At 46.3% G+C, this 144,179-nt stretch overlaps 3 protein-coding genes across 4 annotated transcripts; 2 read left to right on the top strand and 1 right to left on the bottom strand.

Moving 5' to 3' along the window:
• Nucleotides 1–57,664: 57,664 nt before the first annotated feature.
• On the top strand, nt 57,665–85,849 carry DHCR24 (24-dehydrocholesterol reductase). 2 transcript variants are annotated; one of them, XM_017655248.3, is made up of 9 exons: nt 57,665–58,229; nt 61,384–61,539; nt 68,513–68,618; nt 69,311–69,429; nt 71,268–71,531; nt 76,051–76,194; nt 81,320–81,532; nt 81,910–82,088; nt 83,145–85,849. In XM_017655248.3, the coding sequence occupies exons 1-9, from the start codon at nt 57,708–57,710 to the stop codon at nt 83,296–83,298; spliced, it is 1,857 nt and encodes a 618-aa protein (XP_017510737.2). In that variant the 5' UTR covers nt 57,665–57,707; the 3' UTR covers nt 83,299–85,849. The 2 variants fall into 2 exon arrangements, with proteins under 2 accessions (XP_017510737.2, XP_017510738.2); XM_017655249.3 differs by having other exon boundaries at nt 57,675–58,229; nt 81,320–81,517.
• An 18,018-nt stretch (nt 85,850–103,867) lies between these two features.
• On the bottom strand, nt 103,868–116,276 carry CIMAP2 (ciliary microtubule associated protein 2). Its single transcript, XM_037021792.2, is given in 11 exon segments — nt 103,868–103,978; nt 105,915–106,040; nt 107,072–107,233; nt 108,882–109,025; nt 109,109–109,121; nt 109,156–109,292; nt 114,287–114,409; nt 114,581–114,745; nt 115,224–115,311; nt 116,102–116,130; nt 116,133–116,276. Coding segments are annotated over 11 exon segments (1,242 nt in total).
• A 4,316-nt stretch (nt 116,277–120,592) lies between these two features.
• On the top strand, nt 120,593–143,008 carry TTC22 (tetratricopeptide repeat domain 22). Its single transcript, XM_017655250.3, has 7 exons — nt 120,593–121,365; nt 135,503–135,558; nt 135,764–135,879; nt 136,500–136,618; nt 137,927–138,088; nt 140,494–140,646; nt 141,197–143,008. Exons 1-7 carry the CDS (start codon nt 120,796–120,798, stop codon nt 141,731–141,733), a joined length of 1,713 nt encoding a protein of 570 aa, XP_017510739.3. The 5' UTR covers nt 120,593–120,795; the 3' UTR covers nt 141,734–143,008.
• The last annotated feature ends 1,171 nt before the right edge of the window (nt 143,009–144,179 follow it).

Genomic DNA, 144,179 nt, shown 5'->3' with positions numbered 1-144,179 from the left:
AACTTGAAATTCAATCATGCCTTCATCCTCATATCAGAGCCAGATGCTAACTCTAACATAACCCTATCTTCCCTGTACATCTTACAGAACACCTATTCCTAACCCTACCCTGGCCCTTGGACCTGACTCTTCACCGTCAGCATCAACTTCACCAATGTGTCACCATACTCTTGAAGCTCAATCTTGCCATCAGCCTCATATAAGAGCCAGATCATAACTCTAAACATAATCCTATCCACCCGGTACACCTTACGGAACACCTAACACTAACCCTAGCCCTGGTCCCAGGGGCTGACCTCTCACCATCACCATCGACATCACACTTGACTCGCCATAAGCCGGATGCTCTATCTCGTGCTCACCTTCACATCAGAGCTGGACCCTAACTCTAACCATAATCCTATCTTCCCTGTACATCTTAAAGAACAGCTATCCCTAACCCTAGCCCTGGTCTCTGGGCCTGACCCTTCACCGTTAGCATCGACATCACCAATGCATCACCATAATCCTGAAGCTCAGTCTTGCCATCACCCTCATATCACAGCTGCATCCTAACTCTAACCATAAATCAATTCCTACCTGTACATCTTACCTTACACCTAACCTGAACCCTAGGCCAGGAACCTGGACTTGAACCCTCACTGTTATGATCAATGTCACCTGTGCCTCACCATAACCCTGAACCCAGAACCTAACTCTAACCATAACCCTCACCCTCACATCAAGCCAGACAATAACTCTAACCATAAACCTATCCTTCCCGCACACCTTACAAAACACCTATTCCTAACCCTAGCCCTGGCCCTTGGACCTAAGCCCTCAGCATCACCATCAATGTCACCCATGCCTCACCATAACCCAGAAGCTCTATCTCGCCCTCATCATCACATCAGAGCCAAACCCTAACTCTATCCATAAACCTATCCTCCCTGTACACCTTACAGATCACCTATCCCTAATCCTAGACCTGGACCCTGGACGTGACCCCTCACCATCACCTCCAACTTAACCCACGGCTCACTGTAACACTGAACCTAACAGTTACATCACCCTCAGCCTCACATCAGAGCAGGAACCTTACTCTAACCATAACACTATCCTAACTGAAAAACTTACCAAAAATCTAACCGCAACACTAGCCCTGGCCACTGGAACTGACCCCTCACCGCCACCATCAATGTCACTCATGCCTCATCATAACCCAGAACCTCAATCTTGTGCTTGCCCTCACATCAGAGTGGGATACTAAATCTTTCCGTAACTTTACCCAGCCTGTACACATAACCAAACACCTAACCCTAACCCTAGCCCAGGTGTGACCCCTCACCATCCCGATCGATGTCAACCATGCCTCACCATAACCCTGAAGTTCTATCTCTCCCTCACCCTCACATCAGAGCCAGACCCTAACTCTAACCATTACCCTATCCTCCCTGAACACCTTACTGAACACCTAACCCTACCTAACCCTAGCCCTGGCCTTGAAACTGAACCCTCACTGACAGCATCAACATCAACCAGAATTCACTGAAAAACTTGAAGCTCAATCTCACCCTCGGCCTCATATCAGAGCCAGAACCTAACTCTAACCTTTACCCTATTCTCCCTGTACACCTTACTGAAAAACTAACACTAAACCTATCCCTCACCCCTGGACCTAACCACTACTCATCTCATCGATGTCACCAATGCCTCAACATAAACTTGAACCTCAATCTCATGCTCGCCCTCACATAAGAGCCAAACACTAACTCTAATCATAACCCTATCCTCCTGGTACACCTTACAGAACCTAGCCCTAACCCTACCACAGGCTCCTGGACCTGACCCATCACTGTCACGATTGACATCACCCATGCCTCACCATAACCCTGAAACTCAAACTCGAGCTTGTCCTTGCAAAAGAACAGGACCCTATCTCTATCCACAATGCTATCCTCACCATACACCTTACAGAAAACCAAACCCTAACCCTAGACCTGGCCCCTGGATCTGATCCCTCACTGTCAGCATCAATAACACCCATGCCTCACCGTAACCCAGAAACTCAATATCACGCTCTTCTGCACATCATAGTGAGACCCTACTTCAAACCATAACACTATCTTCCCCATACACCTTACAGATCAATGAACCCTAATCCTAGCCTAGGCCCCTGGACCTGAACCCTCACCATCACCATCGACATCACCCATGCCTCACCATAACCCTGAAGCTCTATCTCGCCCTCGCCCTCACATCAGAGCTGGAACCTAAATCTATCAATAACCAAATCCTCCCCATGCACCTTACCTAACACCTATACCTGAATCCTAGCCTTGGACCCTGGACCTGACCCTTCACTGTCACCATTGACTTCACCAATGCCACACCATAATCCTGAAGCTCAATCTTGACATAGCCCTCACAACAGAGCCAGAGCCAAGCTCAGAACGTAACCCTATCTTCCCCATACACCTTACTGAACACCTAAACCTAACCCTAGCCCTGGCACCTGGAACTGAACCCTCAACTTCACCATTGACATAAACCATGCCTAACTACAACAGTAAACCTTAATCTCACCCTCGCCCTCTCATCAGAGCCGGAACCTAACTCAAACCATAACCCTATCCTCCCCGTACACCTTAATGAACACATAACCCTAACCATAGCCCTGGCCTCTGATCCTAAACCATCACAGTCAGCCTCGATGTCACCCATGTTTCACCATAATCCTGTAGCTCAGTCTTGCCATCATCCTCACATCAGAGCCAGAACCTAACTCTATCTGTAACCCTATGCTCCCCATTGACCTTACCAAACAACTAACCCTAACTCTAGCCATGGCTCTTGGACCTGACCGCCCCATGACCATTGATGTCACCCACATCTCACCATCAACATGCACCTCAATCTCACCATAGCATCTCATCAGAGCCAGACCTAAACTCTAATCATAACCCTATCCTCCCCATTCACCTTACAGAATACCTAACCCAAACCCTTGCCCAGGCCCCTGGACATGACCCACCACCATCACGATTAACAGCACCCACACCTCACCATAACCTTGGACCTCAATATCATGCTTGCCCTCACTACAGAGTTGGACTCTAACTCTATTCGCAATCTTATCCTACCAGCATAATATACCGAACACCTAAACATAACCCTAGCACTGGTCCCTGGAACTGACCCAACACCATCCACATCGACATCACCCATGCCTCACCATAATTCTGAAGCTCAATCTTGCCATCGCCCTCACATCAGAGCCAGATCCTAACTCTAACTGTAACCCTGTCCTCCCTGTAAGTTTTACTTAACAACTAACACTAACCCTATCCCTGGCCCCTGGACCTGACCCCTCACCTCACCATCAACGTCACCCACTCTTCACTGTAACCCTGAATCTCAGACTCATGCTTGCCCTCATAACAGAGCCAGACCCTAACTCTATCTGCAACCTTATCCTCCCCATACATCTTTGAGAACCAAAAACCCTAACCCTACCCCTGGCCCCTGGAACTGACTGCTCACTGTCAGCATCGATGTCACCCATGCCTCATCATTAATATGAACCTCAATCTCGCACTCTCCCTCATAGCAGAGCTGGATCCTAACTCTAATCATAAACCTATCCTACCCATATACAGTACTGAACACCTAACCCTAACACTGGCCCAGGCCCTGGACCTGACCCCTCAACGACATGATCAATGTCACCCACGCCTGACCATAATCCTGAAGCTCTATCTCACCCTTGCCCTCACATCAGAGACAGACAGTACCTCTAACCATAATGCTATCCTCCTGTACCCCTTACCGAACACCTAACCACAACCGCAGCCTTGGCCCCTGGACCAGAACCCTCACTATCAACATCGACGTAAGTCACACCTCATCTTAAACCTGAAGCGGAATCTCACCATCACCCTCACATCATAGCTGGAACCTGACTCTAATGGTAACCCTGCCATCCCAGTTTTCCTTAATGAACACCTAACCCTAACCCTAGCCCAGGCCCCTGTACCTTGCACATAATGTTCACCATTGAAGTCACCCACATCTCACCGTAACCCTGAACCACAATCTTGCACATGCCCTCACATCAGAGCTGGACCCTAACTCTAATCATATCCTCCCAGTACACATTACCGAACACCCATCCCTAACCCTAGCTCTGGCCCCTGGACCTTAACCCTCACCAACAGCATTGATGTCACCCAAGACTCACCATGACCCTGAAGCTCAATCTCACTCTCAGCTTCACATCATGGCCAGAACCTAACGTTAATCATAACGCTATACTCCCCATACACCATACCAAAAACCTGACCCTAACCCATGCCTTGATCCCTGGACCTGACCCCTCACTGTCACCATCAACGTCACCCATGCTTCACCATAACCCTGAAGTTCAATCTTGCCCTTGCCCACACAGCAGAGTCAGACCTTAACTCTAACCAAAATCCTATCCTCCCTGAACACCTTTCTGAACACCTAAGCCTAACCTTAGCCCTGGCCCTTGGACCTGACCCCTCACCATCACCATTGATGTCCCCAAGCCTCACCAAAAACTTGAATCTCTATCTCATCATTGCCCTCACATCAGAGCCCTTCCCTATCTCTAAACATAACCCTAAACTCCCCGTACACCTTACCAAACACCTAAGCCTAACCCTAGCCAAATCCCTGGACATGACCCCTCATCAATACCATAGATGTCACCCACACCTCACAGTATCCCTGTACATCAATCTCAAACTTGCACTCAAACCAGAAACGGACTCTAACTCTAACCATAACTTTATCCTCTGGGTATACATTTCCGAAAACCTAACCCTAATGCTAGCCATGGATTCTGGATGAGACCCCTCACTGTCATCATTGACATCACCCACACCTCACCTTAACCCTTAAGTGCAATCTTGCCCTCGCCCTCACATCAGAGGCAGATCCTAATTCTAACCATAACCCTGTCCCCCCCGCCCCGTACACCTTTCCGAACACCTAACCTTAACCATAGCCATGGCCCCTGGACCTGATCCCTCACCATCACCATCCACATGACCCATGCATCACCTTAACCCTGAAATAGAATCTCACTCTTGCCCTTACATCAGAACCAGACCCAAACTCTACCGTAACCCAATCCACCCTATACATCTTACAGAACACCTAACCCTAACACAAACATGGCCCTTACTATCACTATCAACATCACCCACGCTTCACTGCAAACCCGAACATAAATCTTGTCCTCACCTGCTGGGAGCCATGCTACTCAAGCTGTGTAGCAAAGCTCAGGCTGGAAGAAGACCCCCACAAATCAGGGGTCTTCGCAGTTGGCTCCCTCTATTACCCACCTTGATTTTGTTATTTTCCATTATACTATTGGCTTTGTTTTTACTTGCATTGTTGCCAAAGACTAAGCTAACCTTTGCTAAGCAGCACAGAAAAGATGAGAACATAAACTTCCCAAAAGCTTTTTAGGACAGTGCTCCTGAAGAATAGAACACGCAGGGCCAAATGGCAATCTTAGCATAAAGTACCGAAACCTGCTGTTAGTTAGTCAAACATTGACCACCCCATTTCCACTGAGAATGCCCCCCTTGTTTTGCTAGTGAAAACTAGTGATGGAAAGTTTTATAGAAATAGAGTCATGAGAGAATATTGAATAAAATAACCCTGTTGACAATTAATCATCTCATGTTTTCTTCCCTCTACTACTTCTATAGTTTGTTTTTCTTCTTTCCTAATCAAAGCCCTTTACTAGAATTTGTGCCTCACCTTTACTAGAATTTGTGTCTCATATGTGAAATTACCAAGTACCATATTCCAGGAAGTAAAGATACCTCAAAAACAAGTGCTGGGCATAGAAGCTATGGAGCATAATTCTGCAAAGTGAAAAAACTAATCTTTTCAAAGAATATTACTTCTCTCTCACTTACCAGCTTTACATCTCCCTATATGGCCCCATAAGATGGCTGGTTAGCCAGAGACGGGTAAGATTCCTCAAGGGAGGAACAACCTAAGACAGGCACAGTCGCAGGGGGACCATCAGGTGAGAAAAAGGGGGCCAACAGAGGTGAGGCTTAGAACCTCACCTCCCCAGTTTTGGGAGAAATCTTCTACACCTGTGGATGTTTTGTTGCCCTTGTTCAGCTTGGATTAAGACCTAGTCTGTTGGCACAAACCTGATCATCTTCACCTGCCTTCTTGCAGTTCTAAATCATGCTTTCTATCTATATCTTGCATTTACCTACTATATTAACATTTTATTAGATTCACATATAAAATATCAAAATCAAATGAATAATCATACATTATATTTGACATGATTGTTTATAGTTTAAGGTTTGTAGTTAATACAGAAACAGTTTCTACAATATGAATGCCCTTGCATTGTTCACCATGTAAGAACTTGTTTAGTCCCTGCAGTAGTGGAGTCATGGAGACCTGTGTAGCATATGTCAGGGAGATTTTAGTATCCACACAGAAGAAAGAGAAATGTAGATAAAAAGGGGAAATTTAGTTTGCTGCCTACTGTGCCCTATAAAGGGGTATAAGGTGAAGATATGAGTTTATGATTTTAGATTGATTATAAATTTATTAAAGCCTCTAAGAATATTTTTGTGGGAAAGAATCCTAGCTAACTGTGGCACTAGGTGACCTGTATTTCACCCTGAGCTGATAGACTCCATAGTCGCTGCTACATACTGCACGCTCCTACAGTCACATGCACTTCTTAGAAACTGTGTTGCATAGAAACGTAGAACACAATAGAGTACATGTTAATGAGAAAAGTCTTGGTCAAAGAACAGAAAAACAATCACCTGTCTAACGCTTGACCAACCATAAATAGATTAGAAAGTAAAAGAAAGAAAAAAGCTTGCCTATACTTATTAACCAACTGTGTATTCTAGCTAATCATCAAAATAATAAAAAATAATCATATCCTTGTGCAAAATAGTATAAATAAAGCTGTCATCAGCACTTTGTCAAGAGACCACCTCCATCTGACTCCGTGTCCTGTCTCTCCACGCGCCAACTCCATCTCATCCTTTTGGGCTTCACCCCCCCCGCTGGAGCTGGACTCCGGCACTCACCCAAACATCAGAGCAGGACCCTAACTCTAACCATAACCCTTTCCTCCCTGTACATGTTGCCAAACACCTAACCCTAACACTAGCCCTGGCCCATGGCCTGACCCCTCACCATCACCACTGACATCTACCACGCCTCACCATAAACATGAACATCAAACTTGCACTCATCCTCATATCAGAACCAGACTCTATCTGTAACCGTAACCCCATCCTTCTCATACACCTTTCCAAACACCTAACCGTAACACTAGCCATGACCCCTGGACTTGATCTCTCACTGTCACCATCAACATCACCCACACATCACCTTAATCCTGAAGTGCAATCTCGACCTCACCCACACATCATAGCCATACACTAACTCTAACGTAACCATACATCTTACCAAACACCTAATCCTAACCTTATCTCTGGCCCCTAAATGTGACCCCTCACCATCAGCATCGATGTGATCCACGTCTCATCATAACCCTTAAGTTCAATTTCGCTCTTGCCCTCACATCAGAGGCAGACACCAAATCTAACCATAACCATATCTTCCCAGTACACCTTATCGAACACCTAACCATAACCCTAGCCCTGGCCCTTCTACCTGACACCTCACCATCAGCATTGACACCAACCCTGCCTAAACATAACCCTGAAACTAAATCTCACCCTAACCCTCACAGCAGAGCTGGACCCTAACTCTAAACATAACCTATCCTGCCCATACACCTTACTGAACACATAACCCTAAACTTAGCCCTTGCCACTGGACCTGAACCCTCACTATCATCATTGACAACCCCCACATCTCACCACAACCCTGAAGTGCAATCTCGCCCTCACCCTCACATCAGAGCCAGACCTTAACTCTAAAAGTAACCCTGTCCTCCCTGTACACCTCAACGAACACCTAACTCTTACCCTAGTCCTGGTCCTTGGTCTTGACCCTTCACCATCACCATTGCCTCACCATAAACCTGAACTCTATATTACCCTCACTCTCACATCAGAGGTGGACTCTAACTCTAACCATAATCCAATTCTCCCCATACACCTTTCTGAACACTTAAGCCATACCCTCGCCCTGGCCACAGGACTTGACCCCTCACCATCACCATTGACATCACTCACACATCACATTAACCCTGAATCGCAATCTCACTGTCACCCTCACCAAAGAGCAGGAACCTAACTCTAACCGCAACCCTTTCTTCCCAGAACACCTAACCCTAAACCTACCCTGGCCCCCTGCCTGACCCCTAAACATCACCATCAATGTGCCACATGCCTCACCCTAAACCTGACCTTAAATCTCTCCCACACCTTCACATCAGAGCTGGACCCTAACTCTAACTGTAACTCTATCCTCCCGGTACACACCAAACACCTATTCTTAACCCTTGCCCTGGCTCCTAGACCTGAACCCTCACCATCAGCATCGATGTCACCCACCCCTCACTGTAACCCTGAAGCTCAATCTTGCCTTTGGCCTCACTTCAGAGCCAGAACCTAACTTTAACCATAATGCTATACTCCCTGTACACCTTACCAAAACCTAACTCTAACCCTAGACTTGGCCCCTGGACCTCACCCCTCACCATCACCATCGACGTCACCCATGCTTTACTGTAACCCTGAAGCACAATATTGCCCCAGCCCTCACATCAGAGCCACACTCTAACTCTAACAGTAACCCTATCCTTCCTGTACACCTTTCCAAACACCTAAACCTATCCCTAGCCATGGCCCCTGGACCTGACAACTCACCATCACCATCGACAGGACTCACACATCACATTAACCCTGCAGCGCAATCTCGCCCTCAAGCTCACATCAGAGCTGGGCCCTAACTCTAACTGTAACTCTTTCTTCCCAGGACACCTTACCAAACACATAACCCTAACCCTAGCCCTTGCCCCTAGATCTGACCTGTCACCGTCAGGATCAACATCAGCCACGTCTCACCGTAACCCTACAGTTCAATCTCGCTCTCACCCCCACATCAGAGCCAGACCCTAACTCTTACAGTAAATCTAACCTTCCTGTACACCTTACCAAACACCTAACCCTAACCCTAGCCCTGGCCCCAGGACCTGATCCCTCACCATCAGCATCAACGTCAACCCTGCCTAAGCGTAATCCTGAAACTCAATCTTGCTGTCACCCAAACATCACAGCTGGACCCTAACCCTGACAGTACCTGTACCTTTCCTGTACACCTTAGCGAACACATAACCCTGAACCTACCCCTCACCACTAGACCTGAAACCTCACTGTCATCATCCACATCTGCCATGCCTCACCACAAACCTGAAATGCAATCTCGACCTCGCCCTCAAATCAGAGCCGGACTATAACTTTAAATGTTAACCTATCCTCCCTGTACACTTTTCTGAACACCTAAACCTAACCCTAGCCCTGGCCCCTAGTCCAGATGCCTCACCATCACCATTGACCTCACAAACACATCACTTTGACCCTGAAGTGCAATCACGCATTTGCCCACACATAAGAGATGGAACCTATCTCTAAATGTTACCTTATTCTCCCAGGACGCCTCACCAAACACCTAACCCTAAGCATAGCCATCACCCACGCATCACTGTAACCCTGAAGTTCAATTTTTCCCTCACTCTCACATCAGTGTCTGACCCTAACTCTCAGTGTAACACAAACACCTAACCCTAACCCTAGACCTGGTCCCCGGGCCTGAACCCTCACTGTCACCACACTTCCTCCACACTTCACAGTAAAACTGAACCTCAATATTGTCCTTGCCCTTACATCAGAGCTGCACCCTAACTCTAACCATAACCCTATCCTCTCGGACACCATTCCAAACACCTAACCCTAACCCTAGCCTTGGCCACTGGACCAGATACCTCACCATCACCATCAACATCATCCATGCCTCACCGATACCCTGAATGTCAATCTCGCCTATGCCCTCACATCGGAGCCTGACCTTAACTCTAATCATAAGCCTATCCTCCCCATACACCTTACCAAACACCTCACCCTAACCCTAGCCGTTGCCCCTTGAATCGACCCCTCACTGTAACCATCAACATCATCCATGCCTCACCGTATTCCTGAACATCAATCTCACACTTGCCGTCATATCAGAGCTGGACCCTAACTCTAACCATAACCCTATCCTCCCCATACAGGTTATCAAACACCTAACCCTGACCCTAGCCTCAGCCCATGGACCTTACCTCTCACTGGCACCATCAATGTCACCCATGCCTCACTGTAACTCTGAACCTCAACCTCTCCAACACCATCATATCAGAGTCTGTCCTTAACTCTAACCACAACCCTATCCTCCCCACAAACTTTACAGAATGCCTGACCCTAAACCTTGCCCTGGCCCTTGGACATTACACATCACTGTCATCATTGAAGTCACCCCCACCTTGTCATAGCTCTGAATCTCATTCTCACTCATGCCCTCACATCAGAGCTGGACCTTAACTCTACCCATAACACTATCCACCCTGAACACCTTAAAGTACATGTAACCCTAACCCTACCCAGTCCCTGGACCTGAACCCTCACCAGTACAATCGATGTCACCCACTCCTCACCATAACCCTGAACCTCTTTTTTGCCCTTTCCCTCACATTAGAGATGGACACAAACTTTAAATGTAATCCTATCCTCCTCATACACCTTAACGAACAACAAACCATAACCCTAGCACTGTTCCCTGTACCTGACTCTCACCATCACCATCAACATCCCCCATGCCTCACTGTAACCCTGAACCTCAGTCTCCCCCTCACCCACACATCAGTCAGACCCTAACCCTAAAAGTAAAGCTACCCTCCCCATACACCTCATCAAACACATAACCTAACCCTTACCCAGTCCCTCGTCATGATGCCGCCCGATACCATCAAAGTCTCCCATGCCTCACCATAAACCTGAACCTCAATCTTGCCCTCTCCCTCACATCAGAGCCAGACCCAGCTCCAACCGAAACCCTATCCTCCCGTGCACCTTACCAAAGACCTAACCCTAACCCTAGCCCTGTCCATGGACCTGACCACTCACTGTCATGATCGACATCATCCATGCCTCACTGTAACACTGAACATAAACCTTGTCCTCGACCTCACATCAGAACTGGAACCTAACTGTAACCATAACACTATTCTCCCCATACACCTTACCGAACACCTAACCCTAACCTGCCTTGGCCACGAGACCTGATAACTCATTGCCACCATCGACATCACCTATGACTCATGGTCTCCCTGAATGTCAATCTTGCCCTCGCCCTCACATGAGAGCCAGAACCTAACTCTAACCATGACACTACCATCTCCACTCACATTACCAAACACCTAACCCTAACCCTAACACTAGCCACTAAATCAAACCCCTCACCATCACCATCAACGTTACCCATGCCTCACCATCACCCATGCCTCACCATAATGCTGAATCTCTATCTCACACTCACTCTCACATCAGAGCTGGAACCTAATGGTAACTGTATCCTCCACTTACACCTTACTGAGTACCTAACCCTAACCCTAGCCTTGGCCACTGGACCAGATATCTCATCATCCCCATTGACATCACCCATGCCTCACCGATACACTGAAAGTCAAACTCGCCTTTGCCCTCACATCGGAGCCAGACCTTAACTCTAACAGTAACCCTATCCTCCAGGTACACCTTACTGAACACCTAACCCAAACCCTAGCCTTGCCCATTGGATCTGATACCTCACTGTCACCATCAACACCACCCATGCCTCACCATAACCCTGAACCTCAATCTCACTCTTGGCCTGCCATCAATCCCGGACCCTAATTCTAACCATAATCCTATCCACCCTGTATACCTTAGTGTACACCTAACACTAATCTTAGCCCAGTTCCTGAACCTGACCCATCACTGTTACCATCAACATCATCCATGCCTCACCATAATGCTGAACATCAATCTCGCCCTCATCCTCACATCAGTGCGGGAACCTAACTCTAACCATAACCTTATGCTCCCCATACACCTTAACAAACACTTAACCCTCACCCTATTCCTGGCCCCTACACCTGACCACTCACCATCACCATTGATGTCACCCATGCCTCGCCATAACCCTGAACCTCCATCTCACCCTTGCCCTCACATCAGACCCAGACCATAACTGTAAACATAATCCTATCCTCCCATACACCTTACCAAACACCTAATCCTAACCATAGCCGTGGCCCCTAGACTTGACCTGACACTGTCACCATCGACATCACCCATACCTCACCATAACCCTGATCCTCAATCTCTCCCTCATCCTCACATCAGAACTGGACCCTAACTCTAACCATAATCCTATCCTCCCAGTACATCTGACCAAACACCTAACCCTAACCCTTGCCCTTGCCCTTGGTCCTTACACCTCACCGTCATGATTGATGTCATCCCCACTTCACTGTAACCCTGAACCTCAATCTCGCCCTCTCCCTCACATCAGAGCTGGACTCTAACTCTAACCATAACCCTATCCTCCCCATACACCTTACCAAACACCTAACCCTAACTCTACCCCTAGTCCCTAGACCTGACACCTCACCATCACCATCAATGACACCCCCACCTCACAGAAATCAGAGTACAGGAATACAGAGAAGTTGAAGCAGAGAGAAATAAACGGATCTCTAGGAATCAAATAATATTAAGATAACTGTGTGCCCAATCCAAAAAGAACAATATTTGCATTATAGGGTTATCAGAAGAAGAAGAGAGAGAAAAAGGGATAGAAAGAGTCTTTGAAGAAAGAGTTCCTGGAAACTTCCCCTATCTGGGGAAGGAAATAGTCTCTCAGACCATGGAAGTCCACAGATCTCCCAATACAAGAGACCCAAGGAGGACAACACCAATATATATAATAATTAAAATGGCAAAGATCTAAGACAAGGATAGAGTACCAAAAACAGCCAGAGAGAGAAAAAAGATCACATACAAAGGAAAACCCAATAGCTTTCATGAGACTTCTCAGCAGAAACCTTACAGACCAGAAAGGAGTGCCATGATATATTCAATGCAATGAAAAACAGAAGGGCCTTGAAACAAGAATACTGTATCTACCAAGATTATCATTTAAATTTGAAGGAGGGATTAAGCAATTCCCAGATAAGCAAAAGTTGAGGGAATTTACCTCCTACAAACCATCTCTACAATGTATTTTAAAGGGACTGCTCTGGATGGAACTATGCCTAAGGCTAAAAAGCTGTCACCAGAGAAAATAAAACTACAGCAAAGAAAGCAGACCAACCAAATACAAACAAAATGCAAAATTAAATCAGCTATCCACAAAATTAGTCACGGGAATCACAAAGAGTACAGAATAAAACACCTAATATATAAAGAGTGGAGGAGGAAGAAAAAGAAGGGAGAGAAAGAAAGAATCATCAGATTGTGTTTATAATAGCATAATAAGTGAGTTAAGTTAGATGGTTAGCTAGTAAAGAAGCTGCCCTTGAACCTTTGGTAAGCACAAATCCAAAGCCTATAATGGCAAGATAATCACCCTAAATGTAAATGGACTGAATGAACCAATCAAAAGACACAGAGTAATAGAATGGATAAAAAAGCAAGACCCATCTATATGCTGCCTACAAGAGACTCACTTCAAACCCAAAGACATACATAGACTAAAAGTGAAGGAATGGAAAAAGATATTCATGCAAACAATAAGGAGAAAAAAGCAGGTGTTGCAGTACTTGTATCAGACAAAATAGACCTCAAAACAAAGAAAGCAACAAGAGACAAAAAAGGGTATTACATAATGATAAAAGGGTCAGTCCAACAAGAGATATAACCATTATAAATATCTATGCACCCAACCCAAATACTAACAAAATTAAAGGAGGAAATAGAATGCAGTGCATTCATTTTAGGACACTTCAACACACCACCCACTCCCAAGGACAGATCAACCAGACAGAAAATAAGTAAGGACATAGAGGCATTGAACAACATATTAGAACAGATGGACCTAACAGACATCTACAGAACTCTACACCCAAAAGCAGCAGGATACACATTCTTCTCAAGTGCACATGGAATATTTTCCAGAACAGACCACATACTAGGTCACAAAAAGAGCCTCAGTAAATTCAAAAAGATTGAAATTCTACCAATCAACTTCTCAGATCACAAAGGTATAAAACTAGAAATAAATTGTACAGAGAAAACAAAAAGGCCTGCAAACATATGGAGGCTTAACAACTTGCTCCTAAACAATCAATGGATCAATGAGCAAATTGAAACAGAGATCAAGCAATATATGGAGACAAATGAAATCAATAGCACACCACCCCAACTTCTGTGGGACACAGTGAAGGCAATTCTAAGGGGAAAGTATATAGCAATCCAGGCCTATGAAGAACAATCCCAAATAAATAGTCTAAATTCACAATTATTGAAACTGGAAAAAGAAGAACAAATGAGGCCCAGAGTCAGCAGAAGGAGGGACATAATAAAGATCAGAGAAGACATAAATAAAATTGAGAAGAATAAAACAATAGAAAAATTAATGAAACCAAGAGGTGGTTCTTTGAGAAAATTAACAAGATAGATAAACCCCTAGCCAGACTTATTATGAAAAAAAGAGAATCTACATACATAAACAGAATCAGAAATGAGAAAGGAAAAATCATTTTGGACAACACAGAAATACAAAGAATTATTAGAGAATACTATGAAAATTTATATGCTAACAAACTGGATAACCTAGAAGAAATGGACAACTTTCTAGTAAAATACAACCTTACAAGACTGACCAGGGAAGAAACAGAAAATCTGAACAGACCAATTACCAGGAATGAAATTGAATTGGTAATCAAAAAACTACCCAAGAACAAAAGTCCCAGGCCAGATGGATTCACCACTGAATTTTACCAGACATCTAGAGAAAACATAATACCCATTCTCCTTAAAGTTTTCCAAAAAAGAGGAGGGAATACTTCCAAACTCATTCTATGAAGCCAGCATGACTCTAATACCAAAACCAGGCAAAGACACCACAAAAAGGTGGATCAAAGACAGGATCAAAGACCTGAATGTAAGTCATGAAACCATAAAACGCTTAGAAGAAAACATAGGCAAAACTCTCTTGAATATAAACATGAACAACTTCTTCATGAACATATCTCCCTGGGCAAGGGAAACAAAAGCAAAAATGAACAAGTGGGACTATATCAAACTATAAAGCTGTACAGCAAAGGACACACCATCAGACCAATATCCCTGAACACATATGCAAAATATTCAACAAAATATTAGCACACCAAATTCAAAAATACATCAAGAGGATCATACACCACAATCAAGTGGGATTCATCCCAGGAATGCAAGGATATAACAATGTTAGAAAATCCATCAACAGCATCCACCCCATCAACAAAAAGGACAAAAACCACATGATCATTTCCATAGATGCTGAAAAAGTATTCAATAAGATTCAACATCCATTCATGATAAAAACTTTCAACAAAATGCATATAGAGGGCAAGGACCCCAACATAATAAAGGCCATATATGACAAACCCAGGGCCAACATCATACATAAGAGTGAGAAGCTGAAAGCTTTTCCTCTAAGATCAGGAACAAGATAAGGATGCCCACTCTCCTGCTGTTATTCAACATAGTACTGGAGGTCCTAGCTATAGCAATCAGACAACACAAAGAAATAAAAGGCATCCAGATTGGTAAAGAAGAAGTCAAACTGTCACTGTTTGCAGATAACATGATATTATACATAAAATACCCTAAAGACTCCACTCCAAATCTACTAGAACTAATATCAGAATTCAGCAAAGTTGCAGGATACAAAATTAATACACAGAAATCTGTTGCATTCCTATACACTAATGATGAACTAGGAGAAAGAGAAATCAGGAAAACAATTCCATTCACAACTGCATCAAACACCTAGGAATAAACTGAACCAAGGAAGTGAAAGATCTACACCCTGAAAACTACAAGACACTCTGAAGAGAAATTAAAGAGGACACTAATACATGGAAATTCATCCCATGCTCTTGGCTAGGAAGAATTAATATTGTCAAAATTGACATCCTGCCTAAAGCAATCTACAGATTCAATGCAATCTCTATCAAAATACTGAGCATTCTTCAACGACTGGAACAAATAGTTCTAAAATTTATATGGAAGCACAAAAGACCCCGAATAACCAAAGCAATCCTGAGAAGGAAGAATAAAGTGGGGGGGATCTCGCTTCCCAACTTCAAGCTCTACTACAAAGCCACAGTAATCAAGACAATTTGGTACTGGCACAAGAACAGACCTATAGACCAGAGGAACAGAATAGAGAGTCCAGATATTAACCCAAGCATATATGATCAATTAATATACAATAAAGGAGCCATGGATATACAGTGGGGAAATAACAGCCTATTCAACAGTGTTGGCAAAACTGGACAGCTACATGTAAGAGAATGAAACTGGATTACTGTCTAACCCTGTACACAAAAGTAAACTCAAAATGGATCAAAGACCTGAATGTAAGTCATGAAACCATAAAACTCTTAGAAGAAAACATAGGCAAAACTCTCTTGAATATAAACATGAACAACTTCTTCATGAACATATCTCCCTGGGCAAGGGAAACAAAAGCAAAAATGAACAAGTGGGACTATATCAAACTATAAAGCTGTACAGCAAAGGACACACCATCAGTAGAACAAAAAGGCATCCTATAGTATGGGATAATATATTCATAAATGACATATCCAATAAGGGGTTGACATCCAAAATATACGAAGAGCTCTTGCACCTCAACAAACTAAAAGCAAATAATCCAATTAAAAAATGGGCAGAAGATCAGAACAGAAACTTCTCCAAAGAAGACATTCAGATGGCCAAGAGGCACATGAAAAGATGCTCCACATCACTAATCATCAGAGAAATGCAAATTAAAACCATAATGAGATATCACCTCACACCAGTTAGGATAGTCACCATCCAAAAGACAAACAACAACAAATGTTGGAGAGGATGTAGAGAAATGGGAACCCTCCTACACTGCTGGTGGAAATGTAAATTAGTTCAACCACTGTGGAAAGCAGTATGGAGGTGCCTCAAAAAACTCAAAATAGAAATACCATTTGACCCAGGAATTCCACTCCTTGGAATTTACCCTAAGAATACAGCAGCCCAGTTTGAAAAAGACAGATGCACCCCTATGTTTATTGCAGCACTATTTACAATAGCCGAGAAATGGAAGCAACCTAAGTGTCCATCAGTAGATGAATGAATAAAGAAGATGTGGTACATATACACAGTGGAATATTATTCAGCCATAAGAAGAAAACAAATCCTACCATTTGCAACAACATGGATGGAGCTAGAGGGTATTATACTCAGTGAAATAAGGCAGGTAGAAAAAGACAAGTATCAAATGATTTCACTCATCTGTGGAGCATAAGAACAAAGCAAAACCTGAAAGAACAAAACAGCAGCAGACTCACAGAACCCAAGAATGGACTAACAGTTACCAAAGGGAAAGGGACTGGGGAGGATGAGTGGGAAGGGAGGGATAAGGGGAATAAGGAGCATTATAATTAGCACACATAATGTAGGGGGTTGGGGCACAGGGAAGGCAGTATAGCACAGAAGACAAGTAGTGACTCTATAGAATCTTATTATGCTGATGAACAGTGACTGTAATGGGGTATGTGGTGGTGACTTGATAATGGGGGGATCTAGTAACCACAGTGTTGCTCATGTAGTTGTATATTAATGATACCAAAAAAAACACAGGGGATCCTGGGCTAGGGATGCAGTTATACATAAGACCTTGACTGCAACTACCCTCAGGTTGTGCAGTGCATGGGCTGTGTGCCTAGTCTGATGCGGCTGGGCAGCTTTCCCGAGTCCTGTCAGTAAAGCTTTGTAGCCACATATGGTCAGGCCACAGGTTTTTGGCCTACAGCCAGATTCCTCAATAACAATAATGTCAGACATTTGTTGAGCACTTACTGGGTACCAGGGGTGGGACACAGTGTGTGGGAATTAGGGTGTGGGGAGCCAAATGATCATTCTTTGTCTTTTAAGTGAATAATGATCATCTATCCGATCTAGTAATCACCTGTGTGCACATTCAGTATTAAATTCAATGGTGAATACTAAAACCCCAACAGCTTCCCAGCACCAAACCAGGGGAAACTGACAGGAAACCTAAGGTGGAGAGATCTTCCCATTCATCCCGGAGGACAGGCACACTTCTGAGGGTAAAATATTAGGTGCCCCTTCCAGATTTGACCTGGTCATTGGGGATTACTGAAAACTTGTCTCCAGCGGCTTGCCAGCACATGTCCAGGTGGCCATGCCAGAATGACATCCTTCCTCAGCAGACACTTCATAGGCAGAATCTGGACTGTACTTGACCTTCTCCTACTTACTGCTGAAATCTTGTTCTCCAGCCATCCCATCAAGTCTGGGGGCTTCCTGACATCCTCCATAGATTCCTTTTCCTCGTGGATTGGTCAGAACCCCTTTCTGAGTTGAAAAAAATAGAAAGTCTGACTAAGAGAGCTGAATTTTATTTTGTGGTGGAATAACTATGATTAAAATCTAAAGCCAGCTGTAAGGTTGAAAGGTTGAGGTCTCTTCTCTCTCTCACTCTCTCTCTAGTGGACATAAACAGAAGCATCATCCTTGGACATGTCCTGGCCTCTGCCAGGAATGTCAAGATGTGTCATCCGATCTGACAGGGAATGACATTCTCTGTATCTTCAGTAGCTAACTATTTATGTTTGCAGGACGTCAGGAACTTAACTTGCTGAGATTAACACTCTCATAGATGGCTAAACAAGAAGCATTGAAATCAAATCTATTGCTTGGGGCCAGTCAAGATTTTCGGTTCCGTCTCTCACCTTTACCCCTCTTCATCACTCTGGAGAGTTCACTGACTCTCCAAGTTCCCCCACATCTCTGTGTCTTTGCTCAGGCAGGGCTCTCTGGAAGAAATCTCCCTCCTCTGCCTAATGGGATTATGCCCACCTAAAAGGCTGAGGCCACCTCGGTGAAACACCACCCACCCCCAATTCCAGAATCAACACTTATCACTCACTCCTCTGTATTGTTTTTCAGAGCATTTTGTACTGATTATGCACAAAATCAGTTCTATATCCTCTGACAATTTTATTGAACTACAGGTTTGTTGACTCTCTAACAATTACATAATGCTGGTCACTAAATGATAATCAGTAAATGTTTGATGATCAAATAAATGAGTGGATTCCGTTTGGTCTTCTCAGTTGACAGATGAGGAAACTGGGGCTCAAAGAAAGAATGAACCTGTTCTAGGCAATAGAGTAAGCAAGTGATGCACTGAACTTTGAACTCAAGTAAGTCTGAATCTAGAGTCCTGTGCTCCTTCTAGTTCTATGCCTTCACCATGATCGTCATCACTGTGATCACTATCAAACTTATATGGTTGCATGATCACCTCCACCATCATGCAACCATACAGTCATCATAACTACTATCATCACCATCACTAGCACCACCTCCATCACAGTCACAACAATTTCTATTGCAATTATCCCCACCTCCATCACCAGCAAGGCTGCCACTATCAGTATCACCACCAGCTACGTCACCACATCAAATCACTGCTACCAACACCCCCATCATGACCATCCCCACTACACCATCACTACCACCCCTGTTGCCATTTCCACCCCCACCCCCACCATCATCGTTCATTCATATCTCAAGTTCATTCAAAGATTTTTAGAATGCTGATAGAATCCACTTCACTTTCTAGGTGCCTATTCAATTGTTAAAGAAATCAGCTGTCCCAGTGTAGTTAACGCCCAATGTGTCATGTACACCTTTCCCTGGTGTCCACCTTATGGCCTTGGTGGGTTTCATATGGAACTTTCTGAGGCCTTACCATCCAGAGAGTACACACAGAGCATGCTGTGGACAAGAAACAGAGCTTTGTGTCTATAAGAAACACACCAGCCAGGAACATCATGCTCCAACTAAAGAGTTCTAGGCAGGCACAGCCCTTGGCTCCACCTACACTGCCTTATACAGTGGGTTCCGAAGTCAGAGTGACTTCACCAAATCATGACTCTACCTCAAATGGCTCCATAAGTCCTTAACACTTCATCTATTAAATTAGATTAATAGCACCTATTCATAGAATTGTTGAGAGAAGAAATGAGATAATGCCTGAATGTGGCTGGCTCAAAGCTTCCATGTACTGAGCATTTCCTGTTAGTTCTGTCTATCCAGAGTCTGGCATAATGCTTGGCACATCAGTCCTCTCAACCAGTTTCCTGGACTGATCTCACTAGAGTGTGTGATACATTCTTTACAAACATAAAAAGCAACCAGGCTTTAAAGGAGGGAGTGCCAGCATTCACTGGAGGCTGGAAGCGGGGCAAGGGTACTGATCAAAGAGATTTCTGGCACTAATTGAGCTTACTTTGAGGAATAGACAGGGTTTCCCTTGGCCCGGATGGACTGGATGAAGCACATTTATTGTCCCTTTCCTGTGTTTATTTTTAGGCTCAACTGTTATACAGTTCTTGATGCAGAGTGCCTAACACAGAGATGACTTGCAAAAAGAAAATAGTTGAATGGATAAATATAAAGGACTTGGTTTACATCTTGCCCCACTGCCATCAGTAAACCGGGTATCCTTCAGAGCAGGAACCAGGCCTTCTTTGTGTCTGTCTACCCAGCACCCAGCACGGTGTCCAACACGTTGGCAGTGAGATTTGTTAACAAGAAACACATCTCAACTCCAGATACTGAAACAGAAAAGAAATGCAGTAAAGATCCTTGAGTATACCAGTGCACCTCTGGGAAGACTGAAGAACCAGTCTTGGAGCCACACTGACTTGGAAAGGCCACCAAAAGCTTCTGCTGTGGCCCCTGGCCACAGACTCCATGGCTTGCAAGGCCAACGTCATGATCTGGGCCCCAGAGCTGCCACAGGAATAGTGTGGCTTCCACCACCCTCACTACTGGGGTGCCCACACAAACCCTGCTTCTTGGTCTCCAGCTGCTGGGTCAGAGCAGGGCCAATTGCCTCTGACTGCAAAGCCCCAGCTGGAAGGGAGGCTGGGAAGGCCAGGATCTGGCCCTTTCCACTCCTATGTAGCCCATGCCACCTCCAAGACTCAAAAAGTGGGCCTTACCCAGAGGTGGGAAGGAGTTGGGCAGTGGGTTCTCTGAGAGAATCTGGTTTGTGGAAGCAGGCTGTGCGCATGTACTGTGGCAAGGACATGCCCAGAGAACAGGCCATCCCCCATGCCAGCCATACCTTAAGGGGCATGTTGTGCAGCAAACTGGAATAAAATCCAGAAAGGTGGGGTGGGGCACATTTGGAGGCTTTCAATGCCAGGGTAAGGAGTTGCTCCTTTATTCTGTGGGCCTTTGAAGGTTTTTGAGCAGCTATGTGACATGGGGAGTGGCACGAAATAGAGAGAGGCCATGTTGGAGAAAGGAAGGAAATGGATATAGAAGTGGACAGCCAGTACATGCCGAGGACAGGCCTTTCCCAAAAACAGAGTAGCCCAACCTCATTTCATTATCTAAAACCTCCCCAGCTGATAAGTCACCACTCCGGGTCCCACTCCTCCACAGAAAGAAAAGAAATGAGGGATGAGCAGTCTTCTCCAAAGGATGAATAATTCTCATCTTGCAGGATTATCTGTGAAATGCTTACCTGAATGTTAAATGAGATGAAGTACCTAAAGCATACATCACAATAACCTTTAATAAAAGGTAACTAGCATTTACTGGGCATGTGACATACAGCAGGCGCTGTGCTGAGCATGTCTGTGTGCGATCTCCTTCCACCCTCACCACATCCCTGGAAGGTTAGGTGTTGTACCTTTTCACAGGTGAAATCTGCCTTCGACTTGCCTGAGGCCACACAGGTAACAGGAAGAGGAACCAGGGTTTGAATCCAGATAGTCTGTCTCCTGGACCAGAGTTCTTAGCCACTAACTAAGCTCCTTCCTGGGGTGGAGCTTCCTATTGGGTCCAAATGAAATGGCAGTTGAGTGAGCAGGGTGGGCTGCCAGAGAGGGAAGGCTGCAGGACAATTTAAGTAGCAGGGTGCCCTCCGAGCTTTGTGCCTGCCATTGTTTTCTCACTTGCCCCTTACTAAATTCTGAGTTCCTGAGGTCAGAACCTACTTTAATTCACTGTCCTCTAACCCAGAGCTCAGTATCCAGTTGTCCCTTGATGTGAGTTGAATGAATTGATTGAATTGAGCGTGCTCCCAAGACAGAGAAGTTCTCCCATCTACCTGTGTGTGTGTACCTAGTGCCTGGCTGTGTCTGGCACATGGAGGGTCCTCACATCTATGGTCACCAGGCACTTCATAAACCCAAGGCCTCTGTTCCCTCCCTATTTTCCACATCATCAGAAAATTAGCTCCCATTTATTTGGTCTTCACAGACAATTTAACTTTCCTAATTCGCCATGTGTTTCTTGTTCTTCTCTGCTGGAACCTGATTAGAACATCGACTTAATTCCCTTTGAACACACTGCCCTGGCAGGTCTCCAGGTGCACTCCAACCACACTGTCAGCCCTTTACCTCCCTTACTTCTAATTCTAAAGACAACCAAAGGTCAGAATTATTATCACCATCTTCCAGAAGAGGAAATGGAGAGGAAATGTAAGCAATTTGCCTATTAAGTAGAAGATCTACGATTAGAAGCCCAAGTCCTTTTGATTCCAAACCTGGACTTTTTTTATTCCTCACCACCAATAGGAAGCCAAAAATCTATTTTCAATTCAACCAGCCTATATTTAATAAAAATAACCCTCTGTGGGTCTAAAATAAGAGAAAAGTGTAACAGCTTTACCCATTGCAGAATGCACGCACATGTGCATCATCATGCTCTAGGCACTTACTCCATCAGACCCAACACAGCTACCCAGTGACTGCCCTCCAGGAATTTAGAGTCTTGTGGAGATGTTTTGTTTATTTTTCACATTAATATATCATAGAGTATATTAGTCAAAGTCTAGTTATTTTAACAGAGAGAACTCAGTATAAAGAAATGTAAGCTGGTTTAAACTTGCAAAGTCAAAGAGAAAACACTTAGATACCATGGAGGGAGCAAGTGCAAGAAGCTGCCTCTATTCCAGGGCTGGGGTTTGGGGTAGGGACAGGCAAAGGGTTGGAAGAAGAGGTTGAAACTATTAAAAGTAAACCCTTGGAGGAGGGGTTCTGTGGGCCTGGGACCCAGCCCCTGGAGAAGGGGTGTTGGTAACTGGGGCCAGTGCTGCTGAGGCTGAGGCATGATCAGGAGGTTCTGGGGGCATTGGGAAAACTGCAGATTTGATCCAGGTGCTGCTGCAGGAAGGACCTGCTTATGCACTAGAGGTATTGCTGGGGTGCTGCTCACAGGAAGAGGAAGCAGACAGAAGTCCCCCTGAAGCAAACAGGAAGGAGGAAGCACCTTCTCCTCACCCCCAGCCCCCAGCTGATAGCTGAGTAGTCTCTCTTTTTCCTTCCTCTTGAGCATGTGCACAGATCCTAACATGGGTCAAAGCAGAACAATGTGGTTTGCACAATCTCAGCTCCAGAATCCAAAGCCAAGTGTAGAAAGGTAGGGCTGAAGCTGGAAGGCTATAACTGAATAACTGACAGGTAACTGATTGCCTAATAAGTTAGACAAGGCTATGTACTGGAAATCAGGTTCCTGAATCCTGCCTCTTCCATTAACTTGCTGTGTAGCTTGAAGCAAGTTCCTTTATTTCTCTAAAGCTGGTTTCTTCTGCGGCAGAATGAAAGGGGTGCTCTAACCTTCAGCTTCTCAAACACTGGTTCTCAGACCAAGAGCAGGGGAATCACTCAGGAGCTTATTAAAAATGTAGAATCTCAGATCCTGCCCCCAATGTCCTGATTCAGAATCTGCATCTTAGCAAGATTCCCAGTGCACAGTCAAGATTGAGACATACCATTCTAAGTGCCCCTTGTAGGCAAGTCCACGATAGTAAGCATCCAATGGTGTCCAGAAAGTTTGGAAGCATCTCCATGTGGATTATGAGTGAGGACACACTGGGGCTGAGGCTGTGGACTATCAGGAAACCATGGACCTAGGTGTTATGGAAAATACTGGAAAACCTGGACTGGATCACTGACGAAGAACCAAGCAGCACTCTAAGGTCTCATTTTACACCTGCGGGCTCAGAGGGGTTTTATTTTACACCTGCATTGAGGTTTTATTTTGCACCTGCGGGCTCAGAGGGGTGTAATCTCCCAAGGTCTGAGCCCTGAGCACAAGCAAGGGGAGCAATTTATATTATTTTTTTTCAGAGATAAGTATATAATAACTTTTATTTGATGAAAATGAAAGTCCTGGTGATTGTTAGGACATCAAGAGGAAAAAAAACTCCAGCTATGCTTTGAGTTTCATAGGTAATTCTAGTGGCTATAAGAAGAAATTTATCTCATATGAAATAAAATGTGGGATTTTTCCTGTTCTCACTTTAACTTTCTTTCTTTCATAACCATTCTGGGTAGTCTATGCATTTTTGTTCAGCACTGTTGCTTAAAGTTTCTTAACTTAAAATACATAGTTGTACTATGGATAAAGACATACAATGATATTTCCAGTACAAAAGAATCTGGAAAGAGCACTTTATCATTCAGTTCTTCAAATGTATCATTCCAGTTGCTTCCTTTAAATTATTCATATATAATGTACTCTGTCTTTCAGAGTTTAGCAATCTATTTGCATATGCCTCCAAAAGGTGTTTCTAATTTTTTTTGAAGAACATTATGTTTACTAGGCTCTCCCCTACCCCAAGTCCCCCCCACAAACCCCTTTACAGTCACTGTCTATCAGCATAGTAAGATGTTGTAGAATCACTACTTGTCTTCTCTGTGTTGCAAAGCCCTTCCCTTTCCCCCACCCCCTACATTATACATGCTAATCATAATACTCCCTTTCTTCTTTCCCGCCCTTATCCCTCCTTACCCTCCTATTCTTCCCAGTCTCTTTCCCTTTGGTAACTGTTAGTCCATTCTTGGGTTCTGTGATTCTGCTGCTGTTTTGTTCCTTCAGTTTTTCTTTTGTTCTTATACACTACAGATGAGTGAAATCATTTGGTATTTGTTTTTCTCCACTTGGCTTATTTCACTGAGCATAATACGCTCTAGCTCCATCCATGTGGTTGCAAATGGTAGGATTTGTTTCCTTCTTATGGCTGAATAATATTCCATTGTGTATATGTACCACATCTTCTTTATCCATTCATCTACTGATGGACATTTAGGTTACTTCCATTTCTTGGCTATTGTAAATAGTGCTGCAATAAACATAGGGGTGCATCTGTTCTTTTCAAACTGGAGTGCTGCATCTTTAGGGTAAATTCCTAGAAGTGGAATTCCTGGGTCAAATGGTAAGTCTATTTTGAGCATTTTGAGGAACCTCCATATTGCTTTCCACAATGGTTGAACTAATTTACATTACCACCAGCAGTGTAGGAGGGTTCCCCTTTCTCTGCAACCTCGCCAACATTTGTTGTTGTTTGTCTTTTGGATGGTAGCCATCCTTACTAGTGTGAAGTGATATCTCATTGTGGTTTTAATTTGCATTTCTCTGATAACTAGCAATGTGGAGCATCTTTGCATGTGTCTGTTGGCCATCTGAATTTCTTCTTTGGAGAACTGTCTGTTCAGCTTATCTGCCCATTTTTTAATTGGATTATTTGCTTTTTGTTTGTTGAGGAGCGTAAGCTCTTTATATATTTTGGATGTCAAGCCTTTATCAGCTCTGTTATTTACGAAAATATTCTCCCATACTGTAGGGTACCTTTTTGTTCTGTTGATGGTGTCCTTTGCTGTACAGAAGCTTTTCAGCTTGATATAGTCCCACTTGTTCATTTTTGCTTTTGTTTTCCTTGCCCAGGGAGATATATTCATGAAGAAGTCGCTAATGTTCACATCCAAGAGATTTTTGACTATGTTTTTTTCTAAGAGTTTTATGGTTTCATGACTTACATTCAGGTCTTTGATTCATTTTGAATTTACTTTTGTGTATGGGGTTAGACAGTGATCCAGTCTCATTCTCTTACATGTAGCTGTCCAGTTCTGCCAGCACCATCTGTTGAAGAGACTGTCATTTCCCCATTGTATGTCCATGGCTCCTTTATCAAATATTAATTGACCATATATGTTTGGGTTAATGTCTGGAGTCTCTAATCTGTTCCACTGGTCTGTGGCTCTGTTCCTGTGCCAGTACCAAATTGTCTTGATTACTATGGCTTTGTAGTAGAGCTTGAAGTTGGAGAGTGAGATCCCCACCACTTTATTCTTCTTTCTCAGGATTGCTTTGGCTATTCGGGGTCTTTGGTGTTTCCATATGAATTTTTGAATTATTTGTTCCAATTCATTGAAGAATGTTGCTGGTAATTTGAGAGGGATTGCATCAAATCTGTATATTGGTTTGGGTAGGATGGCCATTTTGACGATATTAATTCTTCCTAGCCATGAGCATGGGATGAGTTTCCATTTATTAGTGTCCCCTTTAACTTCTCTTAAGAGTGTCTTATAGTTTTCAGGGTATAGGTCTTTCACTTCTCCAGTTAGGTTTATTCCTAGGTATTTTATTCTTTTTGATGCAATTGTGAATGGAATTGTTTTCCTGATTTCTCTTTCTATTGGCTCATTGTTAGTGTATAGGAAAGCCAAAGATTTCTGTGTGTTAATTTTGTATCCTGCAACTTTGCTATATCCCGATATCAGTTCTAGTAGTTTTGGAGTGGAGTCTTCAGGGTTTTTTATGTACAATATCATGTCATCTGCAAATAGTGACAGTTTAACTTCTTCTTTACCAATCTGGATTCCTTGTATTTCTTTGTTTTGTCTAATTGCTGTGGCTAGGACCTCCAGTACTATGTTAAATAACAGTGGGGAGAGTGGGCATCCCTGTCTTGTTCCCGATCTCAGAGGAAAAGCTTTCAGCTTCTTGCTGTTAAGTATGATGTTGGCAGTGGGTTTATCATATATGGCCTTTATTATGTTGAGGTACTTGCCCTCTGCACCCATTTTGTTGAGAGTTTTTATCATGAATGGATGTTGAATTTTGTCAAATGCTTTTTCAGCATCTATGGAGATGATCATGTGGTTTTTGTCTTTCTTTTTGTTGATGTGGTGAATGATGTTGATGGATTTTCGAGTGTTGTACCATCCTTGCATCCCTGGGATGAATCCCACTTGGTCCTGGTGTATGATCCTCTTGATGTATTTTTGAATTTGGTTTGCTAATATTTTATTGAGTATTTTTGCATCTATGTTCATTAGGGATATTGGTCTGTAATTTTCTTTTTGGTGGGATCTTTGCCTGGTTTTGGTATTAGGGTGATTTTGGCTTCATAAAATGAGTTTGGGAGTATTCCCTCCTCTTCTGTTTTTTGGAAAACTTTAAGGAGAATGAGTATTAGATCTTCTCTGTATGTCTGATAAAATTCTGAGGTAAATCAGTCTGGCCCAGAGGTTTTTTTCTTGGGTAGTTTTTTGATGACCACTTCAATTTCTTTGCTGGTAATTGGTTTGTTTAGATTTTGTGTTTCTTCCTTGGTCAGTCTTGGAAGGTTGTATTTTTCTAGGAAGTTGTCCATTTCTTCTAGGTTTTCCAGCTTCTTAGCATATAGATTTTCATAGTAGTCTCTAATAAATCTTTGTATTTCTGTTGTGTCCGTCGTGATGTTTCCTTTCTCATTTCTGATTCTGTTGATGTGTTTTGATTCTCTTTTTCTCTTAATAAGTCTGGCTAGAGGCTTATCTATTTTGTTTATTTTCTCAAATAACCAGCTCTTGGTTTCATTGATTTTTTCTATTGTTTTATTCTTCTCAATTTTGTTTATTTCTTCTCTGATCTTTATTATGTCCCTCCTTCCGCTGACTTTAGGCCTTATTTGTTCTTCTTTTTCCAATTTCGATAACTGTGACGTTAGACTATTCATTTGGGTTTGTTCTTCCTTCTTTAAATATGCCTGGATTGCTATATACTTTCCTCTTAAGACTTCTTTCACTGCGTCCCACAGAAGTTGGGGCTTTGTGTTGTTGTTGTCATTTATTTCCATATATTGCTGGATCTCCATTTTAATTTGGTCGTTGATCCATTGACTACTTAGAAGTGTGTTGTTAAGCCTCCATGTGTTTATGAGCCTTTTTGCTTTCTTGGTACAATTTATTTCTAGTTTTACACCTTTGTGGTCTGAAAAGTTGGTTGGTAGGATTTCAATCTTTTTGAATTTACTGAGGCTCTTTTTGTGGCCTAGTATGTGGTCTTTCTGGAGAATGTTCCATGTGCACTTGAGAAGAATGTGTATACTGTTGCTTTTGGGTGTAGAGTTCTATAGATGTCTATTAGGTCCATCTGTTCTAGTGTGTTGTTCAGTGCCTCTGTGTCCTTACTTATTTTCTGTCTGGTGGATCTGTCCTTTGGAGTGAATGGTGTGTTGAAGTTTCCTAAAATGAATGCATTGCATTCTATTTCCTCCTTTAGTTCTGTTAGTATTTGTTTCACATATGCTGGTGCTCCTGTGTTGGGTGCATATATATTTATAATGATTATATCCTCTTGTTGGACTGAGCCCTTTATCATTATATAATGTCCTTCTTTATCTCTTGTTACTTTCTTTGTTTTGACATCTATTTTGTCTGATACTAGTATTGCAACTCCTGCTTTTTTCTCCCTATTGTTTGCATGAAATATCTTTTTCCATCCCTTGACTTTTAGTCTGTGCATGTCTTTGGGTTTGAGGTGAGTCTCTTGTAAGCAGCATATAGATGGGTCTTGTTTTTTTATCCATTCAGTGACTCTATGTCTTTTTATTGGTGCATTCAGTCCATTTACATTTTGGGTGATTATCGATAGGTATGTACTTATTGCCATTGCAGGCTTTAGATTCGTGGTTACCAAAGGTTCCAGGTTACTTTCCTTACTATCTAAGAGTCTAACTTAACTCACTTAGTATGCTGTTGCAAACACAATCTACAGGTTCTTTTCTATTTCTCCTCCTTTTTCTTCCTCCTTCATTCTTTATATATTGGGTATCAGATTCTATACTTTTACTCTATTCCTTGATTGGCTTTGGGGATAGTCAATTTAATTTTGCATTTGCCTCACAATCAGCTGCTCCTCCCTCCCTACCATGATTTTACTACCTCTGGTGACAGCTATCCAACCCTAAGAACACTTCCATGTATAGCAGTCCCTCCAAAGTAGACTGCAGAGATGGTTTGTGGGAGGTAAACTCTCTCAGCTTTTGCTTATCTGGAAATTGTTTCATCCCCCCTTCAAATTTAAATGATAATCTCACTGGATAAAGTAATCTTGGTTCCAGGCCCTTCTGCTTCATGGCATTAAATACATCATGCCACTCCCTTCTGGCCTGTAAGGTTTCTGCTGAGAAGTCTGTTGTTAGTCTGATGGGCTTTCCTTTGTATGTGATCTTATTTCTGCCTCTGGCTGCTTTTAACAGTCTGTCGTTATCCTTGATCTTTCCCATTTTAATTACTATGTGTCTTAGTGTTGCCTTCCTTGGGTCCCTTGTGTTGGGGGATCTGTGGATCTCCATGGCCTGAGAGACTATCTCCTTCCCCAGATTGGGGAAGTTTTCAGCAACTACCTCCTCAAAGACACTTTCTATCCCTTTTTCTCTCTCTTCTTCTTCTGGTATTCCTATAACGTGAATATTGTTCCGCTTGGATCGGTCACACAGTTCTCTCAATATTCTTTCAATTTTAGAGATCCTTTTTATTCTCTGTGCCTCAGCTTCTCTGTATTCCTCTTCTCTAGTTTCTATTTCATTTATTGTCTCCTCCACCGTATCCAACCTGCTTTTAATACCCTCCATCGTGTTCTTTAACGATTGGATCTCTGACCTGAATTCATTCCTGAGTTCTTGGATGTCTTTCCGTACCGCCATTAGGATGTTGATTATTTTTATTTTGAACCCCCTTTCAGGAAGAGTCATGAGGTCCATATCATTTAAATATTTCTCGGGAGTTGTATTAACAATTTTACTCTGGACAAGGTTCCTTTGGCGTTTCATGTTTGTATATGGCACCCTCTAGTGTCCAGAAGCTCTATTCTGGAGCTGCTCAGCCCCTGAAGCAATGTCGGGGGTCACAGGGGAGTGGTACTGGTGCCTGGGGGGAGGAAAGAGCTGTTCCCCGTCCCTGGCTGCTGTGCCTGTCTCCACTGCCTGAGCTGGTGGGCCGGTCACACAGGTATGTTTTTGTCCCAGAGCAGCCAGATATGGATTCCTGCTTTCCACAAGTGGCCGGAGTCCCAGTCTCCCCAGGAACTCTACCTGTTTTAACTACCAACACAGTAGTCATGCGAGTCTCATGAAAGCACCGTGAAATGTAGGTTTGTGCTCCCAGCGCAGATCTCTGGAGCTAAGTATTCAGCAGTCCCAAGCCTTCCACTCCCTCCCTGCTCCATTTGTCTTCCTCCCGCAGGTGAGCTTGGGTGGGGGAGGGGCTCAGGTCCTGCGGAGCCACAGCTCTAGTACGTTACCCCCTTCACTGAGGTCTGCTCTTTTCTCCAGGTGTGTGCAGTCTGATGCCATCCTCTTTCCTGTTGCTCTCTCAGGATTAGTTACACCAATTAAATTTTCTAATTGTATCCAGTTTTAGGAGGAAGCCTCTGTCTCTCCTCTCACCTCTGTCTCTCCTCTCTCCTCTCAAATCTAATTTATATTATTTTGATATGTGGCATTTCGGCATGCGCAGGGCAAAAGAGGAGCCTGGAGGAGGGGAGGAGGGAGCTGGGAGTGCTTTGCCAACTGGAGGAAAAAAGTGGTTTGCTGAGCTTGACGGCTGTGTTGAATATTTTCCTTATTATAGAAGGGACCCTGAGCCACACCAAGGCTGAGGAGGGGTGGGAATGAGAAAGAGCCAGGCATAAAGCTGAGGGTCAGACTGGTGGAAGGAGGGCACTGGGTCACATGCCAAGGAGACAGGGTTTCAAGGAGGAGAGAGGACTAAGAGGGCAAAAAGGGCTGAAAAGGGCCTTCTGGTCAGGCAATCCTAAAGTCATCGGTGGTCTAGATGTCAGCCTGTGGGAGAGGGTCATGGGAGCCAAAGTAGGGATGCAGTGGGAACAGCAACGAGCAAGTGGGGAGAAGTACGGGCAGCCTATCCAAGGATAGCATCTGCCACAAGAGGCAAGAGTTGGGGTGGGGAGAAAGGCAGGGTCAAGAGAAGGCTTCGTTGTTACAGGGGCACAAGACAGGCAGAGAAGGAATGATTATCTTGAATGAGTCAGGAAGAAAAATATGGATTGAGGGAAAAGGGGGTGTGAACAAAGGGAGGGCTGGAAGATGAGCAGGAAGATGGCTCCATCTTTGGCCATCTGTGAATACCAGCTCCAGGAGTGTGTGTTTTCTCAGACTGCAGGGAGCCCCAGAGCTGGTTGGACTAGGGGCTGAAAGGACCAAGCTGTGCTTGGAGAGGACTTCTATACAATCAAGCTGGGATCTCTTGGGTTGGTAATATGTTTTAAGCCTATTTACCAGATGAATATCTGTGATTTAATTAAGATATATTTCCACACTGATTTCTCAGCCCTCTCATCTCTACAATGGACCGAGCAACATTACTTTGTCAGTGAAGGGCAGGACTTGACTTGGGCAAAGGTGTGACTTATCTTACAGAGATAAACATGCCAGTTTCTTTGACAGATCAAAAGTTCTAGAACTGGATATGGTGATGGTTGCACAGTTCTGAGAATATACCAAAAGAATTGTATGTTTTTAATACCTGAATTTCTATATAAATCCTATCTTTAAAAAGCTATTTTAAAAAAAAGCAACCTTGTATTCAAGTAACTGTATGAAGCACCAAGCCAAGGGAAACAATTGCTTTTCCCACCTATAGAGGACCTTATTATTCCTGGAGGTTCCACCTCTTCCAAGCTGCCTGCACACATTCCTCTCAAATGTCAACATCTGCAGCCCAGCAATGCTGGGCCCAACTCCTCTAGTCCACAAGGCCAGTGCTAGGCTGAGTTCATTACTGCAGAGCCCTAATTGTAGAATGTCTGATGTGCACCGTGGTGTCCCCACCACCTAGCAAACTGCCTGACCAATCATGGGTGCTCAATAGATATTTGCTGGGTGAATGAAAGAATAGCATAGCTGGAAGGAACATAATTTAATTTTAACTTCACTAACTTTAAGGGCAAGAATACTGATATCCAGAGAGGTTGAGTGAACTGAGACCACGTAGCTAGTAAAAGGCAATTAATTCAGTTCAATGGGTATTTGCCAAGCATCTGTATATAAAGAATTATTCTAGGTACTGAGTGATACCAACATGATGAAGATGAAGTTCTTGCTGTCAACAAATTGGGGATATAAATTATGCTTTGCACATAGGGGAGAAGGGAACAGAAGCTTAGTTGATCAGGTTCTGAGCAGGTGCCTTACATTCCCTAGTCTCTGAAAGTCTTCTCAGACACCATCTGAGAAGGATTTTATTATCCCAATTTACAAATATGGAAATCTCAGGGACATGATACACTAATCAGAGGAAGATTCATAATTTAAACCCAGGTCTACGTGGTGGCAAAATATAAGCTTTTTTTCTAATACTATTACAATTCAAGAAATAAAGTCCAGATTAATTCAAAGGAAAAAACTGCCTGCATCTCTCTGAGAGTTGGAGGAAAAGTTTCATGGGAGATGTAGTATTGGATCATTGAAAAAACTTTTGACAGAAAGCCTGGGGCAGTGGGAGGCTAGGCGGAGATGGGTGGACATTTTGGATGGGAAAATGGAGGAAGAACTTTGTGTATGAAGAAAGGCATGTAACTCAGTTCACCTGGAACCAGAGTCTGTGGAGGGCAATAGTGGGGACAAAGGGGGAGTGGGAACCTAGGGCTATATCTGTGGGTAAAATTGTAACATTTTCAGAGTATCTTGCCTGGCTTTAGGGCATTTAGTGCACAGGGGTGGAGAGAAGTTCATCTCCATGTCAGTGGTAATTACCTGGGCATGCGGGGCATGTGTGAACCTGAGGGTTTAAGGGGAGGGGCTGGCTTGCTTTTTCTGGAGCAGGGGATAGAGAGATGGCGCTGGACTGCAGTTTGTAAGCAATGAACAGTTTTAAACTTAATTTCTCCCTTTGACTAATTTCAGTTTTTAGAGGTATTTTGCCCCAGGATTTCCTCTCCCTGGACTTACAATATCATATTCAGAGCCCTGAAAGCCTGGAGGAGAACTTGGACTTAATCAGAAGATGGAGCTTTAGCAGGGAGATGACACCCAGAGCAAGGCAGAGCTTTAGGAGATTAACTGACAGGATGTGTCGGTTGGCTGGCAAAAATGAGAAACTGAAGGCAGGGAATCAGTTAGGAAGTTGCTCAAATAGTCCAGGTCCAGAAATGAGTGTGTGTTCAGTGGAGATGGTAAGGAGACAGTGACATATATTGCTATAATGTACCTGTGTCTGGAAATGACCCATCTATATTATAATTATATAATTGCTGAGTACCTCTACTATGTACTATGTACTATGTACTGGGCACTTTGTTAAGTGCTTTATAAGCACTAATTCTTTTAGTATTCATAGAAGCCTTATGAGGTAGCTGTTATTATCCTGCCTGTACAGATGAGAAAATTAAGGCTCACAGAGAGTGGGAAACACACCCATGGTCCATAACTAGAAAGTGTAGAAAATGAAACTCAACCCAGATTTTTTTGATTCCAGAGTCTGTGCCATTACTCACACGTTACAGCCTCAGCCCTTACGACTATCTCATCCTGGCTTAGCCTCCCCTTAACTGGCAAGATTTTGATGAAAGTGTAAGGGCAGCAGGGTGTAGCAGAAACTGCACACGACCTGGAGCATTGCATAGCTGCTGAGAGAATCCTGGCACAGCTACTTACAAGGTAGTACATTGGGCATGTTGCTTGACCACCCTGAGCTTATCTTCTTTCTGTGAAACCAACTTTCTGGGGTTGTTGAGAAGATTAAAAGATGGGAACATATGGAATGTCCCCAAGCAGTGCAAGGCACCTAGTAACAAGTGTGCAGTAAATGGTAGTTGTTAATAATAATAAAAGGGCACTCAGAGAAAGGTGACCAGGCTGATGAGAGGACAAGAGCTCAAGCCATGTAAGAACTAGTTAAGAGCAAAGTAACATGAGAACTAGTTGAAAGCAAAGTAACCTGTGCTGACCCAAAGAGCAGAGCTACTATAGTTAACCTCCTAATGTATACGTGTTGTCAAGTAGAGGAGACAGGGGAGACTCATTCTGTGTGGCTCAGGAGGGCAAGAGTGGGACCAGGGAGGCCAGTACAGCTTTTTCTAACCACCCAAGGAGACTCACACTGGAAGAGGCCTCTTTGCGAGGTGGTGCGATCCTGCACTTGGAGGGCTGCCAGAGAAAACCTGTGGAACTCATCTAGACGAGATGCTTTACAACAGTGGTTCTCCAATTTGGGTGTGTCCCCATCACTTGCAGGGCTTGTTAAAACACAGATTGCTGGGCCCACTCCCAGAATTTTTGCTTCATTAGACCTAGGGTGGGGACTGAGAACTCACATCTATAATCAGTTCCCACATTATCAGATGCTGCTCTGCAGGTCTGGGCCTTTGAGAACCATTGTTTTAGATAGTTTTGTTGGGGGGGGGTGTTGTTTATTTTCTTCAGTTCTTGTGTCCCTGCTGCAACAAAGAATTGAAGGGCAGAGACACAGTAGTAGAAGCAAACTACAAGTTTTATTTAAAGTTATGCACTTAAAGAGAGAATGTGTGGGCGACCTCAGAGAGAAGTGCCCTGAAAGGTTGAGAAAAAATTTTAAGGTAAAAAGGTGCACACTTGGAGAAAAAGGAGTGTGGGCTACCTCAGAGAAGAGGTGTTGAAAGGTTGGGAAAGATTAATTTAAGGCTACGCACTTCTAAGTGCAGACAACCTCAGAGAGAGGTGCATGCTGAAAGGTTGGGGATTCCCCCTTTTAAGGATTTTTCAGGAATGTGACAAAGGGCTAGAGGTGTGGACTTGTCAGGTGGTCCCAAGATGTTTATCTTTGATGAGAGACATTAAGTCTCTTCTATTATCAGTCCTGTAGGTAACGCTGCAAAATTAACAAAAGAAATTTACTGCTCTGATTCCTTCCCAGGACAGCAGCTTCGCTCTAGGAACATAACAATTAAGACCATTGCCCTATCCCCAGGGTGGGCTGAGTTATTGTCTTTGCCAAACAGTATGTTAAGAATCTTACTTCTCAACTTCTTGGTTTTTAAAATGCAATCTTAGGTTTAAAATGGAATCTTTCCTGTTTTTAGTATGCTGGGTTGTTTGCTTAATTAATCATGATGCTTGTCTCCTGCTACTTGGTTAGGGGCTAGAGAAGGAAAAAACAGTGTATATAGGTTAAGTTAAAGAATAAGCTGAGCCTTTTAGCATGCTAAATGGCATGATCTAATTGAAATAATGAAGATATGGACTGTGATCACTTTTCTTTATCTGGGGAATATTTGGACATTCCAAGTTACTCCTGGCCTTTGGAGCTTCAACTGATTAACTCATTAACTCTGTGAGTCTTTTCTGGCTCTCTAGTTTTAATTGATTAACTCTTTGAGTCCCTTTTAGTGGGCTTTACTGGCCTTAATTCTCTCTCCACCCCACTCATATCTATTTTCCTGCCTAACAGTTTTAGTTTTAGCAGTAGTTTCTAAATTCCAGGCCCATATGGTTGGTTGCTCTGTAAAATGTCACAAGTTGCAGCAAAGTCAGAAAAACTATGAAATGCACCAAACATTTCACAATGTTAAATGTGTTTGATTTGTCCTTTATTCTCAGATGGTAACCTTCCAACTTTTTCTGACATTAAAATTACTTTCATGGAAAGATAATAATAGATAGTGGTTCTTTTGTTAGTTAATTTCTTGGTGTCTTGATATGGTAAAACAACAAGTCGGCAACCCTGTAATAGTCTCAATTTTTGGGGGGTTATCATTAATGTACAATCACATGAGGAACATTGTGATTACTAGATTCCCCCATTATCAAGTCCCCACCACATACCCCATTACAGTTGGAGCTAAAGCTTACTCCATCAGCATAGTAAGATGCTGTAGAGAGTCTCAATTTTTAAAAAATCTTTTTGGTCCATGTAATTTAAAATTGAGAACACGCTGCTCCTGGACGTGTAGGAGTTTAGTACTAAGGGTTCACTAAGAAATCCCTTTCAAAGTAAAGCTCAGGTGTTTTAAAAAAGACAGTGACTGTAATGGGGCATTTGGGGGGGACTTGATAATAGGGGGAGTCTAGTAACCATAATGTTGTTTAATTGTACATTAATGATATCAAAATTTTAAAAACTGAAAAAAAAAAGACATTACAAACCTCTTTGCCTGGCTGAACAGCGTACTTGGAAACATATTTGACCTTTTACTGATGCTTCACATGATCATTATGCACATCTGTTATCATAAAGAGCTGTCAAACCCACAGCCATGCCCTCAGGAGGCTACTTAGAAAGGACTGCCCCTCATTAAACCACCCAGGATGCTTTTCTGTTTATATGTACCAATCCTGCTGCCTCTACAATTCACCCCACCACCAGCTGTCCTTTCTCTGTGCCTCAGCTTGTTCCTTCACCACAATCCAAAGCATGTCATGTCAGGCCACCAAGTTTATTATATCAGTGGTTTCATTTTACACATTAATTTAAGTCAATAGTCTGTGGCTTTGGAACCATTTATCTCTGCTAAGGAACAAGGGCATAGGGTCTGTAAATGATCAAAGAGTTTTGCCCCTGTCTGTTGGGAAATGGTAATGACAGATAATTTTCACTGGGAACTCACCATATGCCAGGACTTATCTAGAGAGGTTAAGTAACTTGCTCAAGATTAACATACAGGCTACTCGCCTCTGGAGCACCCGCACTCCCTCCTTGAGTGTTCTGATAACATAACCTAACAACATAACCTGTGCCTAAAGATACTTTTGGATTTCTGGGGATGCCTGGACAACCCTTAGCTCCTTGGGGATCAAGGATGCTTGACTCCCCCTGGTGATAGTGGGAAACTCCTTTCTCCTTTCAGGTCCTGACTTAGTCATGAGTGACACCTCCTCCATTCTGACTCCCCATTAGGGTGCAACCTCAAAATCGGGAGGTCTTTAAACTAGACTCCCTGAAATGGGAGAAATTAATCTTTTGCAACACAGCCTGGCCCTAAATGGCACCCTAAACTACTCTCCCTTAGGGTATATAATTACAAATGGAGACATTTTTAATTAGATGGATTAAAAAGAAAGAAGCTGATTTCCTTCTGTAACACCACTTTGCCTCAATACAAACTGCTGTGGGTAAAATTGCAATATTTCCAGAATCTCTTGCCTGGCTTTAGTCCATATCAGTAGGTGTTTTCCAGGGGTGGAGAGAAGTAGTTCATCTCCATATCAATAGGAAATTACAAGGGCGAGCAAGTGCTTATCTGGACCAGAGAGGCTGGGCGGAGCTCTCTTCTGCTGCAGCCTGGTCAAGAGAAAAACAGGATGACTGCTTGTAAGAAATAAATGGGTTTCTTTTTCTTTTCTTTTTTTTAAGGTATCATTGATATACACTCTTAGGAAGGTTTTGAGACACGGACCATGGGCTTAGACAGAGTAGGGTGAGGGCCTCGGGAAAAAGCAAGGCAAGATATTTACAGTCAAAGCAATGTAACAATGTAAAGTCCTATCGAAACTCTGTGTTCAGCATTATGAAAGTCAAGGTCACACTAATTCTCTAGGGTAAAGATACCAGACTAGGAATATAGACATCCTCAGTGAGATCAGTTAAAGGTCAAAAGGCCAGAAGCAACGTGGCCTGGAATGTCTGAATGTTCTGCAAGGGTATCTCAGCATGACTTCACTGTAAACAGCCCTAGCAAACAGACAACAATCTAGCCCACCTTGAGGGCAGGGCAAGTGGTACAAGTCCACAGCCTAACCTCAATTCCCAAAAATCCTCAACTGCCTATAAATCCCCAAGACAACGCACCATCCCGGGCTCTCTTGTCCTCTCCTGGCGTGACCCAGGAGCTCTTTCCTCTCACTTTATTTCTAAATAAACGCCTGTACCTTGCTCTCCTACCTTGACTATTGGCTAAGTTCATTGTTTGACTCCACAAACAAGAACCCCGACATAGTCCCTATTTGTCTTCTCTGAGCTATACTAATAAATGGGTTTCTTAAACTTTATTTATCCCTTTGACTGATTTCGGTTTCAAAGGTATTTTGCCCCAGGATTTTTCCCCTGGAGTTGCAGGCCCTAGATGGGACCCTTAATTACAACATTGTTTTGCAATTGGATATTAGTAATTAGAAAATATTTGTATTGGTTTCTCTTTCTGTGTATGTGTTCTTATATATTACCATTGGATGGTATTACTAAAAATTAATTGGTTTAAAAACAAGCTCTTGTAAAAATTGGTCATTCCAAACTTTCAGAAATTCTGGTAGAAAATATTCAGCATTAAACACTAATTTAACTTTAATTAAAATAGACATCTCTCTATGGTTATCAGCATTAAAATGAAAAGTTTTAGTCTGCCCAGGTTTATTTAAAGTCACTTAAGTTGATGTTATCTGTTAAATATTTTTTAAAAAGAGAGAGAGAAAAGCTTGGGAGAATGGCTGACTTTGATGTTTAATGAAGCCTTTGCATATAACCTAGTATGGTTGTTAACAGCAGGTGAACAAATAGGTATAGTAGGTAAACTTTTTAACAATAATTAGGTGTTACAGCATGTATACCTAAAAACAGCTTGAAAGTCTTTTTTGGTAACTGAAAGAGCAAACCAGGATCGACTCCATTTTGTTCTGTGCCCTCCATCCTGAGTAACTAACTATGTTCCCAGCAAACTGTGCTCAAACCCCAGCAATGCTCAAATCATGCCCGGCAACCTGCACAATAGTGCCCTGACCCTTCCCCAGCCAATCGGCTAAAGCCACGACCATCACCCCACCAACCGCCCCTAGAACCCTATAAAACCTCTGTGCTTTCGAAACACGCTCTCTCTCTCCAGCATCTCGCTGCTGTGTTGGTGCAGATGGGAGATTGAGCTCGAGCTAGCTCGAATAAAGGCTCTTTGCTTTTGCACCAGACTCTGCTCCCTGGCAGTCTTTGGGGATCACGAATTCTGGGCATAACAGTAACCTGAAATCTTAGTTCTGCTAAGTTAGGTAATGAGTCAAGTTAATGAATTAGATCATTTCCAAATAAGATAAAATAATGAAACATTACTTACTGAATGTAGGTTTATCTACTTTGGCTTCCTTATTACAGAGAAACCAAAAACAAATTTGGGTCTATTAGTAAACATATTTTATGCTTATTGAAATATTGTATGATGAAGAAGCACATGTTTCTAGAAATTATGAAATATATTCGGATGGTATTACTAAATTTGCCAATCAATCTGAAGAACGCTAATGTTACAGTTTACAGTTGCTAACTTCTTAGTTTTCACAGAAAACTAAGCTTTCTAAGGGTTTTAAGCTCTAATTAAGACTACTTGAAATAATAAAGGAAACATCACTGCCTGCAAGAAAAGTAGAATGTGTTTTGGTAAAACAAGGTATGAGAAATGGATATGCATTTCTGAGGGAAAAGTCATAAAGTTCAACTGGTTGTTTAAAGATGGAAAAGTCTGAATGTAGAAATAAAGTTGTAGAAGGTTTGTGGAGTTTAATGTGGTCATGTTATCTGAGATTGAAGCAAATAAGTTTTCAAACCAAGATTAGAATTTTGTTCTTTGTTTGTTAAAGGACAAAGTTTTCTTGAACTATTTGTTTGGTCTTAATATTAAGAGATTCCAAAGGGTTTTTCTAATGGTTTTGTCAGAATAATTTATTGTGCTTCATGTTGTCTGAATCAGGTCTTTGAGTACTCAAGAAAACAGAATTTTAATATTAAAAGAACTAAGCTTTGCACCCCTATATTTATTACAGCACTATTTACAATAGCCAAGATATGGAAGCAACCTAAGTGTCCATCAGTAGATGAATGAATAAAGTACATGAATGATGAATCATGAGTCAGTAGATGAATGGATGTGGTACATATATACAATGGAATATTATTCAGCCATAAAAAAGAAACAAATCCCACCATTTGCAACATGGATGGAGCTGGAGGATCTTATGCTCAGAGAAATAAGCCTGGCAGAGAAAGACAAGTACCAAATGATTTCCCTCATTTGTGGAGTATAACAACAAAGCAAAACAGAAGGAACAAAACAGCAGCAGACTCACAGACTCCAAGAAAGGACTAGTGGTGTGGTTACCAAAGGGGAGGGGTGTGGGAGGGCAGGTGGGGAGGGAGAGAGAAGGGGATTGAGGGGTATTTTGATTGGCATACATAGTGTGGGGGGGATCATGGGGAAGACAGTGTAGCACAGAGAAGGCAAATAGTGACTCTGACATCTTACTACACTGATGGACAGTGACTGCAATGGGGTATGAGGAGGGACTAGATATTATGGGTGAATGTAGTAACCACATTGTTTTTCATGTGAAACCTTCATAAGAGTGTATATCAATAATACCTTAAAAACAAAATAAAACTAAGCTTTGCTAACAGCTATGTTACCTTCTGTATCTGCCTTCAAAATCTTTTTGCCCCGGCCCGCGGGGAGTTCAACAAGGGCTCGAGGGGAAGTTAACCTGGATGAGAGACAAACCAGACACAAAAAAGGAGACCAAGTTGAAAGTCTGATCAAGGTCTCAAGGTTTATTCTTACAAGGTAGATAGATTATATAGGAGCTAGGAGGGGGAAACAGCCCCAGCTGAAGTGGCAAGGGTTATCTAGGTTGCTAGGATACCTAACTGAAGAATGTTCTCTGGAAAAGATCATGGGTGGGGGATTACTGAGAAAAGACAGAATGTTTTACTAAGGAGGAGATGTTGTCACGGCAGCTGCTTAATCTCTATCCCAGCGGTCTAATAGCAAACTGGGTCAACTGATCTTTCGCAAACGGGGCAGGCTTGAGAAACTAGAGACTTAGGTGAAAAGGGCGAGACCATTGTTTCTATGGCCTACGGCTCCCGACATCTTTTAACTGTCACTGCAGTTTAAATGGATAAGTATTGTTTCATGGTGACCTATAGTCCTATTTAGGCAAGTGCCTTTAAACTTTTTGATAATTTGATAACTTCCCAAAATCAAATTCTAAATAAAGTCCTTTTACTTTTAGTTAACTCAGATTTTCCAGATGGTCCTTGGAACATGTCAGAGGCTTTCTGCTCATAAAGGAGAACTATTTAGCTAATTTGATATGTAAAATTACCTGGGAAACATTGTCAAATGAATGATTGTAAACTTTAGGTTATTGAACTGTTACATGGTACAAAAATAAACCAAATGTCCTTGTCAATTGCCTTATGATGAACTCTCACAGATATTTTACCATTGCCATTTTCAAGTCTTTTGTCATCTACAGATAGTTACTGTTTTACTCTGGAACTAGCAGAAAAGCTAGATTCAGGCAGAACAGGAATTAATTACATAAGATGGAATAAACTAAAGATGATGATTTTAATTTTTATGGACTTTTGATTCAAATATTTGTGATCTTTTCAAAAATGTTTGCTTTTAAACTTTGAAGCTAACTTACAGCAGTTTAGTAAATTATACCTTTATAAGCAGAACTGAAGCATTTATCTTTCCCTCTCTACCTGATCCTTCCAGAATTTGGAAACTCTCAGTGAGTATTTTTATACTTTAGGGCAGTATATTTATCTGTATAAGTTCAATAAGAATCTGTTCTCCTTGTAACAGGAAGCAGTTGAAAACATCTTTTATAGTACCAGGGGTTTGACTGGAATGTCCTATTTGAGAGAGACATGCGTAGACTCAGATATGGTCAGACAGCTTTAAAGAACTAAAGTTGACTTTACGGAGCCAATAAAGCCCCTTGGAAGAACTGGCCTGGTACCTTGCTTACAGGAGTCCCAGTAGCCTTACCGTGCGAGTGAGGAAGGTCACTTCCTGGCAAGCATAGGAGCCTCAGAATATCTTGGGGACCTCGAGAAGAGAAAAATTCACCCAAATCTATAGGTACTGCAGATGAAACCCGATGGTAAGTCCCTGGCTTGGCATCCTTGACCTCAGGGCGCCTTTGAGAGTTCAATCTCAAATTCCGCATGAAAAGTTCCAGCAGAGCACACTTAAAAGAGCTTATTTGATCAACTGCTATTCTTGCTGCACTTATGTAAATAATCAGGCTGAATGGCTCGAAGCTGAACTTTGTTTTACAAATTAGGGTTAGTATGGTTACCACTAATAAAAATGAGGGTGATTTTAAAGAGAAGAATTATGTTTCAATAGTCCACCTTTATAAATATTAAATTCTAATACTGGTCATTGTGAAATGGACTGGATCCTGAATTCGGGCTTCCTCAAAATATCTGGCTATGAAGCTCTAAATGGTTCCAATATTTTCCCATCATTTCAACTGGGGTCTTAAAATTCCTAGTCCTCATATTTGGGCCATGCATTCTTAATTTCCTTGTCCAGTTTGTTTCCTCCAGATTACAGAAAATCTAACTCAAATTTCAAGCCATCCCTCACAGTGATGAAAATGTAAATCAATGACCTTGCAAACTGGCTGCATCCTTTTAGGTGCCTTGTCTGTCTGGGCCACTGCTGAGACAGCTCCATGACCTCTCCCCTCCCTGACAGATAGCGAGAAGCTGCTGGACCCACAGGCAGGGTCAGTGTCCTTCCTCAGCAGGAACCAGCTACAGAAGAATGATCAGCACCCACTTTCCCTTGAAAGATTTCAAGAGTCCACATTCCTTGAGTGGGGAATGTTATAGTAGGTGGATAGCCAGACAATGAGCAGGGAGGGAGCTGGGGACTTCAGCCAGTGTTTACATCCAGTTAAATATTTGTTTATATTCTAAACATTCCGGGTAAGCTGTTCTCACAGAATGTAGGGAGGGAGGATATTCATATCCAACCTGATGAAACTGACTAGTTCCAACATGGAAGAGAAGCTGACTCTGATTTCACTTCAAAGTACATTATTTGCTCATTAGCATACTAAAAAATCACACCCCGTGGCCTGGCAGCATGACAGCTCCAAGGAAGACCATCTAAGGACAAAAAGAGGGTATCATCCTATTTCCAGAAATCCCCTTCCTGTTCCAAGAAAAACCCCACCTACCCTGATGAATATTCCACACCTGCTTAAACTCTAGCTGTAAGATCACCCAACCGAGCACCCCACCATGCCACTCACCTCTGGAGCACACACTCTCCTTTCTTGAGTGTGGAGTTTTCTTTATTAAACTACTCCTTGCTTGCAAAAAAACCAGAGACAGGTTAATATGTGGAAGAATCAGGATTCAAACCAGGGCTATCAGAATGAAATTGGTATGGTGAATCTTTACCTGGCTTCACTGATGTTTCCAATAGTGCACTGCTGGAAGGCTGACCACTAAATAAATGAAGGTATATAAATGGTATTGTCTGTATGTAGTGTTTATTTGCTATAGTTTTTTAAGGGATGTTCTGACTTTGTTAGAAACTGAGATTATTCTGATTCAAAAATCAAGCTGAGGACTGGGTGACTTCAGGACACTGGCCCCGTGCTGGGCACTGGGTGTGGAGAGATGGGGAGATGCTCTCACAGACCCAATGGAACCAGCTGCAAGAGAGGAAAGCAGGACTGAGGGAGCAGGATAGTTATTTTTGTTTCAAACTTTTTACAATTAATTGGCCTGTTAAACTTCATGCTGGTATCCTTTGTTAATGTTAAACAAAGCCCAGACCCAGGCTGGCTATGTGTGCCTAGTTTGTGATATCTTTCTTAAAAGAGGTCAGGTGTCCAGCACCTTACTCTTCTTGTCCAACTCCCTAACTTCCCCAAAGACCGACATATCAAGAGCATATCATTGCCCACTTTACAGGGTTGAATTAAGATGATGAGTGTGTCATGCCTGGTACAATAGGAGCTCAATATACATTAAGTCAGAAAAATTCAGCCCCCTGCTGCCTTTTAGGTATTCTGCAGAATTGGACCATTCATGAGGGATTTACCATATTCCACTTTGTACTGTTACATTGTGCTTAATTGCATTATCATATAGATTTGTGCCTGACAAATAATACATGCTCAATAAATATTAGCAGTTATTATTATGATTGGCATTGCTTTTCCTGAATACATATCTTACCAACTGAACTCTGGCTGGTGGATAGAGGTCCTGTCAGACATATTGCTATGTCTTGTTACAACCTGTGCCCAGCAGTGGTGGGCATATAGTAGGCATTTAATAAATATTTTTGGAATGGGTTATTGCCTACTTTATATAATAATGAATATGTATATGAAGATTCTCAGCATTCTTTAATATCAGTTGTGTTTGTCCCCAATTTCATAGCACTCACATTCTGCCCTGCTTTATATTTAGTTTTTTTCATGCCTCCCCCATTCGCCCATGACCTTCCTGTGGGCAAGGACTGTGTCTCTGTCACCTAAGACCCAGCTCAGTTTGTTATATAGAATTAAAGCTGGACACACAGAAAAGTATTTATAAGAAACTTGAGCTTCAGGGCCTCTTACTTAAAGGAGTGTCTGATTAAAAAGCATCCTCAATTTAAAAAGAAGAGATATACACTGTGTGAGAAATTTGAAATGGTTTGAATCCAAACATCTCATGATCAAAAGAAAGTTAACAGAAATTTTCCCAACTTTGATAACAGTCCTACAAAATTTACATAACATTAACAGTAACTATTTACATACTTAAAACATATCCAAATTATCAATAATAAAAAGTATTTTGATTAGCTATGTTGGAGGAAGGACTGAATTATCAGGTTCAGATTAAATATTGTTTTTTCAGGCAAATTGTCCCTCCTCCCCTGGAGAAGATCATGTTAAAACGATGGTTCTGATTCTGTTGGTCTCGGGAGGGGCCTAAGATTATGCAGCTCTACCAAGCTTCCTGGTGTTTCAGTTGCTACCCATCCAAGGACCTCATTCTGAATAGGGAGACTGGAAGTCTAAGATCAGGGTTACAAGATTGTCAGCTTCTTGATGACCTAGGATGAGAAGAAATATGTGTGAATCATATACCTGACAAAGGATTAATATCCAGAATATATAAAGAACTCTTAAAACTCAAAACAAAAAACAAACAAACAATCCAGTTCAAAAATGGCAAAGGATGTCATTTGGAGAAAAGATATTTCTCCAAAGAAGGTATATGAATGGCCAAAAAGCACATTAAAAGGTGCTTAACATGACTATTTATTTGTGAATGCAAATTAAAACCACCTCACATTCATTACCATGGCTACTATCAAAACAAAACAAAATACAACACAACAGAAAACAACAAGATTTGGCAAGGGTGTGGAGAAATAGGAACCCTTGTGCACTGTAGGTGGGGATGCAAAATGGCACAGCCTCTGCAGCAAAGAGTATGGTAGCTCATCAAATATTAAACATAGAGTTATCATATAATCGAGCAATTCCACTTCTGTGCATATACCTAAAAGAATTGAAAGAAAGGTTTCAAAAAGATATTTGTATAGCCATATTCATAGCAGTATTATTCACAATTGCTAAAACATGGAAGCAATCAAGTGTCCATTGTCAGATAAATGGATAAGCAAAATGAGATGCAATAGAATATTATTCAGCCTTGAAAAAGGGAAGAAAGTCTGCAATGTGCAATGTTTAATGGATTAAACCTTGAGGACATTATGCTATATGATATAAGCTAATCACAAAAATACAAATACTGTATTTGTATTTATACAATGTATAATGTATTTAGATGTATTTAGAGCAGTTAAAATCAAAGAAACAGATACTAGAATGGTGGTTACCAGGGGCTGGGGGAAGAGACAGTGGGAAGTTATTGTTTAATGGGTACAGAGTTTCAGTTTCACAAGATGAAAAAGTTATGAGGCTGGATGGTGGTAATGGCACAACAATGTGAATGTATTTAATACAACTGAACTGTACACCTAAAAATGGTTAAGATGGTAATTGTTATGTTATTGCATTTTACTACAATTTAAAAAATCTGTTAAAAAGATTAATGGGCCCAAGATTACACACTATATGATTCCATTCGTAAGACCTTCTGGACTTAGACAAACTATACTACTGAGAACAGAGCAGTGATTGCCAGGGGCTAGGGGCAAAATAAAAGTGTGTTGACAAAGGGGTCCAGGAGGGAGTTTTTGGGGTGATAAAACTATTTCATATCCTCATTGGTGGTTACAAGAACCATTACATGTGCTAAACTTCATAAACTGTACACAAAGATAATTAACTAATTGGCACAACTAAAGGTAACTGTGTTCCTTGCCTAGATAATAGCAACTCAGTGGGTTGGGGTTTGTGGAGAGAGAAAAGAAGAATAAAAGACATGAGGAGTATAAGCAGGAAGGGAGAATGAGAACATACATGCTGGCTAAACAGTTGTTTTGAGCACCTTTTCACTTTCTTTTTTTGAGAGTTGTGCCCTAATGATTAGTCTTATTGATGTCTTGGGGCTTCCTCCTCCTCTTTCCAAGTGTAAAACGATTCTGATTATCAGTAATTCCTATTGTTTCTCCTACAAAAACACTAAACACTTCAGTCCAGCATTAATTTTTAGACTGATCTTTACCTCCCAGATTACCTCATTCCCCAACAATACCTAGGATGGTTAGGCTTTTAAAGCAAAGCCCACAAATAGTTCTAACATTTGAATTTAGACAGAGCCAGTGGAAGAGGCATTTTCCACAGTGGCTCTCCTCTAAATTTTAATGTCCCCCTCTTGATTGGAGCTTCTACAGATTTAATGTGAGACAAATCTCTATTTAAAAAATTTTAGTAGCCACCTTAAAAAGGTAAATAAAGCAAGTAAAATCAATTTTAATACTATATTTTATTTAACTCAGTGTATCAGAATGTTATCATTTCAATACCTAATCAATGTAAAAATTACTAATGAGATACTTTGAAAGTGTAGGAGATTGTACCAAGTCTTTGAAACCCAGCATGTGTTTTATACTTAAAGAATACCTCAGTTTGGACTAGTCACATACCAGTAGCTAGGAACTGTTGTATAAGACAATACACGTCTAAACCATTCATTTTGAAGCCCAATGCAGTCTCTCTCCATTTGGACTCTGTTCATTATTGAATAGTTGAGCCTCTGTGTACATTCTTCTTTGGTCAAGAAACACTCAAACATCTACTATGCAGTAAGTATTATGCTAGAAATTGGAAATACAAAAATAAATGAAACATTGTTTGTCCTAAAGATTAGTCAGTGGGAGTGAGACAGAAAAACAATTATGAACTAATGTGAAAGAATCATGACATAGATGTACGCTGTTTTACCAGCATCTGAAAGTATAACAATGTTGCTTTAGAAGTGTGAAAGGAAAGGAGCGACACACAGCAGCAATTCACTGGAGAATTCCTCTTTATTAGGGAAAGGTGCTGGGTTATATAGGAAGGGGCATGGGGTAATTGTGGTGTTACTTCTACGGGGCTGGTGGCTATTGGCTAGGTGCTGGGATTGGGAGGGGGGCGAGAGGTCATTGGGCTTCAGGTGGTGCTGGCGGGAACCGAGGACCCCAAAGAGAAGCCGGAAGTTCACTGGTGGGGGCCCTTTATTCCCCCCTTTCTCCTCTATGGGGTTGTGGACGTTGCTTTCTCTTTGACTGCCTCCTGCTGAACAGGGGCGGAGAAGGGAGTGAGGGCTTGAGGTTTGGGAGGAAAGGGTTGATAGGACTCCCCACAGTAAGGACGAGTAGATGTGGACTTCTTCAGGTTGGAAATCAATGAAGGTTCCCTGCAACCATAGGTCGAGGACTTGTTGATTCTAATGGTGCCAAGAGGACACAGGTGCCAGGAGCCAGGCATCTGCAGCCATTGTTTCTAGGAACAGTTTCCAGCGGAGAGAGGGGTCCATCTCAGCGTGTGGTGAGGAGGTCACGTGAGGGTGAGGGATCTTCTGTGGCCAGAAGCTGATAGTTCCTGAGTAAAAGCTGGTTGAAAGTTTGATTAGAGATTTTTCTGACTTGGGATTTGATGAACTTTATTATACAGGGTAAGAAGAGACAGGCGAGAAGAATGATTATTATGGGGCGTGCAATGGGCCAGAGCCAGGTAAGGAGGGGGTTTGTTAGTATTGAAGAGAATGGGTTGGAATTGGAAGCAGAGTGGAGGCTGGAGGCAAGGTCGGTGAGTTTGGTAAGGTCAGTTTCTACAATGCTGGATTCATGATGTAATAGCAGCACTCCTCTTGAAGGAAGATGCAGGTGCCACCCTTCTCGGCTGTAAGCAGATCTAAGGCCCACCGGTTTTGAAGGGTGACTTTAGCTAGCAAAGTGACCTGTCTTTGGAGAGAGGCTAGGGAATCGGCAGTGGATGTCAGGGCTCCCTCAAGTTTGGTGCTGAGATCTTTAATTGCCCACAGAGAGTGACCCAAGGCTCCTCCTGAAAACCCTGCCCCAGTGGCTGAGGTGGTTAAAGAGATACCGACCATGATGGGAAGGAAAGCAGCCCCTTTTGTGCGCGAGGGCAAGGGAGGTCGGAGCTCAAGAAATTCTGCCATGCTGTAAAGTGTAAGCTGTGGGATTAGGGTGATGAGAATGCAGGGTGTATCAGAGTTGGGAGGCAGTGAGTTGAAAAGACTGCCATTACACCAAAAGAAGTGTCCCGGTTGCGTAAAAGTCTTAGAGCCAGAGGTAGGGGTGTAGATAGAGAGGCAGTGAAGTGCGCTGGAGGGGGGTGGAGTTGGGCCTACACAGTGGTGGATGGTGAGATTATCTGCGTATTCTGGTTCCTATAGGGGTATGTCTGCCAGGGGACGGAGGGGTTGTCCTTCTGCATGGAAGGAGTAGTTGGAAATATCGAGGGGCACGGTGGCCAGCAGTGGGCGCTGTAGTGATGCGCACAAGAAACAATTGGCGGTGTTGAGGGTGTGGTTGAGAAAGATGGTGGTGTCTTGAATGAACTGTAACCAAGAGTAGGAGGAATAAGAAGATGAAGAGGCACCGTCAAGAGTTTGGATAATGACTTTTTCAGAATGTCTGATATCTGATGCAACTTGAGAGATCTGGGAGTGAGAGGGAACATACTCTCAAGAGATATGAAGGGTACCGTGGGGGTTCGAGGACCCCCCCATAGTAAACTGAGGCTGTGACTCTGGCAGCCCATCGAGAGTCCCAGGGATCTGGGATTGATAAGGAGAATGAGCTGTTGGGATATTTCATGAAGCGGTTGGAGGAGTAATACTGTGGGTACTGGGAGTTACCCATGTAGTGAATGGCGCAAGACCAGTAGGGACATCCCCCATAAGTGTCTTGCCATTGCCTGCAATAGGCTTGTCTTTGGTCATAGAGGAAGCAGAGGTAGGGAGAATAAAGGTAGCTGCTAGTGAACGCTTCAGTGGAGGGAGGAAAGTGGAGGTATAAAGGCTTAGAGCAGCCTTCCAGAGGGCAGTCTGATGTGGCAATGAGGGCAGTAACTTTTGTTTTATGCTGTGTGTAAGTTTGTCTGACTTTGAATCACCATACAAAGGAGGCTGGGGTGGCGGGGAAGACAATAGGAATGAGGAAAAAAAGCGAGAGAGCAGTAAAGGAGGAAAAAGTCATGATTCGGGTATGGATGGCAAAGGGGGTGAACGGGATTTTCGAGGAAAGAGGACAGTAAGGTCAGGAGTCTGGAGGGAGGGAGAGTCTGTAAACTTTTGTAGGTTAAGAGATCTTTTAGGTGATGTGGGGACAGAATGGTAAGGGGCGCCCTGAATGTCAGTTTATGAGCTTCTTTCTGCAAGAGCTGTCCAGCGGCTAATGCCCGTAGGCAGGGGGCTCATCCCTGAACTGTGGGGTCTAATTGCTTGGAGAGATAAGCTATTGGGGCAAAGGATGGACCATAATATTGGCCTAGGACTCCTAAGCTTGACTGGACCTCTCATGAATGTATAATGAGAAGGGCTTCTACAAATCAGGGAGATGGAGAGCTGGGGCTTCCACAAGGGCTTGACGGAGCTTAATGAAGGAGTGTCAGGGTGAGGAGGATAATGGTTCTTCAGGGGGGCCTTGCTGAGATCGTATAGGGGTCTTGCCAACAGGGAGAAGTTAGTGATCCACGCTCTAAAATACTCAGCCAGGCCTAGAAAGGAAAGGATTTCTGTCTTGGTTTTGGGAACAGGCAGGTCAGAGAGGAGCCATTTTCTGTCTAAGGTAATGGACTTTCTTTGTTGAGATAGAAGGAATCTGAGGTAAGTGACAGGAGGGGAAGAGATTTGAGCTTTGACGGGGGATACCTGGTAACCTCTAGAAGCTAGAAGGTTAAGTAGGGAAGCAGTGTCAAGTTGAGACTGTTCCCACAAGGGACTGCAGAGTAGAAGGTCGTCTATGTATTGTAATAAGGTGGACTCAGAGTGATCATGATGAAACTGTTTGAGGTCTTGAGCTAGGACGTGTCCAAAAATATGGGGACTATCTCGGAAGCCTTGTGGCAAAACTGTCCAAGTGAGTTGTTCGGAATGTCTTGTGTATGGGTCTGTCCAGGTGAAGGTGAAAAAATCTTGGGAGGAGGGGTCCAGAGGGATAGAAAAAAATGCATCCTTGAGATCTAGGACTGAGAAGTGGGATGCCGAGGCAGGGATCTGCGATTAAAGGGTGTATGGATTTGGAACTAAGGGATGGATAGGGACAATGGCCATGTTGATGAGGCAAAGGTTTTGGACAAGGCGGAAAGATCTGTTGGGTTTTTTTTAACAGCTAATATGGGGGTATTAAATGGGGAGTGAGTGGGTCTGAGGTAATTTTTGTTTAAGAGATCTTGAATGATGGGTTGGAGGCTTATGAGGGCTGAAGTGGTTAGGGGGGTATTGGGCCTGACAGATATACTGAGAGGGGTCACGTAATTTGATAGAGGCAGGAGGACATAGAGCCACGGAGGGGCTTGAGATGTCCCAAACTTTGGGATTTACAGGGTGTATGAGGGCAGAACCGGAGCTTTCATTGGGTAGAGGGGGGTCGTCGGCTATGAGGGCCATCAGAAAGGGAGTACTGGGGGCTGTGGGAGTGGATATAGTTATGGAAACGTGGAGGAGAGAAAGGATGTCCTGTCCTAGTAAAGGGATGGGACACTGGGCATAACCAGGAAGGAGTGGGAGAAAGGTATGGGATTGTCTTGGATTGTGCAAAAAGGGGGGGGGTTTAATGGGAAAATCTGTTTACCTCCTACTCTGACTACAGGAGTAATGGCAGGTGTGGTAGGGCCCCGGTATTCTCGCAAGACTGAGAAGGTGGCTCTTGTATCTAGGAGGAAGGAGATGGGGCGGCTGTCTACTATTAAAGTAATACTGGGCTCCTGTTTGTTGATGGAAATTGTCGGGCAAGAAACCCCTGGGGCCCATCAATCTTTTTCTGCTAGCCCCACTACAGCGGGCCTAGGATAGGGGTTGTTCGTCCAGCCTCCCCTTTGGGTGGCTGGGCAATCAAACCCCCAGGGGCCCTTTTTGTGGCATCTGGGACATGGGGCGGTAGGAGATCTGTGGGAGGGGCACGCCCTTGACGAATGTCATTCTTGTCCGCACTTGAAACAAGCTCCTGGGGAGCGCTTGTTTGTAGAAGGGCGCCCAGGTTGTGGTTTTATCAGCTGGGCCAACATTTGGAAATTGGCCTGATCAGCCTTTTGTTTACAGCGTTCCTTCTCCTCCTCCCGGTTATGGAAGACTTTAAAGGCCACTGTTAGGATCTCAGTCTGTGGGGTAGCAGGGCCCTGTTCTAACTTTTTGAGTTTAGCTTTAATGTCGGGGTATCTTTGAGCTAGGAAGTATGTCATAAGGATATATCTTCCTTCAGGCGTTTCTGGGTCAAGGCTGGTATACTGTAATAGGGCTTGAGTGAGTCTGTCTAAGCTACGTCGTGGAGGGGGGGGCGATAATTTTGGGAGGCCTTCGGGACCGAGTCTGAGGGGGACTGAAGGGTTCTGGCTCAGTCTGTGGGGAGTGAAGCGGTCCAGCCGCGCCTAGTGGAGCAGGTCCTGAAATGCGGAAGAGGGGCGAAGAAAATAAAGAAAGATAGAAAGAACTGGGAGGGCTGACGCTCCCACACATCACCAGCCAGTAGCCCAGCTGCTTGCCTCTGCCGCTCCAGTTGGGCTTGAACTCATGACTCTGAGGTTAAAAGTCCCATGCTCTACCAACTGAGCTACAGCAGGGCTCCAATTAGTTGCTTATGGAATGCGTAAACAATGTTTTTTGTTCTCTATTCCTGCCACATCGGCAAGTGGGGGAAGGGGATAACTAGAAGCAGGGGCAGTGTTTCTACACATCTTCAAGGTCTCCCTATTTTCAGAGTGAGGAGTCTTGGCTCGTCTTCGAGGTCAAGATATGTTTTTGTGGACAGATAACTTCCAAGGACTGCACCGATTGTTCTCAAGCTTGTGCTTTCCTATGCTGCGTTCAGACATGGGGGAAGGTGCTTTCTCATTCTGCCTACAAACATGTGAGAAGACAAGGGCGGTCTCCAACAGGGGAGAAACAGGTGATGAGGGCAAAGACGGAGGAGGCCCCCGGGACCTAGTTAAAGGGGGGCTGAAAGGCTCAGGCTTAATCTGTGGGGGACGAAGGCGGAGGAGGTGAGATGGGGGAGGAGATGGTGGGGGAGGAAGGGAGAAGGGCTGTTGTAGGAGAAGAAGGGAAGGGAGTGAACGGGAGGCTTCTGCGGGGACGGCGGCTTGCAGGCTAGGAGAACTTGGGGGGGGCGGGGGGAGGAGGAGGCAGAAAGTTTCAATACAGGGAATCTCCTTCCATTTTTTCAGGTGCTGGCAGTAGTTAAAGAGATTGCAAGTGATGTTAGGATCAAGAGTTTCCCCTGTGGGCCATTGGTTGTTATTGTCTAGGGGGTATGTCGGCCAATCTTGGGAGCAGTATTTACGGAGAAGTTTTGGTTTTATATCAGGTGTCAGGGAGAGGGTAGCCAGATGCTTAAGCAGGCATTCAAGAGGTGAACTTTCAGGGAGGGATGAGGAGGCTCCCATGGCTAAAGGACAGAGAAGGAGACAAACAGGGGAAGACGAATGGAAATCCTCGGACTGGAGGGAGACCACAAGGAGACAAAGGGCATCCCCGATGATCTTTGGTGGTCTGCGGAAACTCGTATACGAGTCGGAATTTCTTAGGAAGTGTGGGTCGTCACCCAGACTTCCCTAAGAAGGCAGAGTGCCGGAGTCACGAGGTACCTAGTACTAGGAATTTTCAGCGGACGGAACGGAATGGAAGGAGGAAGGGGAAAAGGGAGCGTTCTCATCCATAAAAGGAGTCACCTCGTGTATGGCTGTTGGAGGAGGGACCTGAGGATCTGTCGCAGCTGTGAAGGCCTGAGGCAGCAATTTATGGCTGTTGGAGGGGGGCCTGAGGGTCTGCTGCAGCCGGGAAGGCCGGAGGCAATTTATGGCTGTTGGAGGGGGCCTGAGGGTCTGCAGCAGCTGTGAAGGCCTGAGGCGGGGAGAGTTCCCTCCTCATCCCAGAGCGTCAGGGCCTTGCCGGACGATGACGGTCAATGGTACTGGGATAGCTCGGGGAAGAGTGGCCCACTCCGGGGGAAAACTTACCTAAAGGCCAGAGAGGAGTGGTGAGTGTGATGAGCCAGCGCCGGAAAAAGAGGACGAGGGCAAGCTGCTGCTGGTGTCGGGGGGAAGACGGGGTCCAGTTGGGGTGTCCCGTCTCCCGGGTTTCGGCACCAATGAAAGGAAAGGAGTGACACACAGCAGCAATTCACCGGAGAATTCCGCTTTATTAGGGAAAGGTGCTGGGTTATATAGGAAGGGGTATGGGGTGATTGTGGTGTTACTTCTACGGGGCTGGTGGCTATTGGCTATGTGCTGGGATTGGGAGGGGGGAGAGAGGTGATTGGGCTTCAGGTGGCGCTGGCAGGAACTGAGGACCCCCCCACCAAGAGAAGCCGGAAGTTCGCCATCTTACTGGTGGGGGCCCTTCAAAGTGGCTCTGAGCTGGTTTCAAGAATATGTAATACTATCTCTATAAAGGGGATGGGAAGAGGTGCCAGCTTGAGCAAAAGCACTGAAATGAGGGATAGTGGTGATGCCGGGGTTCTCGTTCACGAAGCCAAAGAATGAGCTTCACAAACAGTCAAGATTGGAGAGCAAGGTACAGGCTTTTATTTAGAGATAAAGTGAGAGAACAGAGCTCCCGGCTCACGCCAGGACGGGGCAAGAGAGTCCGTGGTGGTGCATTGTCTAGGGGTTTTATAGGCAGTTGAGGATTTTTCGAGAACATGGAAAAAAACTTTGGGGTGTGGACTTGTTAAGTGGTTCCTGAATATTAAAGATTAACTTAACGTAATGAATTTCCTGCCTTGATTTCTCTCTGGGACACCAGCGCCTTGGTCTGGGAGCACATCAAAAGGCTGCCCGCCCAGCCCCCAAGGTGGACTGAGGTATTGTCTATTTGTTAAAGAATCCTGCCTCTTGAACTTTCTAGGTGTTAAAATGCAATCTTATCTTTTAAAATGGAAGTCTTCCTGCCTTTTATCATGTCGTCTACAGCCGGGTCTGTATGCTGTTAGTTGCTCAGTTTGCAAAATCACTTCATCAGATCTGAAGGAAGAAAGCACATAGGCCTGGGCCTTTTAGTATGTTAAAGTGAATATTACACATGGCTACAAATGATTAGCGTAACTAAACATGTGCCACTCTTCCCCATCTGGGGAACATCAACTGATCTCACTGATGAATGGTTCCAGAACTTAATGTTTAACATAGAGTTTCAATAGGGACTTCTTTTTCCATTGTCACATTGTCCTGACCGTAAATATTCCACCCTGCTTTTCCCGGAGACCCTCACCCTACTCTGACTACACCTACGGTCCCTGTCTCAGTAGGGCCCAGGGATCCTATTACGAGTTCATGTTTCCTCCTATGAGAGAAGACAGTGATAGTTCATGGGTAAGCAAAGTGATTGAAGGGCCTGGTATTATGTTTGGCTTCTAAAATATAATCTCCTACACTATCTAAATTGTCAGAAGATGACTATTATGAAAATAAAAAAGGGAAAAGCTCACTAAAGTGGATTTGGGAGGCCAGAAGTGGGAGCTCGCACCATCCTACCAGTCATTGTCTGGTTTTCTCTTCACCTGTCAACAGTCGGGTGATGGACAGCCAGAGGTCTCCTCCTTCAGGATGGAGGGGGTCTGCATCCAGGGTTTGTCAGCACATCACGGGACTGGAATCCCGGAAGAGCTGTCCGTTCCTTCCTCATATGGCACAGAGCTATTTGGTGCTGTCTTTGTTCCGTGTGCTCTGTCCTCATTTTCCTCCCTCCAGTGCCTCCAGCCTTACAGACACCAGATTTCAACTTTTACAGGTAACAGTCACTGCTCCTCTGGACTGGCTGCTCCATAAGTAGCATCATCTACTTTGCTCAGCACCCTACCCCAGGGCTGCAACACTGCCTGGCACAGAGTGGGTACAAGAGGGTTTATGAAGGCTGGACTTCATTCATTCTTTCTCCTCCAGTCCTCCCCATCCTCCTCAACCGAGAAGAGTAGGAAGGGCACCAGCCATAGCCTCTGCTTCCAAATGTAAGATAAATTCTAGCCGAAATAAGTAGGCAAAGAGAGGCAACAAAGGGCCAGGTAACTTATTTAAATACCCCAGGGTGAGGTTCTGTGGCCTTCTTGTCAGAGGCCAGAGAAGTCACACCCGGTTAGGGAGGTGGAGCGGGAGGAGTGGGCAAGCTATCCTAAGGGGTGTTGAGAGGTACGATTGGCTAAAGGTGACATAATAGTCAACTAGAAACTTTTTTCTTTCCAAGAGGGAGGAGGCTAACATCTGGGTCTTAGTTGGCACATCAGGATGAAATTCAGGGAGAGCTGTCCCCTTTCCATATACGGCACGGACTTTGGGGTCTAGTCTGTTCTCCCCCTATGGCATCTCTCTGTTCTGTTTGCATGTCCTTGTTTTTCCTTTCTCCAGCCTAACACCAAAGTCCTTTTAGAGTTCAGGGACATGTCTTCAGCCTTTTAGGTTGGTTCATGTGGGTAAAATTATAGTATTTCCAGAATTTCTTGCCTGGCCTTGGTGCATCTGCATGTCAATAGGTGTTTCCAAGGGGTGGACAGAAGTAGCCATCTCCATATCAATTGGTAATTACAAGGGCTAGTGCCCGGGAGAAGTTGGATGGGGTCTCTTCTTCTGCAGCTAGGTGGTGAGAGAAAAGGGAGAGCCTAAGCAGAGGACTGCTGGTAGGCAGTAAACAGGTTTCTCCCACTTTATTTCTCCCTTTCACTGATTTCGGTCTCAATGGTAATTTGCCCTGGGCTGGGAACAGATTCCCCCCCCCCCCACCATACAGTCATCATAGCTCATAGTGAGACAGGGACTGTGCATAGTCAGAGTAGGAAGAGGGCCTCTGGAAAAAGCAAGGCAGGATATTTACAGTCAGAACAATGTAACTACATGCAAGGAAACCCCCTACCAAAACTGTGTTAAGCATTAAGCTCTAGGGTCATTCTTCAGTGGGATCAGTTAACATTTCCCAGATAAAGAAGAGAAGTACATGTTTTTATTATGCTAATCATTTGTAATAATGTGTAAGATTTACCTTAGCATGCTAAAGGCCCAGGCCTATGTGCTGTTTTACCTCCTTCAGACCTGATGAAGCAATTTGCAAACTGGGCAACTAATTTACAATGCACGCCCAGCCATAAACAACACAGTGAAAGGCAGGAAGGATTCCACCTTAAAGATAAGACTGCATTTTAATACCCAAGAAATTAAGAAGTAAGATTCTTAACTTACTCTTTAGCAAACAATACCTCAGCCCACCTTGGGGACTTGGCAGGTGACCTTGTTTGATATGCTCCCAGATCAAGACACCGGGTTCTCAATCGTACTCAGAGAAATCGGAGCAGGAAGTTCCTTTTGTTAAGTTAATTTTAAATATTCTGGGACCACAGAACAAGTTCACACCCCTAGGCCTTTATCCCAGTTCCCAAAAACCTCAAATGCTTATAAAACCCCTAGACAACACAGAACTATGGGCTCTCCTGTCCCCTCCTGGCGCAAGTCAAGAGTTCTGTCCTCTCACTGTTATCTCTCAATAGAAGCCTCTCCCTGGCTCTCCTACCCTGGGTGCTTGCGAAATTCATTTTTTGACTCCGCAAACAGGAACGCCGTCGCCAACGGCTACCTTTAACCCAGCAGTGCTGCGTTAACTCAAATTAATTTACAGAGAGTGCCAGGATGAATGAAAAGGCACATATCTGGCCTTATGCACAAGAAGTAACACGACAAACCGAGGTCAAGTTCAAGTGTGCACCCTCCCTGGCCTCGGGGGGTGACCCAGAGCGGGAGAGGCAGTGCGCACCAAGCTGCAGGGTGACTAACCCAGCGCCGTGGAGCGCCACCACCCGCACCCCTCCAGCGGTAACCCAACGCGTGACTGCTTAACGTGCCTCTAGAGGAGGCGCCATTTAAGGAGGCGGATAGGAGAGAGCAGCCCCCGCAACCCCCAGGGCCGGGAAGTCCAGTCAGGCGCGCGCCTCAACTAGCTCCCAGCAGCAGCGCCCTTGCCCCCGACAATGCCTCCGGCGGGACGGCGAGGAGAGGGTGAAACGGCCTGCCTCCTGGAACCAATAAAAGCGGCGGGTTCCTGGTCCGATCCCCGGCGCGGCTCGCCATTGGTTGCCATCCGTATCTCGGCCCACCGAACCTTCCCGACCCGAGCCAATCGCGAGAGGGCGAAGACCTCTCTCGCCCCATCCCTGGCGCTTTGGGAACTGAGGCGGGCGCGGGAGGGTGCGGAGCGGGTGGCGGTGACTAGGGGTGCCAGCCGGCATCCCCTCCCGACGCGGTGTGCCGCTTGCTCCACCATGGAGCCCGCCGTGTCGCTGGCCGTGTGCGCGCTACTCTTCCTTCTCTGGGTCCGCGTGAAGGGGCTGGAGTTTGTGCTCATCCACCAGCGCTGGGTGTTCGTGTGCCTCTTCCTCTTGCCGCTGTCGCTCATCTTCGACATCTACTATTACGTGCGCGCCTGGGTGGTGTTCAAACTCAGCAGCGCGCCACGGTTGCACGGGCAGCGCGTGCGGGACATCCAGAAGCAGGTGAGCGGCGCCGCGTGGGGCGCGGGAGTCCCGGGCCCGCGGACAGGGCCGTGTGCCCAACAGAGATGTGCGGTACAGGTGGGGAGCGAGGGGCAGGGCTTCGCGGACGAGGTGGCGTGGAGCAGGTTTGAACTAAACAAAATGTGACCGTGGAAGCTTCCCCGAGAGGGAATGGAGTGAACAGAGACACTGAGAGAAGAAAACATTGCTCCGATGTTCATGGAGTACCTACAAAGTGCAGAACGTGTGCGGGTACCTGAAGGGATATAAAGAATCCTAAGATTCTTTAGGGGCAGGTAAGTAATGCACAGGTAGCTAACACCAGGCCCGAGAGATTTAGGAGGTGAGAGGGCTTCCGGGAGCGGCATTAGAGACCGGGAAGTAAGTGTAATGATTGCAGGAAGTGTGTCTGGTGGTGGGTCTTGTGTGAGCAAAAAGGCCGAGATGGGGGGAGTGTTAGTTTGGAGCTGGGATGGGGAGGGACCTTGCGTTTGGAGCAGTTTGTTGTAGCATCAAGGAGCTTTACCCACGTTTAGTAGACAGGGCTGAAGTGAGAAGGCAGCGCCCAGCCAGAGCCAGGAGCCTGGCAGCGTGTGGGCCAGGTGCCCACTCCTTGAGGAGGCGCCCCCAGTAACTCCTACATCTCCCCTGCGCAGGCACTCACAGAGCCAGCGCACCTGCTGCTGCTCACAGTGGAGCCTCCTTCTCCAAGGCCAGGGTTGGCATGACCATCAGGCCTGGGCATTTTCCTGGCTCCCTCTGCCCCTCCTTGTGTTCTTCTCTCACCGGCATCAGGTTGCAAAGAGCTTCTGTTTACTGCTGCCACCCTCATGGTGGGAGAACACAGCATCTGGGAGTATCTGGGAGTTATCTGCTTGGCCTGCCCTGGGTTTTGCTGGGCACTCACAGCTCCCAGAGCCCTGCCAACTTCCCATTCCTGACTGCACCCTCTTTCCTAGCTTTTTCCTTGTGTTTAGATTGTCGATTTACCTGCTTGTCACCCCCTTCAGAGTGTGAGCTCCACAAAGGCAAGGACTTTTGTCTGACGCACCCCTGGTCCATGGAGCCTTGGCTCAGAGCAGCCCAGCAAGCACTTGTTTACCTAAACGAAACCAAAGGGTGCACTGTGGACAGGAAGACACGTGGCTCCTCCAGGCCAGCCCACTGCCTTGTTTCTGTCAGGACACCCTGTGCCACTGACGTCCATTATTTATAATCCTCTACAGCAGGCCTGGTAGGTCTTGTCCCTGTTCTACAGATGGGAAAAACTGAGGCTCAAACAGGAAGTCATGTGTTCAAGATGATGTAGCTAGCCCAAGTCAGCTTGAGTTCAGAGCCTGATTGCTGATGTTTCTTTTGTCCCATTCTTTTCTGTTATGCCCTGTAGGCCTAGCGCTCTTGCCTCATTTTTGGCTTGTAATATCTATCTGATGAGATGCCTCTTTATTGGGCTCTCCCCACCTCTTTTTGGGCCTGCACATAGTCACAAGGGCAACATTCCATAGCATTGCCTCCCTGCCCCAAATCTTGGTTGGCTCCTATCGGGATCCAATCCAACCAGTGTTTCAGGCTTTATATCTAACACATTTCACTTCATGTGACCCACCCTCCAGATTGAATGTAGGGCCCCTGATCCATTTCCCACACCTCAAGCTTGTATTTATGTCCTGGGACTGCAGAGTCAGGCAGGGGCAAGGCCTGCTTGATCATGGAATCCCCCCTCATTCTTTCACCCATACCCGCCTTCCTCACAACGCCCTTCTGCTCAAACACCTCTATTTCACATGGCACCCTGGCCTCTGATCATAGTCCTTCTCCATGTTGAACTGTTTGCCCTCTCAGCCACAGTGCCACCTCCTCCTGGACTCTTGGTTGCAAGTGGTACAAACTCAGCTCAGCCTGGCTTGAGCAAAAAGGGAATTTATTGACTCAGCTCCTGAAAAGTCTGGGAGTAAAACTGACTTAGTCATGACTGGCTCGAGGATCCCCATTCCCCCATCTTCATCTTTCCATCCATTTGCCATCTCTTGGCTCTGCTTTCCTGTGACTTAACTTCATTTTCAAGGAGGCCGTCTCCCTGTGGAGGCTCCAGCACTTTCTGGCCTACATCCAAGCAGCTTAGCAACCCCCTAAAGTGAGAATGCTTCTTTTGGAACTGGTCTTACTGGCTTAATTTGGATCATAGGACCATCCCTAACCTGGCCACGAAGGCCAGGAGGATGAAATCAGACTGTAGTCATGTGCCCACCCCCTTGGGGGGGTAGAATCAGCACCATCTGGACCAAAGGAAGATTGGAGTGTTAGAAGCAGATGAAGAGGAAATGGATGGTGCAGAACACATCAGCAGATAGCCACCTCCCTGCCCCTGTCTATCTCAGCAGGAAGGGAAGACTTCCTCCATGTTGCTGATGGACTTGCCTCCTGGGCTATTGTTCTCTGAGTTTTGTGCTCTGATCACTTAGAGTTTTTCAAAAGCTCTTCCTTCCATTGGCTTGGCAATCCTCTGCCCGTTCTCCCTCCCTCCCGGTGATAATGTGAGTTAACACGCACAAATGCTGAGGAGACGGCTTGGTATGTAATAAGCCTTAGTAAGTATTAGGTGTTACTCTGCTGACTATTAAATACAAGTCCATCTATCCTTCCAGACCTGAATTTGGATAGTACTGGCTGTGAATCTGGGCTCTGTCCTTCACTGGCTGTGTGACCTTCAGCACGCTATTTTGCCTCTCAGTTTTCTCATCTGCAAAAGGGCTGGTCAGCTCTCCCTCCTGGGGTTATTGTGAGAATTAAATGTGACAGTGTGCAGTAGGTGCCTGGCACAGTGAGGGTACCCAGCAAGTGGTTTTATCTGTATGGTTGCTATTATTACCATTAGAAAACCTTTCCTGAACTTCCCAACTAAGAGTTAATGTTTTCAAAGCACTTTGATCCTGTATTCTAGCTCTTTTGTCATTCTGCTTTGTGGTATGCAGTACCTCAGATTTTCTGTCTGCCTCACTAAGCAGGAAGATTCCAGAAGATAAGGCCAGTGCGCTCAGTAAATGTTTGCTGACAAGTGACAACACTGTTCCCAGCTCCCTCCCCTGAAAGCAGGGCTGCAGGCTGCCCTGGGGGCTCCTAGTGGGACCCACTCAGCGCTGTCCCTTGGTTGCAGGTGCGGGAATGGAAGGAGCAGGGCAGCAAGACCTTCATGTGCACAGGACGCCCCGGCTGGCTTACGGTCTCACTGCGGGTTGGGAAGTACAAGAAGATACACAAAAACATCATGATCAACCTGATGGACATTCTGGAGGTGGACACCAAGAAACAGGTAAGGTGGCATAGTTTCCTGGCTCTGGGAGTAGGTGGGGCATTGCCCCTGGTGCAGGCATCTCACAGGGAGAAGATTTAGTCAAGGGCATCTCAGAGTGGACATCACAGAAGTCTGCCCCCTCCCTATGCCATCCTCCAAAGCCTTATAGGTTTGGAGGAGATTGATGACAGCCCCATCTCACAGGTAGGCAAGCTGAGAGCTCGGGGATTCTTTGTCTACAGTTCCACAAGAAGTCAGGAATAGGAGGAAGTCATGGGCAAAAATGAGACAAAAGGGAACTTCTTTACCCCTTCCCAGTAAGGGAGTATGCTGGTAAAAAGAGGGCTATGGGAGGTGGCCAGGAGGTTGGGCCTTGTTCCAGGCTTCCTGGGGACCCACTTGTTTATAGCCTTAGACATGTGCACAATCATTGGCCTACCTGTTTCTTGAAACCTAGTTTAAGGAAACAGGAAATAAGCTTAACTCAAAGACACTACAGAGAGATTGTATCACATCTTGCTTGCTTTCTCTCTTTCTCACAGCTTTGTTTTTAATCCAAGACAACTCCCAGTAGTAGGGAGTTTTACATATGGTATAAACACATGATACCATTGTGTTATGAGGCCTTGGCTAAATTACTTAATCTTCTTGTGCCTTTTTTCTCAATAGCTTTATTGACGTGTACTTGACACACAGTAAACTGCATTTAAAGTGCTCAATGATAATACATTTTGACACAGATATGCACCTGTGAAACTGTTACCACAATCAAGACAATGAACATACCCATTACCCCAAAAGTTTCCTCCTACCCCTTGGTAATTCCATCCTCAGACCCCTCCCTGCCTCTTTCCCCCATATCCCTAGACAAGTAATGATATGCTTTCGGTCACTATAAATTAGTTTGTAATTAGGATTTTATGTAATTATGCAGTATGTACTCTTTTATTTTGCCTGGCAACTTCTACTCAGCATAATTATTTTGAGATTCATCCTTATTGAAGCACATATCAAAAGTACATTCTGTTTTATTGATGAGTAGTAGTCCGTTGTGTGCATGTATCACAGTTAATTTATCCATCCACTTATTGATGGACATTTGTAGTGATTCCAATTTGGGGTTATTACAAATAAAATGGAAAGGAATATTTGTGCACAGTTTTTGTATAGATACGATTTCTTTTTTATTGGGTACATACCTGAGAGTAGAATAGTTTGATCATATGATAGGTATATGGTTTACTTTTTAAGAAACTGCCAAGTTGTTTTCCAAAGTGGTTGTAACACTTTACATTCCCCCAGTGTTTGGTTGTTACACATCATAATTAATCATTGATATGGTTAATCTTAATTTCAGCCATTCTAATAGGTGTGTAGTAGTATCTCATTGTGGTTTTTGTATTTTCCTGATGACTAATGATGTCAGTCATCTTTTCATGCACATATTTTCCATTTGTGTATTTTTGGTAAAGTACCTGTTCAAATCTTGCATCAAATTTTTTTATTAGGTTGTTTATTTTCTTATTATATATGTAGAAACAAGTCCTTTATCAGATACACAATTTGCAAATATTTTCTCCTAGTCTTTGGCTTGTCTTTTGAAAAGCAGAAGTTTTTTATTTGATAAAGTCCAATGTGTTAATTTCTCCTTTCATAGATTGTGATGTTTTATTTAAGAAGTCTTGACCTAATCCAGCGTCCCAAAGGTTTTCTTCTAGGAGTATTATAGTTTTAAGTTTTACATTTAGGACTATGATCCATTTTAGTTAATTGTTGTGTATGGTGTGAGATATATGTCAAAAAAAATTTTTTTAATGTGGATTTCCAATTGTTTCAGTCGTTTTTGTTGAGAAGATAATCCTTTCTCTGTTGAATTGCCCTTGCTCCTTTGTTGAAAATCAGATGTCCATATACATTCTACTTCTGTTGATCTATTTGCCCATCCATAGTCCAACACCACACTGTCTTGATTACTGTAGTTTTATATTAAGTCCATAAAAATGACTTGAAGTGTTCCTTTTATTTTTCTGGAGGAGTTTGTATGAAATTGGCATTATTTCTTTATTCAGTAATTAGTAGAATTAACTGGTGAAGCCATCTGGTCCTAGAATTTTCTTTGTAAGTTTTTAACTACAAGTTAAAATTTTATAATAGACATAGAGCTCTTCAGTTTATTTGTTTCTTAGTGAGCTTTGGCATTTTGTTTCTAAAGGTATTTGCCTATTTCGCTAAGTTGTATAATTGGTTGGTATAAAGTTATTCATAATATTCCCTTACTATACTTGAATATCTATAGAATCTGTAGTGGTGTCACATCTTTCATTCCTGTTACTAGTATTTGTGTCTGCTCTTCCTGACCAGTCTGACTAGAGGTCAGTCAATTGTACTGATCTCAAGATCAGTTTTGGTTTCACAATTTTGGTTTCACTGATATTTTTCCTCCCTGTTTCTTTGTTTTCTATTTTATTGACGATTTCTTTGATCTCTATTAAAAGCTTTCTTTTACTTTGGGTTTCATTTTACTCACCTTTGTCTATTTTCTTAAGGTGAAAGTTGAGGTCATTGACTTAGACCTTACTTTTTTTGTAATATGGATTGATGTTTAATGCTACACATTTTCCTCTAAGTCCTGTTTTAGAGCCATCCCACAAATTTTTATATCTTACCTTTTTCATTTTCATTCAGTTCAAAATAGTTCCTGGTTTCTCTTTTGATATTGCTTTGACCCATGGGTTATTGAGAAGCATGCTGTTTAGTTTCTAAATATTTGAAAATTTTCCATACATCTTCTGTTACTGCTTTCTAATTTAATTCAATTGTCAGAAAACAAACTTTATAGATTAGAATGTTTTTCAATTTATTGAGACTTATGTTATGGCCCAGAATATGGTCTACCCTAGTAATTGTTCCATGTGCATTTTTGTATTCTGTTGTTTCAGGGTGGTTTGTATTATAAATATCAATCAGGTTAAGCTGGTTGATAGTGTTCAAATCTTCTGCATACTTAGAAATTTTCTCTCTACTTATTCTGTTAATTATTGAAAGACATACTGAAATCTCTGCCTATGATTGTGGATTTGTTTATTTCTCTTACAGTTCCATCAATTGTTGCTTCATGTATTTTGAAGCCCTGTTATTAGGTATACAAATGTTTGGGATTTTTATGTCTTCCTGATTATTGATCCCCTTATTATTATGAAATGACCCTTTTTATTTCTATTTATATTCTTTGCACTGAAATCGTAATCTCCTATTAATAATACCAGCTTTCTTTTGAGTAGTGATAGTATAATGTATCTTTTTCCACCCTTTTACTTTTAAGATACTTGTACCTTTATATTTCAAGTGTGATTCTTGTGGGCAGTGTATAGTTATCTCTAGCTTTTTTATCCAAGCTGGTAATGGAGCTGGCAATGGAGATGGTAAGACCATTTGCATTTTATGTTATTGTGTATAGTGTTTGGTTTAAATCTGTCATCTTGTTCTTTGTTTTCTATTTGTCCCATTTGTTGTTTTTTTCCCTTCTTCTTTTTTTTCCTGTCTTCTTTTAGAGTACTGAATAATTTTTATGATTCTGTTTTAGCTCTTTTGTTGGCTTACTAACTCTAACTCTTTGTTTTGTAATTTTAACAGTTTGAGGATTTGTAGTTTACACTTCACTTACCATGGTCTACCTTCAAGTGATATAACCCCATTTCACATATAGTATAAGAATATTATAATTTACTTCCATTTCTCTTCTCTCCACTTTTGTGCTATTGTCATAACTTTACTTTTATATATGTAATAAATCCCACATTACATTATTATTTTTGATAGTTATCTTTAGAAGAAATTTAAAGAAAAAATCTTATTGACTTACCCAGATAAGTTACCATTTCTTATTCCATTGTGTAGATTCATATTTTCATCAGGTTTCATTGTCCTTCTGCCTGAAGTAACTCCTTTGATATTTCTTACATGGTGATTTTGCTGATGCTAAATCTTTCAACTGTTGCCAAGTTGGAAAACATTTGTGTATATATATAAATGTTTATTTCTTTTTCAACTTTAATTTTGGAAAATACATATAAGTTTACCATTTTAATAATTTTTAAGTGTACAATAGTATTAAATGTATTTACATTAAATATATTTACATTGTGCAGTCATCACTACCATCCATCTCCAGAACGCTTCATCTTGTAAAACTGACACTCTGTACCCATTAAACAAATCCACATCCTCCCCCTGGCCCCCAGCCCCAGCAACCACCATTCTATTTTCTTTCTCTGAATTAGACTACTCTTCTTAAGTACTTCATGTAAGTGGGGTCATACTGTATTTGTCTTTCTGTGCCTGTCTTATTTCACTTAGCATAATGTCCTCAAGGTTCATCTGTTTTGAGGCACACTGCAGAATTTCCTTCCTTTTTATGTTCATTTTGCATATGTGTATTTTGCTCACCCATTCGTCAATGCTTGGAGACTTGATTGTCTTCCACATTTTAGCTATTGTGAATAATGTTGCTATGCACATGGGTGTACAAATATCTTTTTGAGACCCTGTTTTCAATTCTTTGGTATATACCCAGAAGTGGACTTGCTGGATCACATAGTAATTTTATATTGGTTTTTTGAGGATCCACCCTACTATTTTCCATTTTACATTCCCACTACCAGTGCATAGGGTTTTGTGTTTGTTTTTTTTTTAATTTTTTCATTAAGGTATTTTTGATACACACTCTACACTCTTATGAAGGTTTCACATGAAAAAAACAATGTGGTTACTACATTTACCCATATTGTCAAGCCCCCACCCATACCCCAATGCAGTCACTGTCCATAAGTGCAGTAAGATGCCACAGATTCACTATTTGCCTTCTCTGTGCTACACTGTTTTCCCCGTGATCCCCGACACCATGTGTACTAAACATAATACTCCTCAATCCCCTTTTCCCTCCCTCCCCGCTATCTGCCCTCCCACACCCCTCCCCTTTGGTAACCACTAGTCCCTTCTTGGAGTCTCTGAGTCTGCTGCTATTTTGTTCCTTCAGTTTTGCTTCATTGTTATACTGCACAAATGAGGGAAATCATTTGCAGTGCATAGGGTTTTAATTTCTCTACATGCTCACTACCACTTACTATTTTCTGTTTCTTTTGTTTTATTAGGGGGCTTGTTTTTGGTGATCTAGCCCAATGGGTTTGAAGTTGGCTTCCTTTTGAAAGATATTTTCACAGGGTATGGGATTCTAGGTTGGCAGTTTTTTTCTTTCAGTACTTTAAAAGTACTTCACTGTCTTCTACACTGTTTCCAACAAGAATTCTCATCCTTATCTTTGGTCCTATGTATGTAACATGTCCTTTTTCCTCTGGTGACTTTTAAGATTTTTATCACAAGTTTTGAGAATTTATATTATGATATGCATTGGTATAGTTTTCTTCATAATTCTTGTGCTTGGGATTCATTATAATTTTTCATCAAATTTGGAAAAAAATTTGGGATCATTCTTTCTTCACATGTTCTTTTCTGTCCCCTCTCTTTCCTTTGAGGAGAGTTATTACAATATATTAGACCATTTGTAGCTCCACAGCTCAGCTCATTGTTAATGCTGTTCATTGTTCTAAAAAAATTTTTTTTTCCTCTGTGTGTTTCATTTTGGATACTTTATATTGCTGTGTATTGAAAGGCCATGCTCATTTCTTCAGTATCTAATTTGTTGTCAATCTTTGCATGCCTGGTAAGCTTTGATTGGATTCTAGACATTGTGAATTACCCTTTTTGAATGCTGGATATTTTTGTATTCATGTAAATCCTCTTGAGCTTTGTTCTAGAACACAGCTATTTTACTGGGAATAGTTTGATCCTGGTGGATCTTGTTTTTCAGGTGGGGCCAGAGCGACATTTAATCTAGGGGTAGTTATCTCTCACTGCTGAGACAAGACCATTCTGAATACTCTACCCAATGCCCTGTAAAGCACAAGTATTCCAGTCTGGGCTTGTGGGGACAGATACTATTTTCCTGCCTTGTGTGAGCCCCCTAGCACTGTGACTTGTTACCTTTCCAGTGGCACTTTCCCTGGCCTCAGCCTCAGGTAATTTCCTCAAGTGTATGCACTGATCATTACTCAGCTAATACTCAAAGGTTACCCTTTACAGTTAGTTCTTCAGAATGTTCTCTGTGTGCAGTTCTCTCCTTTCCAGTACTCTGTCCTGCAAACTCTATTCACCTTGGTCTTCCTGGATTCCCAACTCAGAGTCCACTGGGCCCCTCTAGGCCCCCCTCCTGCATGACCTAACTCCAGGGAGTTAGCTGGGGCATTTGCAGAGCTCCTTTTGTTTTTTGCCTGTCTCTCAGCAATCATTAATTTCACTGTCTAATATCCATGATGTTGAAAACTTTTGTTTCATATACTGTGTCTGGTTCTGGTTTTCAGGCAGCAGGGTAAATCTGGTCCCTGTTGTTCCATCTTAGCTGGAAGCAGAAATCCACATGATGGCATTTTAATATGTCCATTAAAAATCATGTTTTCCAAGACTATTTAATGACAAGGGATGATAGTCATAGTATAGTGTTAAATCTTAAAAAAAAGAAGGCAGAAAAGTATGGGTGTTTGGTATTCAAACATACAAAATAGCAATACAGATACGCATGGAAAATGACTGGCAGTAAATACACTCACTCCACTGTTAACACTGATCATGAAGGGCTAGAGTGGATGATTTTTGTCTTCAGATATACTGTTTGTTTCAACTGAGTATGTCCTGTATAACCTACAAGAAAAGTAAACTAAATATTGAGTATAAAGGTACTTGAGAGGATAAGATTAAACTAGCAAATCAGAAACCTCACTTGCTGTAAAGAAAGACTGAATAATGTTCTAGAAAGAGGCTGTAAAGGCTGTGTTGATTGTTTGGGAAGGTTTGGGATGATACATACCTTTTGGGTGAAGAAGCCCCTGTTAGGCCCAGCAGCCTCCTTGTGACCCATGGTCTCTTCTTATCTCAACAGATTGTCTGTGTGGAGCCCTTGGTGACCATGGGTCAGGTGACTGCCCTGTTGACCTCCATTGGCTGGACTCTACCTGTCTTGCCCGAGCTTGATGACCTCACAGTGGGTGAGGGCTCAGTCCTGGGATCAGAACTGGAGCGCTTGGCCCACCTTCCTCCGTCCAGTTCAGGATTCAACAGTTTCATCCATGACAGAAGTCACCCTGTCTCAGCCCAGATCCAAAGGGAGGGCGCTCACTGCCTGCCATCCCATTTCCCAGTAGCTCAAGTTGTCAGACAGCATATTTTTGTCTCTGGTGCAAAGCTGCTTCCCTGTGACTCATACTCATTGCTCCAGTTCTGCCCTGTGGAGCACACAGAATAAGTCTAGTCTCTTTCCTTTTGTGGGAGTCATGGTCCCCAAAGCCTTTTCTTCTCCAGGGGACACAACTTCAGTTCCTTTAACTGTTCCCACAGGACAGTTTCCTGCCACCTACCCAACTCCTCTTTCATTGAGGCCCCTCTTAAGAGGCATGCACACAGGATTCTAGGTTGGGTCTGGCCAGAAGGGAGGGTGTGAGTCCCTTGACGAGGGCCCCTGCCCATTCCCCCACCTCTGAGCAAGCCCTCATGCTCCCATCCGAGCCCTTCTCTCCCCTGCTCTCCAGATCCGCAGAGATGAGAAAGGCACCCAAGTGGCCAGCCCTATCATGCCCACATCATGCTATAAGCTCCCCACTCCAGTGAAGTGCCCTTTACCCAGTTCTTACCCCAGCCACAGCCCACAGTTCTGCCTGGTTTAACATCTGTGCTTCTCCAGGGGGCTTGATCATGGGCACGGGCATCGAGTCGTCATCCCACAAGTATGGCCTGTTCCAGCATGTCTGCACTGCCTATGAGTTGGTCCTGGCTGATGGCAGCTTTGTGCGATGCACACCGGTGAGTTCAGAGATAGGGCGTGTCCCCACCAGCCTGCCCTGGGCATTAATGGTCAATCAGTGGAGGTGACTCCCCTAGGGGTGCTTCATTTCAAGTATGTCTGTTCAGCCTGGGTATGTATCCATAACAATAACAGATTTATATAGCCCCTTACATGCACTCGGATACTGTTATAAATGCTTCATATATATTAAGGTATTTAATCCTTCAGCAACTTTATGATGTAGATACTATTATATGCCATGTCTTACATATAGGAAACTAAAGCACAGATAGGTTAATAAACTTGCCTAAGATCACACAGCTAGTATCCCACACAGCTGACATTTAAACCCAGATTATCAGGCTCCCAGATCAATGTCCTTAGCCATTCACTGTACTGCCTCTCTAAGGAAAGTCAGACCTGAACAAAGCTGTATGTCAGATGTTAATGAGCAACACGAGGGGTTGTTTTGGAGAAATAAACGACAGTTCTACTGCCCAAAATGGGACATAAACAGTTAAGGCATTTTACCCTAAGGAGTGGAACAGGATTGAAACTAAATCAATTCATATCCCCCCAAGCATATCCACAGGGTCCTGGGATAGGAGGGGCAGTACAGTCCTTTAGAAATGGATGTTTCAGAGAGAGCCACCGGGATCGTTGGCCTCACAGAAGAGGGTCCAGGGCAGGACTCCTGGCGGAGAGCTCTCTGGTCTTTGATAAGAGACCCCTTTCAGGATTTACACCAATTCAGCGCATTGTCCTCAACACTCACCTGAGCCCTGCCTTCTAACCTGTTTATTACCAGCAGAGAAAAGGGACAACATTAGTGAATTACTTCCCTTCTTGAGGCCACTTCCTCATCTGACAAGTGCACTGTCAGGAGGAGAAGGTAGATTCCTTTCAGGAAGCTCCTGGCATGGAGCTAGGCATGCAGCAGATACCCGATTGTGACTGCTGTGATCTGACAGTGTGGGTAGGCGAGGGCCCAGTGGGGAGTGGTTGGTTGGCCTACTGCTGCAGTGCCAGCCTGCTGTGCCCTGCTTCAGCCCCCTCCGGCCCTCTGCATCCCATGGCATCCATACCAAGGTCAGAGGCCACACAGGGCTGACCTCTTGGTAAAGCCCAGATAAGGCTGGATTCTTTCAAAAGGAGCTTTATTAGAATCAGAGACTCTGAATTAGAACAGATGGATGAAAATTATCTCCAAGAAAAGAAGGAGCTTACAAGCAGATTCGTGTAACCCAGTGAGTGGTTGCGGGAAGAATGCTAGACTGCAAGTAAGGCATTCATGCCTGTGCCCCAACATTACTGCACTGCCTGTGGAAAGCCTTGGGTGGGCCCTGTCATCTCATGGACCCTCACTTTCCTTACCTGTTCAGGTGGGAATGCCCATGCTCTCCCTGGGCTGTGGAAGGACTCCACAGCTAATGGACTAGGAAAGGTTTTGTAAATGCTCCCCTGGTGACCCTGACCTTCAGTAAGGGTTCAGCTCTTTTTTTTAGAGCCCGGTCTGAGATCCTGACCCTTAGTCCTCCATTCTGGGTCTTTGGGCAATGTTGGTCATGGTCTCCTCCTGGGTAGCCTGTGGTCAGGGACTTTCCACAGGTGGAGGAGAGGACATACTGTCTTACATTCCTGGTGCAAGGGCAGCATGAGGTCAGATACACTAAGCTGCAGAGAGAAAACAGGCCCAGAAAGTATGGTTTGGAAATTCCTTGCTCGACTCTACACAAGACAGTGACAGAACAGGAATTCAGCTCAGGCCCTGGGTTCTTTGTACCCATATTGACTGCATGCCTCAGTGCAGGGTCTGACATTCAGGCTCTCAACATGTGAGCACTCTGTCTTACAGTCAGAAAACTCAGACCTGTTCTACGCTGTTCCCTGGTCCTGTGGGACCCTGGGCTTCCTGGTGGCCGCCGAGATCCGCATCATTCCCGCCAAGAAGTATGTCAAGCTGCGATTTGAGCCAGTGCGAGGCCTGGAGGCCATCTGTGACAAGTTCACCCATGAGTCCCAGAGGCTGGAGAACCACTTCGTGGAAGGACTGCTCTACTCCCTGGATGAGGCTGTCATCATGACAGGGGTCATGACGGACGAGGCAGAGCCCAGCAAGGTAGGCTAGGGTGTTAGCTGCCTTGGACTGAGACCTGCAGAGAGGAAGGCCCTTGGGGAGGGGGGACTGAGCATGGTCTCCCACCCTGATTCTGGCAGATACCATCTTGGAGGCTGCACCACCAGGGATTTAGGCAACAGGATCTGTAGTCAGACTGTCAGACAGAGACAACAGCTTCCATTTACTATACCCTACCACCTGCTAGGTGTGCGCATCTCTTGATAGGTGCCTCCTTGATCCTCAGAGCAACCACATTTCATAGATGAGCAAACCGATGCTCAAAGAAGTCATGTAAACTTCCACAAGATTCACAGAGCCAACATTTGAGTAATGGATTTGAGGCCTCAGAATCCAAATTGACCTTTAAACCTACACTATGTAATTTTTAATAGCATAAGTTTGTTTCTCCATTGAGAAAGGGTTTGTGCTTACTATGAGAGACTTAGAAAATATAAACAAAACAAGTAAAAAGAAAGAAAAGACTTAACCTTTAAACATGACCCAAAGCCAGCTCTTGCTAATCTGTTTGGTGTGTTTACCTCCTTTTTGCTGTATAGATTTTTTTTTTAAGTTTTAAAATAAAAATGTAGCATAACAATGTTGAAATTATAAAGAAAAAGTTAAAATGGGTCTCTTCACCAAAGCACACTCCCAGGGTAACCACTGTCAACATGTGCATTCTTCAAGGAGTGCATATGTGTGCGCAGGCGTGTGCATATGTGTACATGCCCTCTTTTCATTCCATTGCATCTCCTTGTGTGTAAATAACTGACCTAACTCATTGCTTACTCATGAGCATTTATATTGCTTCAAATGTTTTGCTCTTACAAGTAAGATTGCCTGCAGATTTTCTTACATTTATCTTTGGCCTCTTGTACAAGCATTTCTGTAGGATTGACTCCAAAAAATGGAATTCTTGACTCAAGGTTCTGAGCACATCAAGTATTGATAGCTACAACTAGATGGCCCTCTAGTGATGGTGTGTTGAGAGTGCTTTTCCCCTGCATTCATGCCAATGCTGAATAGTATCACTCATTTTTGCCAATTTGATAGGGTTAAAAATAGTATCTTGTTTTATTTTGCAGTTCTCTGGTCACATAAAAGATTGAGCATCTCTTTGTGTAGTTTTCCGGTTTATTTGTCCTCAGCTCTGTTCACCTGTTCAAATTTGTGTTTTTTGGTTTAGGTTTAATGTGATAAGTATTTCCCCATGTTGTTACATTGCCTTCAAAACCATCATATTTAATGACTGCAGAAGATTGCATTGACCAAACGCCCCATCATTTACTAAACCATTCCCTATAGTTGGAAACTTAAGTTGGTTGCAGTCTTTCCTTATTTTAGTTAATGCAGCAATGAACACCTTTTGTCTCTAATTTAGTAACATTTTAGTGTAGAATTAGTACATCACAGAAAAGGCGCTCTTAATGTCTCTTGATCTTTACCTGTGTACTTTAAAAACATTTTAAAATTGGAAAGGGCTTGAAAATCATTTGGTACAATTCCCTCTCCAAAAAGAAATGAGTCCCAGAGTGGGTAAGAGACACCCAGCTAGCATGGGGCAGATTTAAAATTGTATCTCAGGCTTCTAGTTCAGTGTTTTTCCTCTCCATAATAGCTTCTGGAATTTAGCATCATCCGTAAACATTGATTGCACACCATCCTCCTGGGACACCGGTGAATGCTGGGGTATGGGAACCCTGGGACCAGGAGTGTCATCTCTTTGATACACTAGATGCCGTCTAAGGTTACAATTGGGCAGAGGAGTTTGTGCAGCTTTTAAAGAGTTTGAACACCATGACCAATTCCTTTATTTCCCAAGAAGACCAAGGCCTTACCCAGATACTCACCTGGGGGCAGTGGCTTAGGGGCTAGGCCCCCAGGCCACAGACTTTTGCCAAGTGTGCTGATGAACAAGACCCTAATGCCCAACGGTAACAGGGCTGGGAGAGGAGAGTGACAAGTGCCTTTAGAAGTGTGGGCATTTCATTTGAGGAGCATGTCTTCCAAACATTCCTATTTGGCAGGCTGCTCAGGAATTTGCTCCTGTGTGCCAAGCACTGTGATGAGTCCAATGCATGCAATGTCTGGTGGAAGTCTTACTGCAACCCAGGGGGAGGCAGCCCACTCCCATTTTACAGGGGGAGCCCAGTGAGAGGAAGTGGCTTGCTATCTAAATTCAAGGGCACGAACTGGAACTAATCCAGCTGCCCGGCTGCCTCAGCTGACGTGTCCCTGGGGAGGGATGCATGATCTGGGTTCTTTATCATATCCTGGCTTCTCTGGCATGAATGGCTCCTGATGAGCCAGTGAGCACCAGCAGGGCCTGTATCCAGGTACCCTTGAATCTCAATTTCATATGCAGCTAGTACCATTGGCAGGTGTGTGGCCAGGCCCCACCTGGGGTGAGAGCAAGTGGCTGTGTCCCTGTTTCACTCCCCTTTGCATGAGCAGGCAGAGCCAGCATGCAGTATCCTTTGCCCCGTCTACACCATGCATGCTGAAACAGATTTGGACAAACAAGATCTTTAGCCCAGTTTCCTGGCACACTGGCCCCCGGTTTCCTCCCTGCAGAGTGGCTCACCAGAGAGCCACACAAGAGTGTGATAAGCTGCAGGTGTTGGCTGTCAGAGATGGAGAGCAAAGGTTGCCTGGCTCGAGGGTGGAGGGGCAAAGACAGTGAGAGCTCCAGAAAGGGAATGCTGGGCCCCACTCTGGGTAGGCAGTGTGCTTGGCACTTCCCACATTGTTTGTTTTAGTCTCCCAACCACTCCAGGGGGGAGTAATTTGTCCCTTTTGCCTGAAGTTGAAGTGAGTTTCAGAGAGGCTAAGGACTGGCTGACTGTGTTAAAAGTTGAAAAACACAAATTGGCAAACAGTATGCACAGAACAGTCCTGTTTTCACAAATTTTTTGTGTGCATTTATGTATGTATACCCAGAAAATAAAACCTAATGAATACACATTGGTTGTAGTCGTTAACTTCTGGAAGATGAGGCTACAGGTCTGTCTTTCCAAGTTATGGATTTCTGCAGGGTTCAAAGTTTTCATGAGTGAGAAATGAACATTGCTTTTGAAATCAGGAAAGAAAATCACATATTTTAAAAAAATAACACCCATATTCCAGATCCTGCCACTCAAGGTGCTCTGCCTTTTCAGCCCAGCCTTGTGCAACATGGGATACGTTTGAGTTCATGCTCTGCCTTTTGCCAGCTTTGTGACTCGGGCAGTCTATTTGATGTTAGTGATTCTCAGTCCTGTCATCAGTGAAACAGGACCAACCCTGTTGTGCAAGGTCATGGAGGAGATCCAGCACCGACAGGTTACGTGCCAGCAGTGTCTTCCCGGAGCATGGACGCTGCACGGCCTGGGACATGGTGTGATTATTCTCTACAAGCTACCCTGTGGGCTTGCTCACTTTTGCCTCTGCTGCTGCCTTGATCTCCCTGATGGTCCCCTGGCAACATTTTACCTCTTCTATATGACGTCTACTCTCTGCTTCCCTCAAACCCTTTGCTGAGACCCAGCTGGGTGTAATCTCACCTGTCCCATAAAACTCAGCAACCTCTCCTGCCCCCTAGAGAAGCTCACTTGACATGGGGTGGGGGTGGGGGTGGGGTGTGGGGTGTGTGTGTGTGTGTTTTCTAAGAGGCACAAAAAACTCCCAGAGAGTATATATATATATATATATTTTTTTTTTGCCATTTTAAATATGAAGAAACAGGCTGAGAGAGCTACCTGCCCAAGGTCACACACAGGGTTGGGCTTGGCCCCAGCTGCTCAGCCCTGGAGTCTGTACTCCTCCTGGGCTGCCAACCTGCCCTTCTCTGAAAGCATCTGCCCAGAATTCATTTCATGGATGTGGAAGCTGAGGCCCAGAGAAGCTCAGTCATCCCAGGGCACACAGCAGGGAAAGTGTTGAACCATTTAGACTGAAGAAGATACCAGTTAAATATAAGATACCATGGGGCCTGGTGCCAAAGAAGCATGTAGGCTTACTCTGAGCATCCTCTATCGATGGCAGCTGTGGGGGAGTGCTGTGCCTACAGGATTGCAGGGCCTGGGCTAAAGTGGCAGGGAAAGTGCCATGTCCCTTAGTGCTAGTGGCCAGGGGACCCAGTGACAAGGGGTGCCCCATGCTCAGTGTTTGCCATCTCTGGCCTGGTGATGCTTCCTCTGCATGGAGCACTATTGTGGCAGATGCCATTAGGTATCTGCACGTGAGACATCTTTCAGTGAGAAGGAGCAGCAGACTAGGACAGCTGGGTAAGCTCTCTAGATGGTCAGGAACTAGCTGTTGGGCCCTAGGCACATCACTTAACCTCTCTGAGCTGCTTCCTCTGCTCAAGAACACCTGCTGTGCTTAATTTCACCAGGCTTTCAAGAGTCTTAGGGGTGATAGAGACATGAAAGAGCTTTGAAAAAGCTTGGAGTACTGAACAGAAGCCAGGTATTGCTGTTACACCCCGGTGCATTTGGTGCTTGTCTATGGGCTGACACAGTGCCCTCTGTCATTTCAGCTGAATAGCATTGGCAATTACTACAAGCCTTGGTTCTTCAAGCACGTGGAGAACTACCTGAAGACAAACCGAGAGGGCCTGGAGTACATTCCCTTGAGACACTACTACCACCGCCATACGCGCAGCATCTTCTGGGAGCTGCAGGTGAGGCTCAGATTTCTCAGGTGTTCTGGCTCCTGGCCAGCCTGGAAAGGAAACAGGATGGTTAACACTGCAGCTGCACACTAACCCTTAGGGGAAGAGAATGGCTTTGTCCTAGCAAACTGGAACCCTGCGACACAGTCATCTCCCTGAGGGAGTGGATCACCTTTACTGAAAGCAGCAAGCTGTCAGTGAGCATCTGCTCCATGCCAGGACACTGGGCCAGGTACTTCGAAGAACAGTCCTGTTCCATCCTTGAGGAATTAAGGCCTAACTGTTCGGAAGGAAAGACCTTGGCTCGGTGTCTCAGGAAAGTCAGATATAGTGAGATGAGAGACCAAAGTCAAGAAAGCAAAGTCAGTTTTAATGCACTCTGCATAGAGTAGCAGAGCTGGCCTGCCTAAGATAAGACAGGTAGGCGTGAATGCTTATTCTGAGGCCTCTTTTATGTGGTTTTTGGCAGGGCAGAGAGGTCCTTGATTGATAGCTGTCAGCTCTCTAGGCTTGTTCTGATTGGTGAAATGGGGACAGGGGCTGTGCTGTGCCTGTGCCTCTGATGTTTCTTATCTGGGGGGACCCTGGACATTTCCTGAGTCACTCTTAGACCCTGTGGCTTCATCTGATTAACTCTGAGTCACTTCTGGCTTTCTGATTCTATTTGATCAACTCCCTGAGTCATCTCTGGGGGGCCCTTTCTCCTTTTCCTCCCGCTCATTTCTGTCCTTCTGCCTAACATAACCCAACATACAGACTTGGGCACATAAAGGGCCCCAGGAACAAGAGAAAGAAGCAGTTAGTCCTATCTAGGGTTGGAGGTAGCTGTTAAGCTTGGCCTTGAAAGTTGAGTAACAATCTCTGTCAGGCATGGAGGGATGGGGAACAGTGCCATTTTAAAAAAGGCATCAGGGAAGGCCCCTCAGGAGATGCCTTAGGAGCAGGGGCCTGAACATAGGGAGGACAAGCCATGGAAAACTCTGGGAGAAAGTGCTCCAGGCAGAGGAAGAACCAGAGCACAGGTCCTTAAACCAGCCATATGGGCTATTTTTTTAAAAATTCACGTGGAATTGTGTAACATAAAAATAACCACTTTAAGGTATATAATTCCATAGTATTTAGTACAGTCATGATTTCATGCAACTGGTACCTCTTACCTAGTTCCAAAACATTTTTATGACCCCAAAAAGAAACGCTGTGCCATTAAGCAGTTACTCCCCACCCCCTTTCCCCCAGGCTCTAGCAACCTCCAATTTGCTTTCTAGGCAAATATCTAAGAATCTGTTGTTAAATCCAAGGCCATGAAGATGTTTTCTTCTAAGAGCTCTATGGTTTTAGCTCTTATATTTAGGTTGTTGATTCATTTTGAGTTAAGTTTTGTATATGGTGTGACATAGGGGTCCAACTCCATAGCCATCCAGTTGTCACATCAGGGTTGCACGTTTTTGAAAAACAGCAAGAAGGCCCTGAATTAGACCCATGGTGGGGGATGGGGTCACACAGAGAATCTTAAAAGCACCAAGAGAAAAGCAGCTCATTAGGTACAAGGGACTTCCCATAAGACTATCAGCTGATGTTGCAGCAGAAACTTTGCAGGCCAGGAGTGGCATGATATATTCAAAGTTCTGAGAAGAAAAAAACCAACTAAGCATACTCTACAAGATTACCATTAGGAAATGAAGGAGAGATAAAGAGTTTCCCAAACAAACAAAAGTTAAAGGAGTTCATCTCCACCAATCCAGCCTTAAAAGAAATGTTAAAGACAAATCAAGAAAGAAGGGGCTTCTCTTTCTTTGACTTTTTCTTACTATAAAATGTAAAAGGATGTGAAAAAAAAAGTCTCACTGGTAAAGGCAGTTAAGAGACAAAAGTAAAATCAGCTATACCTATAACAAATAACTAAGTGTGCACAAAATCAAAAGATGTCAAATATGGTGTCAAAACATAAATCATGGAGGGGGTGGGTAGAGTGTAGTGCTTTTAGAATGCATTTGAATCTAAGCAACCAGCAGCATAAGTAGACTGCCAGCCACGTAGGTTGTTCTTGATGAACCTCATGGTAACCACACATTAAAATCCTATAGCAGATACACACACAAAGAGGAGAGAGCAATCAACATATAACACTGAAGAAAATCATCAAATCACCAGGGAAGAGAGCAAGAAAAAAGAAAGAAACAGAGAACTACAGAAAAACCAGGAAACAATGAACAAACTGGCAATAAATGCATACCTATCAATAATTACTTTAAATGTAAATGAGATAAGTGCTCCAATCAAAAGATATAGAGTGGGCTCAATAGATAAAATAATAAGACGCACTTCCTGCAAGAGACTCACCTCAGACCTGAAGACACACGCAGCCTGGAAGTGAAGGGCTAGGAAAAGATACTCCATCAAATGGAAATGAAAAGAAAACTGGAGCAGCAAAACTTATATCAGACAAGATAGACTTTAAAACATTAGACTATAACAAGAGACAAGAGCATTACATAATGATAAAGGGATCAATCCAATATGAGGATACGAGGGTACAATAGTAAATATCTGTGCACCCAACAAAGGAGCTCCTAAATATATAAAGCAAATATTAACAGACATAAAGGGAGAAATTGACAGTAAGAAAATAATGGGAGGGGACTTAAACATCCCACTTATATCAATAAATAGATCATCCAGATAGAAAATCAGTAAGGAAATAGTGGCCTTAAACAACATATCAGAGGTACAAGCAAGCTTCTAGTTATCAAAGAAGTAAGTCACAGGGATAAAAAGTACAGCATAGGGAACAAAGTCACTAATATAATAACTATGGTGACTGATAACTAGACAACTGTGGTAATAATTTAATAATATATATTAATGTCAAATCACTAAGTCATATGCCTGAAACTGGTGTGATATTGTATGTCAACTATATGTCAGTATAACAAAAAAAAGAAAAAGAGTGGTTCTAACTGATATTTTTCACTAATAATTGACTGTTTATTAGGAAAAAGTATAAATGGCTTTTAAACATAAAAAAGGTGATGCGCTTTCACTCAGAATTTCAAGACGGATGAAACCAAACCATAGGAGTCTCATTTTTCACCTATCAGAGTGACAGAGACGCAGAACTTTGATAACACACTTTGCTTGCCAGGCTGTGGGGAAAGGACATTCCCCTATGTTATTTGGTGGAGTATAAAATGGTACAAACTCTTGAAATAGTATACATTAAAATTGCACAGTGTTGGAACCAGAATTTTTTCCACTTCCAGCAATTTATCTTACAGATAAGTGTACATGTAAGTGGGTAAAGACACATGTATAAAGGACATTCATTGGAATAGTCTGGAGACAATTTAAGTGCCTGTCAATAAAGAACTGATTAAATCAGTTAGGGTATAGCCATACAGTAGAGCAAAGGCCTGCAGAAATTATTGGTAAAGGACTGATAGTAGTTTATTTAGGTTTTGTGAACCATGAGGTCTCTCTAGGAGCCACTGTACCCTTAGAGCCTGAAATCAGCCACACATAATATGTAAATGAATGGACATAGTTGTGTTCCAATAAAACTATTTGTGGGTCAGGTTTGTCCAAGAGCCATAGTTTGTGAGTCCCTGCAGTACAGTATTAGATTTCCTCAACAAAGAAAACACTAGCTGTCTGTGTGCCAAAACACACTGGACACAGTGATAAGCAGGAGGCGGGCAGATGCCACCATTTGTGAGCAGTGTTTTTAAAGCCTTTCTGTTGTTCTGTGTATCAAATGTCTCTAAGGATACACAGATAATTCCTGATGATGGTTGCCTTTGGGGCAGGGAAAGCCTGGGTTGCAGGAGGAATGAAATGGGTTCAGGGCTGGGAGGGAGATGGTCACGGACATGAGAGGAAGCTTAACCTGGACTGTTGGAATTACTGCTGTGGGCACGCATAGCTTTTCAGAAACAGCCAAGGAAACCATAAACCCATGCTATGTACTGCACTCCTGTTGTGTGCCAGGCATCAGTACAGGTGCCCGTCTAACAGAAAAGAGCAGACAGGTGCCTCCCTCAGCACAGTGGCCTGGTGATTCCAGGGGAGCAGAGGGGAAGAGGCACTCAGCCTCCAGAGCTTAACCTGATGGCCTCTTCAGGAGGCTGCCCCAACCCCTGGTCTGATATGTGGGCTCTTTTATGAGCTGCCTCTTCATCTCTTGCCCCAGTTCTTCCCCCAGAAAGACAGAAGACTTGGAGTAGGAAGGAGGATCGGGAGCCAGAGACCAAAGTCTTCCCTGTTGGGGCAGGGGGGTGTAGGACTGCCAGCTGGTGGGGGGCAGTGGGTGTCTTTGGAAAGCAGCAGGGCTAAGTGAGGCTGCCCCCCTTGTGGTGGTTTGAGGTGTGGAATAGGAAGACTAACCTCTGTTCAGGAGGGTGTCCAGGGAGGCCTAGTTGGAGGACTGGGTAGGGGAAACAGCTGGGGGCCACTGTGAAGAGGCAAGAAACAAGAAGAGGAGGTAGCTAGTCCTGCCTAGAGTTGGAAGTAGCCCATCAAGCTTGGCCTGGGAAGGTGAGCAAGAATTGACTGTTGTGTGAAGGGGGGATGGAGAGCAGTGATGCTTTAAATGAGGGACGGGGAGGGGTGTCAGAGAAGGCCTCTCAGGTGGTGCTACAAACCAGTTAGCTCACTGTTGAATCTGAGCCAGACCTTGCCCACCCAGAGAGCCATCCCTGGCTGTGTGACCTTAGGGAAGTTGCTTAAGCTCTCTGAGTATCCCTCTTCTCATTCACCAGCATTTATTTCTCAAATATTTATGGAATGCCTGCTCTGTGTCAGCCACTCTGTCCTCAACAACTAAAACAGCAATTAGAGCTGCCTTTTATTTTGCTCCATGCACAGGGCTAAGTGCCTTCCATTTGGTATTTATTCTCACAGGTTCCATCTTACAGATAAGGAAACTGATCTTAGAGAGCTCTAGTAGCAGCCCAAGGTCGTAGCTGGTAAATGCCAGAGCTGAGAACCAGAGCCAGATCCGACTGGACAAATCCTGGTACCACCCCGCCCCTCTAGATCGGAGGGTGTACCTACTGCACTTCCATCAAGCACTCAATCTGGCGCACAGACACTCCCCCCTTGGGGGTTCCTTCTCTCCATCCCAACTGCTGTCTTGCAGGACATCATCCCCTTTGGTAACAACCCTGTCTTCCGCTACCTCTTTGGTTGGATGGTGCCTCCCAAGATCTCCCTCCTGAAGCTGACCCAGGGCGAGACGCTGCGCAAGCTGTATGAGCAACACCACGTAGTGCAGGACATGCTGGTGCCCATGAAGTGCCTGACGCAGGCTCTGCACACCTTCCATGAGGACATCCACGTGAGCCAGGGCAGGGTAGGGCGAGCCGCAAGCCAGCCTGTGGACCCTAGTCTTCTCAGAGCCACGGGACTGACCATGGGCACACCTGCCCTCTGGCCCTTGTTCTTCCACTGTTACGTGGGCCCACTCAGGCACAGCCTGGTGGGAGAGAGGTCACAGAGGCCACAGATGAGCACTTCTGTGACCTGCTCAGATTGTGTCCCCTCGTGTGGTGGGCTTGAGGTGCTCGCAGCCGTGGCTTGGGGGGTTGGGGATAAAGCTGTGCATAGCCAGAGAGGGGTTCCCTGGAAAATGCTGCCAGGCCTCCCACTAGGTAGGGATGGGGTGGGCCAGCCATGAGCCTGTCGTCTGTGGGAAAAAAGGCACCACAATCCCCTACCTGATCTACCCAGGTCTACCCCATATGGCTGTGCCCGTTCATCCTGCCCAGCCAGCCTGGCCTGGTGCACCCCAAGGGAGATGAGGCGGAGCTCTACATCGACATTGGAGCATACGGGGAGCCACGTGTGAAACACTTTGAAGCCAGGTCCTGCATGAGGCAGCTGGAGAAATTCGTCCGAAGCGTGCATGGGTGAGTCGCCCAGAGTGGGGTGTGGTTCCTCTGGCTACCAGCCCCAGGGTGCTGCTCCATGGGGAGCAGAGTAAGGGCCCCACAGCCAGCTCCAGAGCCACACCAGCTGGTGGCTTAGGGACTCTGTACTGCATCAGCCTGATTGGGGAAGGGCCTTGTCACATAAACAGGTGGAATTGCAGGCTTTTTGGCCCTCTTCTTCCTGCATCCGCCTCCTGCAGTAAGCTCACCAACATCCCTCTAGAGGCTCCAGCCAGAAACTCAGGAGTCACCCGCTCCTCCCCCAGGGCAGCTCCTCCCCCAGGGCAGATGACAGCATTCATGGGCTGCTGCTCCTGGTTGGGTGAAAGACCAGCACTAAGGAGGGAGATTCCTGCCTCTGAAATGACACAGAGGCCAGGGCAGAATAGCTCAGGAAACGGCCTGGAACAGACTATCAGTGTACCTAACATGGACAGATCTCAGAATAATCATGGTGATTGGAAGAAGGCAGGAAAGAGGGAAGGGAGGGGGTGGGGATAGGGATATGATTCCATTTATATAAAACCCAGAATCTGCCCGGGGTGGTGCAGGGCAATGGATAACACGGGAGCATGAGGAAAGTTTGTGGGCCATGAGTATGGTCATTATCTGGTGATGGTTTCAGGGTTGTATACATAGTCAAACTTACAATCAAGTCGTATGCTCTAAATATGTGCAATTTACTGAGTGTCTATAAAAAAAGAAAGAAAGCCCACGGCCCCTATCAGGGAGGCAGCCAATCAGTTCACAGAGCACTGGGGGAGACCCAGCTGACCAAGTTGGACTCCTGTCTCTGTCTCCACTGCTAAGCCACTTAGCACTTTGAGCCTCAATTTCACATCTGAAAATGGGGGTGAGAACTCCTACAGCCTCCATCACTAGGTCATGAGGGGGGTCAAGCAAGAAGAGTCCCCTCAAAGCACTCCCCACGCAAGTGTGCTATGCATCAGGGACAGCTGGGGTTCTCTCAGGTCCCTGTCCCCTCCCTGCACCCAGGCCGCCACCTTCTGCATCTTCACCCGCTTCTCTTTGCAGGTTCCAGATGCTGTACGCAGACTGCTACATGAACCGGGAGGAGTTCTGGGAGATGTTTGATGGCTCCCTGTACCACAAGCTGCGGAAGCAGCTCGGTTGCCAGGACGCCTTCCCCGAGGTGTACGATAAGATCTGCAAGGCCGCCAGGCACTGAGTGCAAGCTGCCTGGAAGGAGACAGACATGGGTGGGCCCTGTCCCCAGGGCCAGTAGGCACCTTCCCTTCACTCACACTAGGTTGTTAACGCTTTTAGAAGAAACCCCTCCAGCACTCCCACCCAGACAGCACCAAGAGCCAACTTCCGGCCCCCAGGGCCCATCGAGTGGAATGGAGGGGATGTGGGATTTGGAGTTAGACAAACCTGACTGTCCAGCTCCCAGTTCAACCACTCCTTAGCTGTGTGACTCAGTGAGTCACTCAACGCCTCTGAGCCAGCTCTTCATCTGGCAAAAGGGGCCGCAGTACCTGCCTGCAGGTGTTGTCACTTAAGCCCCGTGCCTATCGCATTGGAGGCGCTGAGTAAGTGGGAGCTGTTATGGGGGCTTCCCGTTCAGCATCACCTCTGACTGCAGTGCTTTGGATTTGGTGGTTGGGGCAGAAGGCCCACGTTAGGTCACCTGGGCACAAGTTTGGCGGGAATAATAAGGGAATGCCCCGGGGTTGCACTGCCATTATTTCAGTCAGCCAGAAGAGCTCCTCACTGAGGGAAGGAAGGTTCCTCTTCATCCCAGGGGCCTCAAGGAGGCGACCAATGGGGTGGGTAGACCCAAGGCATGCGGGGCCAAAGCTAAGTCCGATTCCAAAGTTCTCTCTGCCATCCTTGGTGACTTCCTGCCCCTTCCTCCTTCCTGCTCAGGCTTGCAGCCCCACCCCAGCCACTACCCAAGTTGACTCAAAGGACTGTGTCCCCTGGAGAAGACATTTCAGGGTTGAATCCTGTCTGGCCCAGAACCCAGACACATTCCCAGGGGGAGTGAGTGGTTTCCCTCTGAATTGGATCCAGAGGATCTGGGCTGACTCTTGGCTCTCCAAACGACCCTCCATACCTCTTGTCACAGCGGCATGTGTCCACACTGCTCTGCGGCATGGTGGGCCATACCAAGCCGGAAAATGGAGCCCGCCTTGGGTTTCCTGAGGATTTTCACTGTGGGGCTGAAGGAAAGAGTATCAACTTGATTTCTCCAACCACTCATCCCTTTTCTTTCTCCCCCACCCACCTCTAGTTAATTTCAGTGCCTTATAAATCCTGAACTCAGAGAAAATTAGCTCCGTTTCTGTTCAAAGGGAGGGAGGCCTCCCTAGGTTCTTCCAACTTATTAGAACTTGGTTGTTTATGCAATTCCATCTGAAGAACTGGCCAGCTTCAGCTGAAAACCCGGAATCTGAGGGGGAATTGTGTCATGTAAGGAAAGCGGGGGTTAAGTGAGCCGTGTCAGGCAGGGACATCCTGAGAGGGAGAGGGAGCACCCTACCGGAGGCAGGAGATGGTGCTAGTCCCTGCACTCTTGCTAGTGTGCTGTGTGACCGAGGCCAAGTCACTTGTCCCTCTGAGCTGCAGTTTGCTCATCTTACACCAGTACAGACAAGACTTACCACGACCTTACAGCTGTAGAAGTGCATGGCTGTCTTAGACACCGTGGTTGCAAAACCTGTAAAAAGCCTCACTGGTGTGGAAAGTTAGGAAAAATAAATGATCCAGGTATACGCCCGGGGTTGTCTGTCATTTAAGGTCCTTCCTTCACCCAAGGCCAGCTCTTATCTCATTTTTAGAATGGTGCATCTATAGCTTGCTGGAAAATGTCTGATCACTGCAGGTTGCCAGAATCCTCAGAGTCACATTAACTGACAGTGGTCTGGGTGCATTCATGTCTCTCAGAAAGTAAAGGAACCCCCACTTGCCCATTGGCCTCGAAGGGGCATAAGAAATAAACCTCATTCTCTAGCTTGTATATAAATCATGTGAATTCTAGCATTAGCTCTCTTAGTGGGCCCATGTGCTTCTTGCTCAGTACTAACCTGATGATCCTACTTGCTGTAGAGGAATGGTTAACGTGAGCAGACTAACCCAACAGAGAACAGCCTCAACATTGCACAAGTGTGGCCTCCATCCCTGAACCACTGGGAGTGGCTGGAGATGGTGGCAGCCTCACATCCTTAGTTCTGCAAACCAAAATCCTGCCCTTCACACACACCACCTTGAACCTGGGGCTTGGAAGGGAAGGTCTTGGAATGGCTGCAGCCTCAGGTTAATGCTTTGCTCCATAATATCTGGCCTGGAAAGGGGCAGTCTTCCAAGCATGGTGAACTGAGTTAACCTGTTTTTCTTGTTGCGAGTCCCATCCCTCTCCGTCCACCGTTGGTTTAATAAACTTGGCGCCATGTAGGGAGCAGTGTGTGTATGGAAGGTGAAAGAATAGGCCTCTCCCCTTCCAGAGCCCTGAGTTTCTTGGCTGCATGAAGGTTTTCTGTAAAATCAGAATTGTAACCATTTTGGCTGGATGGATGCATGACTTAATTGGCTGTGACTGAAAGGGAAGGGAGGGGGTGGTGATAGGGATAGTGTATGGCTTTTATTTTTTCCTGGATCATGGGGACCAGCGTGAAGGGCTCTGGCAGCTGCAGAATCTGCCTACTGTCCAGAACACTTCATGTCCCCATAGCTGCAGGGCCACTGTGCTCCAGTAAAAATAAAGAGTGACCTGGAAACTAGCCTTTGTCATTTCTTACCCTGGGGACCTGCTCTGTGGAGTCAGACCTGGGCTAGAGTGCAGGCTGCTGCTCACTGGGTCTGCTTCCCTCTCTGAAGCTGCATGCCTTGGACAAAGGCTGAAGACCACATGGGGGAGTGACTTTACCATTTTAGAAATTCTGTTACTGTCACAACGGGATCTGGCCTATGTGTGATAGGATCCCCTTCTCTTCAGGAGGAATGGGTGGAAGCTAGGAGACTAGTGAGAGTGCCCTTGAGATGCTGGGGTGGGGCCTTACTGCTTTTTAAGGCACTAGGTCAGGTTATCAGGAGGGAGCTCTGTGCTGCAGCCCTGGCTTTGTCACTTGGTTGTTAACCTAATTTTGGCAAGTGAGTGAATCCTGTACAGACTATATCAGACTTGTCTACAAACTGAGAGTACTAGCTGTCCACTTAAGTCCATTCCCCACTTCTTGGAGCACATTGCTAGACTACATTTCCCAGCCTTCCTCACAGTCATGTGTGTCTGTGTTAGCCTTCAGGAGAAGGTGAGCTCCTGGCTCTTTCCCCTTCTATTAGCTGGATGCAAATGACAACTAGGCCATAGGCCATGGCAGTCACAAGTTAGAAGGAGCCTGGATCCCTGAGTCACTGTAAGGGACAACTCCCCATGACTTGAACCCTGGCCTGATCTATTTATTACAGGAGCAAAATATAAAATTTGTAGTGTATTTGAGCCACTACATACTTGGAGCTATGGTAGAGCAGTTTAACTCACCCTACTTGTTATAGGGTTGTCGGGCTTAAATGAATAGGATTATAAGAGTAGAGTTTAGTGCAATACAATTTTATGCAAATGCAAGGATATACCTGATAAGACATTTTCCTAAAACTGTGATGTGGGGCTCCCATACTGAAGTTATTCCTACAGGAAATTAATTTTCCAATTGCTCAGTTTCATAAATCTGGATTTTGTGAACTCTCCTTAGAAGAGGATTTGAAATACCTAATGCTCCTCCAAACAGATTCTGCGGTTTAAGCCTTAAATGTCACCTTACATTTGAACATCACACAACATACCATCTTATTCGATCCTCACAATCCTGTAACAAAAGCAGGTCGGTTTCTAAAGCTCACAGTGATTCCCCCTGAAGGCCACGTTGGAGCTATTGCTGGCTTAAACAAGGATGCAGACTCATCATCTAGTCTTTAACCCCAAAGTGTTTCAAGAGCCTTAGCCAGAGCAATCTGAGACAATAGCTCCAGACCTAGAAACGGGGAAAATGAGACCCTGTGGCTGAGTCCCACGTAGTGGGAGGTCAGGTTTCACTGAATGATTTCTGCTGAGAAAATGCCACTAGTGATCAGCAGGGAGTGTTGGGCCTTGACCCAGAGCCCTTCCTTTTCCAAGGAACCCTCTTGCCCAACCAGACCCTCAGCTCACATGGCAGGGTCCAGACACCAACATTCATCCAGCATTGTATCAGTGGGTTTTCCAAACTTGGCTTATATAAGAGAAATCACACTACACAAGTTAAATGTAGATGTATTTTTAAAATGTGCTTTCTAGTTCTGTCCCGGTGTTAAGATGGCCCACAGGCCTCATCCTACATGACCCCTCTAATCACTGCAAGTGTCTGCCCTGGCATGCTAGGCTGAGAGAGACTGAGGCTTGGTGGGGTCTAGGTGATATTTTGCTGTGGACTGAATGTTTGTGTCTCCCCAACCCCATTCATATTCTGAATCTCTAATGTAATAGAGTTGAGAGAAGGGCCTTTTAGGTCATGAAGGTGGGACCCCCATGATGAGATTAGTGTTCTTACAAGAGACAGTGAGAACTAGCCCTCTGCTAGCCACCATGTGTGAGGATGTGAGAAAGATGACCATCTGCAAAGCAATCTAAGGGCTCTTACCACATCTGTAAGTACTGTGATCTTAGACTTCTCAGCCTCTAGAAGAGTGAAATAAATGTTGGTAATTTAAGCCACCCAGTCTATAGCAACTTGTTAAAGCAACCTGAGCTGCTGAAGACAGATGGTGTGAAGCTTGAGCCAAAAGGCCCAGAAGTAGCTGCTCTGCCCGGCACTCCTCCTCCCCCAGGGGGAGCCCTAGGCAGCAGATCCAAGGAATGATTTTCCTTATTAATGTGACACTGAGATCATCGAAAAAATATATATATATATTTCTCTCTGCCCCCACTTCCTAGCACACAGCTCCTAAAAACCCTGTAATTTCCCAAATGACAAGAGCAGTAGGAGCACCTTTTAATCTTTCATTTGGTCTTTGACCCAGGTTCCTGGCATTCCTGGGATTGAGATCCGAAATCCCTTAGAATTTACTGGGTTGATAGGAATGTCTTTTGTTCCGTGAGGTAACTGGGTGGGCTCCTGGATGGGGGCTGGTCTCCAGAAAGAGGCATGATTAGAAGCTTGGAACTTTCGGCCTCGCCCACTGTCTTGCCAATGAGTTTAAGCTCCAGTCAAGTTCGCTATGGATTCAATGTGACCAAAGAAAATGACAGCAGAACGTTCTTGGGGTGAAAGGGTTATACCCAACTTTATTTCCAGGTGGCAGGTCAGTCACTAGAATCCCGTTCGCTCAGAGCAAGTCTGCATGCAGCAAGCCAGTCTCTGCTTCTGGGCCCCTCTGTCCTCACAGTCGTCCCACACAGCCATCCTCTGGGCCTCTGTTCTTGGCACTGCCACCACTCCAGCCTCTGCTCTGCTCTCCTGCAGCCCTGCCACCGTGTCGTACCCAGGGCACTGGGCGAAGCTCTTTTTTATAGAGTCAACAGCCATGTATTGCCCACAGGTGTGCAGTGAGCCAGTCAACCAGGGCCAGGTGAGAATCCTGGCCACAGGAATTCTCATTTTATCCACACCCACCATCCTCCAGAGAGGGAAGAGGGGCTAGAGACTGAGTTAATTGATCATGCCTATGTGAGGAAGCCTCCATAAAACTCCCAACAGTATGGGATTCCGAGAGCTTCCAGGTTGGTGAACAGGTCTTCAGGCTTGAGACTGAAAAAGACCTAATTTTTCAGTTCAAGTCAGCAGGCCAGAAGTCTCAACTCAGATGCTCAAGCAGAAGTTCCCTCTTACTCAAGACTTTCTATTCAGGTTCCCAAGAGGCCCACCCACTTTGGGGAATATTAATCTCATCCAGAAGCACCCTTCCAGATGTGCCCAAATAATGTTTAATCAAGTCCAGTCAAGTTGTGATCCAGACAAGCTGACACATAGAATTAACCATCACAGGTGTTTTGGTTTTGTTTTCTAGAGCCAGTTGTTGAATATTTACTGGCACACCACTGAGGGGAGTGGCTTATTAGATATGTCTACTAAAGAGCACCCCCCAAATCCAAGCTTAGCAGGAAAGGTAGTTCCCAGGCTTATTTTTGCCATCTCTGGCCTCGGAGCATTTGCCTCTCTAGCTGCTGAACCTCCGACACATCTGTGGTAATCCCCTTCTCCTTCCTCCATTCCCATTTTTGTCAAATTTCCATTCCCTGCCAGATGCTGCAATAGGTCCAGGAAGAGGGACTGGTCAATAACCCAGGTACATGGGTAAACTTCCCTGAGAAGGAGGCTCTCCGAGGGTCCAGTTAGAGATCGTAAAACTCCCTTCAGGGCCAAAGCAGTGAGGATCTGGGGTGTGAGCTCTGAATAAGAGGGGCTTCCCAGAGCTCCCTCACATCTGGCCTGGCTGCTGGTCATTGTAGCTTCAAGGTAGAAGGCACTGTATAGGGTTCATGATGGTCAAAACCATCACCCTCGTAATGGTCAGGTATTGATAAAACCCTAACACAGCCAAAAACAGTTCATTCTATTAACTATGTTAACTAAGGCAAAAACACTGCGTAACTTGTTCCCTGAGTCTCAGTTTCCTCACAAAATGCCAGCTGTGCTTGATCCTGCTAAAGCATTGCAGGTGACCCACAGCCCATGCCCACGAGCTGATCACAGAGCTAGTTGCAACAGGACTGCTCACATGTGATGCTCATTCATTGTAACATTACCTGTGCTCCAGTTTCAAGGTGGCACTGGAGGCATAGGTCTGGTGGCATGGCTTATGAGAGGCAGTTTTTGCCCTGCTCAGGGCTTCCCACAACCTGACAGGACCTCACATTAGGCTGGAAGAAACTGCTACCCTCCTAAGCAACCAGGGAGGTGCTAGAACCTGATGTCACTTTTATACGATTTGTGTGCTGGTGTGCTCACCCCAGTCTTCTGCAGATAACTGCAAGAGATTGAACTAGAATTGCTGGTTGTTAAAGCTTTTTTCCCTACTGTGGAATTTTTTTTTCCAAACAAAAGCTTTTAGGAGAAGTCCAACATATAACAAATATGGAGCTACTTTGGTTCAAGTTGGGTCGGGCAGGGAGCCCAGCCCTCTTGTTTTTCTTACACAGAGGCTACCGGAGGCCTCAGTGGAGCCCAGTTAACAAACATCAGATTTCTGTGTCCCTTATGGTCCCTGCCTCAGTAAAAGGGGAAAGAAGCCAGATTTCAGCTCAACATCCAAAGCACATTTTACAGTCATGGGTGCTGCACTGGAAGGGCTGGCTTGGGGGTGTCCAAGAAGTCGGACACACAGATTGAGTTATGGTGGAAGAGAGCAGTGGTCTCCAAAGTGAGATGCCCAAACCGGCAGTGTGGTGAGATGACTCACTGGGATGTTGGAAAAAATCATAGCACTTGTGTGGGTTTCCCCAGAAGCAGACCCTGAAACAAGCATTTGAATGCAAGTAGTTTATTTGGGAAGTGAAGAGAACACCAGTATGGGAATGGAGAAGGGGTCGCAGCCAATAAAGGTGCATTATCGGTAGGTTACCACTGAGAGCAACTGGAGTTTAACTGCATTGGGAAAACTCTGAGAGCCAGTGTAAAACATACACTTCAAAGTTATATCCTGCAAGGGGTGAGGGAGCTGGGTGTTTATACTCCAACTCCCACCAGTCATAGCTCAGGGCAGCTCCAGAGGGGTCTTAATTCTATGGAACTTCCAGTGTTCCATGCAAGAAAGCCTTCTGTGGTGGCTGGTCTTTCACTCCATTATGACTTCTCAGTGAACATGACTTTTGTAACACACAAATTCTCATGGCACAGGATTTAGAAGAACTGCCCTATTTAAAGTGGTTGCACAGGTTTTTCTTATGAAACAGCAAACAATCCAAATGTTCTGACCTTCTCTCTGGTGACGGTAACTGTCAGGATTATGACAGCTAACAGATACACTTGAAACAATGTACTTATTTTGTAAAGTAGAGCAATCTTTTTTCTCAAGTTGCATTGCATGTATTTTTTAACTTTATTTTGGATTAATTTTAGACTTACAGAAAGTTGAAATAATAAGACAAGTTCCCACATCCCTCTCACCCAATTTCCTCTAACGTTAATATCTATGTACCCACAGTAAAATTATCAAAACCAAGAAATTAACATAGGCATAATATTATTAACTAAACCACAGACCTTATTAGAATTTCACCAATTACAGCACTGATGTTCCTTTTCTTTCCAGAATCCTATCTAGAATCCTACATTCCCTTTAGTTGTTATTTCTCCTTAGTTTCTTCCAAACTGTAACAGTTTATTGAGGTATAGTTAACACATAATAAACCACACATATTGAAAGTGTACACTTTGGTTAGTCTTAACATTTTATGGGCATACCACAGTTGTTTATTCATTTACTTGTTAATGGACATTTGGGTTGTTTCCAATGTGGGACTCCACGAATAAAGTGGCTAGGGACATGTACAATTTTTGTGTGGATATATGCTTCCCCTTCTCTTGGATAAATCCCCAGGAGAGGAATGGCTGGATTATATGGTATGTGTATGGTTAACTTTTTAACTTGCCAAACTGTTTCCAAAGGAGTGTACTATTTTACATTTCCACCATCAGTGTATGAGAGTTCCAGTTGCTTCCCGTCCTCACCAGCACTGGGTATGGTGACATGCATATATATTCTGGATATAAGTCCTATATCATACATGATTTGCAGAAATTTTCTCCCACTCCATGGCTTGTCTTTCTATATTCTTAATAGCGTCTTTGAAGGAACAAAAATTTGAAATTTGAATTAAGTCCAAACTTGTTTATACCATACCAAAGTACAATCTATAAAAAAACAAAAGTTAAACTTATATTTAAGAAATTCCTGCTTAACCCAAAGTCCAAAGATATTCTTCCTATGTTTTCTTCTAGTTTTATGGCTTAAGTATATATTACATTTTATATTTACTATGATTCATTCTGAGTTAATTTTTACATATGATGTAAGTCATGGATCATAGTTCATTATTTTTTTGCATATTGACATTCAATAGTTGTAGCACTATTTGTTGAGAAGACTATTCCTTTTCCATTGATTTGTCTTTGCACCTTTGTTGAAAATCAGTTATCCATAGGTGTATAGGTGTGTTTCTGGATTCTCTGTTGTTTCTTTCATCTGTCTATCTTGACACCAGTTCCACACTGTGGAATAAGGTAACATTAGTGCTCCAGCTTTGTTCCTCTTTGTCAAAGTTGTTTTGGCTATTTTATGTCTTTTGTATTTCTGTGCAAGTTTTAGGATCAGCTTCTCAACATAAATAAATTATTGGGATTTTGATTGGCATTGCATTGAATCTATCAATTTGGGGAGAATGGACATCTCAACAATATTGAGTCCTTTGGTCCATGAACATGGTATCTTTCTTCCTTTATTTAGGTCTTCATTAATTTCTCTTAGCAGTATTTTGCAGTTTTTAGCATACAGATCTTGTACATATTCTGTCAAATTTAGCCTAAGTATTTCCTAGTTTTGATGCCATTATGTATGGCATTTAAAATTTTTGATTGCCTATTGTGAGTATATAGAAATAGTTGATTTGGGTATATTGATCTTATTTCTTGAAACCTTTCTAAGCTGACGTATTAGATCTAGTTTGCACCTAGTATAGCTCATCAATTTTGAGGGATCATGAGGATTTTTTTTATGTAGATGACATGCCTGTGAAAAAAGAGTTTTACTTCATCCCAAACAGACATTTTGACAAGGGTGAGAAAGTAACCACTTTCGGTAAGGCACTCACACTCTGAACAGGATTTGAAGTCTTTTTTAAAATCTTATGAGAGTTTTGTGGCTGAGGCTGTAGTGTCCTAGACTCTTTTTTTCTAGGGATAATGCACTTCTGCCATCCCACCCAATCTCTCACTGACAAAAAAACAGTGAGGACATTGTGACCAACCCCCCCATACTCACCTTGGGGCTTAGACTGGTGTGACCATGAGGCCTGATTCTGGGAGTAGACCTGATTGTTCCAGATAGCTACAAACTTCCTAGAGGTCATCAGCTTCCCCATAGCATGACGAGAAGGCAAAACTGATGCTGAGCTTCCAGAAGCATCCTGGGATGGATGTGGAGTACCCCTGGAGGGGGCCTACAGCTGCTGTAGGACATATGCTACACTCTCCTGCCTCTTTTTGGATTCTAATGAACAGGGAGTCAAGCACTTTGGCTTTAAAACAGAAGGGGTTCCAAGAATGTCAACAACATCCCACCTCCTAGTCCAGCTGTGGTCTGGCTCCCATGTTCATGTCACTGGCCGATGTGAATTCTCAGGATAACTGATCCCTCACATCAAAAGATACCTGGCCCCAGCTGTCCCAACAGACACCATGACTTCCAGGTAGCTGTCTCCTGCAAAAGTGGCCCCACCACATCTCTCCCCATCGCAGGCGTTATTCCCATGTGTCCCTTCTGCAAGACCCCTGCTCCCACTGCTACCCTCCCATCCCAGGTTTGTCTTCAGGCCTTGGGCCCTCTGGCCACCATAGGCTGTCCTTCACGTGCAGCTTTAAGAAGTAGGGTCCGAATCGTGATCCACAATTGGAGGGCACTTTCTCTTAGTAAAAGATGTGATCCTTTCCCTTTAAAAGACAGAGAGAAAGAAAATGGAACTGGTCCCTTGGAAGGCAGTGAGTCCCCTCTCCCCACATCCCTGAAGGAGTGCCCACAGAGCATGAACAATTACCAATCTTACACTGGGTGAGAGGCCAACACTGGTAAGCTTTTTGAACAAAACAGCCTGGTTCTAAGGAGCAGATTCCTTTATTTTGCACCTGATTTGGCTCATCAGAGCCCCCAAGCTCATTTCTTAAACTGAAAATACAAAATCCTAACATGTAAGAGATCATCTAGCCCAACCCTGAGAGAGAGACTGAGAGCCAGAGAGAGGAGGGACCTTGCCTGAACTCACCCTGATGGCGAGGGTTAGGGCCAGAATTCTAGCCCAGAGCCCCTAACCTCAGGCTCAAGTCGCTCCTGTTGTTCTGATTCTTTTCTCTCCTGAAGACTCTCTTTCCCATCCGTGGAGCCATTGTAAGATGGCATTTCAGTAAGAACCTCCAGCTTTGTGTATCCAACAGAATCTTCCAGCCATTATGTTACACCATATGTTTGTTTATTGTCTGTCTTCCCCACTAAGATGTAAACTCCATGATGGCAGGGCTTTAATTTCTTTACTGGTATTTCCCCATGCCTAGACTGCAACCTGGTGCTTAGTAGTTACTCCACAAATATCTGTCAAAGGAAGGAAGATGGGAGGGTGGGCTCCTCAGGGTAAAAGAGGCTTTAACACCCATCCAGTGGGTCTCCATACCTTCTGGATCTTCACTCCTTCCCATCTCACTATCCCTAGACTGGCTCCAAGTCTCAGCTCTCTCTTGACCATTATGATAGCCCCTTGTCTCTCCCACCCCATCTCACTCTCCCATTCCACAATGCCACAGAGCACATTTTTCAAACACAAGAGTTACTTCCTGTTAAAACCTGTGTGAGTGTACAGGAGAAAATATTTGCAAAGCAGACTATCTGATAAAGGGTGTAAACCTAGAATATAGAAAGAACTTTCAAAACTTAATATAAGAAAACAAGGAACTTGTTTTTTTTAATTGGTGAAAAAAGAGATACAGAGGAAGCACATGAGAAGATGCCCAACATCTTGTCTTTGGAAAAATGCAAATTCAAGTTATAAGGAAATACACTTATTAGGATGGCTAAAATTAGGGGGAAAAACCTGCCAATACTAAATATTGACAAGGATATGAAGCAATTAGACCCTACATGCATTACTGGTGTGAATAAAAATGTATAGCCATTTCGGAAAACAGTTCAGCAGTTTCTTATAAAAATACACCTATACTTACCAATAAGAATCCTACTCTAGATGTTTACCTAAGAGAAATGAAAACATATGTCTATGCAAAGATCTGTCTGTGACAGTGTATAGCAGCTTTATTTGCAGTTGCCCAACTGGGAACAATCCTTTACCTTGGAAATGGATAGACAATCGGTGGTACATACATACAATGGAATACAAGTCAGCATTAAAAAGGAACTAACTGCTAATGAGTGCAATGACATGGATGAATCTTAAGAGCATTACATAAAATGAAAGAAAAGACACAAAATTCTACAGATGGCATGATTTCATTTATACAACATTCTGGAAAGGGTAAGACTATAGAGATGGTAGTCATTTCAGTAGTTGTCAGGATCTCAGGGAGGGAGAGGAGATTGACTACAAATGGCAAAGGAAACTTTTTGGGGTGATGATAATATTCCATACCTTGCTTGTTTAGGTGATTATACAACCATATGCATTTGTCAAAACTCATAGAACTATATTCCTAAAAGTGAATTTTACTGTAGGTAGTATATTATAGATCTGACTTTTAACCTGGCTTCTCACAGACAGGATAAAGTCCAAACAACTTAGTTTTGCATTCAAAGCCTCCAAGGACTTACCTAGCCAACCCTGTCTGCCTTTTTCTCTGCTATTCCCCTTTATACACCACACCTCATCCAAAATGAATGATCTAGTGTTCTCCAGACATGTCCTGACCTTTTTTACTCCCTTTCTTATGCTCATGCTCTTTCCTTGGTCCTAATTTTTTTTCTCCTCCTTAGAAGAAATGAACCCTTGTGAAAAGAACACAGTTTGGAACCAACTAGACCAAAGATGCAATCCTGCTCTGTTACCATAGATAGCAGAGGACAAAAATGGTCCAAGTCTCCACTTTTCCTTGTACCCATGCCCTTGGCAATGTGACTCTGCAGCCTCTCCCATCAAAAGATAGAGTCTACTTCCCCTCCCCTTGAATCTGGGATGGACTTGTAACTTTCTTTGGCCAATAGAAGGTGGTAGAAATAACGGTATGCCTTGAGCCTAGGCTGCAAAAGGCCTTACACATTTCCTCTCTCAAACCCCTGCCTCCTCCATAATAAGCCTGGGATGGATTGCTGAAGGGTGAGAGTCCATGTGGAAGAGAGTACAGTTGTCCCATCTGAGACTGTCCCAGACCAGCTTGTCTCCAGTCAGCCAACCCATAGACTCATGAATAATAAATAAATATTGTTTTAAGCCACTGAATTTTGGTGTGGCTTCTTACACAGCAATAGCTAGCTGATACAGTCAGTAACTCACTGTGGCCCTGAGAAAGTTACTGAATTTACTCATCTACGTAATAAAGATAATAATATATACCTCACAGGGCTTTTCCTGGCCCATAAGAGATGATGTTCATATAGAGTTTAGTACACTACCATGCACAGTCAACTTTTTATTAAAATGGTTGTTACTGTCTTTTCAACCCCAACTCTTCTTTTTTCCTTTTTTCTTTTTCTTAATTTTGGTATCATTAATCTACAATTACATGAAGAACATTATGTTTACTAGGCTCCCCCCCCTTCACCAACTCCCCCCAACAAACCCCATTACAGTCACTGCCCATCAGCGTACTAAGAGGCTGTAGAATCACTACTTGTCTTCTCGGTGTTGCACAGCCCTCCCTGTGCCCCCCACATTATACATGCTAATCATGATGCCCCCTTTCTTTTTCCCTGCCCTTATCCCTCCCTTCTCACCCATCTTCCCCAGTCCCTTTCCTTTTGGTAACTGTTAGTCCATTCTTGGTCAACCCCAACTCTTATCCAACTTTTAAGAGCCAGCCCAAATGTCACTTCTTGCAAGCAGCCCTCCCTAAGTCTCCAAATTAGATGTAATCTTTCCCTCCTCTGAATTCCATAGTACTTTCTCTATCCCCTTGCAATGTACCATATCTTCAACTGTAAGTGATTTGGAAAAATAGCCATGGCCTTGAACATAGGTGTTCATCCAGTACAGATGTAGACTTAGAGTCAGAAAAAGATGAAATGATTTGTATAGACCTGGGACATACAATCATTTTTCCTGCATCCTAGGCCACCGTTCCTGCTGCCATTACATACAACCTCTTCCAAGGGTAAGCCCATTACACTCCCTTGCAGATAGTTGGCACTCATAAATGTATCTTAAATCACTAAACTGGAGGTGGTTTTTGTCCCCTAGCAGGCAATGAAATTGTGCAGTAGAGTTTGGGGGCTGTCACAAAGACAGGGGGCTATTTCTGTCAACCAGTGAGCAGGTACCAGGGGCACTACACATCCCACCATGGGTAGGAGAGTCCAGCTCTGTGCAGAAGTGCTGTCCCAATGCTGAGGGCGTCCTGCTGAAAATGCTGGGCTGTGGGAAAGGAGGAGGGTGACAAGTCCTTCTTCTAAATAGCCTCAGTCAAGCCTGTGAGACAGACTTTATTATCCACATTCCATAGTTGAAAGAGGGAGAGGTTACTTAGTAGCCCAGGGCACTACAGCCAGGAGATAACAGAGCAGATGAGCCTACATCTTTTCCCAAACCCCGCCAACTTGTCAGAGCCTCAAACAGGCCACGTCAGGTTGGGAGGTCAGGATGATCTGAACCAGGCTATCGAGCAGACCAGACTATACAGAGCAGAGTCCAAGCTACCCCCTGGGACAGGCTCCATAAATGCCGAGATCATTAGGGGATTGAGCCATGCCTCAGAAAGCTCAGGGGACTTGTCAAGGCACACAGCTTGTGAGCACTGAACCTTGTGAGTCTCTTCCCCAACCCAGGGCTCATTTTTTAGGGTCTGTGCTGAAGTCTCAACCTCTAAGGTTGCCTGAGCAACTGGTAATTCAGACCCGAGGAGGCAAAGCCAAGTCCCACCCCAGTATTTCATCTTTCAAACAGCCCTTTTCAAAGATCTCCCCGTGTCAACTGTATTTTTCTGACTACAAGCCTGTCAGCTATGTGATTTACTGTCAGCTATGTGATTTGCAGGTAATTGTGTGCGAAAGGGCCAAACTCCTACATCCAGACGCTGCAGTCCCACCTTGCCTAGTCCATCTTGCTTCATCACTTGCTGTATCTTGTCCTATGCTCCAGCCTCCAGCCACATGGCAGCTCCCGGGCTGTTTACCACCCCCTCCATGCCTGCTGGCAGCCTGGAATGACCTCCATTTCCCTGCATCCGCACTACTTCTCCAGGCCAACTTCAGAAATCCTCTCTCTGCACTCTATGCTCCTCCAGCATCTTGCTGAGTCCTCTGTCATGTACTGGATTCTACATCAATGCCCTCTGCCCCATTTGCCTGTGACCTTCTAAGCTAGGATCTCTGAGCCCTACTAAAAGTTGGCTAAATTTAATCGAATCTTCAATCTTTTTGATTTCCTCTCCCACTGCCCTCATCCAAGATCAACCTTTTTCTGTCCTCAGGTGACCAACCCCTCCAGTCTATGTAAGAAGTGGGTTCCACCACCTCACAAATGAATCACCTGCTCCTTCCTTGCCCATCAGCCCAGAAATAGGTGCAAGTCTCTATTCCCACCCACCCCTACTAAAAGTAAAGGAAGGAAGAGAGAAGAAAAGAAGGAAGGAAGGAAAAGTAAACATACAACCTTCTCTGCACTCTGCCTTCCCTGGAGCTAAGGCCCTCTCTCTCCCTGCTGCCACATTGTCTCCATGGCAATCACCAGGCTTCCATGTTGCACAGTAAATGTGTAGTGGGATTAGGGAGTGGGGGACTCTATACTGAGCTTCCCAAGAGTCCCCTTTTCCTGTCCAGACTTCCAGATCTTCCACCAAAGCAGCATACACAAAGGCCTAGGAGGTGAAGAAAAGAGACGGGCCAGTTGAGGGCAGGTGGGGGGAAGGACGATCACAGGAAAGGCTACCTCTGCCTTAGCTGTCCTGGGTTCAAAGAGCCTTCCCCCCTGGTCCTTCCCTCCAGAAAGCTGTGGGGGAAATAGTAGGGAAAGCGTTCTGGATGTCGAGAGAGAAGTCCTGGTCCACTCGCCCTCATCTTCCATCCCACTCCCCCTGTAACTGTAAAAAGGGGGGTGAGAGCCTTCCTCATGGAGCAGGGAGCCACTCTTGGGCAGAATGCTGTCTGGTTCTCTTTTGCAACGTTCCAGCAGCCAGGATGTGAGCATAGTTACTGCTCAACTAATTTTGAAGACTCAGTGCATGAACGCCAGTGACTAGCAGCAGCTTTAGGAAATCATTTTCTCTCCCCAAACTTCACTTGTCTCAACTGAAAAATACTGAGTCATTTCTAGCTTTTAAAGTTACTATGCAGTAAATATATAAAAATCACTTCACACATTATAAATATAATCCAAGAACATAAGAACTAATTATTATTATTACAAAGAATGGATATCTATGATTTCAATTTCAGATTCCTAGACAAGGAATATGGCTTGAGTTTAAAATGTTGGAAAGGTAGCATATATACTGGAGTACTTAGGAGGAAGTGTATTGATGTCTGTGCTGACTTTGAAATGTACTAATTCTAAGATGATTAATAGACAGATAGAAGGACAGAGAGGTAGAAAGATGTCATGAAGCAACAAGATAAAAACATTAACGATAGAATCTGAGTGGTGGGTACATAGACATATACTCTAAAATCCTTACAATTTTCGGTATGTTTGAAAATGTTCATAATGAAACATCAGATGAAAAAACTTATAAGCAAAAATAAACTTCTGCCAAATCAAACTGGAAGCTGCCCAAGTGTTCCTTTCATGGAGTTATACAGACTCCATACCATTTCATCAATTAAAGCGCTGACTTGACTCATCTTTTAACAAAAATTCATTGAGCTCCTTCTGTGCATGCCACCTAAACACTGGAGCTAGAGAACAAAGTTCTGCTTAGTAAGAACCCCAGGCATATGAATAAATATTTACAATGTAATGGGGAAAGTGCTTCAGTCTGGGAATTCACAAGAGACTAAGAATAGAGAGGCACTGTCCGAGTGACTGCAACGGGGTTGGGGGGAGACTTGATAATATGGGTGAATGTTGAAATATAATGCTGCTCCTGTGAAACCTTCATAAGATTGTATATCAGTGGTACCTTAATTTTAAAAATAAATGAATAAAAAGAAAAGGAAAAAAAAGAGGCACTGTGGAAAAATCAGGAAAGGCTTCATATTTAAGCAGAGTTGTGGAGGATGAATAGTTTCCCTGACAGAAACTAGGAGAAGAATGTTTCAAGAACAGATCACAGTGTGGCAAAGCACAGAGAATGCAAAGCATGGCCTGGCCTGAGCACAGAGTGCACATGTCCATGCAGGAGAGGGTGCGCCAGCTGGGGTAAAAAGACCTGGCCCCGAGTGCCGGGTAGGTGGCCAGAAGGGAAACCTGGCCCACTGGTCAATCGACCACATTAATGAAGCACCTCCTGCACACAGAACTCTAAATGGAAAACAAAAGGCTACCTTTCCCATGTAGGAGCTACATCCAGGCTGCCTAGCTGAAAGCCCAGAACCCTGAAATGTGGCAGGAAGAAGCAGATGAGCTTTGGGAGTGAGGTGTGATAAAGATGAGCTGTGGTGACACATTCCAGAAGGAGACTTCCCAGCTGCCCAGCATACACCCTCCCTCACCTGGACTACAGACAGCTAGCTGTTCAAGACATGTTGTGCTCTGCCACCCATGGCTTCCTCTGAGCCTGGCCCAGGAGGAGAGGCTGAAGCACAGGGTCACAGTCAAAGCCATTCTTTCTGGTCCCCGCCCTGCCTCTGTTTGGCAATGGGACTTGAAGCCATTTCCATCACCTCTCCTAGCCTTACTTACTCATGACTGAGATGAGGAAGGCAGCAGAGACAGTCACCCTTTGCCTTTGTACATCACTGATGCAGTCTGTGGATTTTCTACACTTTTTCATCCATAGGCACATTGGATCATGACCAGCTGCCTAGAGCCAAAGGAAGGGATTTACAACAGCATGTCAGCACTGAGGGGCTGTGAAGATCCAGTGAGATCACCTCCAGCCTTCCTGTCTCCATTCATTTTTGTTTGTTCTTTTATTGATACTGCTGCTTTATTATTTTTTTTTTGTCTTTTTTTTTAAACTTCTACAGTTGAATGATTGCTTCTTTGGGTTTCAATCATTCTTGCTTAATATTAAAAGCATGAAAGCTATGGGTTTTGCTCTAATGGGTGTTTTGACAATATTACATAGGTTTGTAAGTTCAAACTTGATTTTCTTTTAGACCCCAAACCTATTTATTTATTTTTATTTTGGTATCATTAATATACAATTACATTAGCAACATTGTGGTTACTAGATTCCCCCCATTATCAAGTCCCCTCCACATACCCCATTACAACTACTTGTCTTCTCTGTGCTATACTGCCTTCCCCATGCGGCACCCCCTACATTATATGTGCTAACTGTAATGCCCCTTATTCCCCTTATCCCTCCCTTCCCACCCACCCGCCCCCTAGTCCCTTTCCCTTTGGTAACTGTTAGTCCATTCTTGGGTTCTGTGAACCTGCTGCTGTTTTGTTCCTTCAGGTTTTGCTTTGTTCTTATTCTCCACAGATGAATGAAATAATTTAGTACTTGTATTTCACTGAGCATAATACCCTCTAGCTCCATCCATGTTGTTGCAAATGGTATGATTTATTTTCTTCTTATGGCTGAATAATATTCCATTGTGTGTATGTACCACATCCTCTTTATCCATTCATCTACTGATGGACACTTAGGTTGCTTCATTTCTTGGCTATTGTAAATAGTGCTGCGATAAACATAAGAGTTCATATGTCTTTTTGAAACTGGGCTCCTACATTCTTAGAGTAAATTCCTAGGAGTGGAATTCCTGGGTCAAACAGTATTTTTATTTTTAGTTTTTTGAGGTACCTCCTTACTGCTTTCCTCAGTGGTTGAACTAATTTACATTCCCACCAGCACTGTAGGAGGGTTCCCCTTTCTCCGCATCCTCTCCAGCATTTGTTGTTCCTATTGTTTTCTACGTCGGCCATCCTAACTTGTGTGAGGTGATAACTCATAGTGGTTTTAATTCGCATTTCCCTGATAATTAGCATTGGAGCATCTTTTCATGTGCCTGTTAGCCATCTGAATTTCTTCTTTGGAGAATTGTCTGTTTATATCCTCTGCCCATTTTTTAATAGGGTTATTTGCTTTTTGGGTGTTGAGGCATGTGAGGTCTTCATATATTTTGGATGTTGACCCTTTGTCAGATATGTCATTTATAAATATACTCTCCCATACTGTAGGATGCCTTTTTGTTCTGCTGATTGTGTCCTTTGCTGTACAGAAGCTTTTTAGCATGATGTAATCCCATTTGTTCATTTTTTGTTTCCCTTGCCCAAGGAGATGTGCTCAGGAAAAAGTTGCTCATGTTTATATTTAAGAGATTTTTGCCTATGTTTTCTTCTAAGAGTTTTATGGTTTCATGACTTACATTCAGGTCTTTGATCCATTTTGAGTTTACTTTTGTGTATGGGGATAGACAATATTCCAGTTTCATTCTCTTGCATGTAGCTGTTAGAACTCAAACCTATTTAGAAGAATGCTTTCTAATTTCCAAGTACTTGGTTTTGGGAGTTATCCTTTTTTTGTTAATATTTTATTATGCTTTGTTTAGAAAAAGTGACCTAAACTTTTCTATGTAGACTGTCTTAATTTAGACATTTTTAAATGACATCTTCTTAGAGGATCAACCTTTATACATTTCCATGAGTATCTAAAAATAATGTGGAGTAATACACCTACTCAAATCCTCCAAATTATTAAGGATAAACTATTATTTATCCTTATCTGTCAAATTCTCAGACAGGTCTATTAAAAATTCCCATTATGATTGAGGGAATTTGTCACTATTATGTTGGGTGTGCAAAGATTTAGATCCTTCTTCATGGATTTTATTGTTTATCATGATTAAATACTCATCTTTGTCCTGTAATATTTTCATCTTGAATTCCACTTGCTTGGTATTTGTATTTCCAGTTTTTGTTTTGGTTACATTTATCTGCTGTATCATAGCCAGATACATTCTTACATATTATTTTCCATTTCTTGAGCTTTCCATGCTAATCCATTTTTCATTTTGATTATAGTATATCCCCCAGTAACATTTTCAGAAAAGTACATTTGATATACATCCCAAATCCTTGTGCATTGCTATTTCCCTTGTACATGAATGATAGTTTGACTACATAGAGAACTCTACAATTTCAAGTCTTTTTCTTGAGAATTCTGTATTAAGTGTTTTTCTACTATTCATGTTTCAGAAGAAAAGGTCAAAACATGTCTCGTCTTTTTTTAATATTATGGGTTGTCTTTTTAGGTGTGATACTTGCAACATTTTAAGTTTTCCTTTGAAACTCAGAAATTTCACCACAGTGGATTGAATGTATACACTAACCTGTCTCTTTCTTGAAATCCCACTAAACCAAGAGTAAAGGTATCAAAATTTAAAAGCATATACTCACAAGGACAAAAAGAATAGAAGCAGCAGGACAAGAAAATATTTTGGAAGTTGCAAAGCAGACAGAAGAATGGCAGTTAACACAGTGGACCCAAGAAAGCTAAACGCTAAGCCCACGGAAGAGAAGGTGAAGAATTCCCTCACTCCTCAAGACTGAGTTGCTGGGGGCGCCAGGCACCTCTGGGAGTGGGAGTGACGGTGGGACTGAAAACAAGGATGGTGACTGAAAGTCTGTGTGATATCGCTCGCCTTCCCTTCCCACTCTCTGCGGCCAGACAAGTGCCCTTCATGAATAAAGATTGGAGAAATTACAGGGAATTACATGGAAGTTCAATCACTAGGTATTGAAACCTCCAGGATCTTCTCTTAGAGCTCAGCAGCCAGGCTTACATCCCTCAGAAGCACTTTCTCTGGTAAAAGCCCAAAGACAGGGACCGATATCGCTGCCGTTGGTCCTTTGTCTCCATCAGCCAGGTGTTGGGGTAGCGGCCCACACCCACGGGGTTCTGCACCAGGGAGGGGAGGCAGTGGCGTTAGCAGGCAGGCTCCTCCCCCACCCCAGGCTCCTCCCTACCCTCTGGGCTGTGTCCTCCAGAAAGGTCTGTGGAAGTCCTAGGCCGGGGTGGGGCGGGGATGGAGACAGCCAGACCGAGGCAGAGACTGGAGTGGTGCAGTTACAAGCCAAGGAACTCCAAGGCTGGCCAGTCGCCGCCAGAAGCTAGAAAGAGGCCGGGAGGAGTTCTCCCTGCAGGTTTCAGATGGAACACAGACCTACCAACACCTGGATTTCACACTGTGGCCTCCAGAACTGTGAGAGGACACACTTCTGTTGTTTTAGACCTCCTAGTTTGTGGTACTTTGTTGGCAGTCCTGGGGACTGAGGACCATCCTACCTGGTCGTAGATCTAAGAGGCACCAAGAGAGGTCAGAGAGGCAATGCAACATGCCCAGGGTGACCAGGGAGGGCAGGAGGTCAGCAGGACAGGAATTCCACTGTCTCCAGGGAAGCTGTGACAGGGGTGGGCTGGCAGATGTTAGGAACCAGACACAAGGCCAGCGTGAAGCCAAACTTGCCCCCAACGAGGGGAAGTCCTGTCTCGTGGGGGCAGGCTCCCAGGCCAAGGTGTGCGAGCAGATGCCTGGGGGCAGGGTGGGCTCACCCTCTGGATCCCAGACCTCACAGAAGCCCCCCTTCCCACGTTGGAGTGACTGGCTCCATAGAAGCAGCATAGTCATCTGGCTCTTATCTAAACATCTTATTTGGGACCCTTGGCAGGAGGTGCAGGCTGGAGGTGAGAGCAGGAAGAATGCGGAGGATTGACTAGCTGGCCCTTGTGAGAATAGGGCAGGGCAGCAGGGTGCAGGCACACGGGGGGCCAAGCCATCACTCTGAGAGTGAGGAGGTGGGGTGAATGGGAGAGAACTCAGGTGGGGGGCTGCAGGATGAGGCAGTGCAGACATAATGGGAAGGTAGATAAGTTACAAATAAGATGTTCCCAGGGAAACCAGGAGAGACCTTAAAAATCATCAGCTGCTCAAAACTAAGCAAAACTTCCCTGTATTATTGGAATACAGGGGCTCCATGGGAGGTGTATGTTGTCCAGGGGTATGGGGGTAGGGAGCTCCTCGGGTGCTGGACATGTGCTCTTCAATGCTCTGGTGGGTGGTTGCATGAGCAATTCCATTTTGTGACAATTCATGGAGCTGTTCACTTGGAATTCATGCACCTTCTGTGTGATCATCAGAACCCAATAAAAGGTACACTTAAAAACCAAAGGGCAGGGATAAGAAACAGAATTAGGTTGATGTCCAATGCCATTTGTGTAAATTAGGGAGGCATGCAAAAAAACACAAGAATACTAACAAGTTAAAGGTTACATCACACATATGTGGATGGCTGCGTCTAGGGAGAGCAAAGCAAGGAGAAAGGATGGAGACAGAGGAGGGCCTTGCTTTTCCAGAGATGAGAAATGGGCCAACTCCACCAGCCCTCCCTGAGGCCACGAGACAAAGAGAATAGAGGGAACATGTCCCTGGGAAAATAAGAAAGTGGGATGGCTCTGGGGTAATGTCACTGAGTGCAGTGGTTCTTAAAGTGTGGTCCCTGGAACAGCATCGATATCACCGAGGAACTTGTTAGAAATGCAAATTCCCAGGCCCCACTCCAGGCTACTGCATCAGATGCTCTGAAGTGATGCCCAGCAATCTGTGTTTTTTAACAAGCCCTCCAAGATGATGTAATACCCACTCAAGTTTGGAAACCAATGCCTTGGAGAAATGAGACAGTGGGAATGCGTGTTAGTCCCTTGGGGACAAAAGAGATGGGCTCTGGCTCACTCAGAGCATCAGTTCCCAGGGGTAAGGAGGGTGTGGGGTCACCTATAGAGTCAGGAGAGGGTTCCCTGCCCATCACCATGTACCCCCCACCCCAGACTCACTCACCCAGCTTCCCAAAATTATCTGGTAGGCCTTTATGCCTGTCTGCTTGGAAGACAGCAGGAATGGTGGCTGGTTAACTTGCTTGCATTTCTGCTCTGGAGGAAGCCACATACCTGGACCAGATGTGGCCTAGGGGTAAGGAATGAAAGCTAGACAGGCCTGGTTGTGGTTGGCCTGGGGCCAGGGCAGGTAAGGGCTCCTGGGTGCTGACCTCACCCACTTGGCAACCCTAGGCCTTGTGGGTGGAGGGTACCTTCACCTCCCAACTCACCGGGAGCCCATCCTCCCAGGGTGAAGGAGCCCTGCAGTGCCCTCATGACCTGTGCCATTCACTCTAATCCCCACCCATCAGCCTGACACCTCTTTCCAGGTTCCCATGGGCTCTGGCAGGGTCCATAGAGACCCCAGCCTGGGGAGCAGAAGCCACACAGACTTGGAGCTAGATGAGCTGGGTTCCGTTCCAGTTCCCTCTCGCCCTAGCTGGGGGAGCAGAGACAAATCACTTCCTATCTCTGGGCCTCAGTTACCGTGAAATGCAAATGATAATCCGTTCCTTATGGGACTGGAAGATGCCTGGCCCAGCACAGGCAGTTGGCAAATGTTGGCTCCCTCTGGACTCTACTCCCTCCCAAGCCCTCAGCGGTCCTCCCTGGGGGTAGATCTTGCTTGCAGGGGCTCAGCTAAAGTCTGGGGCCTATCCAGACCTCTGGTTGCTGCGCTCCCCAAGAGGAGCCCATGCTTCCTTGGGTGGAGCAGTTGTGCAGTCCCTCTGTTGGGGTAGACCCCCTATCCACATTCTACCCTGCTCCAGTTTCCCCCCGGGGCCTCTCTCCAGGGGCAGGAGGGGCAGGTGAACACTTCCCAGTGACCAGGCACCATGCTATTAGCACTCATACTTAATATCATTTATGTACTGATTTAAGCCACCTAGTTTTGCTCATAGGACAAGTAAACCAAGGCTCAGAGAGTGAGAGGGACTTACCCAAAGTGACTGGTAAGTGCTAAGTGCAAGACCAGGATTGAAAACCAGGTGCAGCTGATGCCCAAGGCTGGGCTTTCCCCCTGAAACAGCCACCCCCACCTGGGTCCCACCCTGCAGGACAGCCACCTTCTGAGAGAAGGCAGACAGGCCATGGAGGGGACGGGTGGGGAACACTGACTTGTTTTCGGGGACACTGGCTAAGGGTGGCCCAGTAAATCCTCTCTGTAGGAGTTTCCGAGTTTCGGGAAGCTTTTGAAAAAACCCCACGCTTCTTATTATGACGTGAGTTAAGTTCTTCCATGAAGCTCTTAAAACTCATCAGTTCCTTGGGCTTTTTTTTCTGAGAAATAGAAAGAAAAAAAGGTATCTGTTATGCCAGGAAAATCAAGTACTCCCTTTCTGGAACCTCAGCAGCAGAGAAAAGCACGTGGCCAGACAGTGTGGTATCACCCTCCACCCTGCTTCCGGATGTCCACCCCCTACCTGCAAGGCCAGGGCTTCCAAGGCTCTCCCAAGCTGGGCCAGAGGCGATGCAGCCCCCAGCCAGGGGTGGCGTCAGTCTGACAGCACCTCTCACTTCCCTACAGCCCAACTGGCCTTTACCCCTTCTTTCCTTCCTTCCTTCACTCATCTCCTGGATGTTTTCTGAGTCAAGCAGTGTTCTCAACAGGAGCAAAAGTCCAAATATTTAAAAACCAGTGTGACAAGGGAACATAGAGGATTTTGAGGGCAGTGAAATGAAATGACCCTGTATGATGCTATAATGGTGGACACACATTGTCATACATTTGTCCAAACCCATAGAATGTATAATACCAAGGGTAAGCCCTTGTGTAAACTAGGTGATTATGATTATTGGGCCCTCAACTGTACCAAACATCACACTCTGGGGTAGGATGTTGACAGTGGAAAGCTGTGCACACAAAGTGGACGAGGCATATGGGGACTGTGCACTTTTTGCTCAATTTTGCCGTGAACCTACAACTGCTCTAAAAAATAAAGTCTATTATTTTTTAGATAATAAAAAATATTGCTCTGTGGCCCGGGCACTGACAGTCAGAATGGGTATTGGCTGTAGGGCCTGAGGAGGCCCTGAAGGCCCCTGTGGTGCTGGGCAGGACCCCTGTAGTAGCTAGTCCTGGGCGGTCTGGGAGGCCCTGAGGCAGGCCGGTCAGAGGACTCATTCAGTGGCTACTTACCAACTGGTCCAAAAGCTTCTCAACATTTCACCACCACCACCTGCTTCCTTGCACTCCAGATGTAGTTTTCTGTAGTGCTTACCCCCTGCTAACACTCTGTATTGTTTTGTACTCACGACTGTTTTATTTCCACTGGAATATAAGTGCCATGAGGGCAGGTGTCCCCTGTAACTAGACTATGACCTGGCCTTAAAGGCACACACTGAGTGAATGCATAGCAGAGACAAAATATACAAGTAACTAGACAGATACTTCATTCCACTTGCTCTGAGCATGCCATGGATCACACAACAGCTTGACAGGTGCAGGAAAGTGGATGTCAAATTAAAATTCTCCCTCAGTCTCCCCTCCCGACCCTCCAACTCTGTGACTTGTCAACAGAGCGCTGCCACTGGACCCAGCCAGCTGAGCTGGGTCTATGATGCCTGGGAAGTGTTTTAAAACAGCAGTACACCCACACTCACACTGCCCCTGCAGGCCTCACCTTGTGGCCAGTCCCCCATCCTATCCTGGCACTGTGGCCATCTGTCCCTCTTGTGCAGTTCATGCCAGTGCAGTCAGACAACTGTGCTGGGGTTCAAATCCCAGTTCTTCCCCTTACCAGGCAGCCTCAGTCTCCTCATCTAACACAGGCAGCCACATCCTATCATGGCTGTGAGGGTGGAGTGAGCAGCTTGTTGGCAGGGCCCTGCACAGCACCTGGCATGTGGGGCGGTATGCCTGGTGTCTGTAAGTGAGGCCTGGCACCCTGCTGGGGAAGGCACCCCCACACCCTGCCTGGGTATACACCTGCACAGAGTAATGTCCGTAAGGCTGGGGCTTGCTTCAGTCACCAGAGAAAGTGTCATAGAGGCCCCGGGTGCCCATGGATTGTGCCAGGTATGCCTCAATGCCACTTTTGAAGGAGTAGATGCCAGGTGCCAGACCACTCCCCTAGAACAGAACACAGGTGACAGTCCTCGCAGGAGAGCTGCTGAGGCAGGTCCATCACCCACTTGGGGTCTTAGTCTCCCCACCTGCTCTGGGAGTCTCTCCCCAAGACCCCACCAGTCGAGAGCCGTACCTGAGGAGCCAGGGGGGTGGCTTGTTGGTCATCCTGCACATGAGGCCCTTGGAGTGAGACCGGTTCCAGGCCTTCTCCTCCAGCTTCGTGTACGGGTTGCCCTTCTCGCCACCATTTCCAGGGCCTGGATAGTAGTTCTGCAGGGGAGGGAGGGACATAAAGGCCTTCAGCCCAGTCCCTGTGCTGAGTGCCTCTGAGGGGAGATGCCCTGGGGAGGGGAAGGGGATTTGGGAGACCCTTGTGTGTTAACTGCCCCCATCCCACAACACTGTCAGTTGGGGAGCCTCTACCACTCCAAGTTCAGGCTCTTCACCAGGGCCCTGGGACCTGTCCAACTCATCTTGCACTTCTCCCTTCTTACATCCCACACTTGCCCAAGTAGGCTCCTCACGGGTCCCCATACACACCCATTGTGCCAGCCTCCTGGCCTGTTGCTTGTGCTGCTACCACCACCAGAAATGCCCTTCCTGCCTCATTTGACTTGGGAAATTCTACTCATCCTGCAAAGCCAGCTTGAAGGTCATCCCTGCTGGGAATGAAGCCTTTCCTCCCCATCACCCCAGATGGTTGCTTCCTTTGGCCTGCTGGGAAACCCATCCATTACACCCATGTCATAGCCCTGCATTGACATGAATGGGTTTCTCGCTGCTGTGAACAATGCCATGACTTGGGAGGATCTGGAGTCCTGGGTTTGCATCCTGCCTCAGCTGCTTCCTAGCTGAAGGACTTTGAGCACACCACTTAGTCCTTCTGAACCTCATGGTCTGCCTTTGTACCGAGGAGGTAGTAATACTTTCTTCCAGGATAATGAGGATGAAATTAAATAATGTCTATAAAGCTTCTTACACAGTGCCCTGCCCATAGTGGGCACCGACACATAGTAAGTCAGGCGGCGGTTGCCTTGGGGGCTCAGGAGGAGGAGGTAGGAGAGACTGAGACTTGTGACTGGAAAAAGCATCTGGGGCCTTGACTGCCAGGGTCAGAAGTATGGTCTTTGCTGGTGGAGTGAGGTGGGTGGGCATCCTTGGCTAGAGACCTGGCAGGATGTTTGCTGCTGTGCATCTCTCAGCCACACAGTGTCGCTGCCGCTCCATGGATGGCTCAGCCCTGGGGAAGCAGCCCAGGACAGCTGAGAAGCAGGGAGCTCTGCTAGGGGAGTCTGGCCACTGTGGCATCAGATCTGTTTGCCCCCTGAAGGACAGGACTACATATTGTCCCCATCTGGGGCTAGGGGCTTCCAGATGTGTGCAAGAGAAAAGCCCCAAAGTAGGAAGCTGGTTCTTTTGTGTGGCATGTCAAGTGCTTCACAAACTGTAACATCCTGGTCCTGAAGGCAACCTAATGAGAGCAAGTCAGCATTGTCTGCAGTTAGCAGATTGGGAAACTGAGTCTCAGAGAGTCAAATCTCAAGTCCAAGGTCCCATCTCCAGAAAGGGGCAGCATTAGGGTTCCAACTGCAAAATCCATGATCTTTCTGAGCCGCTACCATCTGCTGGGCACTTGGGATAGGAGGGCACTGAGCACAACTCCCAGGAGACCTTAGAAGTGACACAGCAGATCGCCACTGCGCCTGGAGAAGGTGGACTGGTGGCAGAAGCCCAGTACTGTGTTGTCATAGCCTCATCTCTTCCTTAAAACCTTCCAGTCCAGAGACGTAGAAGCAGCACACCTGTCAAGGTTTTAACTAGAATGTTATGTTCTCAGAACTTCTGAGGCCCCAGCACAGTGTACATTTGGGGTTGGGGTTGGGGGCAATGCAGGAATCGTCACTTAGGAGACTTTCTTTGGCTGGACCTTGAGGATGAGAAGGATCCCAGAAACAGGTGTAGGGGAGCAGGCAGGACCCTCAGGCCGAGGGGCAAAGGGAGGGAGACCAGAACACCTTTGAGGCCAGCTGGGAGAGATACCGGGAAGAGGGTGGGAAGGGCTCTGAAGGCCCCCCCGCAGCCTTGAGACCTGATTCTGAGGTGTGAGGGTCCTTAGGAAGGTGCTCTGACAATGGTGGGAGACCAGGAGGTCAGTCAGGAGGCTGCCCCTAGGTGAGGGTGGGGTAGTTGGGGTGGTGGCAGTGGCCACGAAAGGAAGAAATGGGAGGACAGAAGGTGAGTGCATGGACCCCGGTGACTGTGGAGAGCAAGGGACAAGGAACAAGCCACTGGGTCTCTGGCTCTGGCAGCTGGATGGCACCATTCCCCAGGAAGAGCAGGCCTGGGGGAGATGCTGACATGGGGTGGGGCATTCAGAGTTTGAGGTTCCTGGGGGGCCCTAGGGTGGGATCTGGAGCCATCTGCATGCAGTCTGGCTGGGGGAGAGAGATCACCCAAAGAGGGTAAGGGAGGGTCAAGATGAGGTCTGAGGAAAGGGAGCTGTGGAGGACAGCTGGCAGAGGAACGCCAGGGCTCTGGAGCCCAGGGTCCCCAAAACCAAGAGAGAGGAGAGTACTCTGAGGCAGGTGGTGGGGGCAGCAGCACGGCTAATGGGGGATGGGTTTTGAAACCAGAGGAGAAGGTATTGCCTTGGCAGGGGGTGTGGTTCACAACCACATCCTCTCTGGGGATGGATGCATGGGGCCCCAAAGCAGGTACCACAGCTTTGGCATTGGCACTGGGGGAGCCCCTGTGTGCCCTACACAGGTGTTTGCAGACCTGCAGTGCTGGGGGCATAACTGAAGGGACCAGAGACCAGGGAGGCCAGTCCAGATCTCATTGTAAGATGACAGCTGAGAGAAGTAAGCCTTGGATATGAGCCCCCCAAGGACTGTTTTCTGCACCCACTGGGGCAGTGCCAACTTCTGGAACTTTTTGTCCAGCCCTGTCCCCAGGAGAACAGCTCAGGGAAGTTCTGCAGGGCCTAGTGGACATTACTGCAGGAGTGGATTTGGGGACCAGGGTTGGGGAAGAAGAGACGGCCAGAAGGGAGGGACAGGCCATGACACCTTCACCCTGCTCAGCCAACACTCACAGATGCCCCAGAGCTGGAAGGAAACAGCATTCAATTTGTTCCTCCAACTCCTCTGTGTAACTGGGCTGGGCTCTGACATTAGACCCTAACCTCCACTGATAGTCAAGATAGTCAAGGGAGCCAAGCCCACGGGTAAAGTGCAGTATTTATGAGCAGACACCTTGGATTCAAATCCTACTTCCGCGGCTAAATAGCTCTGTGACCTTGGCCGGTTACTCACCCTGTCTGTACCCCAGTTTTCTTATCTGTAAAGTGGAGATAATGATAGTGCTCACTTCACAGGATTGTTGTGAGGATTAAATTAATTAGTATACTCAAGTGCTTAGGACAGTGCCTGGCATGTGGTAAGTGCCATGTTAAGTATCAGTTATTACTTTAGATTGGAAGGTCACGACTTGTTCTTAAATACCTCCAGGCATCCTCTCTCCAGTCGCTGCAGTTACAGCTTCTGCACAGGATGATGCCTGTGCTTGTCCCCTGTACATAGCAAAGAGTAATTTCCAGGCTTCGTGGAAGGTTTCACAGTGGTGAGGTGTGGAGGAAAGGCCCTGGCTTTGGGGCTGGACATTCCCCACTTGCTGGCAGTGCAGCCTGGGGCAAGATGTTTACTTCCTCTGAGCCTCCAGGACCTCATCTGGAGTGGTGGTAAAAAATCAGAGCGTTATGGAACACCTGGTACTTAGTAGGCACACATGCATGTATTCAGTCCACAAATACTTAGTGCCTGTGTACTATATGCCAGGCACTGCTGAGACCTGGGGATTCTGCAGTGAACCAACCAGGCAGATGTAGCCCACCCTCAGTCACTGATTCCTGTAGGAGAGACCCTAAACACACAGTCACAATTGGGACTCCTAGAAAAGAGATGCCACTGAGTGGGGGTCAGGTAGACTTCCAGAGGAAGTAACCTTGGGACTGAGGGATGAGTAGTAGTTCCTTAGGCCAAGGGGCCACTGAGGGAGAAAGGGCATTTCTGCAGAGGCAGAGGGACCAGTGGGGACAAAGCCCCTAGTGGAAGAGCACAGCACACTTGAGGAGGGAAGGATGCAGGAGTGTCCAGCACAGTGAGCACAAGGGCAGGAGGGGCATGCCACAAACCACAAGGTGTGCTGTGACCTCTGCCTTCTCCCTCAAGACTTTCCTGAGTTTGAAACCCATTCAGTACCCCGACATGGGACGACCATCCACTGATGCCAGGCAGCCCTCCTGCTATGCTACCTCTCACCACCATCACTTCCCTGTGGACACTGTAGCAGCCTCCAACCCTTCCCCCAACCCCAAGCAGGGTGTAGGGCCTGAGGAGGTGAAGATATAAATCAGGTCCTTCACCTATCAGAACCCTCCACTGTCCCCCCACAGCACTTGGAATCAATCCCGAAGCCCCTGCCTGGCTGCAAGATCCTGGTGGTCTGATCCCCACTTCTCTGCTGTCCCTCTTCCTGCCACCCTAGGCCTCTCCCTCCAGCCTCACTGGCATCCTGCCTGCTGGTCTAAGTCAGGGCCTTACCTTTGCTGTTCCCACTGCTTGGAATGCTTTCCTGCAGATCCCTTGAGTCTCTGTTGTTCATTTCCTGCAGATTTTGCTCACATGTCACTTCCTCCAGGAAGACTTCCCTGACCGTACTATAAACTGCACCTCCATCACTCACTGAACCTTCCCTATCTCATTTTTCCTCCTAGCCCTGATTATGTATGATTTGCTTCTTTGTACTGTTGTTCTATCGCTAGGATGCCTGCTCCATGAGGGCAGGGACCTTGTCTTTATCACTCCTGGAGTCCCGGGGCCCTAGAACAGTGCATGGCTCTCGGTAGGTGCCCAATCATTATTTGCTAACTGGTTGGATGGATATACAGATGGGTGAGTTTGTTGCGCACCTAATATATGCCAGGCTCTGGCTGGGGATTCAGAGAAGAGCCCCATTCCTGCTAGCAGGGAGCTGTCAGTCTGGTGGTAGGGACAGATGCAGGAATATATGACAGCCTGTGGGCTTGAAGCCATGGCACTGGACAGCAGAGGGGTTGTGGGGACCAGAGGAGAGCCTGGCCAGGCTTGGCAAGGAGACTGTATGAGGAGGGGAGTGGTGCTTCCAGCACCCCTCACGGTGCAAGCTGTGCAGAGAGCAGAGGAAGAGGGTGGGAGGGCTCCCACTCTGCCTAAGAAAACACCTACCCCCATGAGTCCTCAGAAGCGAATCTCCCCGGAGCTGAGCAGCCCCCGGGTGCTGCATGGTTTCTGTTGCAGAAGTTCTAAGAAGTCTTTTAATTCGTAGGAGCCAGGCCCTAGCTTTTCCTTCTGCACCAAGAGAAGAGAGCAGAAAGTAACAACTTTGAACTTGGGAATGTCCACATGGGAAGGAGCCTGGAGGGTGAATATGTTCCTTAAAGGAGGAGCTCTACCTGGGCCTGGGCGGACACTGAAGGCAGTGCTTTGGGGTAGGGAGGAGCGTGGCCCCAGGGGCCTCACCTGCAGCTGCCTCTCTCTCATGATGGCCTGGTACTGGACATGGGGCAGCTGGGTGAGCCTGGTGGCTTCCTGGGCCCTGGCCCAGCCTGTACCCACTTCCTTCTTCAGCTTCTTCTTGATGAAACAGGTCTCCTTACAGCCATAGGTCCCAGGTCCTACGTGAGACTGAGTCACAGCACAGTCAGAGCCGGGCCAGCCACACCCATCCAGTCCATCCACAGAGCAAGTCCTTCCCAAGCAACCACCCTGACCTGGGGGTGGAGGGGCAATGCTTCTCTGTGGTCCCTGCACCCAGCTTCCAGCCCGGCCTTGATGGTCATGGGGCTCAAGGTGCAATCACATCCTCCGCCATTGGCCCCTTAGACTTCAGGGAGGGCTAGTAACTCATTCAAGGGCCCACAGCCAGTGGGTGCAAGAGCTGGAGATGGAACCCAAGTCTCTGTGGTCCCAGCCCAGGTGTTTTTCACTACAGTCCTGCACTTACCAAACATGGCTAAGGCCCTGGTTCTGAGCCAAGCTCTATGTTGCAGATGAATGGAGGGCTTGAGAGGTATAAGCTGTGCCCCTTAAACAGCTCAGCTCATCAGCCATAGTGGGGAACTTGGGGGGCCACGGGAGTGTCAGGGCAGCTGCACAAACTCACCATTTCCACGGAATGAAGCCCGGATTATGGGGCCTCTGTGAAGGTGCTGAATTTCTTCTGACTGGGATAAACAGCGGAGACATCAAATCTAGGGAGGTTCAAAGGCCAAGTGAGAGCCCAGTTCCTGCCACCCAGCCTCGGTGTGGGCTGTTCTGGAGGTGGGGGAGCTGGCCTACCAGGGGAGGGGACCTTGGAGCTGGCCCATGAAGGATGGGCAGGGCTGCTCCCACCTGACTCTCTTCGTCCTTGCAGTTCCCTATTCCTAGACACCACCCCTGCCCCTTGCGCTCTGATGGGTGCCTTTACTCAGAAGTCCCTTCTCAGTGCACCCCCACCCACCCTCCAGCACTTGCCAGCCCCTCCTCCCAGCTTCCTTTTTTTTCTCCATGGCTCTTATTACTATCCAACATTTTTTATATTTTTCTTTTTTGTTTATTATCCATTCCAGCCACCTCTGCCCACATTAGCACAAACTCCTGAGTACAGGGTTTTGTTGTTTTGTTCACTATTGTATCCTTGATGCTGGAACTGTGCCTGGCACAAAGTAGGTGACTAGACAGAGATATAGGTGTATAGACATATCATATGTATGTGTGAAGAAAGACACCTGGGCTGAAATCCTACCCATGACTTTTGAACTGAGTGACCCATTATGGCACAAGTCACTTGGTCTCACTGAGCCTGGCACATAGTATAGTTTCTCTTGAAATGGTTTTAAGTAACATAAGGGGGTTAAAAGAACTCTGAGCAGGGCCCTGCAGCAACTGCGAAGGGGAGAGAAAGTGCGGCCCCCACCCCTCGTTGCTAGTTCTCTCCTACCGCTCCAGCTCCACCCCGCATCGGGCCCCCTCTCTCCTGCCAGGCCCCTCCTGGCCCACCTGTGGCTCTGCATGCGAAAGGGCGCGCTGAGCCACGGAACCACTTGGTGGCCATGGCTCCGGCTGCCTCGGCCGTGAGGTCCTGGCCAAACTCCTGCCTTGGGGGGGGGGCCGCTGCTGCCACGGCAACCGGGCCTTGTGATTCCTGATTCGCAAAGAAGTGTGCGCCCGCCATGTGGCGCCCTGCATGAGCCCGTGCCTTCCCGGACTTCATTCTGCTCTGCACTTTGTCACCAGACAGGCTTCCCTGAGCCCTGCAGATTTAATGGCCCCTCATGGTGGTTAATAAGGATGCCGTTTGGTCGGGTTTCGGAGTCATTTGTTAAGGAACCGTTTCTGATTTCTTGCTTTACCCCAGACAGGCAAGGGCCCGGTAGAGCAAGGAGGCTCGGGAAATGCGGCTTCATGTTTGCCTCCTGCTCAGGCGGACAGAGGCCCACAGAGAGGACTGGGCCTGGACAAAGTGAGCATCCCCTTCCCTCTCCACTTTGGGAAGGAGGGGAAGGGCAAGAAAGAGTGGACCAGCCAGGAGAGCCAGAGTGTGGAGGGCAGGAGTAAGGCTGCAGGGCGCGGGGTGAGGGTGAGGAGGGTGCCTGCAGGGACTGAGGCAGCACTCATCTGTCCCCCAGATACTCCCAGCACCCACTCTAGATGGATGCTGTGCAGGGTACCTAGGACCCAGATGTACTCCCAGCTCTGAGACTCCAGTGGGGGAAACAATGACCACACAGTGTGGCCAGTCCTATAAGGGAAGGAGGCCTCTGGTCCAGCCTCTGAGTGGGTAGGTAAGGGAAGGCTTCCTGGAGGAGGACAATTTCAAATTTATCCTCACTATGTATGATTTTCTGGGTAAAGAAAGGAGTTGAGGTTCTGTGCCCCCAACAGGGCCTGGTCAGCTCTCTTCCCCACTCCCTCCATATCCTCCACCACTGCTCTGTGGTCATGCTATGAGATTGTGTAGTTTCTTCTCTCATGATGGCCTTTGCTCCTCCCAAGGGCCTTAGGCCACGGCATGGCAGAGTGCCATAGCCCACTTGAAGATGACAGGACTGAAGCCAGAGAAACAGGACTTGCCCAGGGCCCTGCATCCTGCCGAGGTGGACCTGGACTTTCAGGACAGTGGGTCTCCTTTCAGGCCCTACCCAGTACCCTTTTTCCATCCCAGGATAGTATTTAAGTAAGAAGTTCAGACTCCATCACAGCTGTGAACTGGTCTCACAGGTCCCAGGCTGGGCAGGCACATGGCCATGACTGACAGAGTGTCCACCCTGGACCACTGAACTCATGGTCAGAGGTTTCAGGCTCCAGGAACACACACAGAACAGACACCGCAGGTCACCAAGCACAGGCTCTGCCCCTCTCCAACTGTGCAACCGTGGACAATTCACTTCCTTTCCTGATTCTCAACTTTCTTCCCTATAAAATGAAGCTAATAATCTCTGTCTCTCCAGATTGCTGTGAGGATTAAATGAACTGATTTAGATATGCTCCTGGCACATAGCAGAATCTTAATAAGGGGTCATTTCCAGCCCTTGGAAAGGTCCAGGGACAGAGACTGTGTCTCATTTACTCCTGGTGTAGGACCTGGCACATAGTAAATATTGCTCAGTAAATATTTGTTGAATGATGAATGAACAAATAAAGGAATGAATCTGGTCCAACTTTCCAGTAATGCATAAATCCTCAGAGAGACTCATGTTTGAATCCTGGTCCTGCTGCTTCCTAGCTTGGTGCCCTTGGGCAAGTTTCCCTGGCCAGGCTTCAGTTTCCTTGTCTGTGACATGGACATATGACTGCCACCTTCTGGAGGAGCTGTTTTGAGGTGTCATTGAGGTGTGGCTGTGTACACTACCAAGCCCCGGGCACTGGGGAGGCCCTGTGACCAGCCCTGGGTCTGTTCACTTGTTCTCAGGGTGGCCCACACCCTGCCTGGGTCTGCTTTGCTGCTTTTCTCCCAGCGAGAGCCCCTTGGCTCCAGGACTCATGGTGGAGTGGCCACGGAATATAGTCCAAGGCCCATAGGGCTGGGAATCCTCGCTGCCAGACAGGCCAGAACAAGCCAGGGTGAGTCAGTCTGCAGCAAGGAGCCCAAAGCCTCCCCATCACAGCAGACTGCACTGATCATGCAGCTAACGCGCTCTCTCTTGTAGGTACTGTTGCAACCTTCTCCCACTCCCCATTTTACAGAAGAAGAAACTAAGGCTCAGATAAGGAGATACTTGCCCTGGTCACATCTAATGCAGTGTAGAGTCACACAGTGGATGTGGGACTACTGATAAGGATTGGGAGCTCCCTGGCTATGGGAGTTTCTAAGCCATCCAGACTTTGAAGCCATCTGTTATGTCAATGGAGACAAGTCAAGATTCTCAGTCAGGATTCAGGCCTCTGAGATGGGATGGTGGCCACTGCCTACAGTCCTCATCCCCTACTATCTTTTCCCCATGCTTTGTAAGTCTCAGCCTTATGGTCTGCTCTGTCCCTGGGCACACCCCGCACTGCAAACCTCTGGCCTTTCATATGCCTTTCCTGTGGCTGGAATGCACCCACAGTCTACCTTTCCCATCCAACTCCTATTCATCTTCTCAGAGTCAGAGCAAAAGCCAAACCCACCCATTACGGTGCCCACTAAAAAATAAAAAATAAAACAAAGCAAAAAAAACAGAAAATAAAAAGTGTTGGTGAATATGTAGGGGTTGGAATCTTTGTGTATTGTTGGGAGGAATATAAAATGGTGCAGCTCCTATGGAAAATTTTTTCAAAAAATTAAATAGAGAATTACCATAAGCCCCAGCAATTCCACTTCTGACTATATACACAAAAGAAGGGAAAGCAGGGACTCAGACAGGTATTGTTCCTAATTGCCAAAAGGTGGAAACAACCCAAATGCCCATTCATGAGTGAAGGAACAAATGAATTGTGGTATATATATATGGTGAAATATTATACAGCCTTAAAAAGGAAGGAAATTATGATATGTACAACATGTGTAACCCTTGAGGATAATGCTAAGAAAAATAAGGCAGACATGAAAGGACAAATATTACATTATTCCACTCATATGAGGAAACTAAAGTAGTCAAGTCCACAGAGACAAAAAGTAGAAAGGTACTTAGAAGGTAGAAAGTTGCTGAGGGGGAGAAGGGCATGGGGAGTTACTGTTTCATGGGTACAGAGTTTCAGTGTGAGAAGATGAAAATATTCTGGATATGGATGGTTGTGATGGTTGCATAACAATGTGAATGTACTTAATTTGTATTACAGTCACTTAAAAATGGTTAAAATGGTAAATTTTACACTATGTATTTATTACCACAATAAAAAGGGGGAAAAAAGCCAAACACTCTGGGAATCTATACCTGATCCACCCAAGCAGGTTGGAGCCCAAGTTTCAACTCTTCATCACCAGCACTTTATAGTAATACTTTTTTTATTTATTAAATTTTATATTGTAAAATGACAGGAGAAAAATAGCATAGACTGTAGTTTTAATTTACTTTTTTATTGCTGGAGTCAAATTTTCTTTTTTTTCCAAGTTTACTAATTGGCTCTATTTCCTCTTTCAAAAATGCTGGTCTACTTTTCAAGATCTGCTGTCAGGAGCACAGCCAAATGGAATGAGGGGCAGAAGGGACTTTGAAGTTCAGACTATGTACAAAGCCCAAGCACTGGAGGTCTCCCAGCCTTGCAGCAGGGAGTACAGCCCAGCCCTCTAGAAGGTTTACCCAGAGCCTGGCAAGCCTGGTAGAGCGAGGCTGGGGGAAGACTGGCAAGAACGTGAAAACTGGACCACAGGTAGACTACAGAAGGGACGGGAACTACAGTGGAGGAGTGGGAGCTGACAGTTATCCCAAGTGACACTTACTAGGTTTACCCATGATATCTACCCTGTCACCTTCCTATCATAGATGAGAAAAGTATGAAGTGTGTGAAGTTATGAAGTGATTTGCTCAAGGTCACACACTACTGGGGATGCAGAACCTGGATTAGAACCAGCACAGGGAACTCCATAGTCTTTCCACATGGCCAGCTCCAAGACAGAGAAATCCTAAGTGGGGAACCTTTATCAATAATGGGCAAAGGAAGAGCAGAGGGAAGTAGCAGGCTCTCAGCAGAGGAAGAACACTGAGGAACTGTGGAGAGGATAGGACAGCAGCAGGAGCCCGGTTGCCTCTACATACAGCTGGAGGGGCCAGTCCTGACTCTCCTACTCAGTGAGCTCACTCAGAGGGTGGAGCAGAGCCCACCGGAAGGGCCTGGCTGGGGTTCAGCAGCGGGGTTCTAGACCTGGTTGCCACAGCCTTGCTCTGTGACCTGGGCAAGTCATTTTCCTCCTGAGCCCCAGTTTTCTCATCCGCTGACCAGAGAGAGTAAAAACACGCCCTTTGCCATGTACTGGGGTTTGTGCGCTGTGTTTGGCAATGCACCTGTTTTTCTGGCACACCTGGTTGTTGCCAACGTCTAAGAGCTCGAGCAGCGAAAGCGGAAACACCCACAGGGCGCTCCCTGGGCCGGCGCTCCGACACACCCACGGGGGGGAAGGAGGGGAATACACCCTGAGACCATAAGGCGGCTGCATCTCGGTCCTAAGCGCGCTGACCCTCTACTCCCGCGCGGGACCCACTCAGGGGCGCCCCCTTCACTGCCCTCTGTGGCCTCCAGGGCAGGGGCGAGGCCCGGGGAGCAGCGGGGCAGCCATGGCAGAGTCGGAGGCCGCGGCCGAGGACTTAGACGTCCTCATCGACGACTTGGACTATCTCCCGGGCCACTTCCACCTGGAGCTGCAGCTGAACTTTGAGCCGCGCTCCCCGGCCTTGCTCCGCGCCAGGGACCTGAAGCTGCAGCGGGACGGCCTGCGGCACGAGCTGGAGCTGGCGGCCGCCCCGCAGCGCCCCGCGGTGCGCCATCTCCTGGGCACCTTCGCCTTCTACCTGGAAGAGTTGGACGAGGCCCGCGAGCACTTCCTTGCGGTGGCTCGTGAGGACCCGAGCAACCTCAACGCTTGGGCCAATCTGGTGCATGTGTACGGGCGGCTGGGACAGGAGGGAGAGGAGGAGGCGTGCGCCGGGCGGCTGGCCCGCCTCATGGGCTTGGCGGAGGACGGCGAGGAGGCAGCTGGGGACCCTCAGCTCCACGCCGCGCGCTGCCTGGCGGAGCAGGGCTATGCGCACGGCTTCGACGTGGGCTGCGCCAGCCCGGAGGAGCGCGAGCGGGTACTGGCGGCCGGCATCGCGCTCTACGACAAAGCTCTGGGCTACGGGCAGCAGGTAGGTGAACCTTCCCTAGGCTGGGAGGGCCGGGTTCGTGCCCCCTAAAGTCTGCAGAGATGCTCGCGCACCCCAGAATCTCCCCAAACTCTAGCCCTTTGGCTTCCAGAATACAGCTCCTGTTTGACTCTCCTCTCCAGCATCCCACCCCAGACCAGGCCTGTGGCTTTTCTCTGCTGGGCTACAGAGTGCACCCGTTACCTAGCCGGCAGCCTGCCTCTCTTCTCTTCTGGCAACACCGCAATATCAATCTGGTGAATGCATCCCTCTCATCTTTATCCTCCTCCTTGCAAGTACCTGTCCATGTGCCTGTGCATCCCCACCTAAGTAAGACACAGCTTGACATTCCAACAGAAACAGGCAGCATTCTTACTACCTCTCTCCCCCTCAGCATCCCCATCCACTCAGACCCCAAATCCTGTGCATTCCACCTTCCCATGTATCTGAGGTCTATCCACTCCCCCATCCAGCCCAGCCTCCATCACTTCCTGCCTGTACCAGTGTAGCTGCCATGGGTTCCTGCCCTCGGCCTTAGCCTTCTACCTCCTCCTCCACCCTGCTGCCAGTGTCATGTTGCTCAGTCTTGCTAGCCATGGCACTCAGCTGCTTATGACAACCGCTGCCCCCCAACTCCCCAATGCCTGGCAGATAAGTCCAAGGGTCTCCAGTGGGCATTTGAGGCCCTCTGTGATCTTCCTATTTGCCCTCCTTCTGCCATGTTCCCCCTTCCAACCAGGCTTTTGCCACAGGTTACTTCCCCTTGTCCTTCCATGGGCCAGGTCTCCTTAAACCCACCTGGCCAGTCTTTTGGCCTCTTTCTGAGGTGCTCTTCCTTTCCATCTTTGTCTGGACAATGCTCCTCAGTCTCGGTTTGTCTCAGGCACTCCTTCTTCCAGGAAGCCTCCACTGACTTCTCCAGGCTGCAGTAGGCGCCTCCCCTGAGCTCCCTTAGCACTGGTCACGCTGTCCATTTATAGTCTGTTTCCCTAACTCAACCTTGTGATCTTTGAGAGCAAGGACAACATCTGTCTGGTTTACCACTGTAAATCCTGTTTCTGGCACAGGGCTTGGCACACAGTGGCACTCAATAAAATGTATCTTGAATAAATGTATGTACAGCATAGGGCCTGGCACTAAATAGACAAATACTAGGCATATTAGTTACCTATTGCTGCAAATAAATACCCTTCAAAACTTAGCAGCTTAAAGCAATAAGCATTTGTTATCTCACAGGTTTTTTGGGTCAGGAATCTAGGCATGGCTTAGCTGAGTGCCTCTGGGCTGTGGTCTCATCTGCAGGCTTGCTCAGCAGGGGGAGAATCTGGTCACTCACAGGGCTTTTAACAATATTCAGTTCCTCACTGGCTGTCGGCCAGTTACCTCACTCAGGTCCTTGCCACGTGACCATCCCATCACTTTTGCTACATTCTATTCATTAGAAGTGATCACTAGGTCTAGCCCACACCCAAAGGGAGGGGATTACATAAGGGCACCATACCAGGAGAAGGGGATTGCTGGGGGACCATCTTCAAGATTACCTGCTTTGGATGACGCACAGTGATGTGGAAGGCATAATTCTCCTGTTACAGAAGAGGAAGCCACAGTTTGGAGAGGTACTATGAGTTTTCTGTGATGGCACAGCACAGGCAGGGTCTAGCTAGTAATGAAGACTTTTGATAATGGTTTAGATGTGTAAACAATAATAATAAGGCTTCACACCCAGGGCTCTATTCACAAAGCCTCTGCACACACACCCAGAGCCTTTTCCACCAAAGCTTATGGCTTCAGACAAGAAATGTGTGTAGCGTAAAGACCCCAGAGAATGCAGGTGGAGGGCACAGACTTGAGTTAAGGAGAGCAGTTCAGGGGAGAGGTTAAGACCGCAAACTGGGCCAGATAGTCCAGGTACAATTCCCAACTCCCTCCTATTCTCTCACCTCCACTAGGTCCTTAGCATCACTAAGCATCACTTAGCATTGTCCTCTGTAAAATGGGGATAATAGTGTTACTTACATCCTAGGCCTCCTCAACTATAACATGAGACAAGAACTGACATTTAGAGAGCACCTAGAATACAGCCTGCACAGACAGCAGGATCATGGATTCTGCCTTCACTGGGCTGGGTGAGCCCCCTCCCCACCCCAGGTGGGGTATAGCTGTGGCCATTGCATGGGGCTAACAGGACCCCAGGTCTCCTATGTTAAGACTTGAGTCCCAGGGCCCTGAATGCCAGCTGCTCTCAGTGGAAGGCATGTTTTGTGTGTTATGTATCAAGTACAGTTGTGGCAACAGAACATGGCCCAAGGAGCTCTGGACTAGGAGCAAGGAGGCTGCTGTGGGGCCTTCTCCTGTCTGGGCTTGGGTTCCCCATCTGTGAAAGGGAGTCAGGGAGGGAGTACTGGCTGGTCCCCAAAGTCCCTTCCTGGAAGGAAGGGGTTCACTGAGGGAAGGCTTCCTGGGGGAGGTGAACAGGGAAGCAGAGGTTTGGAACAGAGGCCCACTCCTCCCTCATTGATGCTTTCAGCCCAGCCACGCTGGGGGCTGCCCTTCTTGTGAGTGACTGCCCTGAGGAGAGCCCAGCCCTGCTGGCAGGGAGCTGATTGCCTCGGACGGGAGGAGACTGCTGGGCTCTGTGCTGTGTCCTGGGCCTAGCCCGCTGCTGCTCCCCAGGTCTGGACAGAGCAGCTATTTCTCCTACAAATCCCAGGAGGAAGTTGGGGATTTGGAGCCCCCCATTTCATCATCTGAAGATTAGGAGAGCTTGTACTTGATGAGGAGTAGGCACTCAAGAAATAACTGCCGTCAGAATAACGACGATGGTTTCTTGACAGAGCCATGAGGCTTGGGTTTGAGCACTCAGTTCTCATACTCTTGCTGTGTGGCTTCAGACAGGTCACTTTTCCTCTCTGGCCTCAGGGTCTGCTTCATGATCGTTACACAATAGTGAGCTCTGCCTCAGGTTTACTGTGATCATCCAATGGAATCACCGGGTAAAAGTGCCCCCAGTTGGCTCATTCTGGGCATGTCTGATGGATATATGCCCAGCTCCTTGACATTTATTGAACACCTACTGTGTTCAAGCCTTGTCTTTAAGAACAAAGGGGAGGAGCCAACATACCTTCAATAACTAGTCTTGTTTGAGCCCCTCTTCTGGGAATGGGAGCCAAAGGGACAAGTCAGAGATGCACCTACAACTGGCTGAGGTTACTGGCATTCACTATATAGCCAGTGCCTTGTGACAATCATTTGGGTGCTGTACACCAGTGACCATACTTCCTGAAGCAAAAACAGAACCCCAGAGTCTAACAATGGAAGTGTACTTTGGGGACCTCGGGACCATATGTTGGAGTCAGCAGTGACCTGGCAAGTCCAGGTCCTGGGAATAGGGTGGCAATGACCGAGCTTCAGAAGAGGAGCGCTTCCTTTCAGCACAAGTGACTGAGGGAGCGTTCTGGGAGAGGAGGGAGTGGACTGGCAGGAATGAGGTGAGAGCACTCCCAGGAGGGCGTGATGTGCACAAAGGTCCCGGGGTGGTCCCTGCAGAGCACGAGGGCTCTAGTGACAGCTGAGCTGGACCAGGGGACAAGGCTTGGAAGAGGGCAGCCAGTAGCTTCATGCGGAGGGCACACGATGACCCTGAAAAAACCCTGACATGACCTCAGATATATGGCTCCCACCCTCCCGCCCTCTTCCTTAATGGCATTTCCTCTTAACTTCCCTCGAAACTTACTTCCCATCAGTGCTAAATTACTTATACTTCTCCAAACATGCTGTGCTGTTTCATATCTCCCTGTGCAGATACTTTTCTCTCTGCCTGGAAAGCAGACTCCATCCATCAGAACCCAGATTGAATGCCACCTCCCCCTTGAAGCCTTCCCTCATACAACATGCAACTTCACACCCTGATGTTCACAAATGTCTTCCAAACTTTGTCTGAGACAGTCCTCACAAGAACCCTCTGATCTCACTTTGCAGATATGGGAACTAGGACATAGCCAAGTTAGTTAACTTGCCCAAGTTCACGGAGCTAGTAAGTGGCAGCTGAATCCACTCTACTCTATCTGATCTCAGTGCCTTTGCTCCTTCTGGAGAGGTTAGAGAAATGGAGGTGGGAGAACTGGAGTACAGATGGCTGGCAGCTGGGGAGAGATGACCCCTCCCGGGCTGCCTCCTGGAGATGTAGGGCAGAGGAAGTGTCAAGAGAGAGCAGGTGGGTTGCCATGTATCCAGGGCATTTGGAAGGATGAGGACAGAGGTGACGTCAGAATCAGAGCCAGGGAAGGAGAAGGTAGGACAGTGGAGCAACAGTTGTAGGACACCCAGTTAAGAGGGTCGCCATCTGCAAGAGCACAGCCGGGGTGGGCAGCTGGTGGTCTGACCCACCTGTGCTTTTGGTCCAAGAAATTTTCCATCCTGATGGGGCTGCGACTGTCCCAGGCATGGAGGAGCCCCTGTAGCTCAAAGGATAAAGAGCAGCTGAAGAACCAGTGAACAACTGCTCATCTGTTAACTAAAATACAAGCAAAAACATTATAAAAGCTAATAATTCAGCCCATAATCTAAAAATAAGCAGTGCATGTGTCTGTGAGTGGGTGTTTGTGACTCCCTTTCTCAGCTCTTCATTCTCTCCCATTTTTCTTTAACTTACAAAAATGTGAAGCGGCAGATTGCGTTTCTCTGTCATTCCTCTTTCCTCACTACCCACCCCCACTCTGCCCCACCCACCAAACACACACACACACAGTCACAGAAAGATTCTTGGTAGCAAATCTCAAAGTTGAGTGGGTATTATGAGCATATGCTTTGAAGTTAGACAAATGGGGCTGAAATTCTGCCCTTCCCTGGGGGGGTTACAGGTAAGTCACTTCACTTCTCTGAGACTCAGTTTCCTCATCTGCAAAATGGGATTCTAACATCTGTCTCACAGGGTTGCTGTGAGGATTAAGTGAAGGAACATGAAAGGCTCCAGGCAGTGACCAGTTCAGGGGACCCAGCCCTTCTCCCTGCCCACCCCCTTGCCCCTATACAGTACTTAGCTTTGGTTTAAACAGAACCATTCCCAGCCTTTGGCTTCTCTCCAAGTGATTTCTGTCTTGCCTCCTAGGGAGTGAGCCCTCTGTCTTGAGCATCTTTCTAGCACCCCTGCTATACAGCGTCTAGCACAAGGCTAGACACCAAAGAGGAGTTTGTAACTGTTGTTTAATTTAGTTGAATAACTGGATTTTAAGCCTTAAATTCCTATCATTTTTAAAAAATAAAGTAACTTAAACCTCTTTCTCTAAAAAATGATATCCCTGTCCCAAGCTAACTCAGTTCTTTGATTTTCTTCTCCTTTTCCTAAAACACAGGTGGCTTAACACACACTTGCATACACACAGGTACACTCACACACATGCACACATGCAGGTCCTTCACTGCTGCTCACAGCCCAGGGCAGGCTCTCGTGATAACGAGGACCAGCACCCTAGTGGGTGCCGCTGCTCCCAGCCTGTGTGCCAGACATGGAGTTTGGAACTTTACGTTCATTAGTGCACGTGATGTTTATTCCAGCCTCACAGACACTGCCAGCTGGGTGTTGTGATTCCCCATCACACGGTGGATGTAACAGATTCAGGGAGAGAAGTGCTTTGCCCAAGGAGACTCAGGGCACTGTGGAGCTGTCCAGATTTCACCCAACGGCTGGGGCAGGCAGGGAGGGAGGCAGTACTGGTAGGCCAGGCAGACAGCTTAGCAAACAGAGGTATGGACATTCCAATCAGTCGCCACCCCCAGTGGGGTGGGGACCTGGCAGGAAGGACCAGAGGGGTTGGCCAGTCAGCAAGCCCAGGGGCCTTGGCCCGCATACACACACAGAGGCCAGATCGGAGACTTGGACACTCCTCAAGGAACTGCCCTCCTGACAGCCCCTCTGCCTCCCACATGGCCCCTCTCTTTCTCTCTTCCTTTCTGATTCCCCCCTTTCCTGTCCAGCACCAGAGCTGCCCAAGACCCTGGCAACTCAGGTGCTGTGCAGGGCAGGTGCCCTGGTGTGACTGCAGTCAGAGTGTCAGTGTGGGAAGGACCCCTGTACTACTGGCCATGCCCGTGCAACCTGGCCAACTGCTAAGCCCTCCGAGGGTCTGGGTCTCCCTCTGAAATGAGGACAGTGGTACCAGCCTGACAGGGTTGTGGGAGGTAGAACTGTGGTCAAAGGGAGGTCCCAGGCCTGGCGAGCACCGTCAGTGGATGCGGGCCTCTCTTCCTCATGCCCTGATGGGCCGGCTGGGAATAAGAGGACTCTCCTGAGCGAGCCCTCCCCTCCCCTCTGCCTCCTCCCACCCTTTCTGCACTTCTGCACTCTCTCTCATCTGAGCTCAGAACCAGCCTTGGGAAAACAATGACGACACGGGCAAGACCCCTGAAGAGCCAAGGGCCAGGATTTGGGTTCCTGCCCCGACTCACTGTGGGACAGTGGGCAAGTCACCTCCTCTCCCTGGGAAGCCGTTTCCTCCTCTCTCAAATGGGGGAACTAGACTAACATGGTGGCCTAGGTGATTTTAGGGACAGGAAGGACATTGAGAAGCAGAGAAGCTGGGGAAGGAATGAACCTCCTGGCTCAAGAAAATGCATGAAGATACATACGGAGGTGGGAAACCACAGCTTGGGGACTGGGAAGACAGCATTTTGAGGACTAAGAGTTGATCTACTTTTGAAACACAGGCTGGGTTTCTCTTTCTATAGTGCTCGCAAATATACACACACCACAAATGTGAGCAGTCTGAATTGGTTCAGTGAGAAAAGGAGACGGATAACACTTGATGATGAGCTACATACTTGGCACTCATGTGCTTTTCATAGACTGGCTCATTTGATCTTCACAGAAATGCTGGGAAATCAGAACTGGTATTAACCCCATTCTGCAGGTAGGCAAACTGAGGCTCAGAGAGGTGTACTGACTGGCTGAGGGCACACAGCCATAGTGGCTGGCAGAAGGTGAACTCAGATCTCTTGGGCATGAAGCCCAGGTTGAGGGACAGCTTTCCGAGGTTCTGGTTCTAGGACAGGTTTCCTAGGTTTCCTCCTGATGGCCCTGGTGCCACTCACACTTGCATAATAGTGCCTTCTGAGTTTGCTGCTGGCTTCTCTCCCTCCGAACCTGGCAGGGTTGGGAACTGGGTCTCCCCTCCTCATTGATAGAAGACGCCCACAGTCAAGCTGCCTTTAGCATCATCTGGCCCAACTACCTCCTTTTCAGCAGAAAATATAAAGTAAAGGGTGCACACAGAACAGGCCCAAGGGAGAAGCAGGGAAGGTTCAGGCATCACTGTTACTGCTACAGAGGGCAAGACACCCACACAGCCTCTACAGCTGCGAGAGTTGGATTTAGACCCAGAACCAGACAGGGTCCCTTTTCTCTAGGAACAGTGGAGAAGAGAGGTAGCTCAACACAATCCTGCAAGGCTGTGAACCATGCAAAGCAAAAATGACCCATGGGGCCTGTGCCTGCATGACAGACCTAGGACCAGAAAGGGGACAACAGGGAGCTGTAGCCCATCTGCTCAAATCTTAAAATCCATGAGCACTGTCCAGGGAACCCAAGACAGGGATATGTAGGTGACTTAATTCCATGGCATAGCACCCATCCTTCAAATCCCTTCTGCCCGGTTATGCTGACCACCCCCACCAGCATGCTTGTGACATGGGCAGGCCAAGCACAACCAGCCCCTGCTTATAGATGCAGAAGCTGAGGCCCATGCTGGGAGAGCTGCCTTTCCAGGATCCCTGAGAGAGGCAGAGGCAGGAGTGTGGTTCCAATTCCATCCCTCCATCTACTCCCCACACCTGCTGAGGCAGCAGCCAGGTGGGGGAGGAGAAACCCTTGCCCTTGCCTTTCTGGTGCATGCGCGCCCAGGAGCAGGGCTGGCCCAGGTGTGTCAGGGGGAGGCTGCTCTGTGTCATCACAGAGGACATTCCAGTTGTGCAGGAAGAACACATTCCTGAGGGCTGCCACCTTGTGACTTTGGTTTCTGCAACATCAGCCTTCACAGGGTCAGTGTGATGAAGTGGAAAGAACACGGGCGTTGGAGGGAAGCAGATCTGAACTTGAATGCTAGCACTGCCACCCTGGCTCTGGGTCTGGGCGGTGGCTTTTTATTAGCTTCTGTTTCCTCAGCCATAAAGGAGAAGGATGTATTACACTTTCTCAGGCTGCTGTGAGGATTCAGTGCCCAGTAAATAGCTGATGCTCCAGAAATGTTCGTGCTCTTTCTCTTTCTCATTCCCCCTCTCCTGAAAGAGAATTAGTCAACTCCCAGGAACTGATGGAAATGTAGAGCACAACATCATTGGGTAGAGTTCAAATTGCAAGACAGTCAGTCCTTAAGAACCAGCAAGGTCTCGGTACAGCCTATTCAGACGCCTTATAGGTTTGTAAATCATTGGTATATTAAAAGATCTTCTATTGAAATCCTTTAAAATGGCCAAGTGCCTCCAGTCGCAGGGGGGCCATCAGGTGAGAAATTGGGGATCAACAGAGGTGAGGCTCAGAACCTCATCCCCCCTGCTTTGAGAGAAATCTTCTGCATCCGTGGATGTTTTGCTGCCCTTGTCTAGCTTGGATTAATACTTAGTCCATAGGCACACACCTGATCATCTACATTTGCCCTCTTACAGCACTAAACTATGTTTTCTACCTTATCTTGCATCTATCTACCACTTCAGCATTTTATTAAAAATAAAAAAAATAATAATAATAAAGGGAGAAATGTGGGATCAACATATAAATCAAGTATAAAAATCAAACGAATATTCATATTTGACCTGATTGTTTATAGTTCATAATGCGTGATCAAAACCGAATGTTTCTGTGATGAATGCCCTTGTGCTGTTCACCATGTAAGAATTTATTCACTATGTAAGAATTCGTTCACCATGTAAGAACTTGTTCGTTATGCTTCAGAAGATTGGAGACTGACGAGAATTAGGCTTGAGATGGATTAATGATTGTACATTAAGCATTGACCCCCCTATACTGAATTTTATTGTTGTTAACAACCATTTGATCAATAAATATGAGAGATGCCCTCTCAAAAAAAAAAAATGGCCAAGTGCCTCAACATTCCTTCCTTGGGGGACACTTATTGAAGTAAATGGAAAGGTCAAGATCCATCCTTGTACCAAGTTAATGCAAACATCTCTGTAATGACTTATTCAAGATTCTACTAGGCCCGTTCTGCCAGATCACCCACTTTTGTCATTTAACCATCCAGCTGTAGGAACTTGGATCTTCAGGCTTCCCTGAGGATCACAATTTTTTATCCTTTTGCTCATTTAAAGAGAGATCGATGGGCCACCCCATTTTTACTCTGCTCCCAAGTGTGGCACTGCGGGCATCAAGTGCAGCGCTTCTCAAACCTGAGTGTGCACCAAGAGGTCTGCAAAACACAGGTTGCTGGGGCCCACCCCAGACTTTCTGATTCAGTGAGCCAAGAATCTGCATTTCTACCACATTTCCAGGTGATGCTTCAGCTGCTGGCCAGGGGACCACACTTTGAGAATCACTAGGCTAGAGTAGTTAGGTGCAGGATTTGGGCTCAGCTTCTGAGTTCCCAGCTTTGCTCCCTCATAGCTGTGCTACTTTGGGCCAATGCTGCCTCTTCTGTCAACTTGGATTAATCATAGTCCCTACCTCTTAGGTAAGCCTGGAGAGGGTTGAATGGTTAACATATGTAAACTATGTGCCTGGTGTTTAGCAAGTACTCAATAAAATATGGGTAGCAAAAAAAAGGCACCATTTCCATGTTCAGTTCAGGCTTTCCTGTTGGCCGTGTGGCTTGGAGGACATTATCTCCTCTTAGTTCCCATTCTGTATTAAGAGGGTAATGATAACACACTTTACATTCCATACTGGATGTTCTGAGAGGCATATGGAATCTGTGAGTGCACTTTGCAAATGCACCATATAAACACTTGCAGCTAAATATTTTGGGAAGAACATGAACTTGAAGTAGGAGAGACCTGGCCCGACATACCAGCTTAAGTAGGCACATCTCCACCTCTTTGAGCCTTGGTTTCCCAATTTTTTAAAATGAAGAAATAGGGCTTCCGAGGAGCTGGGAAATATCTGAGAGCCCCTTGCCTGAGGTCTGTACCTCACTCAGTACCCAGGTCTCAGGATTTCACATGAGGGTCAGTGCTGGCCTTGCCTAGGCCCCTCCCACAGATCAGCTATGGAGCAGGAGCCTTAACAGAGACCCCTCCAACTTGAAGCCTAAACTGACTCACACACTGGCCAGCCTCCTCCTGCAGACTGGGGAACCCTGGGATTGTGATGAGGACCCAGAGCGCATGCCCAGCAGGCCCCCAGTAAACACTCTCCTTCTGGCATAAGTCCTTTAGCCCCTCCCAGGCTGCCTCCAAACATCTTGCCTCTGGGAGCCATCAACTCTAGAAGTGAATTCTTCGCAGCCCTAAGAGGTTTCACAGCAATTGTATTCTCCAGGAGAGAGGTGGAACAGCCCCTCCCTTCTCCAGGAGGGGAGGGTGCAGTCAGAGGCCTGTTTAATTTAATTTAACGCACTGTGGCTTGCCAGGTTGCCCCTGGTAACAGCTTCAGCTACTGCTTCAGTCAAAACCAGAAAGATTTTTAAAGAGACAGCCCATTTTAGGGCCAGAATTGCACAGTACACTGAACGGCTTCCACCAGCTCCATCACAGGGAGAGAGAATTAAAGTTTAGGCATAGCAAAGCCTCAGACTAGATGTTTACACCATTAACTTCATTCTGTATCTGCAACCCCATAAGCCCTCCTGCACATGTCACTCTCAAGTGCGATCTGAGGAGGGGCTACATTTGTGATTTTTCGTAGAGAGAGCTAGCTACTTTCCTGTAAATCTATCCTTGCCTTCAAGTTGAAGGGAAGAAAAGTGTTCACTCTTAGAATCTGAGTTACCCCTGCAATTCAGGCATAGCGCCACTAGGGGGTAGGCTTGCTTATGTAATGCAAACCATAACCAGGCTCTTGAATTTCTCAGGAGTATCAGAGTGGTAGGGAAACCACTGGGTTTTAAGCTCTGATACTGATTAGGATATGACCATGGGTAAGCTGCTTCACCTGTATGGTCTCAGTGTCCTCAGAAATTGGTTGACATAACTGAGTGCTGTGCACAAGGCTGGCAGCTAGCATTGTGAAGGCATGACTTTAGTTCCCAGCTCCATCAGGTACGACTTGTGGTTTGAGCACATAACTTAAATTCTTGTAGCATGAATACCAAGTGACAATGGCTAGGAACCAGTGAGAGCCCTGAGCATACCACATTCCTCTCCAACACCTGGGACCTGTGGAGACAAGAAGGGTGCCTGGGACCACAAGGATCTGAGGCCCTAGGAGTACATAGGGTGAAGCAGGATGCCTCTGGACTCCTGGGCCTGAGACTTCATTGCCCCAAGGGAACTTAATAGGTCACAGTGGAAAGAGTGGCCTCCTGGGCACCCTAACCCCACTCAGCTCTAACCTAGGCCAGGAGAAAGGGCAGCCAGGCACAGTGCTCACAATGCCTGCAAGGCCTATATTATTATTCCCCTTTGCAGATAAGGACACAGCCTCTGCAGGGTAACTCACCCACCCCAGGACACCCACCTCATATGGCCAGGCCTATTGGCCACCCAAGCTTCTGCTCTTTGCAGCACTATACCTGCTCCTGCTATGGCCACACCTCCTCATCAGAAGTCTGAAAGCGGAAGCAGGTTGTGTTTCTCCCCATCATAACCCAGTTTGGCCAGCCTCAAAGTTGGTATCAAATCAGAAGTCATGAGATCATACCTACAGGCAGCCAGGGAGCCTGAGGCACACATGCCTTCGGTCCTTCACATGGTCAGGCACCGACACTAATTATGTCCAGGTTTTTGGCCAGCTTGGCCTATAGTAGTTGTTCCATGAATCTGAGTCCTACTTCCTATGTATGTAGAGCAGCTTCTCTCTGACAGCCCTGTTCCCAGCTAAAGCCCATACATATACTCCCACCTCAGTAATAGGATTACACTCCAAGGTGACATGACTAAAAACTCATTGGACCTTGGCACTCCCCAGCTAAGCCCTTCTATGGCTCCTCATTGCCCCACAGATGAGCGTCAGGTCCTGAGCCTCGCACTCAGGGGCCCCACCTGATGTGCCCCTGCTCATTCACCCCCCATCCTTACCACCTTACCACAGGTGGTCCAGTCATTTGGGGCTGCATGCAGCCTGCAGCACACCAAGCTCAAGTGAGCTTTGGCATGATGTCCCCTCCATCGAATGCCTTTCTCACGGTATCCACCTGGGTGGTTCCCACTTTTTCTTGAGAACTGTACTCCAGTAAGTCCTCCTCCGGAAGTTTTGGGGGTACTCCTGCATCATGTAGGAAACTTCTTTTTATATCCCAGGTGTTGCTTCTGCTCTAATTGTGTCTTTGGTCTGGCTTTCCCACCAGATTGGGAGATACTAAAGGTAGAAGCTGTCTCACCTCTCCTGTCCCCATTGCCCTGCTGGGCCACAAAGAGAAGACACTTGGTGAAGAGTGGCTAGGACATGTGACCAGTGGGGCCTCCTCTGGGTGATATGGCTTGGGCTCTGGCTCAAGACCCTGCCTGATGGGCAGTCACATCATTCCATAGGATCTGAATCACAGGTCCTCCATTTTCTCATCCTCTCTTCAAGTTCATCCACAGCCTTTCCATAAGCAACCACAACATAACTTGCCAGTGTTAGCAACTCCTATACCCCATTCACACACACCCGGCTCCATGCTCACCAATCATGCCCACACATCTCCATGGTGAGTCCTTCCTCTGGAATGCTCTCACTGCCCTCCAACCTACACTCTGAAATACCATGACTATTCAAGACCCACTTTACAGACCATCCTCTCTGAGACCTGAGTCTTCTGGCTGGGAGTGGCATCTCCATCCTATGGCATTTGTCTGCATCATTCTCATGGCCTTGATTAAACTTCACCTCTTACTGTAGTTATTGGCACCCTGTGTGGTGAGAGAAGCATGGACTTTGGAGCCTAACAAAGGGGGTTCAAATCCCAGCTCTGACACTTGCATGCTGTGTGACCTTGGGCAAGTCACTTTACCTCTCTGAGCTTCAACATGTTCCTCTGTAAAATGGTGATGACATCTACCTTGTAGGTTATTGTGAGATTGAGATGATGGATGTCAGGATCCTGGCACATGGCAGACACTCAGTCAAGTCCTGTTATTTATGCCTGGGTCTGCTTCCCTAGCCAGACTGTGAGCCCATTTAGGACCAGGTGCAAATCCCATTCAGTCCTACATTCCCATTGCACCTGACACCAAGCCTCACATCATAGATGCCCAGAAATCCTGGCTGGACTGAATGCATTCACCCTGGCTGCTGGGAGTGGGAGTGGAAGGATGGTGAGGGTCCTGAGCTGAGGAGGCTACAGTGGGTGGGGGGTGGTGAATGCAGAATGTAGCCTAGAAATCCAGAACAGGAGATGAATGCAGAGGGAGGGAGGGGCTGGAGGCTGAAGCAGAGCTGCTGATATGCACTGGGGGTTTTATTGGTTTTCATTAAAATTCCTTCCCGAGGCAGGAGGAGCTACTCCCATAAATAACAGCATAAATATTTTATCTGGTGCCCAAGTCAATCTAAATGCATGGCAAGGTTGGTAAGAATAACAATGGGAGAGAAGCTCAGGGGTCCCAGCCTTCAGCTGGACTCACCCAACATGCCCAAAGGGGCTTTCCTCCGTGGAGGCTGAGGGATGGCACCAAAGAGGAGAAGCAGGCGGACAGTGGGGGAGAGAGAAGGTGACCACTGGTGTGTGGGACCTGGGGTGGGAGGACCCAGGGGACAGGTGGGGGAGCCCAGGGGAGGGGAATTCAGCTTGGAAAACAAGATGGGAAGGGAGGAAATGTATTCCACACTTGCTCTGTGATGGGCACCTTACTTGGGGCGTTCACACAGTTTAACTCATCAAATCCTGTGATCAGAGAAGTAAAGTGACTTGCCCAAGGTCACCCAGCCAGCCAGTGGCAGGGTGATCAAGGTTGTATTTGCTGCTTCTTGAGGTTCCAAGAAGGTATGGGAATCCATGAACAATGGCCTGAGTATCTCAATAACAGCAGTGTGGGCTGTTCTCTGCTTTCCTAGATCCCAAAGGAGGAGAAAAGGGGCTGGTACTTCACCATGGCAACGCTCTTCATCAGGTCAGGCTGGGGAGCAGGGGGTGGGATGATGGGGAGGGAGAGAAGGAGAGGTGTGGTCTGGGACCCAGGGGAGAGGTGGCTGAGCCATTTCCATGACAAGGGCTCCCCAAGTTTCCCTTCCTGCCCTTGGCCTGGGGAGGCCTCACAGCACACTAGGGCACCTGGGAGGCGATGCTGACCGACCCCATCCTCTTCTGGGCCATAGGCTGGATGGTATCTTGCTGGAGCTGGGCAGCGAGGAACAGAAGAGGCTGCCTGCCTTCAACCGCACGCTGGCCCTGCTCCGGCAGGTCGTCAAGTCCTCGGACCTGCACCACCGAGGTAAGGGTGCAGGGATGGTGGGAGAGCAGCCTCTGCCTGGCTCTCCCTGTACCCATCTGTCGGCATCCTCACCTCTAGCTCTACCTCCTAGTCTTGGACCATGTTTGCCTCTCTCCCTAACCCTCTGTCCTGTGTACTTGTTTGTTCATCTCAAGCTGCTCACACACCTTGCATAGGTAAATGGCCCAGCTGCAAAGCACTACATCTGTATGTTGGCAGGTGTGTATCTCATGACCTAGAGTGTCAGAGACAGTTTTTCCCGATTTCAGCCCCTTATCCCCACTTCATGGTCATGGGAATCAAGGCTTATTTGGAGAGGAGTCATTTTTCACAGGGCACGTGGCTAAAACACTGATCAGAGCCACAGAGCTACAGAAGAACTGGAGTCAGAAGAGAGCTCTCCAGTGAGGCCTCTAGGGACACATGAAACACAGACTGGGCACTGACATATGTATCCCCCCATCCCCTGTATCTCTCGGGCCCTGGGGGTCCATTGGTGTCTTTATGCCACTGAGCATCCCTTTGTCCTCCTGGGGGCTGACACCTCCCCTCCTCAAGGCTCCCCACCACACCCCACCCCACTGCTTCCTAGAGACCCGTCTCCCACTCTTCACCCCCAGCTCTGGCCTGGTGCTACCTTGGAATGCTGCTGGAGAGGAAGGATACCTTCTCCACCACCCCCATGGGCGTCCACGACTGCGGGTACTCGGGGACCGACCCCCTGGACTGCTTTGGCAAGGTACATGCCCCAGCCACACCCAGTCTCCAAAATAGGCCAGAGCCTGTTGCCCAGCTTCCTTCCCTAAAACCTGCTCCTTCTCGGGTGTGTTACTCCCTGATCCCCTGTCATGTAGCCCACTCAGGAAATGCCCTTATTCCAGGCCTTTCTCTCCTTCCTGTCTTCATTCCAAACAAGTTTTCCTTGCATGATTCCTCTTTGTCTAAGAATCAGACCTTCCATGTCCAGTCTGGCCCCAGCCCATTTCTCCAGTCTTGTGCTCTAAGCAATTCACCTTTTCCCTGACACACCCTCAGACTGTTCCCCTTCAGGCCTTGGTTCTTGTTGACCCTCCATCCCCATCCCCAGTGACATAGTGGAAAGAAGATGGGCTTAGCTGGGGTCTCATGCCAACTCTGCCAACAAGCCAAGTGACCTAAGGCAAATCATTTCCACCTCTGAGCCTCCTTATCTATTAATTTTGTGATCCGCCTTCAGTGTTATTGAGCTACTCAAAGGAAGTAGTAGATAAAACTGTTTACTGTAAACTGTAAACGCAGTTCAAGCTTTGTCCTTGGCACCTCATCTATGTGACAGTGGCCCCACTTCACTCAGCTTTGAAGTCTTCCCAGGAGACCACAGACCCATGGTGGTCATTTACCTGTGCATTCAACACAGTGCCCTGCAGGGGGCACATCCTTCACGTTTGCTGGTGGGTAGATGAATGAGCACTTTCTTGATGAGAGATCTTAGAACAGAGCAGAGCATGTACACTGGTTCCTGTCCAATTTAATAAACACTGCCTTCGCCTGCCTTGAGAGCCGACTCTGCTGTGGCACAGAGGTGAACAGACGGGGCCCCTGCCCTGCAAGAGTTCACTATCTCAGAGGCAGCAAGAAACAGGACAGGCAACAGTAAGTAACAATACAGGGGGTGAATGCTGCGGCCCAGATAGAAACACTGCCCTGGGGAGGCATGGGGAAGGTGGAGGCTGATTCTAGCCCCTCCTCCCACCTGCCCTGGGAAAACAGGGGAACGCACACTGGATGTGTCTGAGCAAGAGGGGTTTGCCTGGGGCCTGGAGGGAGTCACTGGACATAAGAACATGGTGAAGAGCATGGCACTGAACCAGGCTCTTGTGAGTTGAGTGCTGCTGAGTTGTACCCATGATATGACTGAAGTTACTGGCAGGTGAATATAGGGAATAAAAACATTGCAGTGACATGGCTGTATCCAGGGACGGGGTTTCTACAGGTCAGGCACTATTCAGCCAGTTCTGGCAAACAACCAGACAGATAAAGAGTTTGCTCTTACCCTTCTCTGACCTAGGCCATCGAGATTGCCAAGGACCAACCCCCCATCCTGAATCGCCTGGCCAAAATCTTCCACTTCCTAGGAAAACAGGATATGGCCATTGGAACTTGCAACATGGCCCTGGATGTCCTACGAGATCCAGAGCTCAACCGGCAGGCGTACTGCACAAGGGCCAAGGTTAGTCAACCTGCAGCTCCACCTGGTCCTGCCATCGGAATCAGGTAATAAGGGCCAGGGCCCAGGGCCTACTGCCAGAGCCCAAACGTCTCGGAGCCTTCATGGTGGAAAAAAGCTGGGAGTCACTGTGGCACACTGTCTGTGTTCTGTAAGACTGTTGAGTGAAGGAATGAAGGTGCCCCCAACCCACTGCAGCCGATGACCTTCTACAATGACCTGGACTTCCAGCCTCTTCTTGATTAGCACTGAGTATAGTCAGACTGGCCTGGATTGAAGTCTGGCCTCTCCACTTACCACCTGTGAATGGAGTCAAGCCACTTCCCCTCCAAACCTCTGTTGCCAAAAATGTAAGACGTGGAGAATAACACCTGTCTTAAAAGGTTATTAGAAGACTAAGTGAAATAGCAGCTAAAGCATTGTGCCTGGAGCATGGGAGGTGCTTTAAAGGGCAGTAGGGTCTACTAGAGGTAGTCTATGGAGCAGATCAGAGCTCTGACTCTGAACACAGCTAAGTCCCAGAGCATCACTTACATGCTGTGGAACCATAGACAAAATTGTCTTGCCCAAACTTTGAGCCTCAGTTTCCTCATCTGTACACTGGAGATGATCTTTATCTACCTTATAGAGTTATGAGAAGGTAATTCCACATATAAAACTCAGTCTCTGAGCACATATATAGTAAGAGCTTGTAAGTGATTGATTGCTATTATTAGGTGTATTTTTAACTGATACACTGTCTCTTGAGACAGTCCACTACATGGTCATTTAGCTCTGCAAAGCGCAAATGTAGCCGAGAGCTCTCCCCTCTGGCTTCCCCCACTGGTCCCACATCTGCCCACAGACCCCATCTGCTTGGGGACGGGGACCTGGAAGTCCCAGTTAACCTTGCTCCAGGCTCCTATGCCTGTCCCATGCCTGTCTTCTCCACTACCTTTCACTCCCCTGGGCTTGGTCTCAAAGCCATAATAATTTGCCAGCAGTTATTGGGCAGGAAATTCATTCATTGTAGCTGATGTGGTTATTATCGATACTAATGATATTAATCATAATAGTAAATAAAACATTTCTGTAACACTCTGTATTTCACTAACATTTTCATGTTCAGTGTCTGACTTAACCTCCACAAGAGTCCCGTGAGAGAGGCCAGATGTGTGTCATTCTACAAAAGAGGCACCAGAGCTCTGCAAAGGACCTTCCCCAAGGTCCTGCCTTCTGTTAGTGGGAATCCAAACTTTACTCTCCTCACCCTATGGCCAGCCTGCATCTTACCCTGAGCTCCAAGGGTCACATTACTACTCAGATGCCCAGACTGGCACCAGGATGGGGGCAGGAGAGGAGGAGGAGGAACAGAAGGGAAGGGCACTCATTATCTGTGTAAAGGCCCCAGTCTGTGCTATGACCTATAAGGCCCTACCTGGCCCATTACCTCCGTTGCCCACCCCTCACTCAGCTCCCTCTCTCCCAGCCACACTGACCCCCTTGCTGTTCTTGGGGTCTCTGCCAAGAAGGCTTATCTCCCAATTACCCACATGTCTTCTTTCCTCAGCTTCTAGCACCATCTTAGTGAAAATATATCTTGCCAAATTTTATGTCCATTTTTCTTGGTTTACTCTTTCTTCTTATTAGCATTTATCACCTTTAACATACTATTTGCTTATATACCATGTTTATTGTCTCTCTGTCCCATACTAAATAAAAGCTCCACGAGGGCAAGGGATTTTGTCATTTGCTCTCTACTGTATCCCTGGTGCCTGGAACAGTACCTGGCACAAAGCAGGCTCTTGATGAATATGAGTGAATGAACAGAGCACCTACTATATGCTCTGTCCTGGCTAGAATATGTTCTTACAATTGTCACGGTACCTCTTCAAGGAAGATATTAGTGTATTAATTTTTCAGATATGTAAAATAAGGCTCACAGAGGTTGAACAACTTCCCCCAGCACACTAATAAGGGGCAAGAGCTGGAATTCAGCCAAGTCTAACTCTCTCCAAGCCAGAGCTCTCCCTTCCAGCACCACATGATGCTATCTTAGAACTGGAACATACCTAGTTGGCTCTAAAGCATTAACACATACAGTAACAATGCTCCCCTTTTCCTTACTTCTTCCTTCACTCCTCCCCACCCCTCCTGACCTTTAGTTTCTAAAGGCTCCAAGTGTGGGAAAAGAAGAGGAAGAGGGAATGAAAGCAAAGGTTCAGGAATCATTTGTAATTTGATGCTTACAAATTGATGCTTAGGCCCAGAAAGGGTAGTGGCTATCCCACGTTGGCACAGAGCTTTCTACTGCACTACGGAACCACCCTGAGTTGCTACTGAGAAAAAGGTTGGCATTGTCTAGGGCAGAAAGGAAGGTGGGGGCCCTTTCTCGGAGCATCTTTCCTAAACTGACTCTCTGTGGGCAGATCCACATCAGAGCCTACCTTCACGACCTGGAACGAGCCAAGATGGGGCTCGGGGGCATGCCTGACAGGAGCCACCTGGCCTGTGCCAAGGCTGACCTAGAGGAAGTGGTCAAGGTGTGCCCAGGCCTCAAGACCTACCTGGACATTGGCCAGGTAAGGCAGCTTCTTGGCTTGGGTAGCCAATGGCTTACTAAAAACCTATTTACTGTCTGCCAGAGCAGGCCTGGGCACAAGACATGGCGAGGAGTATGGGGCCTCTTACTGCCCGGTAACAGTAACTATACCGCCCAGGGCGTAGTGAGGCATGTATGAGCTACTGCGTGTACAGCATTTAGAACAAGGCCTTGCTCTTTCTAATCACTCAGAAAGTGTGGACTATTATTCTTTATCCAGAATTGCCTTCTCTGCGTAGGGAAATTACCAAGAGATGACATAGTAATTCTGCTGTGAGAAAACTGAGGCCCCAGGATTGCCTCGATCAAGGTTATATGGCCAAGGGGGCGGGGGAGGGCGCTGTAACTGGAATGGGAGTCCTGTCCCTCCTTTCCCAGGGAACAGAGACAAATTCTGCGATGAATAATTGTTGAAGGAGGGAGGGTAGGAATAGATGATGGATGGCATTTTTAAAAAAGCAAATGTGAGAAGGGGTGAGCAGGGAGCAGCGACGGTGGGGATAAAGACTCACCCCGCGCCCCCACCCCAGGTCTACTACTACATGGGCGTGGACGCGGTGCAGGAGCTGCTGGCGGTGGACGAGGCGGCGCTGAACCAGGCGCTGGTCTTCCTGGCCAAGGCCGGCGAGTCGGAGCTGGGCGCCACGCTGCCCGAGCTGCAGCTGCTGCGCGGCAAGTGCCTGCGCATCAAGGGCGAGGAGGCCAACGCGGCGGCCTGCTTCAAGCGCGCGGTGGAGCTGGACGACGCGGGCTCCAGCCACACCGAGGGCTTCGGCTGCCTGCTCGAGGCGCTGCTGGCGCAGTGGAGCCAGGCGCAGCTGAGCGACGGCGAGTTGGGCCGCGAGGTGGACGCGTGGCTGCGCCGCGCCCAACGCAAGTACCCAGCGGCGCGCCTGCGCCAGGAGCTGCAACGCGTGTGGCGCTGCAACACCGGCGAGGTGCTGGGGCTGGCCCGGGCCTTGGTGACCCAGGGCCGGCCGGCACTAGTGCGCCTGCTCTTCGAGACCATGGAGCGCGAGGGCGAGGGTGCGAGCACGCCGCGCGGCCGCCGTGCGTTCTCCTTCTGAGGGACCGCGAGGCCCAGTCCTGTCGAGGCCCGGCCTGAGGCCCCGCCTACAGCTGATTGGCCCCCGTCTGGGCGCTAGACTGTCCCGCCCTGCCGTAGGCCGGCGCTTGGGTCGTGCCGGTCAGATTCTCTGGTGAATTGGAAGGGAGACGTTGAGGCACTAGAGCAATTTGACGCGTCCACGAAGGCAGAAGGACCTGATTAAGAAAAGCAAGGGAGACTGGGAGTAGACGTGAGAGCCGCTGGGAAACTGCCAACTGAAGGACAGAACTGTGCAATATATGCAAAATAATTAGGTGGCTGCGAGTATCTTAAGAGATCCAGAAGATAATTGCCTCCTTTTTGGCGGCTTTCTAGTGTCTGTGCCCAATCCCTGAACAATGCTATATCCTTATAATAATGGCTCCTTAAGTTAACTGGAGTGGGTGTCAGGTCCTGCAGCCCCCAAAGCCTTGGCTAGAGCAGAAGGCAAAGCTGCGCGGTGAGCAGGTAAAGGGCAGGGCGGTGTTACACACCTGGCTGCTTCAGGCTCTTTATTACCTGTGTAGTGGGCTTCCAGCAGTCCTCATCCTTGGTCAGCTTGGTCTGAAAGGCCCCCAAGCGCCCACTGCAATAAAGCCCAAACTAGAAACTTAGTTTGACTTCCCTGTTCTTGGGGGATCCTAGGCCCCCCACCCCCAATCAGGAAGTGCCATGTGCACCCAATCTTGAACTTTTTACAAGAGAGTGAAGAAAATCTTAGAACTTTACACACTTGGAATCAGAGTCAAGAATATTAGATGCGGACTTTTATTATCAAAGACTTAGGCTCTGATTGCCAGCAAATCTTAGAATGGCCAAGCTGGATTCTTGTGGCCCTACCTACAAGACCTGATTTAACCTAAAATTACAAATTAAGTTTTTGCCAGACTCCAGGAACACTAGTTGTACAAAGCTGCAATGGCAAGACCTGCACAATGGTTTGTGATACATTTTGCATTTTTTTCCCTTTATTTAAAGAGTTACACTCTTTACTGTTCTCTAGACTTGATGCTAGGGATAGGCCAGTCCCCCTGCCTTGCTTTTCACATCTCCAGTGACAGCTGGAGAGCGGACTGAGAGGTGCGGTCCTTAGAGAACATGCACTCCAATGCTCTCTTGCGGATGGGGAGACTGAGAGCCCTAGAAGGGACATGGCTTTCCCCAAGTCACGCTGCCTAACCTCCCTACCAGTGTGCCTCAGACTATCAGTGTTTTTCAGGTTTGGAAAAATACTAATAAACTGATCAACACTAAAGCCTTCAGTGTTTATGTGTTAAGGGTTTTTGTGTCACCTGTCACATGGGGCAGTCTGATAACCATTGAGATGATGCTCTGACACTAATGGTGTTTCAGGGATCCGTGAAACCTGGATGCGAGGCCACCCTAAGGCCCCTGAATTCTACCTCATGGCCCATCATGGCTCACCACTTTGGGTGGTGACCTTCTCCCCCTCCTTCCTTCCTCTCACCTCCACTGCAGCAGAGTCCTGCAGAAGGCTCAACAGTAGGTGGCACACACAGCCCTGTCTACTTCTCCCTCCATCCTTTCTCCACTACACCTGTGATCTGGAACCTTCTCTGGGACGGGAACCCATCTCTTTCTTCTCCTTCTTCAAACAAGCAAAGTAACTTCAAAGCAGTTGGCTGGCCAAATCAGGAAGTCAGTGAAGTTTGTCTGTTTCCCTTGCTTTTCCTGTCCCCAAAGTCATGCATTTCTCCCTCTGTTGCCTCCTCTTCCTGTCAGACCTTTTTAATAAACTTCCTTTCTGATAATCTCATTTATACTAATTTTATAAATGACTAGCAGCCATCCACTAGAGCATCTCTCAGGAGGTATCTGCAACTGGCCAAAAGCCAAAAAAGACAAAGGAAACCCCATTTCTGGGACTGCTGCCTACTTGCAAGGGACTTCATTCATGTAAATTCATCAGATTCCTCACAAACCCTGAAAAGCAGGCATCCTTATCCTTATTTTACAGACAAGGATGCTGAGACACAGAACAAGGTCATGGGTAAGGATGGGAAGATCCAGGATTTGAAACAAACCTACCTTACTGCCCCGTGGAACACAGCACTTCCAGGGGGATGTGTCATCTGTGGACCAGAGTTGGGCCTGTGATCGCCAACACAGCCTGTCACTCTACCCTGTTCCCTCCCCAAAGTGCTCCTAAACTACCTTACTCCTGTGCCTTTGTACAGCCTCTGCTGGCTTTTTTCCTATAATTTCTATCCCAAGTGCTCAGCTCAAAGGTGCCTCCTCCAAGAAGTCTTGCCAAATCCTTCCAGCTTTCATTAATTAACCCTTTTACACACAGATTGCTCTCAGGGCACTGTGTCCCTCTGTGTTATATTGATTCCCTTCTCCTTGGGTCATAACTACGCCAACATGTCTGTTGCACCCACTCGACACTTTACAGTAGGAACCAT

The sequence above is a fragment of the Manis javanica genome, chromosome 4 (assembly GCF_040802235.1).
Source record: "Manis javanica isolate MJ-LG chromosome 4, MJ_LKY, whole genome shotgun sequence".
Taxonomy (NCBI): domain Eukaryota; kingdom Metazoa; phylum Chordata; class Mammalia; order Pholidota; family Manidae; genus Manis; species Manis javanica.
The sequence above is the reverse complement of the archived record's forward strand: the minus strand, read 5'-3'. Positions and strand labels throughout refer to the sequence as shown.

Coding starts and splice junctions, on each gene's coding strand:
- DHCR24 (XM_017655248.3), top strand. CDS start 57,708: ATGCCTCCGGCGGGACGGCGAGGAGAGGGTGAAACGGCCTGCCTCCTG. Junction 68,619..69,310: donor GCTTGATGACCTCACAGTGG/GTGAGGGCTCAG, acceptor GTGCTTCTCCAG/GGGGCTTGATCATGGGCACG. Junction 82,089..83,144: donor TTCGTCCGAAGCGTGCATGG/GTGAGTCGCCCA, acceptor TTCTCTTTGCAG/GTTCCAGATGCTGTACGCAG.
- TTC22 (XM_017655250.3), top strand. CDS start 120,796: ATGGCAGAGTCGGAGGCCGCGGCCGAGGACTTAGACGTCCTCATCGAC. Junction 121,366..135,502: donor CTCTGGGCTACGGGCAGCAG/GTAGGTGAACCT, acceptor CTGCTTTCCTAG/ATCCCAAAGGAGGAGAAAAG. Junction 140,647..141,196: donor CCTACCTGGACATTGGCCAG/GTAAGGCAGCTT, acceptor CCCCCACCCCAG/GTCTACTACTACATGGGCGT.